Source organism: Tauraco erythrolophus, chromosome 5 (assembly GCF_009769465.1).
Source record: "Tauraco erythrolophus isolate bTauEry1 chromosome 5, bTauEry1.pri, whole genome shotgun sequence".
Lineage (NCBI taxonomy): Eukaryota > Metazoa > Chordata > Aves > Musophagiformes > Musophagidae > Tauraco > Tauraco erythrolophus.
The window spans coordinates 28,436,079-28,553,941 of NC_141469.1; the positions used below are offsets into that span (position 1 = coordinate 28,436,079).

At 42.6% G+C, this 117,863-nt stretch overlaps 2 protein-coding genes across 3 annotated transcripts; one reads left to right on the plus strand and one right to left on the minus strand.

Annotated features, from left to right (window-relative positions):
* The first annotated feature begins 19,597 nt into the window (after positions 1-19,597).
* UVSSA (UV stimulated scaffold protein A) lies at positions 19,598-79,344 on the plus strand. Of its 2 annotated transcripts, XM_086612177.1 has the most exons (14): positions 19,598-19,695; positions 19,977-20,307; positions 25,680-25,800; positions 27,236-27,664; positions 28,831-28,940; positions 29,716-29,844; positions 45,424-45,535; positions 58,085-58,262; positions 59,527-59,679; positions 63,855-64,038; positions 64,906-65,017; positions 66,570-66,605; positions 70,214-70,397; positions 76,095-79,344. In XM_086612177.1, the coding sequence occupies exons 1-14, from the start codon at positions 19,598-19,600 to the stop codon at positions 76,186-76,188; spliced, it is 2,271 nt and encodes a 756-aa protein (XP_086468303.1). In that variant the 3' UTR covers positions 76,189-79,344. The 2 variants fall into 2 exon arrangements, with proteins under 2 accessions (XP_086468303.1, XP_086468302.1); XM_086612176.1 differs by lacking the exon at positions 66,570-66,605.
* A 10,787-nt stretch (positions 79,345-90,131) lies between these two features.
* NKX1-1 (NK1 homeobox 1) lies at positions 90,132-95,391 on the minus strand. The gene is made up of 2 exons (XM_086612377.1): positions 95,040-95,391; positions 90,132-90,946 (listed from the first exon to the last, which is right to left on the minus strand). Exons 1-2 carry the CDS (start codon positions 95,389-95,391, stop codon positions 90,132-90,134), a joined length of 1,167 nt encoding a protein of 388 aa, XP_086468503.1.
* Positions 95,392-117,863: the final 22,472 nt, after the last annotated feature.

Genomic DNA, 117,863 nt, shown 5'->3' on the forward strand with positions numbered 1-117,863 from the left:
TGGTGCTGACCAGTGTTCTGCTGGAAGGGTCTGTCTCCCTCATCATTTTCTGAAGTGGCAGATTTAAGGATTCCTTAGAACAAAAGCGATGTGCCAGAAGTAGGTGGAGAAAGATAATGAGAGAACTTGTATCAGTAACTGGAGTAATTGGCTATTGGTTAAGCAGTAACTGATCTCTTCCTCCTGGGGCAAGAGTTGAAGTAGCATCAACTCAAAGGGGCAGAGGACATCAGCCTGGGAAGCAGCAGTGCTGAAAGCCAAGTGGAACAGCATCTGTTTTATTTGGCAGGCTATTCGCAGCATCATAGCAGAAGGACAAGGATAACTTTGAGAATGGCAACCTCACTTTTCCCATTTTTTTTTTACAGAAATGCTTAACAGTTCAAAGCAGGGAGGAAGGGGTAGATTTCTTACCAGCCCTGAGGAAATGTGTGGTAACTGCTTAACAATTGTAGGGCATGGAAATTGTTGCTTTTGCTTCTGGAAGTACTAGTTGGAGCTGTGGTTTCCTGAAGTTTCAGCCGTTTTTGCTTTCTGTGGCCTAGGCAGAGTGTTGAAGAAATCCATGCTCCCAAAAAAACTAGTTTGGGGAGGAGAGCATCTGTCCCATAAGCACAGGGCCTGTGCTTGTGGGAAGTGTCATTTCAGAGGGCCAGGTGCCAACATGAGGTCTGAGTCCCTGGTGGTGTGTTACAAAGAAGGTGCTCCAGAAGGAGCCTATGGGAACTTCAGCTGTTTGTTAGCCATAGTTGCTCACTTCAGAAACCTGCAATCAACCAACCTGTTTTGACTACAGGCAGTTGTAGCCTTCTGGCTGACCCATGTGGACTACGTCTAGTTCATAGAATGGTTTGGGTTGGAAGGGACCTTAAAGTTCATCTAGTTCCAAACCCCTGCCATGGGCAGGACACCCTCCCTTAGATCAGGTTGCTCAAAGCCCCATCCAACTTGGCCTTGAACATTTCTGCAGATGGTACATCCACAACTTCTCTGGAAAACTTGTTCCAGTGCCTCACCACCCTCAGAGAGAAGAATTTTTTCCTTGGATCTATTCAAAATCTCCCCTTTCAGTTTAAATCTATTGCCCCTTGTCCTGTCACTATACACCCTTGTGAAAAGTTCTCCAGCTTTCCCGTAGGCCCCTTTAAGTACTGGAAGGCTGCTACAAGGTGTCCCTAGAGCCTTCTCTTTTCCAGACTGAACAACCCCAACTCTCAGCCTGTCTTCATAGCAGAGGTGCTTCAGCCTTCGGATCATCTTTGTGGCCCTCCTCTGGACTTGCTCCAACAGGTCTGTGTCATTCTTCTGTTGGGGGTCGCAGAGCTGGCTGGCTTTCATTCTTGAGCTTGCTCTAACATGGCTTTAGAAGCCGCCTGGTTTTATAAGGGTCAGAAACAGCGGCAGAGATGGATTGTTTTGGTTCAGCTTGGACTTCTGGTTTGTGTTCCCTGACTGCTTTCTGCAGCCTTGAGCTCAGAATCCAACAGAGGTGTCACTTCATAGCTCATACCACAGGTGGCTTCAGATGTCAAACCAAGAGCAGTATGTGACTCATAGTAAGTACAAACTTATTGCCTGTAAACACTATTTTAACAACAGTTCTCCCACCACATTGATCCTGCCTGTGGGCATGCTGAGAAGAGGACTTTGAAAGCATGGTTTTGTATAATGTTGGTGGCAGTGGGGCAGGGCAGATCTTGTTAAACCTGCCTCAATCATGCAATACCTTGCGTAGCAGTAAGATCATAAATATTGGATGCGGAATCAGTTACACAACCTGACTGTAACCAGACTGGAAACTTCAACAAATACGGCCATAACCTGCCGTAGAGAAACCAAATCTTTTCTGCCAGTTGTACGTCTTGCGTTACCAGCGATGCCTGTGTTTCTTATTAATTGAGCTACTTTAGATGAGATTCCCAGTCTTTTTTATGGATAACCTGCATCATCTGAATGCCCGGCAGTATGCTGAGGTGGAAGACAGAAGACAATGCATTTATTTCCTTAAAGGGTACAAGTTATTGCCTGTACAATGAAGGACATCCTTTTGAAATGGAAGAGACTGATTAGTGAAGTGGAGACTATCTCCTCGCAAGATCTGGCTGAGCTGTAAACGAAGGATATCCTTTCCTGTGATGTTTTTTCAATCTTGCCAAGCAATTTAACAAAATGAGACTTGAGGCTCTGGATTTTGGTTATGGTGTTCCTGTTTGGAGGCAACAGTTTGTCCCAGTTGTGGTCAGGACAGGTTTCTCCAGTTTCCACGGTTACATAGATGTTGAGAATTGCCTTAACCTTTCCTTCTCTTTGCTGTGATCCAAACCACTAGTCTGAATGCCGAAGGTTCTCCAATATTGCAAAAGGAGAGAGAGGTGTTGGTAACTGCTCGTATTGGTGCCTGTTGACGATGCCATGGTTTCTTTGATACTTTTTTCAGCTTGAAGTGTTCCGTTATCTGCCAGGCTGAGAAGGGTCCAAGATCACAGATCACAACGCTTTGTAGGTAGGAAGTAGTGAAGCTGATACCATGTTCAGGAGAAATATTTTGCAGGAAGCTTTAAAGACTGATGGGTTGGTATGGGTTTGGGTTTTTTTAATATTCTAAGTGTGTCCTTTCCTACTCATTAATAAGATTACTCTTGGAAAAAAAGATGATTTGGGAGAGGAAGAATGAGAAAATTATGTACAGCTGGTAATCTGCCAAAAGGAAGCCTTTGAACATGCTAAATAGACCACTGTTCAGGGGAAAAAAAAAAAAGAAAGTAATACTTTGGCTTTCTTTTTTCATGCTTCAGACAGCCTAAGCAGAGTGTGTTCGGAGACACACCAAGGACTTTATCATGGCATACTTTGAGACCCATGACTACACTGTGATCTTGTGCACCAAATGTCCTATAGCATGATGCAGAGGTCACTTGGTGTAACAAAATGAGTATTGAAATTTCTTCCGTCCTGTTTTCCGTGTTCTTTAACGAGGTATCAGATTCTGCTCAGTGTGTTGTTTCTTCCTGCTATGTCCTGAAGTCCGTGGCACAATCAACGCTCTGTCCCATCAGAAGGCTAATGGGCCTTTTTGGCTTCCCTGTTTCAGTGTTGTACTCCTCAGGCCAGAGTTTTTGGTTGTATTCTCCAGCATACTCCACCCTGATGGCTATTTTTGTTTCACTTACGTGGCTCTGAGCAGCCATTTTTCTGCGGCGTGACTTTCTGGCATTCGGTACAAAGAGTCTGTATCTTTAAAGGCAAAACCAGGCTTTAGTGACAGCGTGCTGTCCCGGCTGTCTAGCTCCGTGCTTTCTGGGTTAGTGCAACAAACAAACCCCAGCCCAGATCAACAGGATAGTTTATCAAATCTGATCTTTATCTGATCCTCGAACAACTAATCTGCAAGTTGTTTGATCTGGTCGTGGAATTTTATAGGAACTATTTGTCTCTATATGATGAGGAGAGGCATCTGTGGGTTAGATAGTGAACAGGATCTCCTTGCCATGGTGCTTTTCTGAAGATTCGGTGTCTAGTTGGTTCTGCAATATGTGTAGTTCCTAGCCACCCTGGAAGGCAGCATTTTTGTTTATTTGTTTTAAAGAATTGGCCCTGTTAGTTAAGTTTTCTTGAAGTTTTAAACAACTTGACTTTCTCTTGGTTTTAGGAAGAGATCTAGGATGGGCAGAGGTGGAGAGCAGAATCTCATTTTATCTCTTTACTAACATTTATTTTTCGTATAGCCAGGTAGGTTCTGTAAGTAGACTGGCACACAGTCAGGGGAAGAAAATTCACACTCCTGGCCAGCAGGAGGGAGCAGGAAGCTATAGAGCACAAATATTGGATGTGAGGGTTGAAGGGGTTTTTAGTATGATAGCTATAGAGCAAACATAAAGTAATTCTACTTTATAGCTGGCTTTTGTAAGATGTTAAACGTTTATCTGAGCTAGTCATTGACAAAAACTCATCTTAAGAGATCTAGTCTTGATTTCAGTTTGAACTGAAGTTCTAAGTCTCTGTTAACACGAGTTCTTCCTTTCAAAAATGAAATGAGTCCTTATCATTGCTAGCTAGCGACAAGTTAATGTCACTAAAAAGCTCACAGTTTTGAATAAGTTATTACAGACTCCACCATAAAATCCTGCTATTTGACTATGTCAAAATTGTCAGAGATCTGTATCCTAAGCCAGAGGAAATCAGCTGTAGGATAATTAGCACTGCAAGAAGAACAAGAGGAAATAGCAGAGCAAGAAGAAATAGAAAAGGCTGTTGAACAAGAAAAGCTGTTTGTTTTGACTTACTAAAGATGAGAACAAGTGTCAGGGTAGAGTTAAGAAATGCTATCAGCCAACTGTCTTTCAAAAAGACTAAAATAACTCCAGAAAAATTAACAAGAAACTACCGTGCAGTAGAGATCCAGACTTGATTATGAAGCTGCACCCAGCACCTCACTGCTTGCCCCTAGTAAAGATGGCAATGCTCAGCACTGGTGGGTGGGGTGGAGAGGGAGATACTCTGAGAAAAATGTAAAAAACTTCACAATATGGAGGTGAAAAAAAGCGTGCACAAGTTCTGGAAGCCAAGCGATCGCTCTCCTGGAATTGTCAATGGTTCAGATATAATGGTAGGAAGCTGTTCCAGGATTCAGCCTGGGGCTGGTGTCACATGAATGAAGAGCCTCTGCTGTAGTTGCTGGTTTTCAGTGGAGGGGATAATAAAAAAATCAACCTGAAGGATAACTGTAAGTGAGCGTGAAGGGGAGATGTTTACTGAGGATAATTATGCCATACCACCCCGATGACTGCTGTTGTTAATACAAGTCTTGCCAAAAAAAACCCCAGCTGCAGCGCTGTATTATCTGTGATGATACTAGCTAACAACCGGAGAAGATGGGAATTGGAAATTGCAGGAGGACCTGGTTACGGGACATAGAATAAAAGGCAGCCTGAAGGGCAGGGTAACTGATGGGGTTCCTTGAGGATCTATCATGGAGCTGATACGAGTTGTCATTACTGATGTTCTACAATAAGCAGGAATATGCTGATGGGACCAAAACAGTAGACAGCCTTAGCCCAAAGGATGCTGGAATATTACACAGGAAGAAAGCAGGTAACCTTGAGGAGTGGACTAACAAATAAATGAGATTGTTTTGACACCAGAGTTCACTCAGTTGTTGATTAGGACCTCACTTGAAAGAGAGAGAGACCTCACACACCATGATCATGGAGGGCTCTGATCCTCCAACGTGTTGCATCTTTGACACAGAGAAATGCATCCTCGAAACAGTGCTACCATTGGGATGACGGAGCCAGGGCTGCAAAGGAGCTCGGTGTCCATGTCTCTCACACTGAAGCTGGAGCAGAGGGAGCACTGAGTTTGTCAGTGGAGTGGACGACAAATCCCTTCCCAGCCCAGCTGGCTCAGGATAAGACATTTCCTTCATTCCAAAATTAATGTGGAAAACCAAGGCTGGCTAAGTGGTAGCTTAGTACCTATTCCTTTGACTCTATTTCCTATCCCGTAAGATTAACTTTTAAGTTGTACATTTCTCAAGGAAATAGTTTTATCTACCCCACAGAGCAAGAGAGCAGATTTTCCCAGGGAGCTCATCCGTGTTCCCAGCCAGAACTTTTTCCTGACAGGGCCAGTAGGAAGAATGAGGAGAGAAAGATGATAAAGCCTATTTACTCCAGGACAAAAAGATCATTAACTAACTTAAATATTTTGTTCCCCACCCATGGAGACTAAGCAAGATCATATAGGCAAATTCCCCAAAAGGAAATAAACAGATAATAAAATCAGTAGACCATTTCCTTTTCCTTCTTCGCAAACCACGGCAAGACAAATCGCTCAGAAGAGCTGAGACCAGAGCTGTGGGAAGTTCTTCAGAGGGCACATGCCTACCCCCTATGGAGATGTCTCCTCTGTTTAAAGTAGCAGCTTTAGGGACTTAAATCACAGAAATATTTTATTAAATATTGAAGAGGATCAGGGGAAAATTGGTCTTAGGAAAGCTCAAGTTTTCCTGGACACAGTCATTCAGGAAAACATTATATAGGGCTCTCCATTCATTCTTTCCAGGTAGTCCACCATCCTGGCATTGTGCTGTAACACCCAGCTAACTCCTTCACCAAACCCAGGCCCGCTCCCTGCTCTGTCCCCTGCTGCCAGAATTGCCGTGCAGGAGGGTGAAGACCCCATAGGCAGGTTTTGAACCATCGTCTGTTGCTGCCCTTCCTTATTTTGGAGATGGTTCCTCAGTATAAGCTGTTTTGCTGCATGGTGTGGGAGAAAAGGCTGTTTCTCCATAAAGATTGTGACATGATTTTCTGTTTTAAACTGTGCACACTCAGGTCACCAGCTCGTTGTCCAGCTCATCTGTGCACAGATCTCAGGGACACCAGAAACTATTTGGTCCTATTCGCGGCCATGAGGAACATCCTTTTACAGGGCTGACTTCCACCATAGGAAATTGAGAAGAATTCATGACGGGCGGTGAGATGATGCACCAGGAGAGTGTCTCTATGGGCAGCTGCTGGAGCAAGTGAAGCAGCAGCACTGCCTTGTGCTGTCTCTCTGCCAGCTGTAGAAATACCTGAGCAGTATGAGGACATATGTTATGGAGAGAAGGGTAATCTGCAGCTCTGATCAACTTAGTCTAGTGTAACATTCCTATTTCAGGAGTATTACAACCTGCTTCCTGACTCTTTTCTGGAGTGAGCATGAGGCTTGAGCAGAACTCAGAAGTCTCTGGAGTCTGTAAACTGATCTTGCCCTCAAAGCATTTGCATCCTCTGGGTACAGAGGGTGCCTAGAGCAGCTATGCTGCCAACCCCCGTGTGTGGAAACCGAGACACAGCCAGCTCTGGGAGCAATAGCCCTGGAATGGGATGAATATCATCAAGCGTGCGATCTCATCCTGTTAGATGGTCAGACAGTGAAGAATAGATGGGAATTGATCTTGCTGATGCAAATCTGTTGGGTTTTTTTCTCGCAGGAGCACTTTGTAAATGTCGATCTCAGATATACATGCACTCTGATGATCCAGACTTTGTGGTATTACTTTGAATTTCTCTGTCATATCCATTGCCAGCTCTCTGGGTTCAGTGATGCATTATCCTACTTCAAAAAACAGTGAATATAAAGGGTGATGTTTTTATAGAAGAGCTAATCAGTTTAACTACTAGGCACAGAAAAAAGCGCAGTAGCTACAACTGAATTGCTATTTTGTACCTTCAGTGAAAACAGACCTTCTTTGACACACCTGTCCTGTCCTAATTTTTATAATAGTTGGGAAGAATGTCACCTGCCCTGGTAAGAGAGAAGTTATCTTACCCCTGGCCAAAACATATTCCCTGTCTCCTTGTTTGGAGCACTCCTCTGAGGAGGGAAAACAAAGAATTCCTCACTGAAGTAAGATTAGCAGCTGCTACATCCAGCTTTCTTATTCTAAACCAATTAGCAAAGGATAATGACTGGTTTCTTTGCATTAGGAAATCATAAATAATGTAGTCTGTGATCTCTGTGTTTGAGGATGTGAGACGCTGGATTAAATTTTGATCTGAATAAGGTATTTGTCTTAATTCTTTCCCTCCAGACTTTGTATTTCCAGGAACAGCATGAAAAGAAATCAGAGTGCTGGCGCCATTTTTGTCATCTTGGCTGAAGAAGGCAAGAAGAACCTTTGAGCCAACGAACCTAGCACTGAACTTTCAGGTGGCTATTTAAAAATTATTATTGCAAAATAATACCTCCATCTAGAATCTGACGAGCTTAAAATAAATCATTATTTTCACTATTTCACCCCAGAATAAAAACTAAAACATCAGAATTGTTCTAACAGCTAGAATAAAGATTATGGCCTGGTTGCCTGTTGAAAGCAGCAAAACAGAGCTTTGGGCTTTTCCAGAAAGTCTCACGCTCAGTTGAAGTGACACTAAAATGTCTAGGCTAAAACGTAAAGTCTCATAGAGCAATGGTTTCCTGAATATTCTAAAACTTTGTGAAAATCTCATTAAATATACCAGTATGGGTCAATTCTATTAAAATCCCAAAGATTAAAAATGCAACCTCACAACTTCATCAGCTCCAAGGAGTCCTCCCTGCTGTGGGCAGTTAGAGGGGCTGCTCTTACAGTTTCCACCGTCAGAGGAACCTTCCTATCATCCTTAGCTGTCCTTAGGTAACTGAGTCTTGAAATTGGGAACATTCTCAGAAACTTACAGTAGTCGCTTTTAACTCGAGGACTCTTCAAAGTGCCATAATATCCTTTTTCTTAAACTCTATTTGCAAAATACTCTCCCTCTATCCTGTCCCCACTCCAGGATGCACTGACAGCTCCATAGCAGGAGGAGCCAGGGCTCCTGCTCTAACATTTACTGTCTGAGTCACCAGGTTTTTCACGTCCTGCCACCTCTATTTTATGTAAAAACTCTTCTCTGTAACTTAATGCCTTCCAAAACAGCCAGGAGCGATATATCTACAGTGTTCTGATTTTAGATGTCAACTCTCAAAACTATTTACAATCCAGAGTTGTTTGGTTAGAGCACATCTGTCAGAAAAACGTCATCATGAGGCAGAGAATCTGTTTCCTCACTGGTAAAATATGTGCCTGCTTTCCAGTTTGAATTCATCTTTTGTTTCTCGTGGTTTTTGCTGCTATAGTCAAGATCATTTAATATGTGATATTTTTCCCTGAAGATCCTTTTATTTTATGAACAAGTTACCTCTCAATTTTGTTCCAGATAATCAAACCCGATTTAAATCTTTACTTACAGGCACTATTTCAACCGTTTCTTTTCTGCAGTTTGTTCTTGTACCCTTCCTATATATCACTGATTTTTTTTTTAAAGCGCTCTGGAAAATTTATATTATTCTAGTATCAGCCATGCTCTAATGTGCCCTAAACGCCCACTAGTTACAGCTCTTAATTATTGCTCTGAAACTGTTTAACCCTGCTGTTGCCACAGTATGGTTCGATATAATATAGACATATTTGAAATAAACTCATGGTTCTGAAATAGCAAGACCAGCTACTTTTCTAAGCAGTAAATCCAGAACGTGGATCAATGCTGAAGTATTTCTGTGCAGCTTGAGGCCAGTTACCTACGACACTTTTGAAGAGACAACCTAGTGTATTTTTGCAACACATGCATTTTTTTTGTTTTCCAAAGTGCTGCAAACAGGTTTGTATGGCACCGTTTAAAACAGAGTCCGAGCAGTGCTATAAGCATACGGAGATGAGAGAAACCATATTGATTGTAGATAATTTGGATTCCTTGTTTGTAATAAGTAAACTCATGCTGTGTTTACACATGTGTAAAGTGGACTTCTCAGCCCTTCCATCATTTGCTCCATAGCCACTTTGACCAGCCTGTGGTTATGGTGCCCATGGCAGCATTTTGACAACTCAGCTGTGATTTCAGTTCACCATTGTTGGCCTTTCAAGAAAGAGAGACCTCTCTAACATTTCAGTTTTAACACAAAGAGGAAAACCAGTTTTTTCACCAGCTTTTTGATGCACTAAAGCTTTTTTTCATTCATTTCTTAACAAGGCCAAATATCTTCCATGCTTTTTGAATTGGCTTAAGAGGTTGGGGTTTTTTGGTTGGTTTTTGTTTTGGTTGTAAGGGCTGTTTTTGTTCGGTTTGGGGTGGGTTTTGGTGGGTGTACGCTCACATAAAAGGCAAAGTGTGCCATGAGAAACTTCTAATGCTTCTATGCTTTTCTGAAAGTTTTACTACATCCATTTTCCCCCACAAGCACAGGGAAAGCACTGAGTCATTCTGCTTGCAAACACCTCCACCTTCAGTGTTTTCTCAGAGAGATGTGTTCTCTTTTTAATTGTCATTAAAAGTAGTTTCCTTGATGTGATACTCAGGAATGCTTTCTTCAAATAAGATCTCTTCCGTGTCTGTTTCATTGCAAGCCTCTAAGCCTGTTAAAGACTCTGATCTGTTTAAAGACTTATTCCTGGCCTAGAAACAGTGTCGCCTTGCACATAGATAGAAGACAGAACAAGAGAAAATGTGAGAATGTGCTATGAGAGGAGTTCTTAAGCAACATTCTATATATATGAATATATATAAAAATATATACAAGAAAGCTGGAGAGATACTTTTTACAAGGGTGTGTAGTGATAGGACAAGGGGCAATGGCTTTCAACTGAAAGAGGGTGGATTTAGATTAGATCTAAGGAAGAAAGCACTGGAACAGGTTGCCCAGAGTAGTCATGGATGCTCCATCCCTGGAAGTGTTGAAGGCCAGGTTGGATGAGGCTTTGAGCAACCTGATCTAGTGGCAGGTGTCCCTACCCATGGCAGGGGGTTGGAACTGGATGATCTTGAAGGTCCCTTCCAACCTAAACCATTCTATGATATATATAATGTGTGACATCTATATTTATGTGATATATGCACATACATTATTTATATATGTGTGTATGTGTATCTATATAAATAATATATAAATATATATGCAAAAACTGTAATTTCCACCTTTGATTGCTGAAAACCCCTGGGCACTTGGATATCCTTACAGGTCACCGCTAAGGCTTCGGATCTGGGATGCTAAACTCATCGCCACAGGTCATTGCTACAAGCCTGTAAGTGCAAATCCTATACTTTAAAAACAAAATAAAAAGAAAATAACTGGCCGATAGTGAAAACGATTTGCTCCCTCGCAGTACACGCCCAAAAAAATCGAGTTAGGATTTCTAAGGCGGTGCTTTCTTCCAAGGAGAGGGAGCTCAGCCCCGGCTCTTGCCTGGCTGGACCGGCGACAGCTTTTCCTGCATTGCCATCTGCTGGGGGCTGCGCCCTAGCGCAGCCCCGACCCCCCCGGGCAGAGACTCGGAAGGGCTGGGGGTGCTCTGCCCACCTCACAGCCCTCCCTCCGTGAGCCCCGTCCCCACTGGGCCTCCCGCGTGTGGCTTAAAACCGGGCTGGAATGCCGTGGGCTTCTTCCGTAGGGGGAGAGAGATCTAATTTGTGGGAGTAATTAACCAGGAGTGGTTCTGCTGCAGGGCGAGGGAGGCCAGAGCTTTATCAAGTTCATTTGCACTTTGATCTGAACACGTAAAGCACATTATACATCCCATAGCTTAAATAATCGGTTCTATCATTTTTATTCCTAAAAAAAAAGAGAACACTTTAGATTTATTTTTTTTTTACATTAAATAAATAAAATAATTTCTAAAGAAATTTAGAAAAAAAAAAAATTTTCCTAAGCAGTCAGGAAGCTGTGGCTTTCAGTTGCTGTGCCTCTCTTGCGGCCGTGTAGGAAGGTGATGACAAAGGCAATGACAGAGTATTTTTCTGTGATTTAAGAGGAGAGAAGGCTGTCACGGTTACCCAGCTCAGACCGCCACTGGCAGCACAGTCTCCTTTACTATCCCTATAAATATATCCTGCCCATTTGAAAATACTGAGTGCCAGGTTTGTATTTAGATCTAAAAATAAAACACACAGTTTCCTAGAATTCAAGTTTGGAGTTCCGCAAGCCCGTGCCCGAGGCTGTTGAAGGTGTAGCTCCAGAGCAGACTCATGCGTACCCACAGATCACAGATTCCACCAGAAAAAAGTCTCACCCTGGCTACGTTTTACTGATGCATCATAACTGACCCATTGTTTTATGGAGGAAATTATTCAGGGATCAAAAAGCTTCATCTTTCATCTACTGTCCCTCTTGGAGCAGTCAAATTTCATGCCGCTTTTATGGCACCAATCATTCTTACCCAGCTGGACTGAGTTGAGATAATGAACTAATTACTAATTACTAATCAACTCAAGGTACCTATCCTGCCTACAAGAGGCAGGCCATTTCCTCCTGGCTGTAGAGGATGCAACAGTGTCCTTGGTACCACAGCCCAGGCTGGTGAGCAACAACTGGTGACCCCGACGTGATTCGTCCGTGAGACCCTGGGAAGCCCCGACTCCCTCGCCGAGCCGAGAGCCCGAGCCTAAGGAGCCCGAGCCAAAAGAGATGGAGCCAGAGCCGGAGCTGGGAGCTCGAGCGAGAGTCCTTCGGAGAAGAAGGTAAAGCCGCAAGCCCCGACATGGTATTCGCGGGAGGGAAGCGTGCTGGAGTTGGATGAATGGGCTGGGTCTCTGCTCACCCATAAAGTCTTCGTGAAAACAAAACATGGTAAAACAAAAAGGGGGAATTATGGCACCAATCATTCTTACCCAGCTGGACTGAGTTGAGATAATGAACTAATTACTAATCAACTCAAGGTACCTATCCTGCCTACAAGAGGCAGGCCATTTCCTCCTGGCTGCGGAGGATGCAACAGCGTCCTTGGTGCCGCAGCCCAGGCTGGTGAGCGACACGCTTTTACTACAAAGTCAAGAAAACTTTGTGCACGGTTTACTGAGGCATATTCACCACCACTGTTTTCCCAGTATTCCACGTAATTTTACTGTTACAACTTGGGCAAAGAGGAAAAGTAGCAGTGATTCATTTCAGAGGCCTTTTAACCCTTACACGAAACATGCTGAAACGCGGAATGTGGGTGGCTGCATGAGTAAGGCTGCTGAGTTCCTGCTGGGCTGGGACGTGTTGCTGGAGGTGCTGCAGCTCAGGGGATGGAGCCAGCGCCCCAAAATCCGCACTCAGCTTTTCTAGGAGGCTATCGCACAGTCTTCTTAAAATCAACTTATTCTTCGTATGTGTTGACTGTATCTACAAGTCTTGCTCCTTGATGTTTTGAGGTTCAACTGCCTAAAAGTTTGAGAAGCATTTTGGGAGCCTTAGTAGCGCACGATATAAAAAAAAATAGCTGTATATTGTCAGTGGGACTGTCGTGACGCGCTCGCTGCAGAAACTGAGGGCATGCAAAGGAGTCCTAATATATGAAACATGAATAAATATTTTCCCATTCTGCTCCCACTCGCATATCAAGCCACAGAAGTGCAAAACACCTCCTTAAAGATGTCGATAAAATAATGGCTCCAGACACGGCACAAGACTTTCTACCTTCTTCTTTTCAAGACACTTCCTTCTCCCTTTTAGTTTTACTTCAACATTTCCTTCTCTCTCAAACTGTGGTCTTCGCACTCTATTTTTGTCCCAACTACCTCAACCCAGGGACTTTCCTTCTGCCTGCAAAAGCTGACCTGTGTAACTCATCTCTTCATAAAGACAAAGCGTTCTTTTATCCTAACAGTAAAAGAAATTCCCCAGAAAAGCTTGTTTTGATCCATGTGGCTTTCTTAGTTGCCACTCATAAAAGATGATGGAAATACCAAAAAGGCCTGAAGGCCGAGAGCATGCTTGTTTGGGCACTCTCCTGGTGCTGAGGGAATACAGCGGATTTTGACAAATGACTGAGAACTCACTTCTGTGAATGAGTGATTGCAATGTCACTGGGGGTTCCAGTTTCAGGACGGAGGAATCTGAAGTGGAAAACAACTGATCGAACGGAATGTGTGCAATGGCTGTGTGACGCATGCAGACACACCACCTGTCCATGGTCAATAGTGATGACAACACCAGGTTTCACACCAGGAATGGACTTCATAGAATCATAGAATGGTTTGGGCTGGAAGAGACCTCAAAGATCATCTAGTTCCAGCCCCACTGCCATGGGCAGGGACACCTGCCACTAGATCAGGTTGCTCAAAGCCTCATCTAACCTGGACTTGAACACTTCCAAAGATGGAGCAGCCACAACTCCTCTGGGCAACCTGTTCCAGTGCCTCATCACCCTCAGAGGGAAGAATTTCTTCCTTAGATCTAATCAAAGTCTCCTCTCTTTCAGTTTAAATCCATTGCCCTTTGTCCTATCACTACACACCCTTGTAAAAAGTCCCTCTCCAGCTTTCTTGCAGGCCTCCTTTAGAAGACTGCTACCAGGTCTCCCTGGAGCCTTCTCTTCTCCAGGCTGAACAGCCCCAACTCTCTCAGCCTGTCTTCATAGCAGAGGTGCTCCAGCCCTCGGATCATCTTCATGGCTCTCCTCTGGATCTGCTCCAACAGCTCCATGTCTTTATGTTGGGGTTCCCAGAGCTGAATGCAGTACTCCAGGTGAGGTCTCATGAGAGTAGAGTAGAGGGGGGCAATCACCCCTCCCATTTTAACTGGAGGCAGCACAACAGCTTTTAGCAGCTTCAGAGCAGTTCTCTCCTTTTCCACATCCTTGGGAAGCGAAGAAAAAAGCAATTCCTTTGGGTATCTGAAGCCACAGCTCTGTGCAGTCTCTCATTTGGAGAAACCAGCATGAGTGACTGCACTTCTATTACAGACTGTGGCTTTCCAAGGACGGGTCAGCTCAAACGTCAGGCAGAAAGTGGTTCCAAAACATACTATCAATGAGTCAATGTGACACTCGAGCCATTTTCTTTAAGTTGTTTAAGTAACCTCTGCTAACATGGCATGTTTGAAAGCAGTCCTATTTCCATACGCGTGAAAGCGGCATTTCTGTCGCTGTATGATTCAGCATCAGAGGGTCTTCAGGTGGAGTTTGGGCTGTATTTCCTCTTATGGGAAGCTTGGGGTTCTCCTCTTCCTCTGCACTCTGCTTTTCTACATGTTAAGAAGCTTCAAGCTCCTCTTTTTCTGAACCACCTGATCCATCTGAACCCCAGACCCCCAAAGACACTTGGTTGCAGTGCAATGGGATATTCTTTAGGTTCCTTCATGTAGTAACGTTAACTTGTGATGTGGACATATGTCGTCTCACACAGAAAAAAGCCCATTAGGTTCCAGTTGGAGCCTGCATAGATCTTTCCACAGAGGAAAAAGCAATTTACCTCATTAATACTAGTCAAGTGTGTCAATGCTGGCACGCAGTTTCAGGAAAGGCTGTAGGATCATTTTTTTAAATTATTCTAGACGTGAATATAAGCTACATGTAGAAAGGTGCTCCTTGATTTGTGATGGTTCTCCTACAGCTCTTCCTGCTCCATCCAACTTACAAATGGTTATTTAATTAGTGATCTAGACCGTACGGAGCAGGTTCATTCATCTCACCCTACGACAGAATTATAAAATGTTACAAAAGGCTGAAGTGTTGTAACAGTCAATATTTCACATAATTACAGGAGGTCACCAAGTACCTTTGGCCTTGCATTATTGATGGGTTAATGAATAGACTATTTCTCCTTTGAGAACATCTGTTTAAATATAGTGGTTACCCCTTATGCAGTAGTTTAAAGCTTTCAATTAACTGCAATTCTTTTGCTCGAATCAAACCGGTGGTTAAACATCTATTCATCTCACATGGAAGGTCAGTATTTTCTTTGCAACCCAACTGGCACAAACTGTGACAATTTAATATCAGTGTTTGTCACGTTTCTGCATCTTCAGGCCTGAAACCAAAGTTATTTTAACTCCAAATCATTTGTAGGGAAGCTTTTTTTCCCAAGTTCCATTTTGGCAGGAAAATAAAGCCTCCTTTTTAATTTCATATCATTAAGCTGAATACAGCTATTTCAGAAGTTCAGTGAGGTTTCTTTCTGCCTGACATACTCTTGTATTGTGAAGCTGGAAAACAATCTCAGGCAAAGAATCATCTAGTAAAACGGTGGGGCTGTCTCATGCCTAGATTTTTCTTTTATAAAAAGATTACACCAGAACATTTACTATCACACAAAAGCCTGAAACAATCCTTCCTAGAGCCATCAGTTTGATCTTTTAAATTTGTGATGCAACAAATGGCTCTTCTTTAATTTAAGAACCCCCAGACCCAAGTAACTGGTGTCAATGGACAAAATTCTGAGGTTTTCTTTTCCTCTGGATTTGGCCAAAGACACCGGACCAGCTGGAGATGATCTCTGGATGGACCAACTGGTCATGCCTGGAGATATCCTGTAGGAGAACATTCCCATTGTAGATGTTTCTTGTCTATGAGGATAGTGTTGGGTATCCTGGAGAGGTGGTGGACAGGACAGGACTTCTGGAGGAGTCTCTGCTCCTGCAAGGTATCACTCGCTTTGGAGAACACAGTACAAAGCATAACTGTGTTGCTCTTGCCGATCTCTCAGCACAGAGGTAAGAAACGCAACTTTTTGAATCAATAACCTGTCACGATCCACGACACAAAGCTGCAGACTCAGGCTTTGCTGAAACTAGGTGTAAACTGATAGTAACACTCAACCTTGAGGCTCTGAAGGGGCAGCAGGAGGCATTCAGTTCTGCCTCTGCACTTCGCAGTGTCCTGCGTTCCCCTACGCTGAACAGCCCGCAACAGTCGTGTCAGGGGAGAATCAATGCAGGTGCAGAGTGGCTGGGACTTTTGCAGTTAAATGAATTCTTCGGTGTTCTGGGTCTTTTCAGCCTTTTATCAGGTTGGTCCAGATGAAGGAAATATGGAAATATTTGAATGGTGAATATTTACCGTGGAATCATAGAATCATAGAACAGTTTGGGTTGGAAGGGACCTCAAAGATCATCTAGTTCCAACCCCCCTGCCATGGGCATGTTCATTAAAAAGGGAGAAGGGGAAGGAAATTCAGCAACTTCAGCAAGCACCATTTTATGTAATTGTCTTTGATTAAAAAAAAAAAAAAATTAAATGGCTTAGCTCTCGCTGGGATTTGCCTAAGGGACTACCATGAATGAGTTACACAACTCAGCATTCATTCATCAACTGATTCGTTGCAAAACCATATGGCTCCTTGCAGGGATTTCTTTAAACATCACGCATGGATATGGAATTGGTGCCTTTGTAGATATTGAGTATGTTGCTTGAGGCTCATTTTGAAATACTGTTTCTAGATAGTACAGCAATGCTAATTTTGCAAGCAATAACCTAATAGAAAGCAGTTGTTCAGGCACTTTCAATCAAATTAAGAAGAAAAATAGAAAAATAAGAAATATTGAAAGAGTAAACTGATCTAAACGTCAAAGATGAGCTGTGCCATTCTGTGTGGCTTTCACATGGAAATCCATTTTACCCAATGGAAGGCAATGAGGAAAGGAGAAACATTATTAAAAAGTGAGATGTCATTGGTTTTGTGTATTGAATCAGAAATAACAGAACCACTGCAAAATGTATATATTCATTAGCTGCAGTGAATTTGTTTGAAAATATAAGTTCATTGATCATAGAAAGTGTTTAATGATGTCTCCCCTTATCACAGAAGCCAGTAGAGATATCTGCAACACAAATTCACATACGTTACTTCCAACACATGCCTTAACTGTGAATTAGTGGGAACGCTATTCAAGTATCTAACAACGTTTTCTGATGTGAACAGAGATTTTAAATTACTCCGTTCTTTAGGATGTTGAAAGCAGGCACCTGCAAGGGTTTGATCTTTCCCAGTGGTTAACCAGCGCTTTCAGAGATGAGGACCTGCAGAACGTTTCCACCTGAGCACTCGAACACAAAAGCAGGTCAGGTGCTGCCAAGGGTGAATCCAGGGCAGCCCCACCACATCCAGTAACAGAACCACGCTTGCGTGGCTGGTGCAAAAGGAGACCAGAATATGGACAAATCTTATAACTTCTCTCTCATCAAAGGTGACCCTCAGGGCAGCAGGAGAAATGACAGAGATGTGCCCTTAGAGCACAGCCACACGCAGAGAAAAGTGTGGGATGCTTTCCCGCATGTTGGAGAAGATGAGGGAGCACTTTGGATAACCATATTATCTGACCACAGCAGAGTATATACTGTGCTTTAAGGGTGACGCCCAGGTAGGTGACACCTCCTCGCTATGCTCAGTTCCTCAGTTTCTCTCTTATTGCTGTGATCCTTCATCAGCTTACCTCTCCATATGCCAAGGGGTTACCTGTAACCTCTGTCAAGCGCTCTGAGGCTCTCAAGTGGAACATATCATATAAACACAGTTATGCTCTAATACGCCCCTTGAAAGTCTTGACAACTGGGCTGTATCCACCATTCTGTTTCCTTCCAGGCATAGCTCACACATATGAAAGTACCATTTTGCTACGGCTGCACAGTAACAGTCCTCTCATCCCTGCAATATTCTAAAGCCAACACAAATTCCACATGCTGCAAAGTGGATGAACCTCCCCAAAGAGAAAATCCATAGTTTGCACCACTGGAAGCCAAATGTCACAAAGCGCTGGGAAAAAATACTGTAGTTTTGGCTAGTGAGGACTGGACTGTGCTTGCTTATTTGTTCGTCCCACCACATCCTTGCATCTGCAACCTAGGAATCCATGACAAGAAGCTCAAATTGTCTTTCACATAGAGTATACAGAGCCCACATGAGAATGGCATTCAAGTTATTGTGAAAGACTCTATAGACCCTCCAGGCTCTGGATAGCAGCAGCTACTCAAGAAAATCCACTTTCCGATGCAGAAGTGAGGAGGAGCCGGGTTAGAGGGTGCCACAAATGAAGCTTCTCAGACACAAAGGGCTGTGGGCAAGGGGAAGAAACATTGGAAGGGACCTTCAAGATCATCTAGTTCCAACCTTCCTGCCGTGGGTAGGGACACTTGCCACTAGATCAGGTTGCTCAAAGTCTCATCCTCAGAGTGAAGAATTTCTTCCTTATATCTAATCAAAATCTCCCCTCTTTCAGTTTAAAGTCATTGCCCCTTGTCCTGTCACTACATGCCCTTGTAAAAAGTCCTTCTGCAGGTTTCTTGAAGCCCCTTTAGGTATTGGAAAGCTGCAATAAGATCACCCCGGAGCCTTCTCTTCTCCAGGCTGAACAGCCTCAACTCTCTCAGCCTGTCTTCATAGCAGAGGTGCTCCAGCCCTCGGATCATCTTCGTGGCCCTCCTCTGGACCCCACGTCTGTCCAATTGAGACAAGGATGCCCTGGAGGACAGTGTCTAAGGCTTTGCACAAGCCCAGGGAGATGATGTCCGTTGCTATTCCCTCATCCACCAGAGCTGTAACTCCACCACCAAATTAGTCGGGCACCGTTTGCCCTTAGAGAAGCCACGTTGGCTGTCACCAAACACCTGCTTCTCCTCCACGTGCCTTCGCACAGTTTCCAGGAGGATCTGCTCCGTGGTCGTGAAGAGGGAGGCCAAAGGTCCAGCTCCTCTCACAGCTCTGAGGACACCCTGCCATGAAGGCCGGGGGTCTCCACTCCATCTCCAAGGGGCACCACCTCACACATGTTTCCCCACCTCAGTCTCATTTGACCCTGAAACCACCTTTTTGAGCGATTCTTTGGAAATATTGTAAGTAGGTGTGTAAGCACGGGGCACTGTGTGGTGGGCAACCGTCGTTCCCCGCCCGGCTCGGGGGCCTCGTGGAGGCCGCTCACCTCCCCGGGCTGGCGCAGCCCTGCAACTGGGCTCAGCCTCTGCCGCCTCTGCGGGCAACAAGGAGTTAACGCCACTCCCGCCCAAGCGGGGCGCGGTCCCTTTAAGGCTTTCCCCGCCTTCCTCCCCTCGCGCTTCCGGCCGGTGTGACGTCACAGCGACAGCTGCGGCGGAGGGGGGGCGGTGGCAGGCACCAGGGGAGGGGGCGGGGAAGGTACCACCCGCCGCCGGGGAGGGGGCGAGGAAGGTACCACCTGCCGCGGGACGGGGGGCAGCCCCGAGGGGCGGGGCTTCCCCTGAGGAGCGTGCAATGGGCGCCGCGGAGGCCCGGAGCGCTCCGTCCCGTGGGGAGTTCCCGGCGCTCTGACGGAGCGCCCCGGGCCCGAGGGGGCTCGGCGGGGCAGTCGTCTCGTCAGCGCGGCAGAGATGGACCAGCGGCTCGCCGAGCTGGTGGAGGAGCTCACCACTTCGGGGGAGCCGCGGCTGGAGCCGGGCAGGATGAAGGAGCTGAAGAGAATCTGCAAGTACGGCCCGACCCGCGGTGGGGCGGGGCGGGGCGGGGTGGGCTGGGGTGGGAGCCGGGCCTCCCTGCCGCCCCCGACAGCGACGCTTCTCTCCGGGCCGGGCAGCCGCGGAGGCTGCCCCTGAGGGCCGCCCCGGGGCCTGCTGTTTGAGCTGGGCACCGCTGCTGCTGGTTTAAAATTTAAAATTTAAACTAAACGTGAAGAAAAGTTGTGGTTGTGTGTGCTGAACCACTCTTTAAATAACTCTCCCTCCTTTTTTGAATCGATTTCTCCTTCCTCAGGTCTTCGGACGAACATATCGGCCATGCCTATCACCTGCTGATGACACGGCTCAACGAGGAACACGCCGAGATGCGCTTCTCGGCTTTCCAGATCGTGCAGGAGTTGTTCATCCGGTCACATCAATTCCGGACGCTGATTATTTCCAACTTCCAAGAGTTCTTGGAGCTCACTGTGGGGATAGACCATGAGCAACCTCTTCCCCCACCCAAAGAGGTGGCGCAGAAACTGAGGAAAGCAGCCATTAAGTCAGTGCAAGACTGGCATGAGAAATATGGAGAGGCCTACAAGAAGCTTTCTCTGGGATACCACTTCTTAAAGCAGAATAAGAAGGTACTCTGCATTTTTACTTCTGTGTGTGTTTAGGTGATGGTTGCTAGGAGATGTTTAAAGTGAGGAAACAGATAAATATAGAAGAAAAGCTGTTGGAAAAGACATGTCTTTAGGAGGCATCCTGTTGAGCATCATCTTGGAAAACAAACCCCAAACTTTTTGTTTGTCTTGCAGTATTGTAAAGTTTTAAAACCCCCAGTCTTTACTTAGAGAGCTGGATGCTACTATCCTTTTCTTAGGGTGCAAAAAGTATTGCTCACCAAAAGGCTTTCACCCAATGATTCCTACCTGAAGCCTCAAAGTCTAGTCCTTTTAGAAGACAAATAATGGATACACCTTAAACTGAGGCTAATCAGCTACTAAGTCTTTCTATGAAAGCTCAAACTACTAAGTTTTTCTATGTAAGTTTAAACTAGCCTGCTTTCTGTATTGAGCTGTCCTGTTCTAGAGTCCTTTCGCTGTATGACTGTGGCAGTAAGTGTAGATGCTGGCCCTTCTCAGCTGCAGTGTTACTGTGCGTGTCAGACAAGAAGTATATTAAAGAGGAATTTCTTGTATGTAAACGCTTGTGTTTAGCTTTCCCTTCTGGCTTCAAGTTACTATGTTTTGAACATTCTTCTGCTTTAGTGCCTGTTCTGAGGTGCGAACAGTGGAATTGGGAGCACTATTCTGGCATTCACGCTATCTACAATGATAATGTCAGGGTTTCAATAAATATATGTCCTAGTTTTAGCTGGGACAGGGTTTTTTTTAACAGCCAGAAGAGCTCCGTGTTTTGGTTTTACTCAGAGGCTCGCTCTGAGAAGAATGTTGATAGCAAGCTGATGTTTGTGGTTGGAAGTGAAACTCCAAGGACTTTTCAGTGTGCCGGAGTGCAGGAACACGGTGGGACAAGGGGGACACGATTCCCCTTGTGATTTGTGTGGAACTTAAGGCTGAGGGCCAAACTGGCCAATTAGTATTCCATATCATGCAGCGTCATGCCCAGTATAAAAGCAAGGGGCAGCCGGGAAGAAGGGCTTTTGCGCTTTGGCTTTTTTTGCACTTTTGCTCTTTTGCGCTTGCTGCGCTGTTGCTCTGCTGTTTTTCTGTCTTTTCTCTCTCTCTCCCTCTCTGCCCCTCTCTATTTCGGGGCCTCGCGTTCGTCCGGGATTGCAGCTTCGGGACGAGACAGGCTTCGCATACGAGGGGGTGGTGAGCATCTATCCTGTGTATTAAATCATCTGTATTAAATCATTCTTATCTCAACCCACGGGTTTCCCGTTTATCCTTTAATTCTCTCCCTCATTCCTGGGGGTGGGGGAGGGGGAGTGACCAGCTGTGTGGGGGAGGAAGTTTTCAACCTAACCCATGACAATATATTAATTCTTTTTCTCTTCAGACAGACATGTTCAGTGTTCCTAACAGCAGATCAAAAAAACCTTTGTGATACACGATGTGTTTGTGTTGTTCTGGTTCCACACTAAGCTGATAGCGTACCCTACTTGGATTACTTATTGTACTGTGTTCTTTTTCTATACAATTTTTGGCATCTGCTCACAAAAGGTGATTGTCTTTGAACTCTTCTTTATGGTTTTGTTTAATAAAGAAAGAAAACTAAATGAAAGTGACAGGGAGAAATGCATGACTGAGACAAGGGAGCTTTAACATAATATATTTTTACCAGATAGAACACACAAGTGTATGACAAGTCTGCTTAAGGTTGGCACGTCTCTTGTGGTTAATGACCGCTCCCCAGTTGCGACTGGGTGATCGCTCTGTATATTTGTGATACTAAGCTACCCAGCGAGCTTGGCAGTTCCGTTTTCTAGAGCAGCTGAATTTGAGTACTTCTGGAAACATTAGTACCAATTGAAACAATCTTACGTCATTTGATAACTCTTGAAGTGTGAGAAGCAACCAAAAGATTTGAGGAGGCCTTTGTACTTCCTAGAAGTAAAGTACATCCGCTGTTCTGTATTACACAGGTTTGGCACAGTAGTATAGGACAGCTAGAGAGGAGTGTTAGCTGCATCTGGTCTGTTTTTCCAGATTATCGACACCAAAATCACAGTTAGTCAAAAGATGGCAACCGCTGGCTTTTTAGGATGTATACCTGGAGAGCTGCCCACTGTTTTAATGTTAGTAGGTTCAAGTTTGAACTATATCAATGTTTGACTTTGAGAACACATCATATTCCGGTATATCTGAAAACAGCTGTTTTCAAACTTTTTTAAAAATAAAGAAGGGGGCGGGTAAGGTTTCAAATATCTGTAAATGTTTGCGTATTTGGGCAACCAAGTCATATTATAGTATGTTTGCGTCTGAGGAATGCATGGATGGAGTTATGGAGTGAGCTGGAATTAAAGAGTGAAGAGGATTTTAAACAGATCAGTATAGAGTGTATTGCTGCTGTACTCCAGTATTTTCCTAAAGTTCCAATAGTTGTCTAGGCCCACTGCTTACACCTTTTACATCAAGAACAGTTGTTTGCAGCTCATCACATGCAGTGCCATAATTACAGACCAATGGTAAAAGGCTTCATACAGCCTCCGTCAATGCAGAGGCAGAACTATAACTCTGGTCTCAGTCCATATCACCCAAATGAGATTAGATGGGTTCTCACTGAGTTTCTGAGTTAGTGCTGTCACCAGCTACCGAGTGAGTTCATGCACACATCTGTAACTCAGGCCCTGAGTTATTCTGATCTTGCGAGGCTTCTGTAAGAGGCCAGTATGCTCCGCGTTGGGCGTCTCGAAGCTTTGTGCACGCTGTTGACTTGGTAGGTGATAGATGTCTAGTATGTGAGGTGCGCTCTCGTTATCGGTGGCAGACTGTGATGACTTGGCAGATGTTGTAAGAGGAGCATCTGGCCAAGTGCTGAAGCATGGAATGATACAGCAGAGCAGCACATGGCTGGTCCTTTTGGGACAGAGAAGGGGAAAGAATGGGTAAATGACTCTACTGTAAGTATTTTGTTATGAGGAGGAAGTTGTGATTTAGGAAACTCTAGGTGTTTCTGTTTTTTTGTGCAAGTCCGATCTAACCAGCTAGAAATGGTAGCTGCAGTTCCTGGGTTCTCTACCTTTGTTCCAGTTTTGTGGGTGATGTTGCTCTTTGGGACGATCAGTTTCTCCTGCTACTATCTGGAGACCTATGTGAACTTGGTAGAAAAATCACATCCTGGAAACCAAAAAAGTTCACCCTGGTGATCCATGTGCTGCCATAGGTTGTGGTTGTGAAATTAACTCTTTTCCCTACCTTCCATCTGTCCTCCCCATTCCTCAATAAAAAAATAGATTGGTAGGTGTGTCTCTTCCTGAACTGATGGAGACTGTCCAGTTAAGTTTCTGGGAAACTGAAGTATCCTTTTGCTCATAGAGGTTTTTCTATAAAAAACATTTGTCTTTGAAGTGTTTGCGTAAATAGTACTTGTAAACACCATAAGGCTTATTGCACGCTCTAGGGAATATTCAGCAGGCAAAACACTTACCTGGCAAGACACTTGAGCACATGGTTAAGTCCAAGTTCGAGCATTATTTTATTTAACTTCTCTAGTCATAGAGTCATAGGATGGTTAGAGTTGGAAGGGACCTCAAAGATCATCTAGTTCCAGCCCCCCTGTCATGGGCAGGGAAACCCTCCACTACACCAGGTTGCCCAAAGCCTCATCCAACCTGGCCTTGAACACTTCCAGGGATGGGGTGTCTACAGCTTCTCTGGGCAACCTGTTCCAGTGCCTCACTACCCTCAGAGTAAAAAATTTCTTCCTTATATCTAATCTAAATCTCCCCTCTTGCAGTTTAAATCCATTGCCCTTTGTCCTATCACTACATGCCCTTGTAAAAAGTCCCTCTCCAGCTTTCCTGTAGGCCCCCTTTAAGTACTGGAAGGCTGCAATAAGATCACCCTGGAGCCTTCTCTTCTCCAGGCTGAACAGCCCCAACTCTCTCAGTCTGTCTTCATAGCAGAGGTGTTCCAGCCCTCGGATCATCTTCGTGGCCCTCCTCTGGGCCCGCTCCAGCAGCTCCATGTCCTTTTTGTGTTGGGGACTCCAGAGCTGAAGGCAGTATTAGTGTTTAATGGATTTACCTATTTGCTTAATGCTTTACAAGTATTCAAATGTTTGACTAAGTTTGAGATGAGAGACCAACAAAATTCTTGATTGTGCAAAAATATGCAAACTTCAGCTGTAGGGTGTACTTGGTTTGCTCGGCCTGTGGCTGTTGAGCCCATGTACATATTACAGGAGACATCTTCAAGGACTAGATAGAAAGTGGGCCTGACTCGTCCTGTGTAGAGGCATCTCAGTGTCGTGTGGGCCTCTGCCATGTAAGTGAGATTCAGCTTCACTGTTTTACTCTTGTGTGGCTCCAAAACATTGGCGTAGGATGTCAGTATCTGGGAACTATTGCTGCACCCTCACAAGCTTTATCATCCAGCAGTGACAGTAGCGACACATGTTCCATGGGTGCTTGTAGTACAGACATAGCACCAGAAAGTCTACGGACTTTATCAGCAGCAAAGTACAGGCTTACTCAGCACTCAACATAACATTCATTAACTTCAATACAGATTGTGTGGTAGCAATCAAAAGGAAATACTGTGTTTTCCTTTTTTGAAGGGGTTTCCTTACCTAATAGCACAATCAAGACACCTTTCCTCAAAATAGAAGTGAAAAATATTTACATTTTCAAGCCCTTCTAAGAACAAACTAAAAAAATCCCATTGCAAATATTTTAAGAAACAGTGTTTTGAATCACTCAGACTTATGTTTATATTTTAGTCATAAGAAAGTAAAGTGAGACTGAATGATAACCTTTCCCTCAATTCCCAAATCTAACAAATGTAACTGTAAAATCCAAAATTTGGTCTTTTTAAAAGAAATTTAAACGTCTTCTGCTTTCATTGCTTATGAAGTTCTTCAGTAAGTTATATGTATATTTGTTAATAGTGCTTAGAAATTTTCCTAAATTTCCTTTACTAATAGTAGACCTAGTGTGCTGTTTTCATGTAATTTGAATATTTACCCTATATAGTCTCTTCCTGCCCATTCCCCCTGACCCTATGTCTCCAGTGCTGTGACAGAGGTCTCCCAAAGCCTAGTTTATTCCCGCAATTTAGATGCGGAAATCTAAGCGTTTTGGTTTTCTACCTTATGATTCCTTTCTGAAAGCCATTGATTGTCAGTAGTCCCTTATTAGTAGAAGTAAAAACTCCATTCAGAATTACTGTAGTTATTGATCCTAGGAGGAGAAGAGATAAAAGGGAGTACTGCTGAGCTTCTGGCTGATCACTGATGTTAGAGGATTTTTCACCACAGATAAGGAAATGGATTTTCTGTATGTTTCTTAAAAGGAATGTTACACTTTTTTTCTTCATTTCCTCCTTAGGTGGATTTTGAAGATGTGCATGCCAGAACTGTGGCTGAAAGGAGGAGGGAAGAGGAGAAGCAAAAACGACTGGATAACATTTACAAAGAAAAAGCCAAAAGAGCTGAAAAAGAAATGGAAGGTGAAATGCTTTGGTTGTTTTGGTGTTTTGGGTTTTTTTTGTTTGTTTTTAAAGCAACCTTTTTTAAGGTTATGTAAAACAAATTCTAAGAGAATAGCTTCCAATTAATAGGAGTAGTACATTTGTTAGAGCTTGACCCTCTGTCTCTCTCACCTAAAGAATATCAGGGTAAACAAATGACCTTAATTATATTGTACTTACAGTGATCATGTTCCAGAAGTATAGGCAGTCGTCAGCACAGGAGTCCTGGATGCAGTGTAGGATATCTATGAAAAGTATCGTACCGCTCTTAAGAAATGTGTCTAACTGGGGGCTGAATCTGTAAGCAATATGTACATAGCAAATATATTTCTGTAATATGAAAGAAGAACAGGGATAGTAAACGTATTATGTTGCAGTTACAAAGGGTTATTTAATTAAATTACTTTGGTGTACGCAATGCATGCGTTTGTTCTGCATGCTGGCAACATTTTCATGCGTGAGAGTGGAATGTTGAAGAGATTTAACCTTAAAGTCACTCTTACTGGTAGCATCTTTTTCAGCAGTAGCATATATCCGTGGCTACACCTATGAGCAAGTGTAACATAGAATCATAGAATGGTTTGGGTTGGAAGGGACCTCAAAGATCATCTAGTTCCAACCCCCTGTCATGGACAGGGAAACCCTCCACCACACCAGGTTGCCCAAAGTCTCATCCAGCCTGGCCTTGAACACTTCCAGGGATGGAGCAGACACAACTTCTCTGGGCAACCTGTTCCAGTGCCTCACCACCTTCTGAATGAAAAATTTCTTCCTTACATCTAATCAAAATCTCCCCTCTTTCAGTTTAAATCCATTGCCCCTTGTCCTATCACTACATGCTCCTGTGAAAAGTCCCTCTCCAGCTTTCCTGTAGGCCCCCTTTAAGTACTGGAAGGCTGCAATAAGATCACCCTGGAGCCTTCTCTTCTCCAGGCTGAACAGCCCCAACTCTCTCAGCCTGTCTTCATAGCAGAGGTGCTCTAGCCCTCGGATCATCTTGGTGGCCCTCCTCTGGACCCACTCCAGTAGCTCCAACATTCATGGCTGTAGAATGAGTACCCACCAACAGCACTAAGAAAACGCTCATTGAACTTTGTTCTCCTTCAGATTCTGTGAAGTATTTGCGTCATCTTTGATGCACAGTGGAATTCTAGAGAGGACAGAGAAAGGAGGAACACTGACTCTAAATTCCTTGCTCAGGAAATTGTAGAGTTCCTGCTTAAGAGAAGTATTGTCACTTTTATAAGGACAATTTCTGCTGTGGAGAGAGATATGTGTAGATAAATTATCACTGATTACTGGATAAATGGATTACCCCTTTGGCAATTGTATTTGTTTTGTAAATCTGCATTGAAGACGTTGTCATTTTACAGTGTTTAACAATATTCTTAACCAATTCTCTAATTTCTAATAGAAATGTCCCAAGAGGTTACTGACACGTTGACAGAGATGGAAAACTGTTTCCGACTTCTTATGCCGGATCCTTTTGACTTCACTGTGAATGACACGGAACTGGAACCCAACAAACAAATGCCTGCTAATGAGGACAGAGCTGCGTCCCCCTTGCCCTCCCAGATGGAAGTTAAGCAGTCCGATTTTGAATGCATGGATGATGAGCAGCCATGCTGCAGCAAGGACGTTCTTCCTGTTTCTCAGTGTGTTAGAACTGATGAGGAGTTTGGTGAGAAACAAGAGAAGCCTGAGCAGAAAGAATCAGGTGGAGGCACACGCTTGGAAGTTCAGTCTGGTGTCCCTGCTCTCGATGACGATGATTACCACACTTTCGTTAGGAACCATGGGCTTGTTTCACATAAGTATACTCTAGACCTTGAAATCTCCACAGGTACCTGGAAAATTTTTTCACATATAGCTGGAGTCAGTTTTTGTCTGAAGTGCTTTTTAGTTGGTGGGTTGTTTGTTTGTTTGTTTTTCTCTCTTAAGTGCTTGAGGTTCCTGAACACCATTTATTTTAGAGTTGTTCTCTATTTCTGGTTCATCAAGTAACCATTGTTAGGTTGGAGTGTCCTTGTATGTGATTTACAGATTTTATTAATTACCTTCTAAGATTGAACTTTTGTATTGGTTGTTGTAATCATATTTCAGCACTTCATAGTACCTGGAATAAGATGAGTTACTTGTGTTTAAAAAAAAAATTATAATCTATTTACTATATATAATTTTATTTCCCATATGCTTCACCATTCACCTCTTTCTTTCTCAATATATAAGCTACTAATGTAAAAATCTCACAATTGGCTGTTTCATAAATTTTTTTTTTCCTGCTGCTGACAACTTGCAAGAGGCAATAAGTAGAATTTTGCTACGAAGTCTTAAGGATTATGGTTATATCTTTTTTAATATAAATTTGTTAATATTATTTACCTTTAGAAAAAACAGGATGGTTTGTGTTTTGATAGTCTAAGCGAAGTCTCTTACACAAGACTGTCCTAACAGAATTTCACGTGCAAACAGCCGGTAAGACAGGTTGTGCTTGCAGACAACGGAATTGGCAATTTCTCTGTGGGGCTTATGAATGACAAGTGCCAAGTGCCATTTTCACTTGAGTAGTGGCATACTTGGCTTCTTTGACAATCAAGTCCCTATTGCCACTGGAGCAGAGATTTTTTTTGATACTGAATATGCAGAAACTGGTACAATAAGGCCCAGTGCATTGATTGGAATTTAGGACAAGATGTAATGTAAATAGTAAGACTGCACTTGTCTATGGTTTATTTTGTGATTCCTTAGTAGTGATGGCTTAACAACTCTTTCTGTCGTCACTGGGCTGAAAGCTTTTCCTCTGATTTCTTTTTGAAAGTGTGGATAATGGTAGAATAATTAATACTGAATGGAGATGTATTCTGATATGTTACGTATGTAACACATCTGTATTCTGAAAGTTATCAAATATTTTAGAAAGGTTGATGTCTACTTCTTCCACTTAGCTTCTTTGGCTCCTGTAGTGAAGGTGCTGTAAACGCTCACCCTTTTTTCGTCTGTTTTGAGCAGATATAAAAGTGCATGAGAATGAAGATAATACTGCCATAATAAACAGTGTCATGGATGCTCACAAACTCCTCAGAAATAAGTTCTGGCCTTCTGTGCAGTCTTGGATTCAGGTGAGAGAGAGACAATTCTTTTCCTTTTTTTTAATAAAAAGATGGAGAAGCAAGGCCTGGGGTTCAGAAAATCTTGAGGGAGAGTGAGCAAAAAGGAAATTAAGGTTGAAGAAACATTAGTGCAAAGAGAAAAGATTTCTAGTATAGTAGGGGCAGACAAAAGGAGACCACAGGACCTACATAACTTGTTTGGTGGCTCTCGGCATTAGGTATGCTACCTGCAGTCATACCTCTTTTTTTTTTTTTTTTTTTTTGTAAGATATAGTAAAACAGGGCTTCTTTGTAAAGGGCTGAAGTAGAACACAGCTTGTTTTTGTCAGACATGTCCATATCAGAAAAACAGTATGTCCTCTCTGTCAGTTAATATGACTGCTCAGGAGGCTCATGCATGGAATTTGGTCTATAGAAGGGCACTCTCAGGAGGTGTTTATACCAGCTGTTCATTCATTCTTTGCATAGCAGAGTAGTTGCTATTAGCTGTTATATTCTAGGTAGGAAAAGAAGTGGCTTTGCTAGTTGCTATCATAGACTCATAGAATGGTTCGGGTTGGAAGGGACCTCAAAGATCATCTAGTTCCAACCCCCCTGCCATGGGCAGGGACACCCTTCACTACACCAGGTTGCTCAAAGCCTCATCCAACCTGGCCTTAAAAGTTACTTGTAAAAGAAAGAAATTGGTGACAATGTTGTTTCATTAATTATGAAGGAAAACCAAGAAAGTTTTTGGCTGAGATGTCTGGCAACAGAATAAGAATGCTGATTTCTTGCTTTGCAGTTATTTACCAGAGCAGGAATAAATGATGATCGGCTAAGATGTGCCATTGATCTCAAGAATAAATTGGAGACTGCTATGAAGAAATACAAGGAAATGAACATTTCCTTTAAAGAGAGAAAAAGAAAAGTGGTGAGTTTCTTAAAATTCTGTTTTACTAGAGAGACCATTAGTAATGCTTAGCACGTATGCAAAAAATGCGCTTTCTCTTAAGCCTTAATCTGGCAAACTTTTCAACACAAGTTTTATTGATAAGTACAGTAAGATTCAGCTGCTTGTAGCTTCACTCCAAGAAGACGCACTAGACACCAGTATATGGTATTCCAGGGACCTGCTAATGAGACAAAACCATGTAAGGAAGCACTGTTGTTTAGGGTAGGGAAGTGGTTAAGCTCAGATTTTATTTAGTCTTAGTTTCTTCATGTGTAACAGTGTGTCCTCAGCTTCTTTTGTGCATATTTCTCAGTAAACGCTGTATTACTCCTGTTCTTTTACAACTTGCTAAACTACGCCAGTGTCTCACAATTCAGGAAAATTGTGTCTCTGCTTTAGAGCATTGACCCTCTTTAGTAAGCATATAATGTGACTGAGGATATCTTAAAAGTATTAGTTGTTATATAAAGCTTTAAAGTGTCAGAATATAATTCACAAAGACAGTTTTTGTGAAACAGGTAAAACTTGTGAATAAACAGAGGCTGATAGATCAAATACTGTATTCAGATCCAAAAAGGAGTCTGTGGCTTTTTTGGGTAGCTAAAAAGCAGAGCTGCATAATACTTTTCTCTGTTGGTTGCAATCAAACAAAATTACTGTGTAGCTTGACGTGAAAATAAGTGTTTTGGGTCAGGGTCCAGAGTAAAGTCTGGTTTATGACTGGATTGTAAGAATTTGATCTGGACATCAGACTTGGACTAAATTGTGGTAGCCTTGTTTAGCCGTGACTGAGTGTTGTAGACTTCGCTTTCATTGTGCAAACGAAGCTTTATCAAGATTAATCTGGTTTATCACCTTAACACCTACTGATGTACCACACCAGTCAGAAATGCCAACTCTGAATGAAAAGTACTGAAAGACTGTCTTGTCAGAGGTTTTTTTCTCCAGTGAAATATGCGTGCTACCTTTATGCAACCAGCTATGAAGGAATCCAGACATCTGCTGTCATTCCTGCCATTTGCTTGACAGGACTTCATTTGCTGCACCTCTGCATGGAATATTGGTTGCTATATTTCTTGCAAGTTATAAAGGACATTCAAGCCTTGATTTTCGTGTGTGCGTGCATGCATGTGTATGTGTTTAAAGTGGTATTGTTACCACTTCTGGAGATTGATCAATGCTATCTATATAAAGTTGAGAGCTAATAAATTTCATTGCTGGAAAAAAATAAAAGGAAAATAAATAGCAGGGCTCATGAAGGATACATTCGAAATGAAGCAATGAAGATTGAGGTATTAACTTATGCATTGAAAACTACATATAATTATTCCTAGGGGTTTTCTCCAGTGGAAAACACCCAAATTTAGTTTTAGTGCTGAGTTACTTTAAATTTATAACCTGAACATAGAGAGCTTTGTACTGCAGAAGGAAACTGTGTAAATTATCTTTTATTCATGTGTCAGATGACTTAGTTGAAACATAAAAACACGATAAAATGAGAGTGTGATAGAGCAAAATAAACAGCATCTCTTAGACCGTGATTATTAAATCCCCATCCATCAAATATTTACATGTCAGCATATGGAACGCTACACACAGCTCCTCTTTAACTCAGCATTGCTGTTTGCATTAGGTGGTGGTGTTTCTGTTTGTACATCCTGGTGTCATTGGAACTATAGTTCTTGCTATGCCAAAATTTTGCTGCCTTCCTTATTTTTGTATCCAAGAGAAGAATCACTGATAGCCTGTCCTTCAGAACACTGGCTCACAGACATCCTGTCCCGACAGAGCTCAGTGCATTATGGATGTTATTTGTTGGCACATGGAGTCAGTGATCGCTGTTACCTGCTCGTGTGTAGAGATGAGCACAGCTAGAAATGAAGGGCAGCATTTAGTAAGCAGAGAGAGAGTGTAAATAGTGTGTCTGAGTGTGGAGGGTCCTGTGTAAATTGTCTAGCTTGTAGTTGGTCTGTGATATCTCCACATTTGGGTGTGATAGCAGTTTTCCTGGCAACTAGTGACTGCAGTCTGTATTGTTAGCTGGAGAACGTAAAGGTGTATTGTTTGTGTGCTCACTCATTTTGAGTGTAATTATGATCCTTCACCACTGGCAAGCCTTACCTTCGGGGAGAAAGGGGTTTTATTTTATCAGCAAATATGAAACAGAACAGCAGGGACTTGGAAACTTGTTTGGGGACTTGGGCTTGCCCAGTCTCCTCGGACTTTGTGGTTTTCCTTTGTGCTTGTTCTCTGTGCTTCTGTGGTCTTTGAATTTCTCTCCTTTTCATCTGTTCCTTTTCTGTGCCTTGTTTCTGTCCTGTCTGGGGAGTGGAGGAATAAAGGCTTTACCCGTCCTCAAATCGAGGTCAAGAAAGTTGATAAAGGGAAGGGTTTAGTGACAGTGAAACTTGACACTTGTTACTACAACCTCTACTATACCACTCATTCCCACAGGGATTTAAATTGTCACTTGAAAGAGGAAAGTTCCTGGAGTCTCTTACCGTTGCCACGTGTCATTGGTACTCTTGTTCAGCTGAGCACTTATACATGCACATGGCTGAGATGCAAATAAGGCGTATATATTTGGAGTAATTCTTGATGCTACAATTCAATATGAATATACCAGCAGTGTAGCTGGATGTAAATTACATTGTGAGGAAGAAGTTGGTGATTACCTGGCCTGTCTTCACAGAAAAATCGTTTGGTCGGTGTAGGAGGGTGTCTGCTTTTGGCAGTCCGCACTATTACCTCCATGCTTTCCATTGTTGCTTGCTTCATTTTACAGATTGTGGATCACTAGTCTGGAAGGCAGCATCCTTATGCAATTACAGCATGTTACAAAATTAGCACAAATTATTTTCTCTGAATTTTTTTTGCCTTTACTGAAAAAAAAAAAGCCCCAGTGCTTTGCAAACTACAGGAGAACTTTCTGTAGGTTTATGTAGGTTTATGGAACTTCTCTTATACAAAGTCACTTGAAGGAAAGCACGGAACTTTTTACGGTGAAACACTTAAATTTGAAACGGTTTATCGTGACATGAGATATAACCACCTGTTTCTTTTCTCCTCCATGATAGTGAGAAACTCAAACCATCAGAAAACCTTCATCATAAGGAGGGTCTTTGTTTTTATGTATCACTTAAACCCTGCCAACACAAGTAGGCTATGGCACCATTTTGCACTTACCTCTCAGGATGTGTGGGTAAAGAGGGGAAAGAACAGCAAAGGTTATCCCTTGACTGCCTAGAAACAAATCCCTTGCAGAAGATTTTATACATGGTGATATACCCCAGCTGCCCAGACTAGGCATTCCTTCTTCCCATTGCTGTGCCCCCAGCAGATCAGGAGTCATCGACACAATTCTTCCTGTTATTTTTCAGAGGGGTGAGAGGTGGCAGTCTTACTTTGTTGGTCAAAGGCAAATGAGTTTTTGGGTGCTTACACAAATTGCATTCACTGTAGGGAAGTGCTTGTTTGGGGCTTGAATGGTTTGAAATCCATTTTTCTGTGAATCTGAGTTTTAGCAGAATCTGAGGGAAGAGGGCAGAAGCTGTAAAAGGACTTTTATTTCGCGGTACTTGGATGCTGGGACGTATCCCGTCCTTTCTCTCAATGCCTGCTCAGGATAATCTCAGTGCCCAGTAGAGGGAGTGCATACTGCATGCTCGACGGTTTTTTCCACGCTACCTTTATCCAAAGCCAGCCATCATCTCGGTCCCTTTTTCCAGGTAAACTTACAATAGCAGCAATGCGCCAGAGACACTTCGAGTTAATTGTTGACTCTATTTAGATGCGTTATTATAGAAGTGCAATTTTAATTACTGGCTGAGATTAGAGATTCCTGTTTCCAGAGGTTTCATTCTCTTGTAGGAATAATTTGCTTTGTTAGAAATAATTTCATTTGTTAATGTCTTCCCCCTTTTCTTAAAATACTAGATTTTTTTTTCTACCTTAGTGTCTGATTTGCAGCTGATCAAATGCAAATATGATCTTGCAATTTTAAAAGTTATGAGAAGACAAATGTATACTGTATTTTAAATCATGCACACTACCTTTTACTTACATCATTTCCATAAAGAATTATCTGTTGGATCGCACTTGAGGTTCTCACATTATTAACAGAACTGTAACTCATTAGCTATATTTTGTACACTGAGAGTGTACTTATCTCTTGTGTAATTACATTTGGGAAGCCTTAAAAGGTTTGCTACTCAAGCTGGCTAAAACTTGGCCAGATAGAAGCTAGTAGGCGATATGATGTGAGTGAGTGATCTTTTAACAGACCTATTGCTTTTTGAGTTTTTAATTTAAAGTTATACTAGCAACCAGAGATATAGAGTTTTTCATTAACTGTCTTCATTACTTTTTGTTTCACCTTTCCTTATCTTCTGTCAAATCTAAGTGTGCGCTTGGATCTTGATTTATTCATGTGCTTAATTTTATCCTTGTGAAACATCTGGTTGAATTCAATAATGCCATTAATAATTAGATTTGGAGGAGGCTGTCCTTGTTTTGTCCAGAACCTGATCTGATCCCCAAACCCTAGTGCAATACAAGTCAGACTTTTTCTGAAAGAATAACATCAGAAAATTGTTACAGATTACATTTACAAGTTAAATATTTGCTGGTCATAATTTAGTCTTAAATATTTTAATACATAAAAAGATTTAAATTTTAATATGTAATAAATTAAGCCAAGAGCTCTGCCAATTACTTGGCTGCAAAACTATTGGTGATTTTTTTTTTTTTCCATGTCTTCAACTGCAACTTGGCATTTTATCAATGAAAATGAGTTACTTCTACCTAATCATCTTGTAGCTTTATAACCAGATCTTTTTAAGTCTGTCTTTTAGTTAAGTTAGTGCCTGCTTTAAAAAAAAAAAAAGTCACACTTGAATTTTAGATCAAAAGCAAAGACTGTAGATCAAATGCTTTCTCTTTCTCCTTCTTTCTGTAGCCACAGAGAATCCAGTCCAGTTACCAGCTTTCTGCTTTCTCTAATAGCTTCTTGTACTCACATCCTCCATTTTTAACTCTTTTCTTCGTTTTAGAGAAGTTGTTTCTGGCAGGTAAGTAATTGTCTTTGGTGGTCCCTCACCATGCCTGGACTCACGTCTGCTAAAACATGCTCAGACCAAGGAGCAAAAGAGATGCACGTGTGAAAGAAGTCTGCCCTCTTTTGTGCTTTTAAATTGCACACAAACGAAACCTTAACTCTTAACAAAGTTTCCCTTTGAAAACCAGAGGCATTTATTGTTGAGATTTGAATAATAACCTGATGTTGATTGTTAGTATGTTTTCTAAAACTTAAAAGAAATATAGGAATATTTGATAATTAAATCAGGATTACAGCTAAAAACGTCCTTTGTCGGACTGTATATGCCATTAGCATGTAGCATGTTCAGAATAAAGTTGAATAATGTTTTTATGGTCAAAGTAGTAGCCCAGGCAACATTTTAATTTTTTTTTTTCTAGCTAATATTTATCAAAAAAGCTAAGTCAACCATAACTGTAAAAGTAAACATAAAATATTAAATAATCATACAGATGCTTATGCTGCTTCTTCCCTCTTCTCCTATTTTAACCATCATATGATAATTGTTTCTATCTGTGAAACATCTGTTTCATAATCACGTTTCAGCTAAAAGAGCTTTTCAGGTGTTTTAAGCTTTATCAGGATGTAAGACTGATGCAAACCAAAACATTATAAAATTAACCCTCAAAACAGTGCTCTCTTGTTGAAGTGTCTAATCAGCTAGTGTGATGTTTTGGAGGTGTTTTTTCTGCAGCTGAATGTTGCTGTGGCATGTTTTACGCTTTGCGCTGGCTATGCAGCCTGCTACTGTTATGAAGTTATTAAAAATACCTTGTTATGCAAATCTGGCCATGAACTCTTAAAGTTGTCACCGTGGCGACCTCTGATCCCTCTCTGATTCGTGGGTCGCACAGCGCAATTTGGAGCTCCTCTAATAGAGTGTAAAATAAAGTAGGATGTCTTCATCATCCTCAAGTTAACCCTCATGTTAAGTGTTTAAGTTTTTCAGGCCGAAGGGTCATCTCCCTTGATTCATCTATGAATACTGAGCAGTACGTACTCTGTAGGTGGCAAATAGAAATTTGCTTCCTGCTTTTTATCCATCCAACCTTGCAAGGGGAAGCAGTATATTGGAGTGAATTGGATGTATTTGTGACGTTCAGTCACGTGTATTTATAAAAACAGAAAAGGAAGAAAATTTTCAGGCTTGAAACACGCACAAACGCATTTAAATTTAGTTAATGCAATAATATTAAAGTAAATATATATTCACATCTAATGACATCTTTGTGCCTAGAATCCACAATCAGGAATATATGTAAGGTTATGTGTGTCTTGCATAGGATCTTGTGTTGACTCATTGCCTGTAATAAATTAGGTTTATTTAATTGAGATGTATATTTATCTGTTAAAAGTATAGCATCTGAAATAATTTTTCACAAAAGTGTAGTTCAGATTCATTCATAAATGTGATCCTCAAAGTAAGCTGCAATTTGCACACACATACACTGTAAAATCAGTAGCTAGACTATATCATGAGACAGGGGCATATATATATGTTGGAGGTGGGTACAAAGTTTTAGTAGCATGAGTTTGATCTGGCCTAAGTGATAGGTGGTAATCCATCAAATGCAGTAGGGCTTTTTTGCATGAATGAGTGCCAATGGGAATCTTGCTATATCGCATTTAGATGAAAATCAAATTTCTTAAAATTTCATAAAGAAGATGGCTAGTAATGAGATTTTTTTTTTTCCTTTTAGCTCTAAAACTTAGCTTTCATCATATGTAGGCCTCTGAATCATAAACGAATTAAATAATTCAAAATGCTGCCTAAAATATTTCAAGGGGTCATAGAAATACTGTTCATCTCATAAATAACTTGGTCTAGCTGAAAAGTGCTGGAAAACCTAAAGACTGCTCTGTAGAAGGGGAAAGAAAGAAGTATTTTCAGTTGACCTTTGAGTTATCAGACCATAAACCAACTTTTTGGTCCAGAAATGGATGTAGCCAGTCCTGGACCTCACTACAGCCTTTAACAATGGCTTTAAACAATTTCATCTGGGCTGATGTGCAGGGAACACTGTGTAGAGGAAAATGGTTAGATCGGAAAGAAGGGAGGGGTAGTTTGAGTATAGTGACTGTTCAGGGTGACGCTTTTAACCTTGACAGTGGCTATAGGACAGCTGCTTTCTTCTTCAGTGACAAAAATGAAGGTTTTCCTACTGCTTTTAGGAATGGAAAACATCTCAGGAATGCTACTCTAGGTACATTCCTGTCTGAGCATGGACTCCAAACCTGATTTCAAATCACTTGGCTTGTATCTTTGCTGGCTTCATCACACCTCAGTCTTCAAACCTGCGAACCTTTCCTTTTGTGCTAAGATGAATGAAAACCAGGTAGGCACTTTACGGAGTTTCGTTACTCATGGTTATCCATGAGTTAGGAAGAAACCAAGTTTGGTTTTCAAGGCACAGGTAATGTGTGCTACACTATGCTTGCCTCTTCTCTTGTTAAAATGATTTAATCCATTCTAGGATTCTTGAAACATTAAAAATGAAATTCTACCAGTGTGTTAGACACAAGTACAACACAATTCTTAGTTTGTTACACAGTTACCAAATCCACTTATTAACAGGCAGGGGTTTTGTACAGGTTGCTGTTGTAGTACTTGTGTTTGCTGAGCCGGGGAAGCAGCTTATATATTTTGGTGGTGATTTTATGATTGGCTTAAAGATGATCTAAATGTGAGCTGCAGTTGAAAGGGCCAGTCCTGTCGCTATTTCCTCTCCTGATGATACCCAGTGCCTCCCTTGTACCAGTGATAGAGCTCCTGTTGCAGCAGGGACCTGAACTGTCTGGAATCTAATCCAGAGAAGAAGATTTCTGTAGCAGCATTAAGCCCAGATTGTGAGACAGTCCCTTTCAGTAACTGAATAAACTCAGGAAATGCTGATATGATTATGAAGATTGATCTTTATTTAATCAGAGGACTCAAATTGAAGGAGTGATATATGATCAGCTCATCTCCCAGTGTGAATGAAAAACTGGATGAAGAAAACATAGCAGAAAATACTGTTAAAATATATTCTTTTTTACTATGTAATAAGATGTAGTGCCTGAAGGTATGTACAGTAACTGCATGGGAGAAGTACCTTTCTGTACTTCTAAAAGTAAGGTACGACCTTTATTTTTGTGTAAATAGTACACTAAAGCATTTAAGGGACTAACACGCACTACAGTCACTTTTCGTAGAATTCATAGAATTTCTAGGTTGGAAAAGACCTTAGAGATCATCCAGTCCAACTGTCCCTAATCCCCCATTAAACCATATCCCTAAGCAGTTCATCCACCCTTTTCTTAAACACATCCAGGGATGGGGACTCAACCACCACCTCCCTGGGCAGCCTAAGACAGCCTTTGATGAGACAAATTAAATATAGGTATCAAATGTAGGTGGTCAGCATAAATTTTGTAGGAGTCTTTTTTTTTTTTTTTTTTAATGTTGAGGAACTTTATTAACATTAGTAATGAAACCTAACAGACTTATGTTTTAGCTCTCTGGAATGCGTGGGAAGGAAAGTCATTGTTAGACTTGGAGATCTTCAGTAGTTTAAGTAAAACTGTTACACCTCCTCTGAATGTGGGATTACGCAAGAGAACTTTGCTTTTCTAATGTACTTTCTTAAGGCTTAAGAATGTTCATGCAACCAAGTACTGTTGATTTTGGTGGGTGTTAGGAGCCCTAGTAGTGAGGTATAGAAGTACATCTGAGGATACATCTCAAGTGGTTACTGCTAAAGAAGTGCTAAACTTGATTTGCAATATCTTCTTGAGATGCTAGTTTTATTAAATGCACCAGTTTTCCAGACTACCTTTATCTACTCTCCTCTATGAAACTGTAAACTCATGTGCCAATCTGTTGGGCATACTGGGCACACTAATTTCATCTGAACAATGATTCATTAGGATCTAGAGTTTTCTGAACTGTCTTGCACCTTAAGACCTACTGGTCTTTTTGAGTAAATTTGTACTGCAATGTAGTAAAATCCACTCTGAGCTTCTCTGGGACCCTGAGCCTGCTATGGGACCAGAGATGCAGTAACTAGTAACACAGAGTGGCACAGGTTTTGTGCAATGTTCCTCGCCACTATTGACCTTCCAGTGTATGTGTCCAAGCTCTGCTTGTCACTGATAGAATGGAGAGGACTTTGACATAAGTCTTGAGTAAACCTCAAGCTTGTACTTCTGGGACTGTGACAACACTCACAGGCTATGGCTTTTGTATGTGGCTTTAAAGAAAAACTGGTTCATTGGGTAGTTTATACTGCCAGAGCAATTGGGAGGAAGGTATGCTGGCTCTCCAGCGTTGTACTTAGGCTAACTACTGGGCTGGAACCCTTTAGGCATTTTTACTAATTTCTGAAAATAATGAAATAGCGTGAAAAGTGCATTCCTAAATAAAAGTCAGACTGGCTGAGTAGCCTCTGTGCTGTTGAGCAACTACAAATAGAATGAACGGTGATACTTTTACGGGTGAGCATAAAATGTGATTTGCCTAGACCACATATCTAATTTGCAGTCATCTAGGTTTGAATTTATGCTCCAATCATGGAGCAAAGGAGAGAGATGTGTGTGGGAGGTCCCTATAAATACAGCTCTTGTAGTAGTTTATGTTTTCCTTGTGTTGCATACAGGAAAATTCAAACACGGTTCTGAAATCTGTTGAAACGCCAACATTTATTTCCTTTTCATCCCATGTTGGATAATATAAAAGGATGGAAAAGGAGGAACTTGTAGAAGTCCTTACATGTAAAATACAGTTTGACTATTCAGTTTCTATTACTGCCACTGAAGAAATTATTTTTACCCAGTCAGTGTTTGCTTACATAAAATATCCCCAAATTTCATTGAAGATGCCTGAAGCATGTTTTGTGTTACGATTGAATAAAAAATGTATTTGCTTAAGGTTGCCCCTTTAACTAGGTTCTACGGCAATAAATATTCTGGTTCCCTAACCAAAATCTTCTGCCTCTAGAAAAATATTTAGTTGGCTTTGAGTAGATGCACATGAGATATTGGCATGGTGGAATAATTTGCAAGATCTTCCAGTGAGGGTATTAGCATATAAATAGCAGATGCAATGACAACCATCACAGCTGAGTACATTTAATTTTTAGTTTATAAGATAGAATGGGTTTTTAAATGCATAGCCATCAAGCCTGCTGAAAGACAAATGAAGTTTAGAGTTCACTTGTCTGAGGATGCCTTACATCATTTTTTTTTTAAAAAGGGAAACAGACACGCATAAAACTGAACGAAAGTGATTTCTTGGGTGAAAAGTAATTGAGATTGCAAACGAAGTTAATTAGACCATGCAAATTTATTTAATGGTCCCAGCTGTAGTTTTCGAGTGGTGTTTTAGTAAGTAGGCATGACTTCTTCGTGTGCCATCTTTTCTCCTCCTTCTTTTTCTCAAATAATTAGTAAACGCTGTACATCTAGTCCTATAAACTGATTGCATTGTATATTTCAGTCATTTTATTGCTTGCTTTAATTATGATTGCAGAGGCTCAGGTTTTTAAATCCTCTTAGCAGAATGTAGCAATCAATTTGTATAAAACTGGGAAAAGGACTGAAGGCTTTTATTTACATCTTTCCAAGTGGTGGGTGGAGGATTTTTTTGCATTTATTGCTGGTTGGGATGGACGAGCAAGACATTTAACTGGAGCTGGGCTTGTACTGAGCTACGCGAACTGCTGGAGGCTCTTGGGAGTGTTGACTCCAAAGTAAAAGATACGATTGCATTTCTACTGGCATCCAAAATTTGTTTTCAGTATTTTTAGGAAGATGGAGACCGATAAGGAAACATTCGTTTTTTCTTTTTTTTTTTTTTAATGAGTTAGGGAGCAAATGGTTTGATTGCACTTGTCTAGCTGGAAAAGTCAGCACTATTTTAAGTTTTAATGAAAATTAGGAGCATTGAAGAGTCGTTGTTCTAACTCTGATTACAGTGGAAATAACGCATGTGTATTTTTTGCATTTTTTTACTGTGTTTTCATATGCAAATAAGTTCAACCCAAGAATCTGGAAATTGTCTAGCTAAATCCTGTTTCCTCTCACAGTGAGATATCTAGTCAGGAATACTGCCACATTAAAAAAAAACAAACTAAAACAACAACAAAACAAAACCCACATAGTTTTGCAAAAGTGGGATTCATTTAGATAAATGGTTAAATAAATAAATGGCAGCATTATAGAGCAGATTAACACTGAACGGAAAACTTCCCAACTTGAGGAGCAGTGATGGTGCAAGTAGCCTCTGATGTCTGGGAATGTGGTCTCCCTTCAGATGGACCATCCTGTAGTGACAGAGAGAAGGTAGTTCACCCCTCTCTGAAAGACTGCAAACTGCTTTAGTGACTTTCCTGGTATTACCTGATAATTAGAATGGATTTGAGAACCAGAGCTTTTTTCCCCGTGTTCTTCGACAGGTTATGGAGAAACAAGCAGTCGTGTGACTACTTATCTCAGAGGTATTTAATTTGGTACACTACAAGAAAAGCTTTACGTTGTAGTATTTATCACTTGAGCTTTTATACTTTACTTCCCTTCAGATATGGCACACTAGAAATGCCACTTTGCTTGGTTTTATCATAGTCTTGTTTTTCTTATTTGCAAGTACGTACCCACTCATTCCTAAAGGATTATACTTTACTAATTCTACCATTCAAAATGTTGTCTTAAATGTTTATTTCTTCTGATTTATTTGTGAATTGTTTATTTTTATTTTTTTTTAACTGACTGAAAAAGTTTACCTGTAGTGATAATAGGTGGCTGAACTTTCATACTGCATCTGTAGAGCCTGCTTTGGAGCTTTCTTCATGTTTGAAAGGTGGACTTTAAAAAAAAAAAAAAAAAGATACTTTTCTGACTAATAATGTTGCCCATGAGCTCTCCTCCATTCTGTAGAATGGGTATGGAACAAAACGGCATAAAGAGGATGGTTCTGATGAAGTAACACTGGAATTAAGTAAATTGAGATATAACTACCTGCTACTGCTGTGCAACTTTTTAATTTTCACCAGTGGTGACTTTAATATTTTAAAGTAAAAAGAGAAAGAAGTTATCTTGTTAAAGATTACAGCAAAGTAAAGACTTTATGTCTGTTTGAAGGGAAAAGGGGGCTTAACTCCTTATAGTTAGCTAAGCAGTTAATTTTTTTAACAGGAAATCTAAATTTAATAGAAGACCCCAGGGAAATTCAAGGGTGTGAACAATAAGCATAATATTTTATGAAAATGACCCCCATATTTAAAATCTGGCATTATATGTTATGCATTGTAGCACCAAGTCCACATCTACCTTTTAGAAAATTAAAACACATAAATTCTGTTTAGTGTTTGATATGCGCTGCACTAGCTGAAAGCCATAATGCCCCTAAAACCTTGGGTTGCTTTTCACCTTTCATAAATTCCTGGGTAGATTCTATACAAAAAATAATTTTCAGCTCCGTGGCTCATTGTTATTCAAACTTGATTGATCGTCGTCATTTACTCAGTGAGGAAGTTAAGTGCTCCTGTCATTTCCGAAGAGTATAATTGGGACGTTTCACAGGTCAGCGGTAGTGACAGGTTTCCCTTTTGATTAGTGTTAGACTGATAACAAAAATTACAGTTTCCTATGATTAATGTTTTCTATGGTACTTGAATGCACAGTTCGCGGATTGTACCTAAACAAAGTGAATTTGCATCTGATTATGCCTTTTTTCCATCAGGCTGTTCACGTGCTTTAAAGTTTTAGACCATGCAGGTGATACAGCAAAGTTGCTTCTACTGCAGTTTTCAAGTAGAGCATTAGTGAAGCTCGCTGAATTTCGGTATATTAATGAACAGAGAGCTACGTACCTCTAACAGCATGTGAATAAATTAGGAGAAATTACAATTAAAGATAGTACTCTTCTGAATTCTTTCTAGTCCTCTTACGTGCCATGCACGTTGAGTACTTGTACCCACTGGTATTTTAGGTATAATCTGGCGATTTAAATCAAATGATCAGTCTGAACTGAGTTTTCTTTCTCTTACTAGTTTGACCTTATTTCTCAATTCCTTAAACCTGTGGCTGTTTATTTCTTTACAGGCTACCTCTGAGTAAAAACTATGGAAATACACTGAATTTACTTTCCCTGTTTTAGAAGGTGAAAGTTAGTCAGCTTTTACATTGTGGCAGAAAGTTGTAGACTAAGATCATCCATGGCAAGTTTTAGCGTGGTAATATACTTTTGAGAAATGGAAACTGAGTATGGAAAGCACAAATTGCCCTGCTTCAAGCTAGAGAACTAAGAGTGGATGTTATTTCCAGGCTTAATTAAATTGCCCTGACAGATAAAAAAGGGATGATGACAACATCAGCAGAATTTTGAAACCAAAATACAAACAAACTAACTTCACTTCAATCTCCTCACCCCTCTCCAGTTATGCAGAGTATAAAACCTGATGCTGTTTTTCTTTCTAAAGGCCATCGGGAAGGTCTTTTAGAAGTTGCAGCTTCACACAGATGTTCTTCTTTCATGTCTAGTGCCCTTGCGAGTTTGTGATTAGTGGTAGAATATTTAACCCTTTCTTTGCGTTAGAACTCCGTTTTGGTTTCTGCTGCAGAGGTCAGGTTCAACGTGCATCTGTCTTGGCTGTGCCAGGCAGGGCCTGAATTGCTTCTTTCTTTTAGATGAGGAAAACGATTGCAGTGGGAAACAAAAAGTGAGCTAGAGTGGAGGATGCTCCAGTGTAGCCTGAAGGTTGGCAGCTCTCGAGGTGGCAATCAGTGGTCTGAATAGACTACCTTGTGCTTGTTACCTGTCTTTGGCAGCAGGATACTTTCAAACATGATTATGCTAAAAATTTGTTTTAAAATTAAGACTAGTTAGATGTCCTCTGGTAAGAATGCAGTAGTAAATCTACTCTATTCTTCAGGACAGTAAATCTTTTTTCTATTTTTTTTTTTTTTTTAACTGGAACTGCAGGTTCCTTAAATCAAAGTAATTTTTTAAACAAAAGGAAGAGTGTACTTCTGACTTGCTCCATCCATTCATTATATGTTAAAGTGTATCAATGTGTATTAATATCAATTAATGTTATTTATTAGAAATTAGTTCAGTCCAGCCTACAAGCGACACTGACCGAAAGAAATGCTGATTTTTTTTTTTAATTATTTATTTTTAATTTTGAACTACATTTAATAAACCAAGATTGGTTTCAAGGTTTTTTAGGTTTGGAGTATATGTATGATTTAAAGGAACTCAGCTGTGCAGCTGTGACACACGATTAGGGTAGTGAATTAAATTGGGAAAAATTCTGCTGCAGGCAAAACCTGCAGTATCATCTGCTGCTTGTAGCAACGAGTAGTTGATATGAATATCGACGTAAGTCAGGTGCAGTAGGAAAAGTAAAGAACATAGCTGAAAATAGTAAAAATTATACCCTTCCTTATCTGTTGCTTTGGCTTGCTGCAGTGAAGTTGAAAAAAGCGATAGCTTGTGGTAAGGTTGGTTTTAGTGGATACCCTTATAATTTCCTAGACTTGTACAACTGCATGGCAAACATACCATAATGTGCTAATTGTGTTGTTTTTAAGAATTGCTTGACTCCCAAGGCAGACAAAGCATAAAACCTCCATCATTGCTACCTTTTCAGGGTACTTGGCATGGAACAAGCTTAGAAAAAAAACGTAGAGACTTGCTGGCACATAGAGAGTAGCAGCTAGCTGAAAGGATTCATAGGAGGCCACTTACGTGAATGAATTACTCTGGTTAGTTGGTAGGAACTCCATTTTTATTTTTCAACTAGCCATTCAATTTCAGACTGCAATATAGCCCAAGGGCACATTTTAAAAATCCTGATTGTTGGTCTTGACCATAGTAATGTGGTGTGGTCTAACAGTGGGAATGGTTAGGGTGTACCGAATTAGTTAAGAATATATCCAGTTATTTATAGTGAAGAAACACTGTAGTATACAGATCTGAATATTCTTGTTTTGGTCAGTATTAGCTTGCCAGTTCATCAGCTTTCCCTCCAGTTTACCTGCTCTGGTTTTGAGCTCTTAAACAATTTGTGATACTATTTAACATGCCACAGGCTATTTAGGTGCAGCTAAACGAGTAAAATCAACCAAAGGAGAACAGATAAGGCTATAGTTTGCTCATTAAGTCAGAATCTTGATGTTATTTTAAGATTTTTTTTGTCTTATTTTATAGCTTCGCACTTTCTCAGACTTCACCAACTGCAAGTGTTCTAATGGATAAAAGGGGCTTTAAAAAAGCCCTTAGGATAGAGCATGGCTTTAGAGATAAAATGTTAAGCAAAGGCCTAATCTTCTATAAAGATTAAATACATAATTAGGGAAATACTTTTGACATAGAGCAGTCTCAACAGGGCTATCAAGATGTCTGCGAAGTATTTTGAATGTGAAGGGAAATGAAAAGCAGTCTTCACATTTGAAAAAAAAAAAAGCCAACAAAAATATCTCTGTAGATGAAAGCCTCGGATGATGATGACGATGATGAGGATGAAGATGAATTTGTGGAGGTCCCCGAGAAGGAAGGTTATGAGCCCTACATTCCAGACCACCTGCGTAAGGAATACGGTGAGTTTGCCCAGCTGTGACAAGCTTTATCCCTGCGTGTTACTACTGCACTAAAGTAAATAAACAGCCATTCTGAAGTAATAAAGTGATCAGCGGTGTGGGTAATCTCTGGCTGCTAGGAGGAAGTCATTACACAGATACGGGAGCAGCGATTGGCTCTAGATAAACAAATACTTTCCAGGAGCAAGAGCAACTGAGACAAGAAGCTTATTTCATTCCATCATGTCGCACTGTAGTTTGGAGCCAGAAGCAGCACCGTGTATGCTTGTAAGTGTGCTAACCACATACTTACTGGGAGCGAAGGATTGCAAAGTGAAGCTGTAAATGAGCCTGAATATTAGAAATACTGGTAACAGTCTGGCGAGATGGGATAAGGTTTTGTACTATCGCCTGCGATAACAGGAGTTGGAGATGTGCAGCCACTGCCTCACGTAGGGTGGCCAGCTTACAGCTCAGAAAGAAGGCTTTTTGTTTTGTTTCTTTTCGTTGGGTGTTGCTATCACAAAACATTAAACGGAGCTCAGCATTCAAGTTCAGAATTATAGCCACTGAGCACATACCAGATGATAAAATACAGTCTTGGCCTTGCCTTCTTTTAATGCATTCTAAAGATTTTTTTAAAAAATAAACGTATACTTGTAATGTGGGGTTTTTTTTTGTGAAATTGGGAGGGGAGTTACTAAGGAAGGTTCATCTCAAATAATTAAATTTCGGTGCATTAGTCCTTGTCCATTGTACCTCTAGCTTATTCAGTGTCTGCAGCTTTGCCTCTGTGTAGCATTGTGTATTTTAAGATTCAGAAGATCTCAGTACCTTGTAGAGAAGGAGAGAGTAGCTGCCATCACAGAGAAGTTAAAAACCTTGGACACTGTAAGAAGTTTCTTATTCCTACAGTTGTCCATAAGTATTTGTGTAAGACTGGTGCTGTGTTGTGCCTTTTTTGATCCTGCTCATGCTTATTTTTAACTTTTCCTGCGGTTTGCATCTTAAGTCAGGCTGCAGCAACTACCTGTATAAGCAGAACATTTCTTTTTGCTGAAACAAGGGGATGAACCTGTGTAAACCCAAGGTGATGTAGCTCAGGTGACCTTTTTACTGTCTTCTGCCATCAAATTTGGCTCCAGATAGTCTGAGGGACTTTGTCTAAGAGTTGGGGAAGATGAAGTGGAACTGGGATTATTGAGGTGGTGGTATGGGAACTGGATGTGTGTGTTGGTTGAGAACACAGAACAGTGGTGAAGGGCTGTAGGACACAAACTCAGGAACTGGGCAGCTTTTTATTTTTTTTGTTTATGGAAAAAAATGTTTTGATAAAATTATACTAGTATATGCCCAACTATCTCAGTCTTGCAATAAGCACTGAGTAAGTTCTAATTATTGCTAATGATGGGACTTTCAACAAAGGAATATAATGAAAGAGAGGATAGCAGCCTTCCAAACAGTTGTGAAAAGCCTCTTATGTATACGTGGCTAAGGAAAGAGTCCGAAAACATTGGTAGTGATAGTAAATGGATGAGCAGATTAGGTTAGTTATTAACATAGAAGTGGTAGCTCTTTGTTTTTTTCATTCCTTTGGCGGTATTTCTTGTGCCAAAACAGGTATTTTCTTAATAATTTCCAGCAATGGAACTTGTGTTTCATATCTTTAACAGCAGCCTGATGAATCCTAATTTAAGAAAGTTCTGTTCATACTTGTCAGCTTCCACTGGAAGTGAAATGTTCTCATCTCTTCCCTCTCCCCCTTTCCTCCCCTGTCTTCCTTATGGACACACATTTTTAAAAAATAAAGCGTCTTACCACCCTTTGTATCACACTAACATGATACTTTGCTGCAATTTCAATTCCTCCTCATGGAAAAGGATAAAAGAACAAGAATGTCTACTTAAGGATATTTTTAAAATCTATATCAAATGGAATAAGAAATTGCCAATTTGTATTTAAACTATTGCTGATAGGAAAATATATTATAGTGAAGAACCCGATCAATGAGAAAACAAAACCTCTTTCTCATTTTGTATACATGTATTTATGTAGGAGCTAATGGTCACACTTGGGTGTTCTTTATCTGATGTTTTTGTTAAAAATAGCATTTTAAAAGAAATGAACCCTTCTTGAGGTTCCTGAAGGCATTCAGCTTTTCCTGCTGCCCTTTAAAGTTATTATGGAAACTCCCAGTTCAGGAAAGAGTCTGAAAAGAATTCAGGCAGTCTTTTAAGCATGTGCTTTCTTCTTTCTTTGTGTACTTAAGTGCTTTCTTGGACTAACTGATCAGTTGCTAGGTCAAAATCTTTTTCAGATGCCGATAGGTAACTATCGCGTAAGTCAGCTGACTTCTGTGTAGTTACTTCAGGTCTGCATGAGGAAAACAAACTATATTTGCTCCTCTGGATGCTGTACTGTATATTTTAATGAGCAAAGCCAAAGTAAGCATCCTTTTGACACATTTTTATATGAAAATTCACTTTTCTAAACAAAATACACAAGAATACGTTGATTTCATAGTAGCATGTTATCATCAAGAGCTGGCTGTGTTAGGCAGCCGCCTCTCTAATTAAAAGTGGTTCTTTGTTGCATGTGCAGTTATCGTAGCAGTGACTTTAGCTTTATTTTAATATAACTCAGGTGAGTTTAGCTGCATTTCTTTAGTTCATGTTTAGTTCATGAGGACTCCAAGCTAAGAAAATGAAAATCTATGCAAGTGGAATGTTCTAACTGGAATATTAAACCTTCCATGTACAAGAAAATTTCAGTTTTATGTAGAAGGAAGGTGTGAACAATTTAAAGCTTTTTTCCTTTTTCCTTGTGTTGTTCCTGAACAAACCAGAAAAAGCGAACAACTCCTCAGATTAACTTCCTATACTACACAGGAAAACAAGCTTGTAAAACATGACTGTGGAAATAGGTTGAAACGTGATGTTTAAATTACTAGTGTAAAAGTCACTTTAATCCCTTCACTTCTCTTAGGAAAATGGAAGTATCCTATCAACAGGTAAATTTCAAGCTGAGATGCTATTTCTGGTTATGCTTATGTGTGTTTGTGGCTCTCCTGAGATCGGAAAAGTTTGTGAAAAATGAAAAGCTATTTAGAGGTGGGAAGTTTTGTATGCACAAATAGATAGATGTGGAGTTTTATTATCAGTGTGTATATGTAGTTGATGATCATATCAAAATGGATGGTAATGTTTAATATATAAGATGAACCGAGCATGCGTACAGCTTGGGTGGAGGGAGAATTAAACAAGTTAATTTGAATCTCCATGTATAAGATGAAATGTAAATTTGTTAAAAGAATTTAGGTAATTAGATAACTGAAGTGTGAAGATATAACCCATTAGGGGTGTCATGCCAAATTAGCATTACCAGACTTTTAATGACCTCCCATTTGTATAATCCTTATTTACACTTGCACCTGATGTCTGCAGCAGACAAGAGACCAGTCGTTCTGTGGTACCACAGAGCCGTTTAAAATACATTGTGTTGCTGAAGAGGAATCTGGGGATGAAAAAGAAACAGCCTTTGTGAAAGTAATTTTCGTGCTGTTACTCTGGTTCTCAGCACTCTGCACCAATGTTACTTATATCTATTGAAGAGTAACTTGCCTTTATATGGCTGGTAAAAATTAAAAATTGAGGCATTATTAATTTAAAAGAAAGCCTTAAAGAGAGATGAAATCTTGTTACCACTTGAGTTTTCCCACATTCCAGCCTCTACTGGTCAGCTGGCAGTTGCACTGGCTTAAAGCCTTAAGGTGGGTAAGGTAAGGGATGGAACTGTGCAGCTTCTGACGTTGTTCTTGTGCCATAAACAGAATTTGGTGCTGATGCCAGGGTAAGAGATTCCTTCCTACCCATGGTGGTCTTGGCATAGCTTGCAGCTGAGCTCTGAACCGCGTGGGGAACAACCTGTTTAGAGAGATGTGCTTTTCCATGTAAAAATGGAACCATTCTCGGATCTAGTTCAAAGCACTCGCCTCCAACAACTGTTATCTACTAATGGATTTTCTCGATTTATGATTCTTGGCTATGTCTCAGTGCATGTATTTGTGAACTTACTTATGCAATACTACTTTGAGGTACAGGGAGGTGCTGTTGCCATTCTACAAGTGGTGACATGAGGAAGCCATCTGACTTGGGACTGTTAGCATGGAAGCAGTCTGCTGGTTATCAAGTTTCATCCTTATCCAAAATTATAAGAGAAATAACTGTACAGTAAAGAACACAAACCATTATTTCAAATCTGGTTTGTCAGATTAGTTCTCTTGTATTTAAGCCTTAAACCAAAATGGGTTTTGGTCCCTGATAGCTGCTTCAGTGGTTCACATTGGATCTTAAAGCTTGCTTGGGATTTCTTTCATATTGGGATCAAAGCTGCGGTTCTGAAATCCCAAGGGTTAGTTCTATCTATTTCAGAAATTTTTCCCTCTTCCCATCACAGAGCGATGTGCTTTTGTGGATTAGACATCCCCACACTGCCTTTCCTAATCGTAAGGTGTCTGGGTCATGTTTTTTCTGTGGTTTTTGGGGTTTTTTTTTGGTATGAGATGGCATAGCAACATAGGTAAGAAGGCTTATACCCCTGTTGAAAAAATAAAGGGTAAAAAAAACGGCTATTTCCTTGATAGACAAGTTGCTACTTGTTTTTTACATAGAATTAGGAGTGCTTCAGACTACATGAGCTATTCTAGTGCAGCTCTCTCTGAGCATTTTAGAAACATGAATAAACTTGCTATTGTGATTGTTTGTTAAAGTGATGGGGGTTTTATAGCTTTTGCGTTTTCTTTGAACATTAAAAAGCCTGTATTAGAAGTAACAATAAAATACTGCATAGACTAATGCATGATTGAATTTTCAGATTTGAAGCAGTAAAATTCGTGTATTTCAGGGCATTTATTCAGAAAATTTTACTTGTTTGTATTGACTAAGTATACTTAATCTGTACCAAAGCAGCAGACTTCCATGCATATTGTTTTTAAAAGTTTTATTCTCTTGACAGGCATCCATCAAGACATGCAGGGGACACAATGATTAAAAGCAAAACAGCCTCAGAAATGTGGAATATATTAGAATAATCATTACGGATTCAAAAAAGCAGAAAATGAATTACTAATTTATTGGAATCTGATTCTTTTATTTCCTACAGAAAAAAAAATTCCATATGCTTTTAAATGTTTTTGTTTGTGTGATCAAGTACTAATGTTGATTTGTGTCCCTCCAAGAACAACAGCACTGAATTTGAAGCCTTGCATGTTATTGACCTACATGTATTGCTGTGTAGCTTCACTGTGCTGACTCTTTCTTACCTCTATCTCCTCCATTTTTGATGAAGGAAGTAGGAAATAGTATTTTTAGTTACTGCATACAATACCAATATGCTTTTTTATCCTACATCTAAATGAAGCTTCTCCCATAAAAAGGCTGTTTTGCTGTTTTATATAACAGATTTAAAGCTAAACATGGCAAAAAGAGCATGTACGCAAGTGTTAATAAGGCAAAATAGAACTCACTTATGTTGACCTGTGAAGAAATGATGGCTTTCATACTGGTCTTTTTTCCTCCATAGAAGCATCTAACAGATTGAGTTGATACAGAATGTTTATCTGTTGATTTTACAGTTAGGTCTTCCTCTACTCCATGTTTTTTTTTTACTAGTACACATGAAAATCTTCTGAAAATCTTGGGGGAAAAGCACAAATTTTAAGTGTTGAATTTACATCCCTAACTACAACATCTAAAAATCTCTGAAATGCTCAGTGAAAGACTTGTTTTTAGTGCTTACTAGTCTTTTCGGAAAATAGTTTGTTTAGTTTTCTGCTGTTAGGGTTCGCTGGTGATAGACATGTTTGAAAAACTTAATAAAGGTCATTTTGTAATAGCTTTTAAAATGGTAGGGTGTTGATCGAGTCTAGGCTTCCATGGGAGAAAGGGTGATTATCATGGCAATGATCATGAAGTAGACTTGACTCAAGGATGACTCAATGCAAATAAGGGAACACAAGTGTGGGATCAGTACAGCAGCTTCTATTGCTAACATTGCAACATTGCATTTTTTATTTCATAAATGAAGTGAGTTTATTCGGGATGAGATGTATTTCTGAAGAGCAGTCTGTCCAATTGCTTTCATCAGCTATAGGCCATAAAACTGTGCATCACCATGATTAACCAAATGATGGTGTCCTGCCTTAGTTGTAATGAAAACAAATGTGCTTCGTAAAATTATTTGGGAATGAAGTTGCTGAGGTTCTACTGACTGTTGAATCACAAAATAGAAACACGTGTGCTGGCTAAATGGAAATTAAAAATGATACTTAAGCTTTTTCCTTCCTTACTGTAATGATTTCTCAGTTTGTCTGGGTTCTGCTTTAAAAGCCTAATAGCCTTTTAGTCTGGTTTGATTTATCTGGTGTCCATACCTCAGGAACTTCCTGAGGGAATTCTTCCTGCATGTGAGGAACGTGGAGAAACAGCTCAGTGGAGACCACAGCAAAAATAAACCTGCAGACTTCAGAGCATATGAAGCACGGTTCTCAGGAACTGAATTTGAGAGTTAGAATTACACTATCTAGGCTAAATAAGGACTAGTGGGTGTTACCTGACTTCTTTAAGGGGAAAAAGTGAATCAGGTTTTTCCAGGAGGAAGGACAGGCAGAATTACCTACCTTACCTTTCACTGCCCTGTGAAATTTGGGTTCTTTTTTCCCAAATTTGGAAAATGCAATTAACACACCGAGTTGTGTTTCTCCCTCTACACAAGAGTCTAGTGTTTAGAATAAGGTTTCTATTAATATAAATCTTTAAAAAAAAATCAGTTATAGTTGTTACATGATTGAAATAATATGCATTGATTTACTATAAATCTATAGATAACAGGTATTCAGCACTGAAGTTAGGACCCTAGTCCTGAACTGCTATAATCAAAATATGTGTGTGTGGTCTCAATTTTTCTCAGTATATACAACATTAGAAGTATTTAATGACAAATTTACAATTGAGATTGCCTCATTATATTAATATGTTTTGAATATATGTGTATAAGGACAAACACACGTTCTATATAGCTACACTTAGGACAATAATTGAGTAAAACTTATTATAATACAGTATTTGGAATGAAGGTAACTTTGCACATTCACTAAAAAACATGATTAGCACTTCCAGTAAAATAGTTCTGCATCCATGTAGAAGTATTGATTGTAGATATTTCTTCTAATGCATCCTAATCAGTTGATCATGCAAACTGTTCCTCACACTCAGGCAAGGTCCTTCCATGTAAATAGAGTTCCCAGAAAATCTGACAGGACGTGGGATATATTTGATTCTTACTGAAGTTTTTAGAAATTAATAGGCACTGCACAGGATGCTCGTAATACTTCCAAGTGGTTTGTGATAGTACTGTACCTCATTGGAACTATGCAATGGCCAAGGACTGCAGAGTGATAAGCAAGAAGAGATCAAGATGTAAGTTGTAGAAAGGTTTTAATCTGAACTCTGCTTCTTTGATTTACTCTGATTCTTAGCTATGATTGTAAAACAACAATAAATGTGGTTAAATAATGCGAATTAACATTATAATAGATTAACATATTCCAGTAGCCAAAGTATTTATGTAATGTTAGTGAACTCTTTTAGTTAACTAATATAGTTGTTACCTTTTTTCCTTTGATTTGCATTTCCAAAGTAAAATCCTAAAAATTTAGATAAATGTAAATGAGCATAGTTGCATTCAAAGGTGCTAGAGGCATCTTTTTTGGTTGTTTAAAACCTCTGATTATAAAAGACCCCTTGACAACTTTTTAAAAGTAGCGTAATTTATACAGAAATATTAACATGGGATAAGTTGCTTTGAGTGCACACACAGCTTATGTGTGCTGTGAGAATATTTGCTAGAGCCGCCTCTGGCATTTCAGCATCCTCCCTGGCAGCTGCAGACAGCAATTTGTTTAGTGGCTTTCAAGGGTAAGATGAGAAACTATGGCTATCTAAAATTAAAGAGGGAGTTTTCTACCACAATAAATGGTAAGTGTTTTAATTAATGTTATCTCTGTAGGAATACTTTTAAGGTTTTGTTCATAACAGACATTTCTTTTTTTTTTTTCCTCATTTTACAGTTCTGTGTAGATGAAGTGAAACTAACAATAAAAGAGCCTGGGTGTTTTTAGGTAGAGATGAATTTTTTTCCCAATTAAAAAAAAAAAATGCCCAAACAACTAACTGAATATTCCTTTAATTTGTGATGGTTTCATGAAGATCAGGTATCCATCAGGCATGACATGTAATTCAAATCTTCATCCCTTATGAGTAGCAAAACCTTCAGAGATAATGAAATCTTCCCACCATATGATTACCTTTGTTAATTTTGTCCACACACACATTTGTGCATGGAGAGGTATAGCAGAACTGATCCTGCAACACTGAAACTGTTTGGAATTAATGCCATGGACGTTGACTTGAACCCTCTGGTCTGCAAGTCCGTGTGAAGTAAGCTTTGCAAAGTTCTGTTCACTTAGCAGTAAAGCTTATTGTGCTTCCTGAGTAAAATACATGCAGGTTTTTTCATTATGAGCACAGGAGAGGGTAAGTAGGGAAGTACTGTACCTGAACTGCTGGATTTTCCTGATGTCTTTGGAGAATGTCTATACTAATATAAATCACATACATTCAGCTTGACTAAGATTCAACAGTGGGAAATAGAAATTTTTACCTTTTTTTTTTCAGGAAAGTTGAAGTCCGTGATACTTGTTTATATTCTATCTCCGTTTTTTCAATTAAACTTAAGTGAATCTGAAGTAGCTAGATTTCGTCTAAATCCACACAGCTGAGGAAACCTGTGCTTGCTCTTTCTCTGAATTTTCACTGGGGGGCTTTTATCTCCCCCTAATCCCACCATTTCTGTCAGGACATAATCTCTTTCTCAAATTTACATTTTAATTACAAGGCCAGCTGAACTAGCTAAAATCAATAATGTCAGCATTCAGCAGCCTAACTTCAGCTGAAACCCCAGCCTCTCTCTTTCCTTCTATCGATTTATCTTGTGAACACGGTCTACTTTATTGCTTCAGGCAAATAGGTGCCATTTAGTCAATTTAAACAAAAAAGGGGATTTGAACATTTTTATGATTCTTTCTAAAAGCTGCTGCTGGAATAGTTTGAACCCAGGTACTGTACTCGTGTGAAAGAAAATACACAGGACAGCAGAATTCTTGAGAGGAATTTTACTTTTAAAACTGCACTTAATTCCATCTATATCTTAAAAGCAAAACAACAAAAAAAAAACCCACCCTGACATTGGATTCAGCTAAGGCTGTCTGCATAGTGACTCTTCTCTTTATCTTGTTAGCAAAAGCTAATTTTATAGTCAAATGTTTTTTTAAAAATCCACAGTAGAGGTGGTGTTACTGATGTGGTAGTGTATTTACCTTTAGCCATTTTTCTGTTAATGGTTTAAACTAAGAAATCAATGGGAAAATATTTTGTTCTTGTAACTCTTAAGAATTCCTATATTGATCTTTTGGATGTGATTTTATCTATCTAAATGTCACATTGTCCGTTTATCTCTCTTGCCTTTTCTGTGTGTTGCTGACTGCTTGTCTGTGCTGTTCACATCCTCTTCCCCTCCAACTAAGTCGATGTAGTGAATGAGCAATCATGCTTTTCATTAACATTGTAGGAAAAATTGGGATAAAACTAGGGTTTCCTTTTAATACATATACACATATTCTCTCCGAAGAGGAGAAAAGGTGTGACATATACCTGTTACCTTCTGACTTTGAGGCAGTTTGTAAATAGTGCTCTCAAAACTGTTGATTTAAAAAATGTTTTTCAGAAAGATATTCTTATCCTAAAAACAAAAAAAAAGAAAAGCAATTCTAAATGCTAAATACAGTCTAAACAGTTCTACATTACAGATAAAGTCTATCACATGTTTTTCTCCACTAACCTTGTTCATGTCAAAGGGTCTGTTTGTCTGTCTGTAACTGTTTCAGTCATAAAAGGTAGTTTACTCTTTCAAATCCTGCTGATTCTGAAGTGTGGTTATAGGAGAATCTTTTGGGATAATTGTTTCACTTTGATACAAAGCACCTGAGAAGGGCTTTTTCCCCTTCTAACCTGTGACAGGAGCTGAGATGGAGTCCTATCCTGCCTCCTTTCCAGATACATAAATTCAAGATTGCTCCTTTAATATTTCACTGAAGTGCTATTTAAAAAAAACACATTTTTGTGGAGGCACCATTATCCCTCTTGAACAGCAAGTCCACAGCCTAATAAATGTCATGAGATCATTTCTTTTGCTATTTAGCCTCGATATTTCTCCACTTAGTTCCATCCAATTATGCTTAATTATCATCTCCCTATTGCTGGTCCTTCTGCCAATTTTGAGACCTTTTTCCAAAGCACCATTTTTTTTAACAATGTTCTTTAAAGCCTTGTTGACTTTGGGAAGGGAAGTTGGATAACAAGGTGAATGTGACATGTTCATTGCTTTCATTAGAGCATGTGATGTGGGCATGACTGAGTAAGGGAGTAGTAGTGTCAGGCATGTTCAGCAGCATCACCAGCCAACAGCAAAGTGGCCTGTGTCTGCCTACAGCTGGTAAAAAACTTAAAAAGGAGTGATTCTTCTTTGCATCACAGTCCATGCTAACTTTAGTTCCCAGGAAGTACTGGACAGCTCAAGGAGCACTGTCTTTAAAGATGCACTGCCTTAGAAACGCGGGCTTTGGTTTTGGGGTGTTTTCCAGAGAGCAGAACAGGGAGTCGGGGAAGATGTGGGTTTAACACTGGCTTCAGACTGTGGTCAGTGTCTTTTGTCCCCTCTGCAATGCTTGGTGCCTGCCAGTTTTCAGACAGTTGGGTATTGCTGAAGTCTTTCTGGGACAGCTAGCAGACTGGCACTACTGAAATACCTACTCTCAGATGTGCGTTCACTTCTGTGGGGTATCTACATGATACTCAAGTAGCCTTTTTTTGGGAAAGGTGGAATGCATCAGCCTGCCAGAGCTGGGTCTGGTCTTTCTATGGACATGGAAAAGTACTACCACACACAGGTTGCATCATGGGCACGCCGTCCTCAACCGTCTTATTAAAATGGCCCACGTTTCTCTTTGTCATACACTGGATAAGCAGAAGGAGTGTATTGAGCTGTCGTGGGAGAGCGAGGAAAAGACAGAGAAGTCTCTATGAATGCTTATTAACTGCTGATGGCTAGTGCTCTCTCGTCCTCTTTCCTTTTCCTTTTAGCTTTTTTCAGGGGTGAAGCCTTGCATTTCAGTCACTTCTTTTATAAAAAGGCTTTCTGATGGGGACAATGTAGTCTGTTACTTTAGTGCGAGGGATCACATCTTTCCATTTTTAGCTGGTGTTGGCTGAAAAGTTCTTGTTACTACTGCCAGCTAATAGAGTTGCTTCTCTAACTCAGCGGGCAGAGGCGTGTGCTCTCTGTCTGCTCAGCCTGTCTAATTGCATCATTACAGTCCGTGCTGACTGTCTAATCTAGCTGCATAAAGTAATTAAGTTGCCCCACCACTGAGCTGCTGGTGCTGAACATCAGTGCCTGGTACTGCCTTGCAGTAGGCTTGTTCCTCAGGTGTAGCTCTGGCATTTACTATCTTTTGAGCGTGCTCTGTGGGTATATTCATTGCTTCTGCCAGCACTTAGATTTTTATCTTGGCAAATCGTGTGGTTTAGTATCTGTGAAAGAAGAATGTTCTCTAGATAATTCTGTTTGCAGATATATTTAGGAATCAAAACTCGACTATTGTCAGTGATGCTGCCTCTTAACAAATCCGGAAGGAAAAAAAAGAGCTGTTTTATTTTATGTTCTCAGCTCTGAAGGGTCAATATGGTAGCTGAGAATCATCAAAGAACAGGGATGTGCCTCACACACACTTTGTTTTTTCACTGGGTGTGCCTCCTTGCCAGCCCTGCCAGGTGACGATGGTTCCCGTTCTTGTCAGTCGTGTTGCAGTGAATCCCCCGCCCAGAAGTGGTTTCTCTTTGCCAGGCTGTAAGAGTTTTAGTGGGACTTTTTGCTGAGGTGCCACAAAGAATTAATCTTAGCACACAGAAGAATATGGATGTATGCCTTTCCTTTTGCTTTCTACTGATCTTGGATTTATTTTGGGACTGTAGGTGTTAAAAACCAGTAGTGCCAGTACTTCCTTTCTTCTATTTTACCTTGAATACAGAAATGACGTACCAGCAAGCGGATGTGACAGTAGAAATTCATGTACAAAAAGCATATTGCAGTTTAGCCAGACATACATTGTCGAAATCCTTCTTTCCAAGGTGAAGGAACATCATTCTTTATTGTCACACCATGTCATACAAATTTAAAAGTCGATTTGCTGTGGGTAGTTATTTAGTATGTTTCTGTCTCAAAATAAGAAAAAGTGTAACATGCAGAAATACCACTCTTGTCTGTGAGTGGGTTTGACATCTAGTGCAAACTGAAAGCAATAAGACCTGTAATCAGCATCCTGAGCTGTTTGGCTCCACTGTGAAGTGTTGAGGGTGAGAGAAATGAATCTTTCCTGAACGTCGAGTTTTTTTGCAGGGCTGGAGCCCCGGTCACCTCCAAAAGCACCAGTGAGGAAGACATCAATAGGACCAGCTCTGCTGAGCTCCCACACCCGGCTGAAAGAGAATGAAGACGAACTTGACCCAACCTGTGCAGCTGCCACACTGAAGCTTATTAGAGACAAACTACCAAAGTTACCACCTCCACATGCCAGGTGATCTTTGCTTTAGTTCTTGTAGCAACCTCTTGCTCTTGCTTGTGTTTATTGGTTATGAAAGCACACATGAAAGTGCTCAGGAACTAGCCAAACTGTTAAGGCTGTCTTGGTTTCACTTTGAAGTTACAATTCTTTTACTGAGATGTACATTCACTGCTTCATATTTGGGATTTTGTCAGTGATTGCGCCAGGATCTTAAGGAACCTTTTACTACTCACTTGATTTAGGTTTTATTTGGTGTAAATGGCCTCTATGAAAATGTAAAGTATTCCCTTCTTTCCTAACAAAAAAATCCATGCCCATTTATTGGGATAATTTTTGGTTTGCAACTAAACAGGACGTATCCTAATACTAAACTAGAAAGCAGTTTCAACCATTTCTTGGTTCCTAGTGACTTATGCTATCTGTGCAGGCTGGAGGGGTGTTTTATTGGGTCCAAAGACGCATTTGTTGTCAATCCTATTCGAAGCTTGGTGAAACTCCAGCCTTGTCTAGCATTATCTCTGATTTGTGGATAAGACTGGAGCAATCTACTTAGTGGCATGTTCCTGAAAAGACACTTCTGCATTGGCCAGGAAAGCCCTCAAAACCTAGTAAGCCGGACGTAGTCTCAGAAAGAGAAAGGAGTTTGCTTCATTAGAACTCTAAAGTTTGGAGTATTCAGTTGGATATTTTTATTTTTAATCTTTAAAAAGTTAATGTTTCAGCAAGGTGACTAAGACCATTTGCAGCTCTATCATTGACATCCAGGGTCTCCGTAGTAGTACTGTGGTTTGTGAGAACTAATGAATTCTGTAGCGGTGTTGCACAATGAGTATTATAAGTCTGCAAGATGGAATTTTGTCAACAAAAGCAAAGATTATACTGTCTGTGACTGCTATGCCAACATGGGCATGAGTTTACCGAAGCATCATCTTCCTAAAAAAGGTTTACCACATCAGTAGCTCTTGTTCCAGTACAGTATGTATGATCCACTGCTGCCCTCGTTAGATCTCTAGGCTTCTACACCCATGGTATAATAACATTTTATCTAGCTTTAGCTGAATGTGCAGTTTAAGGTTCATAGTGGAGCGTGCTGTACTAAGAGTCTGTGGTGTTGTGATCTGTATCCTCTGTATCTGTCCTTACAGGACAACCCTATAAAAGTAGTTGTAGTCTTAGATCTAAGATAATGTTAGTGTTGATGTGAAAACCTAATGAAAAAAGAGAAGTTGTTGTGATCATTGCTGTTTTGTATTGACTTTTCATCAATTTTCTCCAGTGACTCTGCAAGTACTGAGCCAGCAGCCTTGGAAGAGCCTGACAGTAAGAGAAGAAAACTAGAAGAAGAAAGAGCTAAAGCTCCCCTCATGCCTTTTGGATTAGATCTTCACTACTGGGGCCAGGATCAGCCAAGTGCTGGGAAGATTCTCAAGTAATGCTCTTTTTCTTTTAAGACAAATTAAACAAATATATAGATTTACTTGTACTCAGAGGTCATGCAGTGGGATGACTGCTATTTCTTTTGATAATTACTTTTCTTCTTTCCCTTCTGTTGTGGGACTCATAAAGTCAGAAATTCTACCTTAAAATGTTATTTGTTTAGAGAAGATGTGATACTAATTAAATATCCTTTGATGCTTCAAAGCACTTTTTTTTTCTGCTCTTTTTCATGTTTTCAATGCTGTATTATTTACAGCATGGCAGCACTTACCCCAGTTTAAATTGGTACCTCATTATGCAAAGTGCTATGCAAGTGCTTGATAGACGGTCCCTCTGCTGGGGACTTCACAGTCTAAATAAATAGCAGACAAAGTAGGAGAAAGATTTGGGAGGGTGTCCGGGGTATTTTTCCTGACTCTACAGAATGGTAACTGAGGAAATTGATAGGCTTGTTCAGGCACAAAAGAAATAGGTGGCAGTTACAGGATTTGAATTCGGATCTCTCACTTTCCATTCTTGTGTGGAAAGGTTTTGTGTTTCTTGGACGTGAAGCATTGCTGGCTTGGAGAAAGCTTTAGCAATGCTGGGGAGAATAGATTGTAGGTATACATCAGAACTCGTTTCTGGCAGTCAGGTTTTAAAACCCCTTTTCAGCACTGGTATTTTTACATGAAAGTTTGGATGCAAAGTCTCTATGTATAAATTTCATTTAAGTCCACCAGAATTTTAGTATCAGTGTGTACCATACCTGTTTTAGAAAAGGCACAAACCATTGACTGGCTGGGTTGCAAATCAAACTCTCATGTTCCCAGTAGTATTACTTCAACTTTGTTTTCTTATCAAAACAAACCAAAAAAAAGCAACCCATGATCACAGTGTGAAGATGGTGTTTGCAGAAAAAAAGCAAAAGGAAAGCGTTGCCCCTGTACCTGACTGTACAAAGTGCTGAATATGTTTTAAATTATTGGAAGGCACTGAAATTTGATACATAATAGTGCTTGAACACAGTCACTCTAAGCGTTGGGTTCTGTCTCGTGTGGTGTAAGCTTTTCAAAGCCTATAAAATGGTTAAGATTTTCAGCAGGGCTCTAAGAAGCATTTGTCTGTGATAATGCCAAAAAGGTAGTAAGGCTTTATTTTACATTGCAAATGAGTTATTCAAGTCATAAGTGAAATCAGAAGCATATTTCACTGCCTGTCTGCCTTGTGCTGTACTGTTTTATTTTTATGCTTTCCAATAAAATAGAGGGCACACTTCTGAACCTTATAGTCTATAACTACAGATATGCCAATCTAACTAAAGATAATTTAAGTAACTCAGCACACACAATACCATTGACCCTTGGGTATAAAATACATTTCTTGAAAAATTAAGGTAGTCTTTTAACTTTTCTATGTGCACACATACTGTCTGTATAAGATGTCTAGGGAAAAAAAGCAAACCCAAAAAAATAGGCAGCACATTTGGAATATGTATGGAATTTGAATTCCTAAAATCTGAAGTGAAAAGTCTTTCCTCTTCACCTATTTAACACTGCACTTACTTAATTACTTGTTTTTACAAGGTTTACAAATTTGTTTACAAGGTTTTACTTGTCACACGCATCATTTATTCAAAGATCTAATGTTCTGCCTTTTTAAAGTGTTGCTTAAATTACAACAGCAGGAAATGAGAAAACTTTAAGATTGAGCACTGTTTTGTTCTTTTTTCACCTGCTTGTAAGTCACTCTGGGAGAAAATAATTTATATGCTTGTAGTAAACAATAATATTTATTAATCAGGAATCAGGCCGTTTTAAGTCTAGTTCTGAAATACCAATCGATACGTAGAGTAAAACATAATTTTAGTTTCCTTGAGATTTGTTCGATGCATGTTTTTTGGGGGGGAAGTCAAAATATTAAATAGACCTTTTCCCTAATGGGAAAGGTTGGTATGCACAATTGTCAAATGCTTCTTCATTGTCATGTAACTGTAATTTGATAATTTAGAGGGGGAGGGGAGTTCAGACCACCAAAGGACATGAGAATTTTACTGAAAGATTCTGTAAGACTACTTTCCACATAGAAATCCTGCATGGTGTCTCTTTAGGAATGCTTTCTCCTCCCTGTGTCTGTAAGGTTAGTAACACAGAGCTGGCGGTCAGTCTTGTTTTCAGGATTGTATTAAAACTAAGCAGATAAGAAATTTATTTCATTCTTTTATTTACTATCTGTTGTACAATCCTGCCACATAATTTCTGCAGCTAAAATACTGTACCATTCAAACCTTTGGCTAAAGTCATATTGACATATCTATGATAAGATTCTTAGAGCTTTTTTGTGTAGGCTATAGTTTGCTGAATTGTATGATTGAAAACTTTTTTTTTTAAACTAAAAATTGTGGAAACATATTACTACGTTTAATGTTGAACTACCCTCCACTATAACTCTTTTGCCTTTATCCCCTAATTCACCAGAAGAAAGTTATTTGTACTTTATGGCATGTTAGAATTCTGGCACTAACGAGGTATATTTGATGAAGAAATTATTGAATAGCATGAATTTAACTAGGATTTTACTTGTTGAATGTTTTTCTGATGATTTGAAGAATCATAGAAAGGCTTCAAAATGCTTAATCCCTTTTTTAACCTAGTTCTAATCTCTTTACACAGTTTTAAATGGTCAACTATTGCAGTAAACCCAGCAGCTATAGGTATTGTAGGTTGCTGGTCAGATAATTTCCTGCACTTTTTGGTTTTTTTTCCTTGTCATCTGCTAAAAACTTTCTTAGATAAAATATGTCAAAATTCTTCAGGCCCACTGAAGTAGTTCTCTTAAGTATTGGCTTATGTGCTTTGCTGAATTGAGATTGTTGCGATTAGTGAAGCCAGCGTTCACGTATATACGGCTCTGCAGCCTACAGAAGGCAAACTTTCAGAAGTAGGAATGACACCCAAGGATGTTAATGAGTGAGAGGAATTGAATACGGATAGAGAAAATCCTCTCAAATCAGTCTGGAACTGATCGTGTGGAAGAAAGGGATTGTTGGTGTCCTTTGTGAATTCTAAGTCCTTATCAAGACATCTGTCATCTAGATATCTCCATTTTGCTTGTAATAAACAGCATACCTGCAGACTGGCATTTCTTTTTTTTTGCTTAGTTTAGCAGTAGTTTTTTCCTTTTAACTTCATATTTCCCTAAATTTGCGATAGGATTGTTGTTTAACTTCAGATGTCTCGAATTAGATATCTGAGCTTAAACTGGTCACCCTGATTTCTTTTCATAATTAGGAGAAAGAAACATTTACCATCAGAGGGACATTCATTGCACCCTAAAATTAGCATCTAAAACGAGTCAGGTCATTACTCTCTGGGGTGGCCTGTTTCTCATTATAGACTGTTGGCAGCCTGGGGTGGCTAAAATGAAATTATATGGATACTGTTGAGAAAATTTGAAAATACTACATCACTCAAGGGTCATTGCTCCCCTTCTCTCCCACTCCCCACATCCACTGGCATGATACGAATCTTCTTTACACCAGATTAACAGAGAGTGTATTTGCCTATATGTGTCTGCAAATATAAGTAAAATCTCTAACTTTAAAATAGATTTTCAATGGATTAGCTTCATTTTCTAGAGGAACACCCATAAGTTTCTCAGACTTATGGACACTGTCTAGGAGAACCTGGAAGAAAGAATCTCTGTAAGGCTCAGCTAATTGCTCTCTTCCTTGGTCCAAGTATATAGCAACATATTCTGATTTCAGTGTCTGCTTCTCTGCTGCTACAGGAGTACAGCTACCAGGAATAAGGTCAGACAAGTTAAGGTCAAACTGTTTAATCGCAGAAGTATTTTGTTATGAAGGACGTTAACTACAGAATTACAAAGTTATTTGCTGAAACGGGGTATGGGATAACTGACTCTGAATGTCAGATCACACTAGAGCTAAGGCTTGTAGTAGGTTGGCGGGTTAAACAAGAAATCAATCCTAGGCAGGCTTTGGTGATGTTTTAAAAAGACCTTCATAATACAGAGTCATAAGAAAGAACGGTAGATTCTTAGGTTTTTCTGATTCACTTGTAAAGCTTCCCTTCCTTTTACATGTAAGTTTACCACAGGATAATACTGGCGTCTTTATGTGCTTTCTTACAACTTTGTCTCAATGATTTTCATTCATCGTTTTCCCAGATTTACTTCTGAGCATCGATTTTGGGCACCCAGTGAAGTAGAGGAAGAGGTGGAAAATAAAGAAATAACTGAAATGTTAAAAACTAGGTATATAACATTTGCTGGCAAGTTTGAACCAGTGAAACATAAATGTCGAGCACCAATGCCCGATGGAAGCCTGTGTGAAAGACAAGATCGGATTAAGGTGGGTACCAAGTAACTTAGTTTGCAGCATTTGTGCTACGTGGAGAAGATGTCGTGAAAACATGTCCGTAAAAGTTTATTTCGCGTTTTAAATATAGCTCGAGGGAGTGAAAGAAAATTGTATCTGGAGAAGTTTGCTGTTGATATGTGCTTCATACAGGAAGCATCCTTTCTGTAAGAAAGCTGTAAACATTTAAAGAACTCTCAAATATTTTTTGCATTCGTCATAGGTATTTATATTATATTTATTACTATGGTGTCTGAGTACCTGACAGTGAAGCAGAGACATTTAGTTGTTTGCTGAAGTTTTCATCATTTAGAGGCGTATTTAATATTAACTGTTTTTAGAAATGACAATGCTTGAGGGGCACAGAGACAAATTTTATTTACAAATTAGGTTTTACGAAAGCTAAATCCTACACAACCTCGAATGATGAGCCCTATTGAGCAGAAATACTTTACTTAAATACTTTGTTCTAATGTCCCTGTTCTTCCTGTGTTACCTGAGATTGGAGGATCTGAATGCAATGAAATACTTCAAATGGGATCGTTACGGGGTAGGGATATAACACAAACAACAAAATACAGTGCAGCATTGGTGCCCTGGTTCCAGACCTGACAGGATGTACTACCTGGCTTCTTGAAATTAGATATTCATATCACAAAGAGCTCATTTCTTTTAGATTCTGGCTAAATTACACACATGATGTCTGTGGGATCCTGATGCTTTCTGAGAGGGGCTGGGGATCAAAGTGTAGAGTTTTGTCACTTGATTCCAGTGTCTGGCTTTAAGTTATGTTGAATAACAAATAAGCGTTTTCTTTTCATTCAGAAGTTTTGAAGGTTTTTTTTTCCTTTCTTTCTGAAGTGCCCTTTCCACGGAAAGATAATTCCTCGGGATGAAACTGGGATTCCCGTTAATGCAGAGGACAGAGCCAGAGAAGAAAAGATGCGGTTTGATAAGCAAGCAGCTCAGCCAGGTTTGTGTCTACATGGCATCTTAAAAAAAAAAAAAACAACCACAAAACCAAAACTATAAATATTAGACAGAGGTGGGAGACAAGCTTTAAATGTAAGCGTAATATCTTTATTGTGTATGTGTTTGTATATATATTGTATCCAATATTTGTTTGTATATATATTGTATCCAATATTTACAATATCTACAATATATTTGCTATCCATATAATAATGGTATGTATTGTGTTTACATTGTATCTGTATCTTGTATATATTGCATCTATATGTAGGTACAGTGTGGATACAAGTTGGACAGCAATCTCGGTGTACAGTTGGACAACGAATGAGGCGGGCTGTAAGGAAGAAGAGAGCCCATTCTTCTGTTGCTAAAGGCACAGATTGAGATCCACAGAGCTGGATCGTGTTTCCGGTTTGCTCCTAACTCCATTCTCTCATTTCAATTCCTGTTGATTTTAATTTGCAGATCATTTGCAGTGATTCTTGCTTACATGATAAATATGGATGCAGGTGTACACAGAAGAAAGTTAACATTGCATTTGTTCTTTATTTCCAGTAGTTATCATAATGTTCCTAACACTTCTCAGACAGACGAATTATAGCCTTTATCTTAAGGAACATGTTTATTAAGGACAATTAAACTTATTTCCTGGGAAATGCTTGGCAGTTACTGTTCCCATGCTTCTGAAAATAAGTATTCTAATCTTGCTGGTCCCTAACAGTTGTGGTTTACATAATGTAACGATAACATTATTAGGGTCACTGTGTTAAAACAAATATTGGCAAAGTGGGTTTTTTAATCACAGTATGGAAACTTGTCTTTCCTGTATCAATTCACATCTATCATATTCTGTGTTTCCTATGTCTACTCATCTACTACTTGTGTTTTAGAAGGAGAATTCTTGGCCTTGTTGTGCTGTGCATCTGTGCAGCATTGCTAGAAAATACTCTGAGCTAGAGAAGCCCTCACCTTGGCCTTTACTTTATTGGCATTTTAACTAGTCTGGATGTTCTAACAGGCATGATGTTTGTGATGGGCTTGAGGAAGAGAGCAAGCAGACCCATGCTGTTTCATTGTTTACAGTTTATTGGGCAATCTTCTGGATTTTGTTTTTGAACAATGGGGATGGGCAACAAAACTATTGGCCTTCTCCTTGCATCCTGGCCGCTGCTTTCAGGTGTAGAAAGCTATGGAGGGAAGGCTCGTCCTTCACCAAGATTTTTTGGGCATTTTTAGCCAGGATAAAGCTCTAGACTGCTAGGTAAGGAATGCAGGTGATGATGAGAAAGACAGCAAGGAATGAATACACAGGCAGGAAAACTTCCAAGGGGAATAAGAGACTTTTTTGTAATAGTACAACTAAACTTTATAGTGATGGACAGAAGATAGATTTTCATAGAGCACTGGGGGCACTGCAACCAGGAAGCTACTGGAGGTTGATGGACTGCAAAGGAAGATGGGAGAGAGTGATCTACCCAGCAAGGACATAAAGTGTAATTGGAGAGGACAGATTTGTTTTCAAAGCTTTTATTTAATCTACCTTCCTCCAGCAGGTCTTAGTTTTCTCTGGTTTAAGCTATTTATTCTAGGTGAGTATTCCACATTCTAATTTAACTTACTCTTAGGCTTTATCATTTTGATATCTTCTAGTATAGTCCATTTAAGAAGGAGAGGGGCAGTTAGTTCTCCCTTAAGCTCTGACTGACTCAGGATTTCACCAGTTTCACAGTTATATGTGCCTGAACCTTCCATACCCTCTCAGAGCATAAAGAACAGTTGTTGATCTGTTCTCCAGAAAGGTCTATGCCAAATGAATGTGCATTTAAACACACAACTTACCCACCCAGTTTCCTCTAATACTGATTTGGCCATCTTTGAGTGACTGTGCTTGGCCATGACCAGCGCCACGCGAATGCAGCAGTTACCAGGCACCTTCTGGTGCCTGCGGGTGTCCAAGTGCTACATTTGCAGGCAGTTTCCATCCTTATCCAGGTGGAGTGAAGTGCCCTAAACTGACATCCAGCCAACAGCATGGGCACGATTGGACTGTCACAGCGAAGCCAGGCCAGGGGTGTGGATGTTACGCTAAAAAGGCAAGTTCCCAACTTAGTTACAACAAATTAAAACCAGCAAAAGAAACTAGGTGTTCTTGAGGGACTAGTTTCAAACTAGAGACTAATACTCTGGTATAAAAATCACTTGCACTGAAAAATATTGATTTTTTTTTTTTTTCCTGTGAAATTGCCATTGCTGGAGGCTAGACATAATATTTATTTTTATTACAGTGTCAGCGTGGTGTTGTTAGAGGCTTCTCACCTCTGGCCCACACGGATGTGTATGTTAGTCCCAAACCAGTGTTGACATTGCTGTGTTGCATTATTGAGTGCCGTTGTTAAGCTGAGATGTCATACAAAGGTCCATCCCATCTGTCTGGGGAGATACTGAACAAGCTATGGCACTTAATTTATTGGACAAAACCTTACAGGTTTCTAAAGCCATATATATACCAGCTGTCACTAAATACTTTTATCCGCTGCTTTTTGTTGCTTTCTTTTTTTCTGTACCTAAGTATTTTTATATTTGTTCTATAGTGTTTTCATCAACCCTTTAAAATGGTCTTTAGTTTGTTTATTTTAGGCTTGTGGTTGAGGTGTGTGTGTGTTTGGTTGGTTTGCATTAGGGCTTTTTTTTTTTTTTTTACAAAGGACTCGAAGCAAGTCTGAGCCGTGCTGCTATGGAAAATATACAAGTTAGGGACTCACTCTGTACAGTGCTTTGGTCTTATGATTGACAGCATCATTTGCTAATGATGATGGTTTGAAAAATGCCAAACATTAAAATTTGAGAATCAATTGCGTGGTTAAATTGCACCAAAATTCTTCTTGCATCTTTTTCCTATTGGATGGTAGGTTTTTCATCCTTGTGTGGTTGAAGGGGGAAAACAGTTATGTAAAAGTAAAACCGTTTGTGTGATAATGACTATGTTTTGACAACACTGTCATTGTTATTACAGAGCATTTTTTAACTTAGTATAAAATTTTAAACTCTAGTTAATGTCTACAAAATGGTGCTTTGGGCTCTTTGGTCCTGAAACAATGAATCGGGTGGGATTACACTGACCTGCTAATCTGCAGTGTTCATCCTTTTCCAATAGTTCGCACGCAGGAGCAAATTAAGTGTCTATTTTTTGTGTCAACCCTGAAGAGTATCTGGTTTTTCAGCCCTTAGTGACTTGTTAACAAACAGGTATCAGGACCGGCTGGTGAAGGCAGGCCGCTGGCCAGTCAGATGTGAAATAGCATCTCTTTACTAACTACAGTATTGATTCCCGCCTACCCTTGCAAACTGTGTAATTTTCTTTTCCCTGCTGCTAAACTCAGTAACAATGTATGAAGAGCTTTAGGGGCCCATCAGTGCTCAAAAAGGCTGCTCTTCCCTGGCATTCTATTGATTTTTCTCAAAGGCTTTTAAATTGCTCCTTCATTTTACTCAAACGCTCATTTCATCTCTACTGGATGCCGGCGTTTTTTCGTTGTGTTTAAACAATTGCTCCATTCACTGAGTTCCTAAACTGTGACGCCTTCTTATTACTGGGAGATAAACTGTTTAGACAGTTTTCCTTAATCTTGGATTAATCGTTCCTGTATCTGAATTGTGCTGTTCTGTATTCCTTCACTTCAAAAAAAAAAAAAAAAAAAAAAAGTCTGTGAGGTCTTATGATCTATCAAGGATATGTGTTCTATTTTCTCTATATATACTTCTCCTGCTCAGTCCTTGCACAGCTTCATTTTTCTCATGATTTTTGGTGTGTTGGATTTTAATCAGTCCTTGCTTTCACATACGGTAGTACATGAGATGTAACCTTTCCTTGGCAAATTGCTCTAGTATTCCTAAACACTGTATTCTTAAGGGAGGACATTGCCTTTGACCTTCCTGAAATGTTGTTACCAATATTTGTCACACTCAGTGACCATCTTGGTGTGTAAGTGAAATCATGTAGTTGTTTAGGACTGTTTATTTTTCTGTATCTACGTAGATATTAAATAAGAGTAGTAGACATTTGGTGTTACAATTTCTGCAGGCAAGAAAGGCTGACTGACATATGGGAACAATATGACAAATGACTGGCAATTACTGGTTGTCAAAATACACAATTCTGACATTTATGCTGAGTCTGGACCACGTTACTCTTTGAAGCGGTACTTGCTACATTTTTTTCCGACCCATATGCTCAAAATCTTTATGATGCAATGCGATTTTTTTTCTAAATTCCCACTTGAAGATAACCGTCCTCTAGCCACGTTTTTACTTTCTACTTTGTACTATGCTACCTTGTTCTGATATGCAGAACTCTGTACCGAAGGCGAAAGACCAGTGCTTCCTCAAAGAGTTTACAATCAAAATAGTTCATGCTTTTTCCCGTGGTGGCACCTACAGTCAGAATCTGTTTACCATGTATGATTGGATTCTGAAGCATTAAGGTTTTGACTAAATCATAAAACAAGTTTTTGGTCAGGTAAATTAACTCTTGTGCTATTGTCAAGAGAAGAAACTTAATTTAGATAATTAAACTGAGGAAGTGTCGGATACTTAAAAAGTAGTATCTTTTTCAGATGCAAAATTGGGCTTGTGGCAACAAGGTCATGTCTTATTCAAGAACACTCTTCTAGTGTCGGATAACAGTTCATGTTTTGAAGCAAATAGGATTCTTTGATGCAGAAATGTTACAATGCTGTCCCCCTGCTCTGCTCAAAAGTTGACCTATTCCTTTTTTTTTTTACAGTTTTATTCTTTAGCTTATTCAGAAGTTATTTCTGGAGATAAGTTCCTTAGCTATGTTGTTGACATTTTGTTCAATTTCTAGGTAATAATCGCTCTGTTTATGTCATCTCTCCTACATGGAATAGTTTCCTTGGAATTTTGCTACTGTGCTACTGCGGAAACTTGACTTAAGTCTTCCTACACAGCAGTTTTATCTACAGCAGCTAATAACAGATACTAATCCCAGACTGGCAGGGCTTTTTCATCAAGATCTGTCGTTTTGGCTAACTGCTTTACCCTCCCCTTCCTTTGTGTACGTAACTTGCAGCACAGTGACTCTGCCCTCGCCTAGCAGTGATGGGAACCTCTACCTTAGGAGACTGCAAATTCTACCTGGGTTTGGAGTTTCCAAGTGCATGCTTTTTCTTTTAAACAGAGTGGCGAGATCCGGAATTCATGAGAGAAGTTGAAGCAGCTACAGGAATGGATCTTGGTTCCTCTAAAAATGCTGGAAAAGGAGGGAAAAAGAAAGGGAAGAAGAAAAAATATCCAAATCTGACAGACTTGAAGCAGCAGGCTAACACTTCTCGTTCCCGGCTTGAGAAGAAAGTCTTCAATAAGTAAGATGCTTACATTCTCTAAAGCCCGTTAAATTGCTGTTTCCCTTTGTTTCAGTGGTACTTTCTGTTGCTGCATTAATACGCACTTACTAAGCAACTTTCTTTGCTAACTGCAGAGAAAGAATGCCTTCCATATCTCTGGAGGGTAAAGAGTAGGGGGTACTGATGAGCAAGGTTATTTCTTTGAAAATGATTTTCAGCTAATTTACAAAATTTCCCTATGAAAGATTGGGTTTTTTCTCATCCTTCTCAATTTTTTCTTACTCCTTCAATTGCTGTAGTGGCTTCTCTGGATGATCATTTATTGATCAGATGAATGCTACTTTATGTGTTCAAATGGTACTAGATCTGGAAAGAAGATGATGTGTTCAGAGTGACACAACTTACAGCATCAGACACACTGTACTGGTGTAAATGGAGTAAAAATGAAGTTTTTCCTTTTGAAAGCCTAAGATGGGCTGCCCTGAGCAGAACTTCAGTTAATAAAAGGATCTGTCAAAAACCCTTGGCTTTTGGCATGTAGCAGTGTCTTGGAGGTTGCCCTCAAGCCTCTGGTGTATGCTCAGAATCCATCCCAAACTTCTGACTGCTGTCTGGGCTTCCTGTGTGTCTTCTCTGACTCTTGGGTATACTAAATGGGTAGCTGGGCCCGGTGCAGTGCCTTCCAATCCAGTATGTACACACAGTGATCCCTTCCTGTGTATTATTCAGTGACACACTGCCATTGCATTTTTCTCCTCCTTTACTGAGAATGCATTGGATTGGTTAAGAAAAATATTTGGATCCTCGTCTTATGGTCCTTTTTCACTTAACCCCTGTTGTGTTTTGTAAGGATCAAGGACTGGAACCTGCTGCAGGTCTCTCTTCAGTGTAAGAGTTTGGAGATGATGGTACAAGATGTCTCTTGTACCAGAGACATGTGGACACAGTATTCTTCCCACGATGGTGCTGTTTCTGTACATCTCCCTTTCCTCCCAGCATACATGCAAACAGTAGCTCTTGGTCTACATTTAGCTTGAGAAGAAGCTGTTTGGATGGCATTGGCATTTAGGCATTTCAAACAAAGGTGTGTCCATGACTTATGCAGACATATGAATTAATTTCGAAGTTGGAGCCCACCAAACCACCAAGCTGAATGGGTTTTAAAACATGTAGTAGCTCTGTATGTCCACTCTGTTATGCTGTTTCTGGTATCTGGTCTTGCTTAGATGTGGCTGCAACGTAAAGTTGCCTAGGCATCCTCTGGTCTTCATCAAATGGGAAGTAGAAACAGCTATTTAAAGAGTTTCACATGCCAAAAACGAAGCAAAGAGAAGTGAAAAGTGTAAAGTTGACAAATCAAAAAAGCACAATTATTGTTACAAAATCATCTGGGTTATTTCCCTAAACATACTAGATGAGTTGAACAGCATCCAAGGCACAACATTTGTATAAATTCTATTTTCTCTTTTCTGATGTAACGGTTATAATAATGAAGCCAAATCCACATTACAGAAATAGCACATTTTCTGTGAAATTCTCGTGTTACCTGAGCTTACTTAGAAGTCAGAGACACACAGTTCTAATGATCAGAATTTCATATTGGCTTTAACAAAATAAATTTTAAAAGCTGGTTTTGGTTTACTATAGTTTGTGCTAATGATTTTGAGTGTGTGTTAGTGCCAGGCATAGGGAATCAAACCTGTTATGTTTTAATAGGTTTCATGCTTTGCAGCACTAAACAAGGTGATAACCTTGGCTCCTTGTAACAACCCCAAATTACTTGAAATGTATAGGTGATAAACCCAGGCTCTGGTCTGCCAATAAAGTTAAGTGAAATTGCCCACAGATCATCAAAGTGGGATCTCATTTCATTTACAGTATCGCACAATCCAGTGGTGCTAATGTAAAACCTACATGACATGAAAGCGTCAAGGCCACTCTACACTGCTAAAGGCTCATTTTTCTCCTACCAGTTAGGCAATATTTGAAGTGCAAAACCATGACCACATTTTCCTCACTCTGGAAACGTTATTGGCAGAATTTTCTTAAAAATATACCTCTTCCAAGGTGTTTGTTTTTTTTTTCAGAATGTAGGCTTTTTTTGCAGTTGCTGCTGAGAAAATCTTTAATTTCACTGTTTAGAAGCGTTATTAAGAAGTATCCTCTGTTTTCAGATATTGCAAAGCAGCTTTTAAAATGAAGCCATTGGAGAGAGCAGTTAGGTGTAAAAGAAGTCAACTTGCCTCTCAGATAGCCACAGGAGCAGAGCTGGAATGGTGTGTAGGGCCTGATTCTCAAAAAGGCTGGTGCACGCTACCAGGTGGATGCCTTGTCCTCATTTTACTGCACAGCCCGCAGCATCCTCAGAAGTGATAGAGAAAGGCAGACCGCGACAGTGTAGAAACTAACAGCACTAGACTTTGTGTGACAGAACTTGCTCACTGCATTTCTGGTGTCAAAATGAGAGGAGACATCAAACGGTACCATGTTCTTAAATGGGACATAGCCAAGAGCTGGGTTTGAATGACTGGTATACCTCCCACGTTGGCAGAGCATCTAGGCCTTTACAGAGACGGGTTAGGAGAGAACTTCCTTCTTCATGAACAGAGGTGAGGTGATACCTTAACACACCTGCATATATCAACTCATATCTCTTGAGCTTTTGTGCTAGAGGCACCCAAAGAAACCAATAAAAAAGGGACTCTAGAGTCCAGTGAAGAACAAAATTCCCTAGGCATGATGGGCTCAGCTGTGCACAACACCTACCGTAAGTTTCTGTGGGGCAGACATATGCAACAGAGCGTTCTCTTGATTTCTGCTGCTGCCTTTCTCCTGCTTTGTTACCCCTCTGGAATCAGGAATCTCTTCCTCTGCCTTCCCAGTTAAAGGATATATAGACCTGCTCTCTCTGTGCCTTTTATGAGAATCTCCTGCTCCTGTTCATTGCCTCAGTCTTCACTGGCAAGAGGTCCAGCCGCACAGCCCAAGTCACGGAAGGCAAAGGCAGGGACTGTGAGAATGAAGAACCGCCCACTGTAGGAGAAGATCAGGTTCGAGACCATCTAAAGAACCTGAAGGTGGACAAGTCCATGGGACCTGATGAGGTGCATCCGTGGGTCCTGAGGGAACTGGCAGATGAAGTTGCTAAGCCACTGTCCATCATATTCGAGAAGCCGTGGCAGTCTGGTGAAGTTCCCACTGACTGGAAAAGGGGAAACATAGCCCCCATCTTTAAAAAGGGGAAAAAAGAAGACCCGGGGAACTACAGGCCAGTCACTCTTACCTCCGTGCCCAGCAAGATCATGGAGCAGATCCTCCTGGTGACTATGCTAAGACACATGGAAAATAAGGAGGTGATTGGTGACAGCCAACATGGCTTCACTAAGGGCAAATCCTGCCTGACTAATTTGGTGGCCTTCTATGATGAGGTTACAGCATTGATGGATAGGGGAAGAGCAACTGACATCGTCTACCTGGACTTATCCAAAGCATTTGATACTGTCCCACACGACATCCTTGTCTCTCAATTGGAGAGACATGGATTTGATGGATGGACCACTTGGTGGATAAAGAATTGGCTGGTTGGTCGCACTCAAAGAGTTGTGGTCAATGGTTCAATGTCCAAGTGGAGGCCAGTGACGAGTGGTGTTCCTCAGGGGTCAGTACTGGGGCCAGTGCTATTTAACATCTTTGTTGGAGACATAGACAGTGAGATCGAGTGCAGCCTCAGCAAGTTTGCAGATGACACCAAGATGTGTGGTGTTCTGGACACTCTGGAGGGAATGGATGCCATCCAGAGGGACCTTGACAGGCTGGAGAGGTAGGCCTGTTTGAACCTCATGAAGTTCACCAAGGCCAAGTGCAAGGTCCTGCACGTGGGTCAAGGCAATCCCAAGCACAAGTACAGGCTGGGCGGAGAATGGATTGAGAGCAGCCCTGAAGAAAAGGACTTGGGAGTGCTGATGGATGAGAAGCTCAACATGAGCTGGCAATGTGCACTGGCAGCCCAGAAAGCCAACTGTATCCTGGTCTGCATCCAAAGCAGCGTGGGCAGCAGGTCGAGGGAGGTGATTCTGCCCCTCTACTCAGCTCTCGTGAGACCCCACCTGGAATACTGCGTTCAGCTCTGGAGTCTCCAACACAAGAAGGACATGGAGCTGCTGGAGCGGGTCCAGAGGAGGGCCACAAAGATGACCCGAGGGCTGGAGCACCTCTGCTATGAAGACAGACTAAGAGAGTTAGGGCTGTTCAGCCTGGAGAAGAGAAGGCTCTGGGGTGATCTTATTGCAGCTTTCCAGTACTTAAAGGGGGCCTACAGGAAAGCTGGAGAGGGACTTCTTACAAGCGTATGTAGTGACAGGACAAGGGGCAATGACTTTAAACCGCAAGAGGGGAGATTTAGATTAGATCTAAGGAAGCAATTTTTCACTCTGAGGCTGGTGAGGTACTGGAACAGGTTGCCCAGAGAAGTTGTAGATGCCCCATCCCTGGAAGTGTTCAAGACCAGGTTGGATGAGGCTTTGAGCAACCTGGTGTAGTGGAGGGTTTCCCTGCCCATGGCAGGGGGGTTGGAACTAGGTGATCTCTGAGGTGCCTTCCAACCCGAACCATTCCATGATTCTGTGCTGTCTAGGCATCATTTCCCCCACCCTCAAAATCTCAGCTATGTGATCTTCACTCAGATATTTGTGGAGGGGAGAAAAACACAGATCTCCTCACCCACCCAGTTCAAAGGCATAGCAGTTATTCTCAAATTAAGGGAAATCTCTGGGCACTATCTCTACAGGTGAAGGAAACAATGGCAGCAGATAAAAAGCAAATCCTCATCAGATTTAGGAGCACCTGAAAGCTTAGGAGCTCCAAAGTTCATTCCTTTATTTCTTTTCTGAGGAACACTCCAGAGCCTTCTTTAAGCACAGCAGGCACTGCAGAGGGCACAAACGCTTACCCATCATCTGGTAGCAGAGATCCCATTCCACTTTATGTAAGAATAAGATATTGGACGTATTGTGATGACTATGCTCAATTCTAAGCACTTAGCTGTTCTGCAATGTTCATTTATCCCTCTGCATAGAGATACCCGACAGTCTCTGCTGTCTTCCTAAACTAATGTTGTGCTTGTGGATAAAATAGTTGCTGCTCAGGAATGGGGGTGTTGCTGATGGGAGTAAAAGAGTATTTTACTCTGCCCAAGCAGTTAAAATGGGTTTTTAGGAACCTGTGAAAGGAAACTTGCTAAATGAGTTATAGTTGCATGAATTGAACAGCAAAGCCTTCTTTGAATCAGAAGCATTCTAGATTCTGCAGGTTGGATTTCATAAGGGTTTCCGAGTGTTAGCTTTTTCAGATCCTGTTAGATACTTCTAGTAATTTTTTTTCCCTGAGAGCACTTACTTAGGTGCTTCTGAAAAATCAAACTTGCTATGTGTGGCCATCAGAAATAATGCCAGGAGGGTGGAATGCACAGCCATTAAACTGAAATACTTTAATTTGTTTACTCCTGTTAATAAAACCATTGCTGAATTAAACTATTTGTATTGCTGCGGCTAATTTAGTTAACAAGACAAATTTGTTCAGCCTCATCAGTGCAGTGTTCAGAAGCCTGGTAGTGATTAATCATAGTTCATTTCCCCCTCGCAACTTTTATAAACATTGTTTGAGATTGTGTGGAACCAACATAACTGAGTTTTGGGGTTTTTTTTGTTTCTTTTTCAGAGGTGCTATGAAACGGGTGGTGAAAGCGATGAACCGAGTGGACCAAAGAAAGCACGAGAAGTTTGCCAACCAGTTTAACTACGCACTGAATTAAATTGTGATGAAATGAAGGGCAAAGAAGATTAACAAGAGTGCAACTACAGAAAAGCTTTATCACAGACCTTTGTATTGACACTAAATTACTGTGCTGGGTGCATTTTTACTGGGGTAACTTTTAAAGTTATTTTTGACTTCTGACTTATTTGATAAGGAACAGGAATTTTTGACAAAGATGTGGTGGTATAGAATGAAATGCATTTAAGAACTTGATAATTATTTGAAATGTACATGAAATAGAGCATATTTATGATTTGTACATACTGAGTAAAATGTTCAGGGTTTCTTTATTTCCTTCTTAAGGGACTCATGTAACTTATACCTTGTTTGCCAATGTGTGTCATAATTTGCCTCTGCTTTCATGCCTTCAGAACAAAGATACCTTAGAAACAATAAGATATCTCCCAGAGATTGCAATGCACAGAATAGTTGTTCAGCCTACCATTCTAGAAAGTGTACTACATTAAGCAGCACACTGGCTCCTGTAGTACCTCTGAAGACCTCTTGTGTAGGTACTAAAGAAAAAAAAAATCCAAATCAGTTTATGTTTTCTGATAATGAATGGAATGAAGTTTGATTTCAGCAGGTCTAGGAGCTATGAAGTGGTAAGAGTCAGACAGAAGCTGTGGCACCAGTGGAGAAGCTGAAATTATAAGAGTCAGCCTGGTCTGCTTCTCGTCTACTCAAAATGTCTCCTAGTGCCTTTCAGAACTACCTCTGGAAAGCATGTTTTGAAAGGTTGTAGAGACACTCAGCATGTGCTACAGTTTAATTGGTATCAAAAAAGGCATCTTTTTTTACCACAGTATAAAGTGAAAATTTTACATTTTTAAAAATCATTCAAGTGGTGTACTGTACTAGTGAACTGCACAGCTTGAATTCAATTAAAATCTCATTGGTCTCAAGCCTCAGAGTCCATCTAAGGATCCATATATGAACACAAGCATCCAGACTCTTCTGACTCTGGAGACAGTTAGCAGACATACTGGAGGTCAAGCAACTGGATCAAGTGTGGCTGGTTGTTACTGGCTGGGTACTTAACCAGATCTCCCAAACCTGTTTTACTGGCTATAATCATGTTCTTAAGCAGAGTGAACCAAACATCGGCCAGTTGTGCTCTTGCAAAGTTTCATACAGCTTTTTGAGTGAAGGAAATCCAGAGTATGGAGGAGGATAGAGCATTTGAAAAAATCAGAGTGAACCACAGAAGTCTTCAATAAAGTACAGAATACAAATGAGAATGGATTCTCTACAGCACTGGCTTAGTCGCTCACCTGGGTGAGTTGGAGGTGATTCCTCATGAATCAAGAGACTCTTTAAGAATTAATGAAAGAGAAAGTGTAAACTCCTCAGAGTAGCTTCTGACCACCTCAGACAAAAGCTAATTTACAGCTCTGCCAAATACCTTTTGACTTGCATGAGTAACTGCGTAGAAACAATGAATACTGAATCCTGATAGTTTTATCTCACAGAGCTCTGTAGTTTGGAAGACTTTTTGCTCTCCAACACAGGTAGTCAGAGGATGTACTTCCAAACCACCAGAAATAAAATAATAAACAGCCAACTGAAAGCAAGAATTTCAGAAGATATCTACTGTACTGGAAAGCAAAGCCACTTCTGCTATCAGTCTAGCTAACTTGGCAGTGAAGGCTTTAGGTGAAAACGTAGACAAGGACAAGCTGAGTTCATCACCAGGTCAGCTGAATCAACTGCTAAACTCATTTGATTTCTTAGCAAAGACAAAGACACACAAAAAAGAAAGCAAACAAAACCAACAACACTCTGCCCCTTTGAATGTGACATGTATCATTGGATGCTGGGATCCTAGAACCATCTAAATGAAACCATTGGATCTTGCAGATGAACATTCAGAAGAGCCACAAAGGTCATTGTGCCATTATTCCAGAGGTTCTTCAGCCTGCACAGACTGAAGGTGTTCTTTTATAAGACATGTTTTCTCTCCTCCCTGTAAAAAGAAGGAGGAATTTATATCGTGCAGTGGCACTTAACCCTTCTTTGCTGTGGACATGAGATGTCAGCACGAGAAACTTTGCAGCAAACAGTGGGTGTACTTTACCCCATGGAGTTTCCATTTTGGGTCTTTAGTAAAACAAAATAATAATAATTAAAAAAAAAAAAAAACAGACCCAAAACAAAGACCAGGGTTGGAAAAGGAAATGGTAGGAATCTGTGAGAAAAAAGCGTGCTTAGAAATACTCCATTATGATGCTACCCAGTGTCACATCAGTTCTAGAATTATCAGCTGAAATTTCCTATCTGGACTTGAATGTCTGATCCACCAGTTAAACCCAATCTTATCGTATGACCTGTTTGCTCTCCCCCTTTCTTTATTAAAAACACACATTTTTTTCTAGAGTGCCTCTTTCACACAGAAAGAGAATTTGCAGAATTAAGGTTTCCCAGCAAGTGACTTGGAGCTCACTAATTCAGACACAGGTGCGTGGACTTCGGGCCGGGTTAGTGATGACTTTTTTTAAAGCTCTTTTCTTTTTTTTCCTGGTTTTGTTGCAAGAACCTCCTTTGTCAGGTGGGGAATATACCCATTTGGATATGAATTTTTTTCTTCCTCTTTCTGCCCTAATGCAAGAAAGACCATTAACTTCAGAAAAGCGTGTGTTAAATACACATCTTCTGTAACACTGCCTTTGTGCTAGCCTGGCCTCTTGCCAGCCTGCCTCTTCCCCTCATCCGGTGTTTGAGAGACCTGTGCAATAATTAACATGCTATCATGTTAATTATTGCCTCATTTAATCAAATAATTTCTCGACAAGGGCAACTCAGCATATATATACACACAACCACAACAAATCTTGAATTTCAACACTTAAGCATTCTCATTAGACTTGGTCTGACCTAATTCAGAGGATTTGGGGAGCTTTCTGCTTTTCCTGGGTTTATCTGCAGGAAAATTTTTAAAAAGGTGTCTATCTCCAAAGATCCAGCACACCTTCATTAAACAGAAATCTTTTTAAGTTCAAAATAAATTAGTCTGCTTTTTAGATACATCACACCTCTCCGTGTGTCACTTTACTTACAGCAACTTACGCATTTCAGGTTGCTGAGCTCACCAGCTGTTCGAACATCTGGGTTGCTTAACTGCGTGACATTTCTACTGGAACTTTTCTATTCTTGTCCTCAGTGCTTCTGGGGACAAAAAAAATAAATAAATAAAAAGTACAAGTTTCATCCAGATAATCTCTGCTGTGTATTTTTGTCTTTATAACACACTCGGATGCCTTTGCAATTTTCCTGTAACATACTTGCAGTTACTGGGGATACTGCACATGATTTCCCAGTACCTACACGCTTGGGATGATTTGGCCCTTAGTCTGTGGCGATGAGTGAACGGCTGCAATACGGGTTGAATATTCTGTATTGCTTAAAGGCCACGATAGGTCTGAGCTAGAGCGAGCTGTGCTGGTGCATCCAAGTCATCCTTTTATAGCTAGTGCTGTTTCAGTGGTAAAATAAGACCTGAAAACATAGACTTCTCCATGGTTATTCCTACTTGAGCACGCGGTTGCATCTGGGAAGTAAAAGCCTGGAAGAAAAAGACTACGGCGTGTATGAATTTAGTGCTGTTTAAGGTTGGAATGAAGGGTCTGGACCTCTAATACAAAGCACTTGGTGACAAAAATGAGCTTGCTATGGAGTTTGTGAGCAGAACTGCTGAATAAAAACAGCCCTCAGCACATCTCAGCAGTTACTGAGACAGGATGATGGGTTCATACTCATCTTTTGCATGATACCTTGTGATTTCATTTTCTCTGAACTTACTTGGGGCTTGGCTTTAGCAATCCAGATCTGGCTGAAGATTTCTATTAGAAAACTGTAACCCTTAAAAGGTCTTAGAGGTGATGTTTAAAAGATTTATTTGGGGTTTTTTGACTTTTTGGAACCAAGAAAGACGCAGGGTTTGTAAACGGTTCTGTATGGACAGTGCATCATGCCATGTAAAACAGTTTACAGGTTGGGGAGGGCATCAGTGAATTCAAAGTGGAAATTATTGGAAAAAAACATCTTTCTTTTGAAGAAACCAAGAAATAATTCCACTTAAAGTGGCTGTGGAAAAGGACAATAAGGATGTTCCTTAATTATAAGCTACTAGCCAGACACAAGAAGAACTATTCAATCTCAGGCACCCGGTCAGCAAAAGCTCAGTTCAGCAAGTATCAAAATGGTTTAGCAGAGGCAGCCATCTGGTGGTCTCTAACACTCATGCAAACACCTGCTTGTTCGTGCAGCTGTGTTTGTAGCTCATCCAGTGCTATTATAGAATCATAGAATGGTTCGGGTTGGAAGGGACCTCAAAGATCATCTAGTTCCAACTCCCCTGCCATGGGCAGGGACATCTTGCTCTACATCAGGTTGCTCAAAGCCTCATCCAGCCTGGCGTTGAACACTTCCAGGGATGGGGCATCCATAACATCTTGGGCAACTTGTTCCAGTGCCTCACCACCCTGAGAGTGAAGAATTTCTTCCTTATATCTAATCTAAATGTCCCCTCTTTCAGTTTAAAGCCATTGCCCCTTGTCCTGTCACTACATGCCCTTGTAAAAAGTCCCTCTCCAGCTTTCCTGTAGGCCCCCTTTAAGTGCTGGAAGGCTGCTAGAAAGTCTCCCCGGAGCCTTTCCTTCTCCAGGCTGAACAGCCCCCAGCTCTCTCAGCCTGTCTTCATAGGGCGCTCCAGCCCTCCGATCATCTTCGTGGCCCTCCTCTGGACTCACTCCAGTAGCTCCATGTCCTTCTTATGTTGGAGGCCCCAGAATTAACACATTAATTATTAAACACATTAATGGTAAATGCACCTGTAGGTTATGCATCAAAGAATGCGAGGACATCTGGATGTTACAGCAGTGCTTAGGTGATGAAAACAGGTTGTTTAAAACAATGCCTTTTGAAATGATGCTACCACATAGGAAAACTCCGTGCCTTTACAGGAGAGTCTGACCATGGATAGTAGCAAATAGGCCTAGAAAGGGAGCCTGTGCAAACTGGCCCATGAAAATCTAGGTGCCCAAGTCCAAAACCACAGCCCAATAGCTGCTGAAGTTTCCTATACCCCTGAGGGTCTGTGGGTGCTGTGAGCTGCACTTGACCTTCTGACACAGACCAGGCTTGCTTAAGCCTAATGAGACCCAGGGGAAGAACTGTATGAGCACTTGAGAAGGCTTGATCCACCACGGATTTTCACAGCTTGCCTAACACCCACCAAACACAAACCATTAATAAAATCACTGTTTTTAAATAGGCAGCAACAATCGTAATAGCTATAATGCTGGAGCACACATTCAGGCAAGGTGGAGTTCCAGGTCCCTTCTTAGCCCAAGAGGTGACAGTCCCGTGTCCTGTCTCTGGAGATAGCCCAAGCCACAGGTGACTTAAACACAAGGGAGCTGGAAGGAGATAGTTCCCATCACCCATTCTCCTGTAGGAACTGGAACTGACCCATAGTGGGGCTAAAAATGCTTCATGGAGGATACTAGACAGAAGGTAAAAAAAAAAAAAAGAGACTAGGGCAAGGGAGGGCTGGATCTGGATCCTCATTCCCTAGACACCTACCGTTAAAAACACCTCTGAGTTTTGTAGATTCACAAAAGAGCTCCCTCACAGCAATTGTCACCAGCTAAAAGATCAGCCCTTAGGACTTCTTGGACACCAAAGCCTGAGAGAAGGATGTTATTCTGATAACTAGAGAGCAATTTCTCCATATGTCTGGTTTGAGATGCACTGGGTCAGCTGCATTTAAATAAAACCAAAACAATTAACAACATCCTGCTCCTGGGTGAAAATAACACTTGAATTTCCACCTGGAAACATGAAAGAGAGCTCTGCCTCAAGCAGTGCCCAAGGAAAACTGCACAGTGCTGGGAGTGCAGAATAAGGTCAACTCCATTGCAAGGTGAGGAAGAAAGAACAGGGCAGAGACTCTAGATGTCAGGGAGAGGTGAGCCAGAAGCAGAAGGTGAAAGCAAGAAGGGGCAATGGCCTTCCAGACAAGGGGCACCATCCCACAACACCCAAACAAGAAACCCAAGTTGGGTGATAGTAACAGAACCAGTCAGCAATTACCTGAAAGCCCACTGAGATAAAAGGCAGGTCTGGAGCCAGGTCAGGGAGGTACAAAGCCAAACACAGCACCTACACACAGTTCCCCTGCAACTAGGCAGAGAACTCAGGGTGGAGACCTCAGTTAGGTCTCTCACAGCTTAGCTGGTTTCCTGGCAGTTAGACCCAATATGGTGCAGCTGTGCCATATCAGTGCAGACCTTGAACACCTGGCAGGGTGTGGGATGAGGGCATGGAGGAGGATTACAGAGAAAGGTGGTGAAAGGCTAGTGAGAGAAATTAGAGCCTGTTGGTACATTGAGAGCCATAGGAACATCACTCTTAAACCGATGTGATGATGGTCCTTTCTATTGCAAAACTCTCTACAGAAATTCAAAGGACTTATGAAAAGAGGGTGGGAAGCCCTGATGGAGGCTAAGACCTCAGAGCAACAGCCTAGATCGAGACTGGTCTGGTCCCTCTCCATCCAGCAGCACTGATGACTCCTTCAGATGACAGAGATGCTAAAGATCCCAAAACTTAGCACATCCCCTGGAGAATACATGTGGATGAGAGCTCAGTCTCTTTGGCAGCTGGACAAGTTGTGACCTGTGGGATAAAGTTATTGCACTTCCAGGTGCAGGAGTCTGGTGCTGCCCCTGAAGGAAAAGAAGGGGAGAGAGCTGTTAATTACTCGTGTTTCTGAGCTGATGCTTTCATAGAATCCTAGAATCATTTAGGTTGGAAGAGACCTTTGAGATCAGTAAGTTCAACTGTAAATGGAACACTGCCAAGTCCACCACTAAACCATGGCCCTAAACACTGCATCTACACGTCTTTTAAATACTCCCAGGGATGGTGACTCAACCACTTCCCTGGGCAGCCTGTTCCCATGCTTGACAACCCTTTGGGTGAAGACATTTTTCCTAATATTCAATCTAAACCTCCCCTGGCACAACTTGAGCTCATTTCCTCTTGTCCTATCCTTTGTCACTTGAGAGAAGAAACTGACCTCCAACTCCCTATAACCTCCTTTCAGGTAATTGTAGAGAGCAATAAGGTCTCCCTTCAGCCTCCTTTTCTCCAGGCTAAACAACCTCAGTTCCCCCAGCTGCTCCTCATCAGACTTGTGCTCCAGACCCTTCACCAGCTTTGTAGCCCTTCTTTGGACACGCTCCAGCACCTCAAGGTCTTTCTTGTAGTGAGGGGCCCAAAACCAAACACCCATATTCCAGGCTCAGCCCTCCTCTTCCTCTCCTTCAGAGCTGATGGAGTGGAGAAACAAATTAATTCATGTCCTTGATGAGCCTTTCCTGTTAGCTAGGTCTGGGCAGTACAGAGCCTAAATGTAGTACCAGCTCAGGAGAGCAGTTCGGGAGCAGGCTCTGACGTACTGGGAGGAGGGCAGGGTGGTGTAAGTGCTAGTGAGGGGCAAACTGAGCTGGGCTTTACTCCAGTGCAATCTGCTTCTCCGTCCTTACATGTCTGTAACATAAATGTTGTCATCTGGCTTTTTGGGTAGACTTCCCTTTGCTCTTCTGCCTCTTGCTGCCCTGAGAAAAACCCTGGCGCTCCTGTGCCAAGTGCTCATACGTTTTTGCATTAGCATCAGGAATCCCCTCTGTCAAGGGGCTAAGGAAAAAGCTTATTAAAATCGTTTAAATGTGGTGCTAATTAGTTTAGATGTAATGAGCAGCATTAGGCTCTGGTTACTTTGAAAGGGGTTGTTGAATAACCATTTCTGCCGACATTCCAATTTGCATAATGACAAGGTGTTGGCATTGCATCCACCATTAATTTGCTATATTTATAATGTCGTTACGGAGCCACTCTTATCCTATAAAAGGTATATGGAAATATAATATATGATTCTGCTTGTTTGGAAATTGCTTTTGGATATCGTTGAATTTTTGTAATAGCATTCTTGGCAGTTGAAGGCTAACAGCACCGGGAGGAGAGCCTGCCACGCATATTTACCAAGGCTGAAATTAGATGTTGCTTCCACGTGCGTGTGAGTGTTTATTTTCCCCAGTGCTGAAGCAGAAGCGGCAAACGAGCGCGTGCTCAGGTGTGCCGCAGAGCGTGCTCGGAGCAAACACCGTATTTCGCTCCGAATCATCACGACAAGGCGTAGTGCTGGTGCTTCAGGTCCCAAAGAGCATTCTTAATTGCAAATCTCAACGTGTTTAACAGGTCATAGAGAGTGCAGCTTGCTGCTATAAACTCTGGATCAACACAAAGAGTTGAAGAAGCTATCCAGCAGCTCATCCAAGTGCTCGCTTCCTGCGCTTCTCTTCCCTTCGTGCAGTCTCTGGGGACCAAGGCAAAGAAACTAAAGCTTGTCACCCAGCCTGTGTTAAGGGTGGAAAGACAGGAAAGAGTCTCTTTATGTGCAGGGCAAGTTCCTGGCATGTATGTCTGTGGTTGTACTAAAAAAAAAAAAAAAAAAAAGAAAGAAAATTACCAATAATCGAGATATTTGCACTGAGGTTGGTAGATTTATTTTCTTTTTCTTGAAAAAGCAGCAGTTTACTGAAGAAAGTGAATCTTTACTGTGTCAATCATCATCTCAGATGAATGTTTCTGTGACCTCCAGTTCTTTCCTGTGGCGTCACCCCTCCTTTATTGGCATTCTAAAATGTTTCTGGTTTGTGATATCACAGAGAAGAAAATGTAAAAGATGTATTTGAAAATAAAGTCTAGCACTTCGGGTGGAGTGACAGTTTTAGCTAGCTGAGAATTTGTCATATAATGAGATTAAATTAATAAATCATATCCAGAGATTGCCTGACCCTGCATGCCCAGGCTTTTGGGTCCTGATCAGGAGTTGCCCTCTGTGCCTTTGGTGTTTCTCTGCTGATATAGGGCACATCCGTAGGATTTCCAGCATCCACAGGAATTTCTCCTGAATGGGCGCTGCAGATTTAGCAGCTCCAGATTTTCAATGCTGTGATAACCTCCCGAGCTGCTTTGAAGCTTATTCTGTGTGATGAATTCACATCTCTGCCAGACAGCATCAGGAAAGCAGGAAGAGCTCTCACTGTCGGCGTTATTTTCCCTGTGACAACTGTCATTCTGTCCACCTGAGACGTCCCTGTAACGCGAGCGTGTGCAACAAAACGATACGGGCAGAAGGGAAAAAAAAAAGCACCAGATAGAGAAGAACGATGTTTATGTAAAATGTTTATGTAAAGCCACTTGGTGAGACAAACTGATTAGAATCCCATTTGCTTACTTGCCTGTCCCCTTCGGCTTCAGCGTCCACCCTGAGCTGTGCCTTGATTTACCTCCCAGAGTCTGGCAAACCTTCCATTATCATAAAAAATCTTCATTTTATTTGCTTTTAAGAAAGGCTCTATGACAATCATATTTGCTTTCTTACTCTTTCAGACAGAACCTGAAGACTAGAACTGCCCAGACATTGTAAAATAATGTTCCTTTGAGTATTTAAATATGTCTATGTTTGAGCAGAACAACTTTATGCACCTACTACAGGAGCCAATGGATATTTGCCAATACAGCAGACTACAAGCAGACATCATGGCTTATTTTTAGGAAATGGATTTAATTTCGTACAGACAAAACTTTATTTTTAACATTTTGCTTATGTAGTATAAGAATAGAAAAATGTAAGGTGACTGTGAGTTCAGTCTGAAATAGAAGGTCTGCGATACTTATGAAAAAGCCCTAAGAATTCGCCTAAAAAAAGTAAGTCCCTAAACCTACATTCCCTGCTCAACTGGAAATAACACAAGAAATTTTCAGGGATGATAATATAAACACTGGTTTCCAATGATTTGATATAACATCATTAACTGTTGTGTGTAAGCAACAGCGCAAAATATTTCAAAATATTTTATCTCCCAATCATTTGGAATGTATCTGTTTGGATTTATGTGCTTTTTTGCTGTTATTTCAATTATAAGACATTTTACTGCTGTTTATTCAATAAATATGAACAACTGAAACTTGTTCAGTGTAAGTTGAAATATTTGAAGTAAAATACTTGTAGTTTCCATCTCTTTTTACCTCATTCAGTCGCATAGTGAACGATGGTAAAATGCAATTAATATCTGAATCATTTCTCACTAATACAGGTTTGCACCCTTGGATTTAACATTGACTTTGTGGGAATTGGTTCAAGAATATGCTGATGCCCCAGATCTTCTTCACTACGTGCCAAAGACATCACTTGAAAATACGGAATCAGACTCCAAATGTGCTGCTCAGTGTATCCAAGATGAGGATTTGTCCTCTGGCAAAGGCTTTACTAAATGTCCTCTTGAATGTGTTCCGCACTCTGAATCCCCTAACGCTAAATTTTATATATGAATAATAAAGTAATTTAAAAAAAAACAAAACAAAACAAAACAAACTCACAGAATGAACCAGAGCAAACACGTCCTGCTTGTGTCACTGGGAAATAATCATCTTTCTCTCAGTCAGTAGGTTCTACCTACACGGTACCGGGGTCTCTATTTCTCATTGATGACTCACTGGAAACAAGCTGCATCCCTCCAGAAAGCTCCACGCAGCAGCACGGACCGTTGCGTGCAGCACAGGAGGTACATCAGGTAGGATGCGTGGGAATCAGCTTTTGGGCCTTGCTGGGGGGTCAGAGCAGGAGCTTTGGGGGCCTTTTGTGACTATCTAGTATGACAACTTCAAATTGCTACATCAAGCCCGTAACCTGTTTCATTCTCTTAGAGTACAGAATGTTAACAGGCAGGAACACGGATGACAGATTTCGGATGTTCAGGTGGGAGCGTTTCACTTCAGCACACGGGTGCTGAGCATCCACACCAGGGGTGTTCTCAATAGCTGACACCATCAAGCTTCTCACTGACAGGTCTCTACTCACGCAGCCTGATCCACCACCACGAACCAGCTGCAGAGCCGTGGTCCAGGAAGCACCTTTGGACAGTCAGCTCTTCGGTCCTGATACTCGAAATGGCCTCTGCGTGCAGACACTCTCCGGCTCTGCGCTGCTGCACGGTCCATGCACCGCGGAAGACAAGCGCTAGAGCTGAGGCTCTGCAGTTTTGCTTTTGACTTCTACGAGCTCAGACCTCTGGACGAGGCATTCGAGCACGGATTATCAATAACTTCCTAAACTACGCCGAGAAAGATACCTGCGGCTCTGTTTGCAGCACCGCTGTAAAATGTGAGAAGCCTCGTCAAATTGAGTTTAATGACTAGGGATCTCGGGCTGACTGACTCCTTCCTCCAGCAGCTGCCAGTAATAATACTCACACGAACAGGTTTCGCTGGCAGGGTGCGAACTGACCTGGAGCAGGAAAATCATGGACCCCAAAGCTCTGAGCAGCTCCCTTGTTGGAGCTGAATTATTTTCCACCTGGGGGAACTGGTTGGAGTTCCCGGTGTGCAGACAGGGTTTGGCAGACCTCTTAGTGAAGCTGGGTCATGTCCCACCTGAGCTGACAGTTCAGCTGCGAGTAGCGCTTGCTCAAACCTGGTCAGCAAAGGGTTAGTTTTGCCGTGTGGAGGAGTCTCCTGAGTACCCCTTTCCCAGTTCAGCTGTTTTTCTCCTACCAGTAAAAGCTGTGCAGAGCTGTACTCCAAGCGCTAATTGTAATATTTTCCTTGCAAATTTACTTCAGAACATCTTTTAGCACAGGAGTTCTTGTTTCCACAAATGCAAATGAGTCTGCTCCAAGACTTCTGGCACTTGCACGTCTCCAAAGGAGGGGATGATGAACACCCGGCGTGGAGCTGGGGTACCCGCGTCCTTCCTGAGTCTCCCCCGATCCCTGCAAGCTCCTGTGCTTCGGCACCCACCCGGGCAGTGGAAACCAGTGTCCCTGGAGGCGACCCCCGCTCGCCCCTTGCCTTTAATAGCAGCGACGGCGGTAGATTTTTATTTCCACGGAAGGGCCGGAACATTTGATTTATTTCTACAGTGGGTGTGCGGAAGAGGGACGCGGCTGCGGGGTCCCTCTCCCCCGTGGCTTCCCATAAGGTTGGGAAGCCCAGGGAGGCGGGGAGCGGGAGGAAGGAGCCGAGGAGGAGGGAACAGAGCCGGGGCCGCTCGGCCGTCGGGCAGCGGTGCGGGGGGCGGGTGCCGCAGCCGGCCCCGCGGGGAGGTGAGAGCGGGGGCGGGGGGATGCTCAGCGTTCATCTCCTCTCTTTGCTTCCCAAAATCATTCTGGAAAACACTGGTTTCTTAAAGTTGTCCCTGGGAAGTCAGACGTCAAATTTCTGGACTGAAAAAAAAAAAAAAAACAAACCAACTCAACATCAAACCCCCTCAAAAACTGGTGGAAAGGGAGAGCTCTGTCCCGGAGTGAGCTTTGGGATCACGCAGGGAGCGTGGAAATGGGATAAAAGTGTCCCGTCGGCATCGGGCTAGGAGCTGGTGTTACAGCGGTGGCCAGCTCCGGATGGTCACGGCGGTTCTGGACTTTTTCTTTGAAACGATGAAAAACTATAATAAAGTTAAGGATTATAAAAGACCGGCTTTGATACTGGTTTAAAAGTAGTCAGCGGAAAGGCGATGAAAGATTACTTTATTTTTTAATATGGCGGGACCTGAATGAAAGAGGCGATTTATTAAATTTACATAAATCTAAAATATCAGACTCCTCGTTTGCGGAAACACAGGAGAGATCTCGGATTCTCTACGTAAAAATAAAATTATATTTTTTATTCTTAATATTGCACAACAGCAATCGGCAAAACCAATTATGAAAATGCAAAGAAGGGAACTAAGGACGGAAATATGCGCTCTCGTACAAAGAGAATAAAGTTTATTTGCGTATGAGAAATACGCTCTCAGAGTAAAGGAAACGAAAAAAGGATGATGCAAGCCATCCCTCCAAACGTCTCCTGAGCCAGGCGTTTTCCAGAGGAAACATGTTTTACAAAAATTCAGCCGAAAACCAGGGACTCACCACCACAGAAAACCGCCGTTTCCTTAAAGTTTATTGATTGATTTAAAGTGTTTAGCAAACAAAGTGCTTTCTATATCATCTCTTGCTTATTACTCCCATACCTTATACATTAATTATAAAGTTAAAACTTTTTTGTAACAACCAGAAATATACAGAAATGATTAACTTAAAAAAAAAAATAAAAATCAAACAACCCCGCACCCCAGCAGCCGCCCCCGGTCCCCTTTCCCCGCGTGTCCCCAGCGGCCCGTCCAGGTTCGGGTTTCGTTGAAGAGCGACGTATGTAAAAAAATAACCGTCATCACCGTGAGGTCACGGGAGGAAGCGGCGCGTCGTTGCTTCAGCGATGTCGAGGGATGGAATTGATAATTCTCTGTTTTACCCTGAGAGTCAAATGGGTACATAATTCAGTTTTTTTTTAAAGTCTTTCTTTTACGAGTGGCGAGACCAGAATAAAAACGAAGTGAAAAAAATAATAACAAATAATAATAAAAAAAAAAAATCGAACCCACACAGCGACGAGGGACGGTGAAAATAAAAATACAGGTAACGATGATTTACATCTACTTGTATGTACACGAGGAGGGAGGTTTTCCTCCTCCTCTTCCTCTTCCTCCCCTCAGAAGAGCAGTCCGGACACGTCGTGTATAAAAAGGGTCGTAGAAATGATCGCGGGCGCCGGAGCCGCCCGCGGGGGTCGGGGCCCGCCGCGGCCGGTGGCCGGGGGATCCGAGGGGCGGCGGGAGTCCCCGGGAGCCCCCGGCCGCCCCCGGCCGCCCCTTTCCCACCCGCTGTCGCTGCCCCGGCCGTTGTTGGATTCACCTTTCGGGTGTGGGAGGAAAATGCCACGCGCGGCGACCGGTCCCCCGAGCGCCCAACCGGGCGGCCCCTGAGGGGCGGCGGGTGCAGCGGGAAGGAGCCGGGCGGTGAGGAGGAGGAGGAGGAGGAAGGGGCGTCGGGCTTATAGGTGCGGGGTGTAGAAAGCCGGAGCGCCGTAAGTCTGCGAGCCCAGGACGAAGGGCGAGAGGACGGCGGGGCTGGGCAGGAAGGGCAGCTGGGCGGCGCACACCAGCCCGCCGGCGGGGTGTCCGGCGTAGCTGCCGGGCCCGTGCATGGAGAGCGGGTTGCCCATGGGCGGCGAGTGGCTGAGGGGGCTGAGCCCCCCCGCCAGCGCCCCGCCGCCCAGCCCGCCGCCCGCCCCGCCGCCGCCGCCGCCGCCGCCGGTGGGCGCGCTGGTGTCGGCCCCCGGGTTCTGCTTCTTCCACTTGGTGCGGCGGTTCTGGAACCAGATCTTCACCTGCGTCTCGGTGAGGCTGAGGGAGAGCGCCAGGTTGAGGCGCTCGCAGACCGACAGGTACCGCGTGGACTTGAACTTGTTCTCCAGCGCCACCAGCTGCTCGTAGGTGAAAGCTGTCCGCGCCCGCCGGGGCTTCCCCGACTTGGAGTCCGAGCCCGTCCGCTTCCTCTTGGGCTTGGCCTGCTGCTGGCTCTGCTGCCCGGCGCCGGGAGCCGCCGGCGGCTGCTGGGCCGGCGGCGGCGGCGGCGGCGGGGGGGGCGCTGGGGGCGGCGGGACGCCGCCCGCCTCGCCCGCTTCGGCGTGGAGGTGGCCCGGGTCGGCCTCGCCGGGCGCCGCCGAGCTGCTGCTGCTGCTGCCGCCGCTGCTGCTCTCCTCGCTGCACAGCTCTTCGTCGTCCGGCGGCTCGCTGTCGGGGCTGCGGCTCGGCCGGCTGCCGTAGTCGAGGTCGCACTCCTCGGCCTTGTAGAGCTCGCCGTCCTCTGCGGACAACCGACAGCCGCTGTTAGTCCTCGCCGCCGCCGGCACCGGACCCGGGCCCCGCCCCCGCCCGCTCCCGACCCCCGTCCCCTCCGGTGCGGCCTCCCGGGCTGGGGGCAGCGGGGAGAAACCGGCCCGGCGGGGCTCTGCCCCGACGTGGGGCGGATCCACCCGTCTGGCATCCCCGCTGGTGGGGGGACAGGGGTGCTCGGGGAGCGGGGCCGCCCTGCCCGGCTCCCCCGGGGGCCCTCCGCCCGCGGTGGGGATGCGGTTGGTCCGTGCCCCTCGGCTGCCCTGCGCCAGGGGTGGGTGAGGGGACAAGGGGAGCGAGGAGCTCTTCAGAAGCGGCCGGGACGGGGCTTGAAGCCGCTTCCGAAGCCATCCCGAGGGCTGGAGCCCTTGGACCGGGAAAGGGATGCCCAGCCCGGGGAGACTTTGCCAGTGCTGCCCCTTCCGAGCTACCCATCTTGGGCAAGAGCTGGCACTGAGACGTGGTGACACAGAGTGATTACGGGGATACACCGTCGCTTCCCACAAGACACTCCTGAAAGCCCTTTGGGAAGGCAACACGGGGGTCCCCGGGGTCCCCCGGAGCCGCGGCGAGCGGCGGGGCGCTGGCAGGGGAGAGGTGCCAGCCCGGGGGTGGGGAAGAAGCCCCCGCGCTCCCGCCTGGGCCGAGCCCGCCGCGGTTTGGAAGCGGACAGCAAAGATGTCACATCGCTTTTAACAATTTTAGTGACGGGAATCTCCGCATCGCCGGGAGATTTGCTGGTTTTTGCTCTGGCATTTTTAACCCTTTCTCGGCCTGGTTTGACCTCTCGTCACTTCCTGAGATGGAAGTATTAAAGTGGAGTAAATACGCGTATTGATTAGCAGAGCAGATACAAACTTAATTAAACTCATTTTGTGTAATGTACAAACTAGTTAACGGTCATTTAATTTATTTGGGTTTATATTACGCTCCAATTAACGGGTCTCCATCGGAGAACAGGGTAATTATCCGATATTTAAAGCTGTTGGACTTCTGCTGGCGGTTCTGTCATGATGAAGCCTGAAAGCAAATCCCATTTTCCAGAGAGTCGGCTCCTCCTGACCCCGGCCGCGGGCTTGGACTCCTCTCGGGGGAGCCGTGGGGCAAATCCTCTCCGCGGTCTCCTGCCACAGGGACGGGGATCGTGGGAGGCACCGCGGGCAGGTCGGGGGGCAGAGGCCCAGAAATACTGCCCTTTTTAGCCAGTGCTTTCGGACACTCCTAAACTTCCCTCCACTCCCACCCGCAACGGGGGTGCAGCTCCGGGAACCCCCTAAACCAGGGGCTCCTTTAACCGAGATACGCAAATAGAAAGTGAATCGCTCATCTGCCACCCCTATCCCCTGCGTACTTTACTTGGTTTTAATCCTTAAAAAAGACTGAAGACGCTGTCGCGCCTCAAACTTGCTCTATATCCTGACGCCGGACACCCTAAAGCCCATATATAAGAACAAGATATATAAGATATCGCTCAACCAGCTCATTTCGGCTAGCGTCGGATGTGGCCCGCTCACTAGGAGAAAAAGGGGCAGAGAAGTTAGTTGTAATCCTTTTCACTCGGAAAATATCCCTTAACAACTCTGGCTTCATTAAGAGTCCTTTCCAGCTGTCTGTCCGAGCTGGCGAACGACGAAGGCGAGCGCTCGCCGCCGTGGCTACCTGCCAGTGCCTACCTGCCAGCCCCGGGATTTTTTTCCCAGCTCGGCCCAGGGCTGGAGGATGAGCATCCTGCAACCTGTAGAACTTGTTATAAATCGCAGTGCGGGTTTTTTGTTGGGTTTTTTTGTTTGTGGGGTTTTTTTTTCGACAAGAAGGTCTAAAAAAGCGGCCGCGGACACGGCTGCGGGGCAGCTCTGGGGACGCAGCGCAACGGCAGCGCCCGGCACTTGGTCACACACTGAGCGGGGAATGTGTAGTTCGTTGGTGGTTTAGAGTTTATTTTATTTTTTTCCTCGGTAAACACTAGGAAATCCTGCCCGTAGCTCAACTAAAATTTTCTTTAAAGAGAAAAACGCAGCGCGAATATAATTGGAGAAAGAGGTAGACGCAGGACTTGAGATTTTGTTTCTGAAAGATTTTAAATGTGAATTTAATAAAGAGTTTTTATTGTTATTTTTAGAATTAAATGAGCGTAGCAAGTGCTATTTTCACTCTCCTTTTGCCAGAAAGCTTTCGCATTTTACAAGTGTTGGCACTTTTCTGGCCAGAGCTACTTTTCGGAACACTTCTCCTAAATGAAACCGCTGCTTGAGCTAATATTAATTACGATAGGGAAAGAGAATAATTAAGTTTCGTGATTTTCGAGCAGTCCCAGACCTATTCGTGACTGTTGCTGTAATATTAAAGGCGGTAGGACCAAAGGACTAAATGTGAGAGGTGGCCGGGAAAACTTGTCGGCAGGCGAAGCACTCCACTTCGTAATACCTCCGAATATATTTATTTTAGAGAAGTGATAGAGCTGCATTTCTCTCCTTGTCTGGAGATAAAAGTGTGAGATTAGCGATAGGCCGACCTCGTCAGTCTTTCTGATCCCCCAGATCTATTTAGTATGACAAAAGTCAGATGAGTTTAGACGAATAATTACCCCAGCTCCGCGCCGCTTTTAAAAAATCTCTTTTGAATTCTATTAATTCTCCGTTCCTGCTTTTGCTTTAGAGATTAAAAATGCGTCTGTTGTAAAAGCCTGGGGCTGGAAGCAGATTCCAGACCTCTTTCTCTGCCTAATTTTAATTGAAAGAGTCGTAGTTTGGAGGGATTAGAAAGCTCCGAGTCCTCCTCTCCCGCCCCGGCCATAGATAAATTGTGTTTCCCTATCCGAGAAGTTTATCCCCCGCCACTTGCCGCCCCTTCTCTCCCCTCTCAGGACACAGAATAGCTAGAGATATTTTTCACAACTACCGCCTTTCCCCGGAAACCCTCCGCTATCCCCAGAGTCGCAGTGTTTAGAGGTGAGAAAGTTGGGATATTTGGACCCAGAAAGAAAAAAGCAATCTAGAGCTTGGGTCGAATGCAATTCCCGATCAATAGCGAGCCCTAATAAGTGTAATAGGTTTTAATCGAGTAATTATCCGAATTTTGACCCTATAATTTAGATGTTAGGGAAGAGTTTGCAAGGTGCTTGAAAGAGATATGCACAATTCGATAATAGGATATCGATCCAGGCAGTCCTACATGCCACTCTGGGGCGATTTCCCCCATTATCCAGCCTCTTTACGCTGCTAAGCACATTTTACCTTAAATGTAATCGAAGGAATTTAATTGTTTTTCCAGAGATAACCAGCATTTTGTCACAATTAGTCTGATTTGTCCTAAAAAAAGCCAAGGGGAGAGAGCAAATTGAATCTGTCGCCCACAGCAACGGGCAGCAGGCTGCGGGGGGGGGGGGGGTGGGTTGGGGGGGTGGAGGGGGGGAGGAAGGGACGGGGAGAGGGGATGTGGAGGCTGGGGAGGAGATACGTAAAAGTCATCAATGCCTGGGGAGACCCAGGCCAGGTCGGGGCACGGAGAGAGGGTTTCGCATCCCGGAGGCCAGAGCTCCGGCCCTCCGAAGCCTCAGCTCTAGGAGCCGTTTGCAAGTTTGCCCGAGCCGGAGCTCACACCCAGCCTTGGCTCTTTCTGAGGAAGAAGAGGATGGCGGGATCCCTCCCTGCTCCAACCGGCCCAGCACCCCCGGGACTGATCCTGCCGCTCCCGGGATGCACAGCTCAGAGAGCCCGGGGTGCCCCTCGCCGAGCCCCGCGGGGCAGGCGGGGCGAGCAGGGAGGGGAGCCCGGCCGGTGCCGAGCCCCGAGGGAGCGCCGCCAGCCCCGGCCCGTCCGGCGCGATGGGCCCGTCCCCCTGCCCTGCCGTCCCCCAATCTAAGACAGTTTTCCACCTCTTTACACCTCGCAGCAGCAACGCAGGGAGCGTTTGCCCTTCCCCGAGAGCCGGCTGTCCCCGGCCCCCGGCTCCCAGCGGGAGAAGGATGGTCTTTAAAAGCATGCAGACCCCTTCCCCGGGGAGCTGTGTGCAGCCCCCTCATCCCGGGATGTGTGTGGGAGCTCCGAGTGCCCAGACGTACTTACTGATCAGGTCTGCGGACTTCTTACACGTGTCGAAATCTGCGGCGAGAGCCTTTTGCTCGGCCAGCTCCGTCCCCGAGTCCTCGGGCTTATCCTCCGCCCCCAGCGTGAACTCGGTGCCCACCGATTTGTACAAGAGCGCGCACTGCCTCCTCTTGCTGTTGAATTTGTTAGGGTCCAGGATATCGAGCACGGAGAAGGAGGTGGTTCTGTGCACCATGGGCAGCGCGGCCACGGCCCCCTCTTGTCCGGGGGTGTTGCTCTGGTTGTCCCCTTGCCTGTCCCTATTTCCAGGGCAGGAGTAGAGCGGCAACTCGGCGCCGGCCGAGAGCCGCTGCTCCCCGTGGCCGTCCATGCCTTCCCCGCGCAAGCCGCAGGACTCCCCGCCGATGCCCGCCGCGGCTGCGGGGACTGTCACCGCCGCGGCTGCCGCTGCCGGGATGGAGATGTCACCGACCTTGTCTCTGCTCACATTCATGACTCTTCACAGAGCCCCTCTCGGTTGCAACTTCTCCCCCCACCCCCCCAACACCTCCCCCTTTACTCTTCCCCCCCCCTCTCCGCTTCCTCCGGCGAAGTTGAGCTGGAAACTCCTCCCCGGCCCCCGCTCCGGCTCGGGGGCCAGCGCTGCCTTCGGCTCCCCGGGGCTGCGCTGGGTCCAGCCGGCCGGGAGCCTCCGGGGGAAGGCAGGGAGTCACAAGGTGATGCTCGGCTCAGAGTCTCCACTCAGCTGCTCCTTCTTCCTTCTCATCATCCTCACCAGGCTGCCCAGGCACTCCTGCCCCCCCTCCCCCCGCACGCACACACACAGAGGCGAGGCTGCATCTTATTTATGCATTCATATTTAGCACTGGATTGTAATTGGCTACAAATTAATCCCTTGCCCATAACAGTCTGTAATCTTCATCACCGGAGGAGAGAGACGGTGAAAGTGTGTGCCGGGGGGAGGGGGGCAGCGAGGGAGAGAGCGAATGAAGGATGGTGCTGGCTGTGATATACTTGGCTGTCAGCTCTGTTTCAGCACACCTCCACTCATCTGGAAAGCATCTAAATAGCCTTATTTGGAGAAGTGGGAGGAGATGCCGCTTTCTTTGAAATAATTGCGGGATCAATACAAAGAAAATATTATACACGGAAAATGGGAACTTAAGGTCTTCCATCCCTAATAGCGGAGTTAGATGATCAAAAGGGGATTGCGTGTGTGTGTGTGGGCTCAGAGGTGGCAGCCCCCAGCACCTGTTTCCCTTCCCTGCTAGTTTTATTAAATTAGAACAAAAGGAGAAAATTATGGACGGAGGTTTAGCGGCTGGAGAGGGGCTTGTGTCTGCGGACACACGCACCCTTACACGCTTCTCTCTCTCCTTCTCTCTTAGCTAATTAATTAAAATTAAATATCAAATGTGAGGGCCAGGGAAGTGCTGGGAGAAAATTAATACCTTTAAACGGCACAAGACAAAACACGACGATCAATAAATTCTGAGCAACTGGGGGAAAAGGTCTGTTCCCTCCCGTGCAGGAGTAAAGCAGTAACCAAACCTAACTTCCACTTTCGGGGAAAAAAAAAAAAAAATCCATCAAACCCGAACTCTCTCATTAAAAGAGGTTTTCATTATGGAAAACGAAGAGATAGGAATAAAAATTATCCGCGAATTATAAAACCCGAATTTCTTCCCCTACCTAATTTCCTTCTCTTTCGTGTATAACCGTCTGTGCTTTGATCATATCAATTTCATTCTTGTTTTGGACGCTCCAGTCGCTACTCAGTTTGAATGAGCTGCCAGGAAAAAAAAAAAAGGGGGGGGGGGCGGTAGGAAAATAGAGAAAGCATAAAAGGAAAATTAGATTTTTTTTTTTGTCTTTGAGGCTGGTGACACATACAAGGACAGGTCCTTTGCAATTACCGCGGGCAATGATCCTTTGGAAAGCAGAAATTAAAAGTTGGGAGAAATAATGGGTAAAACAATCAGCTTGTAATTTTGGTAGGGCTTGGACATGATTAGTCCATCAGCGGGCTGGGCCCAGGGGAGTCCCGCTGAGCCGGAGCCCACAACAGCCCCCGCTCATATATTATACACCAGCCCTTAGATTTTAATCAGACACCACAACAGTGTCCTTTCTCTTTTATGACTTTATTATGCTTTATCTTTAAATTATAAATCACCTCCTGGCTTGAAATGGTATGTATAAGCTCTGATCGTGTGTAGGTAATTACCTCTCCCCCTTTTCCTGACCTTACCCACGGGGCTGCCACGAACACTCAGCGAGAACGAAGTTGGAATCTGCGTGTCCACACACTTACACAAACACACCCCCATCTGTTTGTTTGTTCGTTTGTTTATTTGTTTGTTAGCAGCTCCTCTTTCCCTCCTCCTCCTCCTTCCCCTCCGAGCTTGCCTCTCATCTCATCTTTTCTTTCGGATCATTTTTCCTTCCATTACTTCTACCCGCAGATCTGTGATATTATTTAGGAAAAGTAGGTGGTAGTTTAGGAAGATGCCGATGATTTGGCTTTATCAGTTTTGCTGCTCTAGTCGCTTGGATTCGTACCTTTTCTCGGAAAGAAAGCGTTTTTTTGAGGGTGGCGGCGGTAGGGATATGTTTTATTCCCTGGGTCAATACTTAGGAAAAAAAAAAAAAAAAGGTCTCTGAATTGTACTTAAATCTCCGTGCCTGGATGCCCGGGCAGGAACAGTCTCCAGGGGTGGGGGGCTAAATTAACACAAATTCTTGGGTTTGCGCTGGGTGCTCGGAGGAGAAGGAGCCTCATCCCCCGGGCGCACCCCCAAACAGAGGCACCTCCTGACCACCCCGGCGTGCTCGCAGGCACCACTGGCCCGGTGGGCACCGGCAGAACAACCCCCGGGGGGGGTGGGGGTGGCGGTGCCGGGCGGGGTGAGGGGGCAGGTGGGATGCTGGGGAGCCACGGCCGGGCCCCATCCCGCCGGGACCCCCAGCCCGCCCGGCGCTTTTGTTTGTTGGCGGTTTCAAGCGAGTGTTATAAAGATGTTCTATTGCTCCTAATCACAATTGATTGTCAATTAGAGGCTCATTTGTGCAATCTCCATCCATCTGCCATCTCTGGTTATCTGTTCACCAGAAAGTTAGCGCTGATTATGGAGCCCTAGATGAGTTGTGACATGTAATATCTCTCTCGTGATCGGGCCGGGTGACCGGTCCCGTCTTGCTCTCCGGGAAGACAGTCCTTTCCGTTTTCCTTGCAGAAAGGACGAGCAACAGCCTCTCCCGAGCGAGTGAGCCGGGGAGCTGCTGTCTTTCGGGACTAGCTGGAAGGGGTGGTGATGGGGCGTGAGGGGCTGGCAAGGGACCTCCCAAAAGGGCTGCATCGATGCCGTGCAGAGCCAGCTCTTCATATTTTGGGCCCAGACCCCTTGTCCCGCTGGGGAAACTCCCACGGAAACGCGCTCTTTTTTTTTTTTCTTTTTTTTTTTTTTTTTCTTTCCAAAATAAATAGAGAAACGCACGGAAGACCCTCGCTTTTACAATCCTTCCCCGCCGCGGCGATAGTTATCTCTGTACTTAGGCTGAATTATACCTGAGGGGAGGTGATATTTCCAAAGCCCGAAGGCACCGGTGGCCAGAGCATTTCCCGGGAGCCGCCGTCCCCTCCAACACCCCGGGCGGTCCCCGCCGAGCCCCGTGTTCCCCCGGGGAGGAGGAAGGGGGTGGGGGGTGAGGCCTCTGCTCCGCCGGAGGCGAAGGGCTGCCCCCGGGATGTCGCGTTTAAGGATGGGGTGCTATGCCTCGGGTTTGCAAGAGCAGGGCAGGGAGGATCCGACAAAGGGCTCTGCCTTGAGTCCGGCCCCATCACTCGTCACCTTGTGGGTGAAGGGACTGAGGGTTCCCCCGCCGCTCTCCAGCCCCCGGCAGCCTCCGCAGTATCCGGAGGGATGCTGGGGTGGGAGGGAAGGTCCGGCTCCCTCCCACGGCTACGAGCAGTTTTTAGCTTAATTAGTTAATACTGAATTTCAAACTAGATTTCAGCAAATTCTGGATCAACGAACCACCCTTTTTTTTTTTTTTTCCTTCTTCTTGGTTTTATTTATTTATTTTTTAACCGTTCGCCATTCATCCCTCTCTCCGTCCCTGGGGGGTGTGGAGCTCCGGGTAATTAAGGGCATTTGTCGCTGCGGTAAAACAATTTAGCAGCCCTGGCTGCGCCGGGAAGGTCACTCCGGTGGCTGCACCAGGCGCGGAGCCTCCGCGTCCTTCCGCGCTCGGCGCTGCCCGCAGCCGCCGCACAGCGAGATCCCGCCGATGCGTGTCTTCCCGCGGCCGCTTCTGTCCGGCTGGTGGGTCCGGGAGGTCCCGTGGGCTTCTCGCCTTCCCCATTTTATTTCCAAACTCAAACCTGCTCCAAAACTCATCTTGTCCCGCTCTGAGTGGATATAATCATCATCATCATCATCATCATTATCTGTGGCCGCAAGCAGGGCCCCGCCAGCCCCCGAGCAGCGGGGCAGCCCCTGCCTCTCACATGGTTGTTGGTCTCATCCTGATTTTGTGCCCCGCGAGTGTCTCCGTGCAGGGCAGAGTTGAGGACCGGGGACAGGCGGTCACCTCGGGATGCTCTTCCCGGAGAGGCGGGGGAACATCCTCCCCTCCCCAAGCCCTCGAGCCAAAATCAGGAAATTAATTAACTCTATCCACGAAGGCAAATGATTTAGGAAAAAAAAAAAAAAAAAAAAAAGAATTCTGAAGCAGATCTCGTCCTCTATCAATGCAGTGTCAGGTCCTCATAGTAGAAGATTTAAAAGCCCTGGGGATTCCAGGTTAGGGTAGTAATGAGCTTAATTGAGGTTAATGCTTCCTGCACAGCTCCTTGATTATTAAATTAATATTATCACACACATGAATCATAATTAGAAGTTTAAATAATGCTCTAGGGGAATCCTCGGAGGATCTATTAAACAGTTCCCTTCTCTCTCGCCGGCTCCTTCCCGGCTCCCCGGCAGCCCAGGGGGGCGGCTGCGGGTGGATATTGCTGGAGGGACGGGACGGGACAGGATGGAGGGAGAGATGCCCTCGAGTGTCACCCAGGGGGTAGGGGGGATGCAGAGAGAGGGGCAGCGGCACCTACGGTCCCTCGTCGCCCTTTGAGCTCGGCGGATCCCCATACAGCCGCTTCCCCCCCCCCGCCTCCTAATTTTGCCGCTTATCTCCCAGCACCCGGGAGTTTATATAAAATACTAATAAAGTGCCTTGTTGTCACTTATCGCGGCTGGGGTCGCCTCTGCAGGGGCTTTTTCACACACCACGCGAAAGCCGAACGGTTTTGCTGGCAGGAGGCTGGAGACGCTCTGCCGAGAGCATCCCCGGGCCGCCCGCCGGGATGCTGGGCCGGCGGGGGGGGACAGGAGGGGACACCCCCCTCTTCCCCGGGTACCAACCGCCAGCTCTCCTGCCAGCGGCCCCAGCCCCGGCAGGGTTGAGACAGGAGTGGGAAGCAACCTAGGGGTGGGGGGTCCGGTCTGGCTGGGAGATCAGAGCACCTCCCCGCTTCTGCCCCCCACTTCCCGAGCTGGGGTGGTGCACCGACAGCAGCACTGTCCCGTTTGCAGGGGACACAACGCGGTTCAGGGACAAGCGACTCATTTATTTTACTGTTATCGTTGTTATTACTGTTATTATAATTCTTATTATTTCTAACGAAAGGTTAAAAGAGGAGGGGGGGAAGCAGTGGTGGAGGGGGCACACACAGCCCCTCTGCATCGCGGAGGCCGTGCGCGTAAAGGAAAAAATAAAATAAACGACAAATCAGATGGCCGGCACGCAGGCAGCTCTTGCTTCCTCTCTCTTTCTCTTTCTATTTATTTTCTTCTCTGTTGCTGAAACATATTGAAGGGGGAGAAAAAGGAAACATTAAGATCAACTGTGAGCCTTGCCGACGGTTTAACGATTTCAAATGAGCTCTGACTCTGGTGAAAATCTGACAATTACCCATCAGGATGGCAGATGATGGTTAAAATTACCAGAAATCAATATTCTCACCGGGTGTCCCAGCCTGATAAGAGAGACCAAGACAATGTTGACTATTAAAGTCGACAGCTTGAGATATTACACTATTAGTTATGCTATTTTTAATAATCTATAATATTTGGGCTATAATTAATTAATTATACGGGTCAGATAATATCTGGGGCTGGAATGAGGTCTGAAGGGTCTATTAAGGTTGGTAATGAGAAAGGAGAAATCTAATCTAAGGACGAGGAGCCGTGAAGGAACAAATATACAACAGACTTCAGATAGAGCAAGAGGGAAGGAGAAGGGCTATTGCAGACTCAGTGCACACACCTCTGCTCTTCTCATCTTCCAGGCAGAGAGGCTGCCTGCGATAGCATCTCCCCCCCCTCCGTTATGCGGGTACCCATTGCTTGTGGCGGAGGCCTTGCTCTCACTCAAATGCTATGGTCCCTGGGAAGCTAGTGAGGGGAAAAAAAATTACATCTGTATTAAGGAATTAATGTTAAAAAAAAGGAGAAAAAAAACCCCAAATAAACCCCAATAAGTCGTCCGCGTCCGTCCTTCCCCCCGGCCCCAGCAGCAAATTTCTGTTATTATTGGGATGTGGAGACTCTTCAGGCACTCCTGGAGTTTAAGCCTCCCTCCAAATGCTGTTAAGCCCCTCCTCACAGGTACAGCTTCTGACGTTGGCCGTGGCATCTAACCAGCCTTTGCGGTGCCCTGGGCTGTGCTGTTGTTTAAGATGTACGCCTGCATCCGTGCACTGATGGCACACGCATGTGAGCCTAAATATCACTGTCTATGAATACATTATATACGGATACTTCTTTCTGTAGGTACACACGTTTAAATAAGGAATGTACACAAAATACACAAATACACAAGTGAAAAAATACGACCTAACTGCATTGTGATGTACCTGTGCAAATACATCTATTTATCTGTCTTAAAGTGTTGATGTGCCTTGCATGTATCAGGCACATAAAACGGCTTTATTCCTTTCTCTGGAAATGAACTTTGAGTCAGGCCCTGTGAATTACAACCTCTCTTCTTGCTCAGCGTTACTAACCAATATTCTAGGTGTGACACTCAGGGCTTTACCTATTTTACATCGATTATAAACATCGCTCCTTCTACTGCTACAATAATCCTTTTTCTAGGGGTGTAATATTTATCATATTAGTTCTACCCTTATTAGTTACAGGACGGTGTGTTGAACAACATCCTTTCATATAGAATGATGAAAACCACATTTTCTAGTTATGCTTAAATTAGCCATGGTATTAATCCTTTTTTTTTTTTTTCCCAAGTAACATCTTAATTTTATCATTTTCAATAGGCCTCTCCTGGTCTTTACTTATAAGATAGTCCTTGTCCAGATCTGGAAACCACAGAAGTATTAAAAAAAATGCTTGCAATGGCAGAGATCATTCTGGGAAACTATTATAGTTCAATATGATTCACTCCTCCCTCAATTATTCTCTGTTGTTAATTGAAATCCACACCAGAGTCTGCAGAAGATGTTGGCGATAGGCCAATGTTACCCTGCCCTGTGTCTCCTTTGCATACAACATGGATATTTCTCTCTTCTTCCAGAAGTAAGATGATCAGGTGCTGATTGAAGGCAAACCTGAAAAGTTGCTGGATGGACATGGGAGACACAACTCCTGCAGGCACTGCTCACAGCACCTTCTCAAGCAAGAACAACCATATGAGCAAATGAAGGTCCTTCTTCCACCAGCCAAGGAGGAAGAGAGAAAAAGAGGTTCTTGTTTCTGTTGTTGTTTTTGTACGTAAAGGAATAAATTAACATGAAGATCAAAATGGTTTACCCTTCATGTTTAGGCAAGAGATCAAGAATTCTGTCAGAACGTAGCTGCTGTCACCGGTTAGTGATTTTCAACATCATCAACAAGATGTTGTTGTGTGATTTTCAAATGCTGGCAGAGCTGGTGAAGCATGAGTGTACACGGGGCAGCTGGAGGGAGGTGGAACTGAGCCTTCGAGTTTTCCAGTTCAGGAGCAAAGCAAGAAGCCAAAACACCAGCCCTATTACCTTAATTGTTCTGTAGAATAAACCTGGTGAATTCAATGAAGACTGCCACATCCCTAATTTGCCCATATTGACAGGCTGCTCCGGGCTGCTTCTATTGCCAATACTCTGCGCTACAGAAAATGGTGCCAAGCTGTTTCCATAGTCACGTACCAGTTTTTTGAACCGGACCAACATCCACTGGATTCCAGACTTTTGCTCTCCCCTGCAGAACTTCACTGAAGTCCCTGAAAGGCCATTTATGATGAATTTGATGTGGAAGGGACTGAGGAGGCACACAGGTTGTGCATGTAGTTACGAATTAATCTTGTCAAAGACAGTCATCTCAGATGGGTGAGCTGTACGCCTCTTTCACAATTTTATTGTTTACGCATTTAGAAATGATGGTGATAAAAGTGTGAGACACACTGAGAATAAAAAGGTTATCCTTTTAGATCTAATCTAGGGAGTTAAGTCGAAGGGGCAGCTCTACAACCGGTGCAAATTATTCTAGCTCCCTCAGCTGACTTACGCCAGGAGGGGATCTAATGCAAAATTGCGTGATGCTTTATTGCAAGACCTTGTCGATACTTGAAATCCCAGTCTTGTCGGTGTTGAGAAACTTCCTGCATATTCAAGTAAGTGTATTGAAGACACTGCCCAACAGGCTTTTGTAACCAGGTTGGAGCGTTTCAAGGCATGCCTGGCATACAGTTACTCCTCTCCTTAATACTATGGTCCCAGCTGAGTTGTGGTAATTCACTATTCAGCTCCAGACTGGGGAGGAGGGAAGGTAATTTTTTAGGCTGCCTAAATGCAGATTGAAAGCATGTCCTCCTGTTTATAGCCAAACAAAGTGGGTATAGTGGAGCATTTTGCAACCGTTTTCTGTGCACTTAGAATAGATGCAAAAAACTGCATTAGGCAAGAAGCAAGAGAAATGCTGTGTGCCTCAGTGCTAGAGAGAAGAGTTTCTTAATCTAGGCATTTGAAAGCCAGATTCTAATTAGGACTCTTATTTTAGCTATATATTCAACATGAAAATTTGGACCTGAAGTTTCAGCTAGGCACCTTGGATTCTGAATCAAATCTAAATTTAATTTCAGAATTATTCAAATTAACAACAGGAATATTCATCGAGCAGATTATTTGATTGCTGCAACACATCCAAGCAACTTAGGCTGATGTGTATTTGCGGGGAAATCTGTAGGGCACCTGATGTATGGTATCTGCATGGCCGATTCTACAGTTCGAAAGGCTTGTGAACTCCATCAGCCGGGAATCTTAAACGTGATGGAAACATCCCAAAGTGTGGTAAGTCAGTGGCTGATAATACTGTGACATTTGGAAGTGCACCCTTTCTGATATCAGTGGGACATCAGTTTGTGAAGATTAGGGAAAACTAGGGAAAAGATTTACAGGTAAGACATGAAAGTCACTGAACTTAAAGTCCAAAGTAGCAAAGAATCCTGTTCTGTCCCTACATATAAAAAAAAAAAGAGTAGTTAAAAGGATAACAATTATTATCCTTTGTAGCCAATTATCAATATCCAGAACATTAAAAACAAGGGTCAGCCAGTATAGTAGTTGCAGTTACAGAAATAACAAGTAAAACGACACCCTCAGCTATGGCATCTAATCATTATTACCCAGCTGGATTGAATTGAATATAATTAACTAATTAACCCAAGGTACAGACCCTGCCTACAAGAGGCAGGCCATTTCCTCCTGGTTGTGGAAGATGCAACAGTGTCCTTGGAGCTGCAGCCCAGGCTGGTGAGCAACAACTGGTGACCCCGACGGGATACATCCGCGAGACCCTGAGAAGCCCCGACTCCCTCGCCGGAGCTGAGAGTCAGAGTCCTGCGGTGAAGAAGGTAAAGCTGCAAGCTCCGACGTGGTATTTGTGGGAGGGAAGCGTGCTGGAGTTGGAATGAATGGACTGGGTCTCTGCTCACCCTAAAGCCTTCTTGAAAAAACCTTTGAAAACAAAAACTGTAAAATAAAAAGGGGGAATTATGGCATCCAATCATTATTACCCAGCTGGATTGAATTGAATACAATTAACTAATTAACCCAAGGTACAGACCCTGCCTACAAGAGGCAGGCTATTTCCTCCTGGCTGCGGAAGATGCAACAGTGTCCTTGGAGCCGCAGCTCAGGCTGGGGAGCAACACGCAGCTATTTGTAACTGCGGCGTACTGGACTTTGGAAAATAGTATCATTCTGTAAACGATATCATTCTCCACCAAGCAGAGCCATGTGTCAAATCTGGTGCCCTTGTTCAAGCTTAACATCTGCTCATGGAAAGCAGCGTTTACTCATGTGTTTTTATCACTGGACAATGGGAATTTAAGAACAGCTGTATATATAGTGTTGCTTTGATAAGCATATCATAAAGTGAAGGAGGCAAAGTCATAAATACATAAGTTTGTCTGTAACAGTGGTGCTTGCTCGTAAATGTTGTGAGTCCCATTTTCTGGCTATTGAAATCACTGTAGATACAGGCAGCAAGAATAATCTGTACCTAGGGTTGAACCATGAATGGGAACAAAACTCCTAACTGCCAGATTTCTGATGATAAACTTTGCTTGAAAAACAGATCAAAATGGTTATGAAACACAGATGAGGGTGGGAGAGTTTCCTCAAATTACAAGTTTCATCTTTTAATCCTGCTGTCTAGAAGTCAATTTTCTACTTTAAGTTAGTTGCCTGGGCTGGCACCTTAATTATTGCATAGAAGAAAATGTTTCCATGGAACATTTCATCCCACCTGTCTTGGATGCCTTAGGATCTAAGGCACAGAGAAAAATCATGCAGGTGATAACAAACAACTGTTCCTTCTGCTGTTTTGGGCGGAGAAACCGACCTACGTTTCTGGCGACAACTTTGCTGTTTAAACATAGAGATGCACACAACCCTTTTCCAAGTGGTTTTGGAGACTGAATCCATGGCAGAAGCCTTGCTGAAACTGATGGTCCTGACGTTTTCTTTTTTTCCTTAAACCTGCTTTTATTTCCGAACTGCAATACTGAGATGCTGGGTTCGTATCAGATACATGTGCCTCTTAACTCATCTGTCAGTTGAGTCCTATGCCCCAATTCTAAATCTCATTGAAACTGAGGGGAATCCTGGTGTTAGTGGACACTGTCTCAGTCCCAAAGACTGTTGCAGTCACATCTTCATTTCATTTTTAAGAAAATCAATTGCTTTAAAGCTGATGACACATGTATCTTTATTAGGCTGACCCAGTTATCAGCGTAGGTTCACTTTGTACCCCCTTGGGTTGCCAAACACAATCCATTTGACGGATGTCAGGTCCATTTCTTTGCACGATCGTTCTTCCAGCAGTCGATACTGAGGTTTTTTAAGATATCGACCAGACAGCTATTGGATGAGGCAGGGCCACATGACCTACTGACCTAAAATACTGTAGCAAAAGTGGTGAAGATATGAAATCAATGACTTTATTGAAACAAATATCTGAGGCGACACTTTCTGCAGAAGGATTAAATGAAGAGGGTTGTTGTGGAAATGGGTCAAAGTCTACACGGCTGGTTCATGTGAAAACCCAGTTGGGTTAATGGGAGTTCACACATGAGTGAGAGAAGCCAAGGAGCAACATTTGGTCCAATGTCAGGGTGTGCTGGGCTTAACAAGGCTGTGTGGTCCAACCGAGGAACATGCACAGAGGTCTAAAGAACCAGGATGACTGGAATGACTCTTCAAATGCCAGAGATTTGACTCCTCTAATGTCCTGCTTCTCCACTTCTCCTTGAATGACTCTATCAGCTGTAGTGAGAGGCTGTCATGGCATGTTCACAGTGGCTGAGAGCTCTGAGGAGTGTTGGCTGCTCTGGGATGACTTTCAAGGCAAAGTGTTGACCATCTGTTTCCACCGCTGACTTCGGGGGGAGCTGTGGGTGCTTGGTGACACTCAAGTTGCGGCAGGCTCAGGGAATTGCATGTGCATGAACATACTTTGTGTGCACATATACTGGTCTTTCATTTGAGGCTGTTTGCATGGCCTCACAAGGATGGAGAACCAATGGTAAACCCGTATCCCATGTATAGGCACATGCAATCTTTATTTTGTTGATGTTTCAGATTTCATGGGTGTTTTAAACTAGCTAGCGTAGCCTCATCATCATTACCGCGCACTCAGTGATTATGATGTTTTCAGAGTTTTACTTTTCATCTTTAGCTGATTTTCCCTTAATGCTTGGGTGAAACCTCAGCCCTTTAGGTGAATCCAAGCATTTCTCAAAGCAGAAAATGTCGTCGTCAGCACCAGTTAATATATAAAATGTTGTCGTTTTTTCCTGTGGAACCACAGGAAAAAGAATTTAATAAAATAAGTTATTTTACTTTCTCAAAAAATAACATTTTTGTTTGATTGTGAAACAAAAAGGAAAGAGAGAGGGAAGAAAAGCTCGATAAACAGCCATTTTATTACTGTTGCTAGAAATAAAATAAGGGTAAGGGAGACTTGGCCACTGTTTTATTGTGACCGTGAATTCACTTCTTTCATTTAAGTGTCTGTCACATTAGTAGAAAAATACAGACCACTCCAAAGTGTGTACACTGGCAATGACTATGCCTGTTTTTCATTTTAAATAACTTTCAGCTGTTCTTTCCTTTCCGGAGTTGGAGGTGGCAGGCCGGTGTAGATAGGTGTGCAAAATGAAGGCAGCATCTTTCTGTGGGCTTTAGGTCAGAATTTGGCACAAGTATCTTGCTGTGGCTTTGCTCAGTTCACACTGTAATACATTCTCAGTTTAATTGAAAGAATTAAAATGAAAAGAACCGGCTTGAATATATGCACTTTATTTAATACTGCCACATTATGTCAAACTTAACAACAAATGAAATTATTCCCAAATCATTTTTCACTATTGAATGTGTGTTTTGTCAACTGAAATGAATTAACTATGAAGTCATTTTGCATCAGTGTTTTTGTATGTCAAACATTTCTCTCTATACTACAATGCTGAAATGACAGCACGTAAGTCATTCCTAGTAGATATATGCAAGTTTAACTGGATTAGTTAACGACTGAAGTAACGTTAAAAAAGAGCTGTAAAATATTTTTTTTTGTAACAAATACAATGTTTACATTATAAGCATTAATAAGCTTTTACATAATACATGTATTTGGGAGTTGAACTTGAAAAAGACCTTCTAGTGGTAGAAGACATGCAGGAATTAGGACAGAAATGAACTCAATGAAATTCAAACAGGAGGTAGATTCCTCCAAAGCACAGCGCATGTTTCCTGCTCACATACAACATCTTTACAGCGCTCGCCGTTAAATTAGTCTGTAATGTCCTTCTGCATTTTAAATAATCCCAGATGACACCGCCTTTCCTTCTCTCTGTGAAATCAATTGGGCTGCTTGCAGAGCAAAACACTACAAACTGTGAGGGAAAGCAGCAGAATATGGCAAAAACGGGCTTCAAAGTTACATTACAATGGCAGGTAAAGCATCAGTACTATTACGGCAGCGACTACAGCCACAATGAGGCATCAGGGAGGAAACACGCACCTGCAGCATTTATCTCTTTATGTAGAGATCTGCCTTTATGAGATACATTTTACCATAGCTTCTGCAGAGTTTGAATGTGAACTAACATATTTTTTTAACATGCTCTGTATCTTTCCATATCCTGTATCTCTGTGCAGAAATATTCCCATACTTCCCTGCACTCTGAGTTCGGTAGTAATGATAATAATGGCCAATTCTGGGTTTCTCAGTTGGTTCTACCTATTATATTTCTTTGGATTTATGGATTATATTGCTTAAGATTTGTATAAAAAAGTTATGTTCTGGTGTTACAAACACAGGTTTTTCTAAAAGATATTCACCAGCTCTCAGCCACAGCTCACTACTTGAAGAAATTCAAGCTCTTTATTAATGAAAAGTCGTGACAGCAAAATAGTTATTAGACTCTGTTATGGTTTGAAGTGTGGGGGGGGGAGGTCCGGGTGGCAGAAGCTGCCCATCACACCGGACTCCCGTCCCCCTCGGGGCTTAAGCCAATCGGCGCCTCTGCGAATTGCCCTATTTACGTCGGACAAAGGAACCGGAAAGGGGTGCCTTTGCCCAGGAGCGAGGAGATGGGAGGCGGGTACGGCCCCGGCTCCCGGCCGGGCCGGGTGCCCGCTCCGTGCCGGATACCCGCCCCGTCGAGGATGGCGGCGGCGGAGCCGCTTGGGGAACTCGGGGAGAGCCCCGCTGCCGGGGCGCCCGCCGGTCCGAGTTCACCCAGACAGGACTGAAATCTGAGACAAACGGCCACACAGATAAGAGGTCAGTGAAGATGGAACGGAACAACGTGTGCCGCGGCTGAGTCCCCCTTGCCAGCAGCCCCTTTGCAAACAAGTCCTCGGTGGAGCAAGCAGAGACCCACTCGCAGCCCGTGGAGGATCCACGTCGAGAAGAGATGCCAGAGCCTGAGCACGGTACGCATCTAGAGTCCGTGGGATGACCCCCGCTGATGGGGAGGTGTTTTGTTAAAGGAGATGCCTGAGCCTGAGACTATTGTGAATCATGGGCACAGGTCGAGGCGCATTTACGCATTTTGCATTTACGCATCTAAGTCTATATGATGATGCACTTCAGGTCGATATGACAACCCACGCCGGAGCGAGTGGCTACGGCTCCTTAAAAGTCCAGGACTGGTAAAGCCCACACTTGGGCAAATCCGATGGGGTAAGGATTTGCCCCCAGTGGGTAGTATTCACGCTTTCGCCGTGAGTAGGGGATCCACTGGAGCAAGGGACAATGGTGTAAGGACTCCTTTTCCTTTAAGAGAAGCGGCAGTAACAACTTGGAATGAACTGACCTGCACTCCCCCATTCCCTGCCCCATGCACCGCTGGGGGAGGAGGTAGAGCCGGGAAGAAGAGGCAAAGTGGAGGGAGTGGTGTTGTTTTTAAGACCCGGCGTTGTTTTCTTGTTATCCTCTTTTGCCCGGGACCATGGTTGGTGGGTGCTCCTCTGTTCCTGTCTCGATCCTCAGCTCTTTTATTACATTTTTCTCCTCTCCATTTTACTGGAGTGGGAGAGCTGTGTGGGGTTTAGTTGCCGGATCGGCCTAACCCACGACAGACTCCATTCTTTTTAGTCTCCTGCATGCCACTTTCTGTGAAAAGTAGTTACTGAACAAATGCCTAAGTTTTAGGGCTTGATTAAAATGTGTCTCCAACGATGGCATCTGAGTTCTGCCAGTGGAAGCACCATGACTTATAGCAGTTCCTTCCAAGGGTCACCAACCCTCCTCACTGGAAGGGGAGAGGGGAAAGCCAGCCTTATTTGTAACTTGATTTTTTTTTTTGGCCTAAGTTTCAGTCAGTGGTTCTGGTTTTGTCTTTCTTCATTAAATGGAATGGCTCTTCGGAATTTGACAGTTTTCCATCAACTTTACTTACTAGCTGCATCTTATACATGTAAAACTACCTGATTGTCTTTCAGAGAAGTAATCTTTGCCACTTTTCTCCTTCTTCCAAAGCCAGTGAAAGTAGATATGTCTCATGCCATTTTTAGAGATAGAAGTAGTCCAAGGGAGGAGAGAGGATGCCATAGATGATGGCCTTCCCCAGAAAATGGCCTGTTGGTATCCTCTTCTCATTTACTACTGCCTCTACTGACTGCATCTGAAGCAATATAGCATGGGGAAAATGTATATACTGTCAAAGTAATTGGGTATTTTGCATTCAGGGACTCCCGAGTGCAAAAGCTATTTGCATTCCAAGAAATCTGTTCTTATATCCATGTGGGGGAAATACTTCATAGCTTTACTTTCCTGAGATATTTTATATAACCTTATTGTTTCTGTATACCATCCGGCTAGTTTTTTATAGTAAGTTGACAACAGAAACCCTAAGGCTTTAGTAGTGTTATAATAATGGGGATCCGGCATGTCATACACACACTTTTTTTCCTTCAAAGTCTTTCTGTGACAATATAATGTTCTTCATGTACGCTTGTAAGATTTTTGCTCTTGTCTTTCTGCTCTTTGCCTTACTCCCACTGTAGCTGCTGGTAGACCTTGGTTCAGAAGTTTGGGCTCAGGCTGTTGGTGGGAAATCCTCACAGGGACTGAACTTTGTAGAAAGGCTGTATCTGAATTAAATTATTTATAATGAGCAGGCATGGCAATTGAACGCTAACCACTGGCTGGGTGTGTGAAATGAATACGTTATATTCAAATAAGGGGAAGAAGTCATAACGTTTCTGCAGCACGCTCCGTTTGCCAATCCGTGGTATTTACATTCTATACCTCTTTCGCTTAAATGTTTATACCTTAACAGATATTTTCTCAAGATTGAGAGACCGCCTGATATAATAGCAGGTAATCTGTACTGAACCCGAGCATCAACTGATTACCAGGCTTGCTTGAATTACTGTATGCTATTACAGTATTTTAGGAACCTGTAATATCCACCATTACTTTCTCTTGTGCGAGTCCTTAGACTGACTCGCCTTTGCCATTTTTCCCTCTTCGGCAAATAAATATCGTAGTGTATCCAATACAATCAGCAGAGTGTAACCAGAGCGTATGAGTTTTTAGCACAGATAATTAAAGCCCAATGTTCTCCACTGTACCAATTACAAGTACTTGAGAAAACAATGACAAGGTCATCCTGCGAACGCGGCCATCAATCAGGGGATTCGCTGCCCTAATAAAACAATAACCCACTTGTTTAGAAACTAACGTACAAAGGAAGCGACAACAAAATTGTTTCCTTGGACATATGTTCCCTTAACCACATAAATGTGGAGCAATAGCACATATAGTATGTTTAGCTAATTAAGACCAATTTCTCCTATCTGCCCCAGGTACCTCGAGTTGTGACTAAATCTTTGTCGGAATAGAAAAGGCTGCTTGGATTGTGCGGTTGTACGTGGGGGAGCCTCTGTTTTCCTCCGGGAGAGGTGTGATGGCACATGTGCTCCATGGGCAGCCCTGACCTGGAGCGGTGCGTGCTGAACTTCCCCAGCAGCACCCACAGCAGATACGGTTGCACTCTTGGCTAAATACTGATGTGCCTCAGTTGTCCAGCATCATCTGCTACCACATAGTTTCACACAAATCGATGCTCTGGCATGGCCTTGGGTTGGAAAGAGAAAAATTTGAGCTTATTTAGTGCCATAGCATTGCCCCAGGATCTGCCTTTCCATAATCTGAATAAACTGTGGCCAGTGGGTCATGCTTGGATGATGCATGACAGGGACTTGAGTCTCATCACAGCGACTCGTGTCCTGGACTTTTCCTGGCTCAGTGTGGACACTTCAGCTGCATCTCTCCTGCCCTCAAAGGTGAGTTCCTGTGCTGTCTGTAATGCCTGGGCCTGTGCTTGTAGGATGCTTCACAGAGGGAAATGAACGATGCTCAGCCCCTACGCTGCCTTCCAGGGTGTGCCCTCATGAAATCTGAATTTCCTCACCCTTTGGAGTGACCCCACAGGTACAGAGCGCTCAAGGGTCCATGGCTTCAGGTATTATACTACTGCCTCACACACAACTCTCTTGCACCCTGGGCATGCTGGGCTTCTTCAAAAACCACTGCCCATGTCCAAGGCAAGGCAGGGGGTTCATCAACAGATAGCCATCTGGACCAGTGCATTCTCAGCCCCAAACCCTAAGTCCACTGGCTCACTGGCCTTCCCAAGAAAGGTGTTCCCCTGCCAGGAGCAGCAAAGCTGCCTAGCGATAAAAACTTGTTTCAGACCCCATGAGGAGAGCAGCAATTCACAACTCTCCTGTCCAAAGCTAGGAATGATTGGATACTTGTGGTGCGTGTTGGCTTTTGGTGGGGATAGTGCGTGTTGTATTATCATACTATTTTATTTCCTGATTTGTACTACTTTACTTCATTTGTCCATGTACTGCCCTAATGCTTTGGCTCAAATGGGCACTGTTGGATCTGTGATATGCGGCTGCGTGGTAAAGGCAGGTTTTGCCCTTGGTAGGAAGTGGTGTGGATGGCTGCTAGACCTGAGATCCAGCCTCAAAGCCAGATTCGGTGTCTCCTCTGCTGTGAGAGTCAGACACTCAGCCTACACTGATTTACAAGCCTACTTTTCACTTTGCAGTCCCAACACAACTCCCATAGATAGAACTTTGTTGCTTCTCGGTAGCAGCATGAGGATGAGGTCCTGGAGTCTGTAATAGCAGCCTGTCAGGTTTGGAGTAGGCACATTGCATTTACTCTTTAGCTCTTGGTGGAATTCATGGAGCAGAGCAAGTCCATCCTGGTTATCTGTTCCCCAGGCAGTCACTGCAGAAGGAGGACAAACTGGGCATGGAGCATGTCCTTTGTCATGCCTGCAGCTATGTGTCATGACACAGGGCAGACATGGAGAGACCGAGAAGTGCTCCTATTTCCTTGTTGTTTATGAGCAGATTTAGTTTAAAAACTGCAGATTGTGTAGTTGTGACATATTTTAAGCAACAAGAATTTAAATTGAAATAACATCTCTTACCTGAGCATCTCAAGTTCTCTATAAAGTTAAGGGCCAGTTCCCAAAGGCTCAGAAATCAGAATAGATGTGTGCACTGTAATGGAACTTTGCTAGAATAAATTTGTTGAGTATCTAAACAGGCAGTTTAGGTTTCAGTCCTAACATAGGCAACATTTCTGCAATGAAGGCCTCAAGGTCTCAATTCTTCTTAACTGTATTGAAGCACTTGAATCTTGAAGGGAGTTGGCCATTTACAAATTAATTAGATGCCTTTAGATTTAATCTTAAAGAGTTCCTTCTGCTCAAAAACTGCAGAAGGTCCTATAAGTGAAGCTTAAAAAAACAGCTGAGTGCCATGATTTTCAGCTGGGAGTAGGCTAATGAAGGTGTTGAAGGGCAAACATAGTGCAGGTAAGGGAAGCACTCATTTCTCTGTTGGTGGAAGCTGCTGATGGCCACTGAACTGCTTTGCAGAACAGTATCAACACGAGCTGTCTTCTGATAGCCTCCTCTTGGCAATGGTGAAATGTACCATCCCTGTACAGAACTTTCTAATTTGTAAGTTTTCTTTTAAAATGCTTTTTCATTTTGAAAAGCTGATATTTTCTTACTATAAAATAAAAACAAGGGGAACTACAAGGAATTGTTTAATTTGAATCAAGGCACTTGTTTCCTTATCAGTTGTTTTTTTTTTTACAGTGAGAATTTTAACTCTTCAAGCCTTGTTCCCAATCTGAGTGAAGACAAATGTTGTTCTCCCACACTTCATTTGAGAACAGCTCTGATCGTTGAGCAGGTCAGCGAGTGAGGCAGGAGCTGAACTCAGCTCTGCAGTTGCCCAGCAGCACATTGGTTTCAGTAGCGTGCGCACCTCCTTTTTTTTTGTACTGTGTAGCTGGAAACATCATGAAGAAATGCCATGCAGAAGGAGGGATCCCTGATGTGTGTTAATCAGCTAATAATTCACAGTCACCACCTTCACTTCCCACCTTTCAGCCTTGATCTCACACAGAAATAGAGAATTTTCTCGTTGACTTCCTTGGAATGGGTCATGCTGAGAGTTTGCTGTTAGAAAAGCTTGGGAACAAACTTGTAGCTTCCACTGCTTGAGTAAAGGCGAGAAAGTGATTATGAAAGGGATGTCTGGGATCTTTTATGTTACCATTGTAGAATTAATTGATGTTTGTAATTTATTTTTATGAATGTAATTATAAACTGATGTCTCGGAGACTGAAAGCTGCTTTTATGTTATATGCAACTAACTACAAAGGTAATTTTGCAGGCTTCCGTGTTTAATCATTTGCATTTATACTCCTTACTGCATAAATACGGCAGAACAGAAGTGCAGAATTGTATTTCTAATGTAACAGTAATTTTTTCAGTTACTAATTAAGCCTATTAAAAGTACAGAATCTGCTCATGTTCTCATTCACAGAATAAAGGCATCAAAGCAGACAAGTTGACATGGTGGATAGGATTTTTTTTTTTCAGTCTTATGCCATGCTCATCTGTAAATTTAACTTCTTGAACTTCTCAAGGCCTAATTTTATGCAACTTCCTTGGGGCTGGACATAGGGAAGTTGAAGAGGGGCATGGAGAACCATGGCTGTAGTGACAGATCAGCTATGTAGATGATCTTGGCTTTCAAGCTCTCCTCATCTCCGCAGAGATTTTGAGTCCTATATTTGTTTCAGGAACTCTTACCATACACTTCGTGGCTATGTTAGAAGACTTTCTCCCATAGAAGCCACAAAAGAGTTCAGAAAGGGATTTGATTTAAGAAACACACTCCAGGCCAGCTTCTCTTCTCGGTTATACCTGGACAGCTCTGCTAGGATAGATGGGTTTGTGTTCTGGTTCTCAGAGCTGACTTTGGCCTGATATATGTCCAAAGAGTGACTTTCCATTCAGCTCCAAGCAAATTCAGATTTTTAAAAAGCACTGTCAGCTTTAAATTAGGGGACAGTAGTGGGCACTGTGTCCTGGGGATTAGAATGGTGCATCCAAAATGTAGGCATATAGGATCATAGGATAATTCAGGTTAGAAGGGATCTCAGGAGGTCTCTAGTCCAACCTCCTGCTCAAAGCAAATTAATTTCTGAGGTCAGACCAGGTTGCTCAGAGCTTTACTTAGTCTTGCTTTAAAAACCTGCAAGGATGGAGTCTGCACAGCCTCCCTGGGTAACAGCTTCCCTACTTAATTGTCCCTTGTTACCAGTCTGTCTTGTCTCGGCTTGTGCCTATTTTCTGTCTTCCTCCCACCATAAAACTCTATGAAGCATCTGGCTCCATCATTTCCATGTCCTCCTCATAGATACTAGAAACCCTAAAATTCACATCAATCTCAAAGGACAGCTGGAGGTCTCATCTGGGCTCCCTTTCCCATGAAAAGCTGGACTTGGAGCAGATGATCTTTCAAGGTTCCTTCCAATCTGGTCTGTTCTATGATGGATGCCCACGGCTGGCTGTACCTGCTCTGGGGCACTCTGGTATATGATGCATCTCACTACGTATGTGTGTTTGTGTGTGACTGCAGAAATCAAATAGTCTTTAGCATGTTAATTTTCTCTTGTAAGCTCTTTCAAGCTATCAAGTGCCCCTCTCCTCTAATTTACTCATCCCTTCTCTGGTTCAGAGTGATTTCTTCCCAAAAAGTCCTGTCAAAGGTCAGGCAGAACCGCTGTGGAGGTGGAGAGCTGCTTCAAAGTGGGACTACGAAACTCCAAAAGGGATATTTGCAGTTTCTGCATATACACTTCTCCTTTAAGACCTCTTTTAGGTTTTTGGGGCTAGTCTGAGTGCCCTAAACACACACAACTCTTGAAGGCTTTGACATGATCTTCCCCAGCTGAGAATGGAGTGAGAATTTGGGAATGAAAGTCTCAGCTCAGCAAAACCTTTAAGATGTTGCAAATTGCCTGTATGTCAGGGACAGGCTGAAGTATCCACTTTAAGACAAAACCTGCATTTAAATACCTTACCAAAGTGTGCTTTAAGCCCACGGACTGTGAGTGTGCAGGCTGAATCGTAATGTGCTTTTTCCACGTTATATGACAAGTAAAATAAAAAAAAGAAAGAAGTTACTGTTTTTTAAAGTGAGACCATTGTTGTTAGAATTAGACCACATTGTAGGAGGTTTGTTATAAAAGTGTCAACTCTATACATAGGTAAGAGCATCAATCTGTTAATGACTTTTCCTCTTGCATTTTCTACTGTCTTGGAAATTACTGATCTTCTTTAGACTGAGAATCAGTTATGCTGACCTCTCTATCATAACCCTGCCTTTATTTCCAAAGTGTATGTTTTTTGCTGTCATGGAAGAAATCTGGAGCAACAGAAGCAGAAACAACTTTCCACAATTCACAGTTAAAAAAAAAGAAAAAAGATGTTGCTATTATTGTGACAGAACAGATGTTATATAGAAAGGATTGCTTACAGATACATTGTAAGTTAATCACATCTTTTCTAAAGTATATTGAAAAATTTTTGTTAATGTCTGAAATGAAATACTTATGATTACAGGAAATTAAATTACTTCCAACAGTTTTTTTGCAGCCTCTTGCTCTAAATACACACTCTTTCGCACACACATATACACACACATAAGTATTGTTAATTAAGACTGTCTCTATTATGGAGCTAATTAACAATTAGCATAAACATGATTAGCTAACATTGACATTTAACTCATTACATTGTTTAAATAATTTTCAGAAATTGCCCTTAGCGGCATTCTGTCATACTGAAATAATGTCAGCACTTTGTCATGTAAATTAAATGACATTTGTGTTGTTTCCTCTCTAACTCAGGCATGGAAGATTTTGTTTTCTTTGAGCTATATTCAGTTCAGAATCCAAGGTGATTTCTGAAACTTGAGCTGCAACATGTGCTCCTTGGATACCCTCCATAAGTAGCCTGAACTTTTGGGGATCTGTATCCTTTCACCTCCAGAAGCCCAATGGATGTCTTTGTGCAGAGATTCCTTATTCCCTCAGTGCTCCCTGCAGGCTTGATGATGGGTAATGATTGGTAGGTGATGGGTTTGACCATGGAGTATGGAGAAGGATGACCTTGCAGCTTGCTGCAACTGGAGTTGAGACTTCTCTTCTGCTTTTAGGTGTTTGTGCTTGCAGCCCAGAAAGCCTACCTGGGCTGCGTCCAAAGAAGCGTGGCCAGCAGGTCGAGGGAGGGCGTTCTGCCCCTTTACTCTGCTCTCATGACACCCCACCCACAGTACTGCCTTCAGTGCTGGGGCCCTCAACATAAGAAGGACATGGAGCTGTTGGAGTAGGTCCAGAGGAGGGCCGCGAAGATGATCAGAGATTTTTTATGATGACATTTCCATCG

Bases quoted from the DNA above. Each gene is read 5' to 3' on its own strand.
- UVSSA (XM_086612177.1), top strand. From the start codon at position 19,598: ATGGACCAGCGGCTCGCCGAGCTGGTGGAGGAGCTCACCACTTCGGGG. The intron at 64,039-64,905 runs GTGGGTACCAAG...TTCTTTCTGAAG, and splicing joins AAAGACAAGATCGGATTAAG to TGCCCTTTCCACGGAAAGAT. The intron at 70,398-76,094 runs GTAAGATGCTTA...TTTCTTTTTCAG, and splicing joins GAGAAGAAAGTCTTCAATAA to AGGTGCTATGAAACGGGTGG.
- NKX1-1 (XM_086612377.1), bottom strand. From the start codon at position 95,391: ATGGACGGCCACGGGGAGCAGCGGCTCTCGGCCGGCGCCGAGTTGCCG. The intron at 90,947-95,039 runs GTAAGTACGTCT...GGTTGTCCGCAG, and splicing joins GAAGTCCGCAGACCTGATCA to AGGACGGCGAGCTCTACAAG.